Below are 137,692 nucleotides of genomic sequence, written 5' to 3'. Positions count from 1 at the left end.
GTGAGGGTTTGTAAGTTCACAGGTGAGGGTTTGAGTTCACAGGTGAGGGTTTGAGAGTTCACATGTGAGGGTTTGAGTTCACAGGTGAGGGTTTGAGAGTTCACAGGTGAGGGTTTGAGTTCACAGGTGAGGGTTTGTGATTTCACAGGTGAGGGTTTGAGTTCACAGGTTAGGGTTTGTGAGTTCACAGGTGAGGGTTTGTGAATTCACAGGTGAGTTCACAGGTGAGGGTTTGTGAGTTCACAGGTGAGGGTTTGAGTTCATGGGTGAGGATTTGAGAGTTCACAGGTGAGGGTTTGAGTTCACAGGTGAGGGTTTGTGATTTCACAGGTGAGTTCACAGGTGAGGGTTTGAATTCACAGGTGAGGGTTTGTGGGTTCACAAGTGAGGGTTTGTGGGTTCACAGTTGATGGTTTGTGAGTTCACAGATGAGTTCAAAGGTGAGGGTTTTTGGGTCCACAAGTGAGGGTTTGAGTCAACAGGTGAGGGTTTGTGAGTTCACAGGTGAGGGTTTGTGGGTTCACTGGTGATGGTTTGTGGGTTCACAGGTGAGTTCACAGGTGAGGGTTTGTGGGTTCACAGGTGAGGGTTTGTGAGTTCACAGGTGAGTTCACAGGTGAGGGTTTGTGGGTTCACAGGTGAGGGTTTGAGTTCACAGGTGAGGGTTTGTGAGTTCACAGGTGAGTTCACAGGTGAGGGTTTGTGGGTTCACAGGTGAGGGTTTGAATTCACAGGTGAGGGTTTGTCGGTTCACAGGTGAGGGTTTGTGGGTTCACAGTTGATGGTTTGTGAGTTCACAGATGAGTTCACAGGTGAGGGTTTTTGGGTCCACAAGTGAGGGTTTGAGTCAACAGGTGAGGGTTTGTGAGTTCACAGGTGAGGGTTTTTGGGTTCACAGGTGAGGGTTTGTGAGTTCACAGGTGAGGGTTTGATTTCACATTTGAGGGTTTGAGAGTTCACAGGTGAGGGTTTGTGAGTTGACAGGTGAGGATTTGTGAGTTGACAGGTGATGGTTCTTGAGTGCACAGGTGAGGGTTTTTGAGTTCATAGGTGAGGATTTGTGAGTTCACAGGTGAGGGTTTGTGGGTTCACAGGTCAGGGTTTGTGATTTCACAGGTGTGGGTTTGAGAGTTCAAAGGTGAGGGTGTAAGAGTTCACAGGTGAGGGTTTGTGAGTTCACAGGTGAGGGTTTTTGAGTTCACAGGTGAGGATTTGTGAGTTCACAGGTGAGGGTTTGTGGGTTCACAGGTCAGGGTTTGTGATTTCACAGGTGAGGGTTTGTGAGTTCACAGGTGATGGTTTTTGAGTTCACAGGTGAGGGTTTGAGAGTTCACAGGTGAGGGTTTATGAGTTCACAGGTGAGGGTGTAAGAGTTTAGAGGTGAGGGTTTGTGAGTTCACGGGTGAAGGTTTGTGAGTTCACAGGTGAGGATTTGTGAGTTCACAGGTGAGGGTTTGAGTTCACAGGTGAGGGTTTGTGATTTCACAGGTGAGGGTTTGTGAGTTCACAGGTGATGGTTTGTGAGTTAACAGGTGAGGGTTTGTGGGTTCACAGGTGAGGGTTTGAGTTCACAGGTAAGGGTTTGAGTTCACAGGTGAGGGTTTGTGGGTTCACAGGTGAAGGTTTGAGTTCACATGTGAGGGTTTGAGTTCACAGTTGAGGGTTTGAGTTCACAGGTGAGGGTTTGAGTTCACAGGTGAGGGTTTAATATTTCACAGGTGAGGGTTTGTGGGTTCACAGGTGAGGGTTTGTGGTTTCACAGGTGAGGGTTTGTGGGTTCACAGGTGAGGGTTTGAGTTCACAGGTGAGGGTTTGGGATTTCACAGGTGAGGGTTTGTGAGTTCACAGGTGAGGGTTTGTGAGTTCACAAGTGAGGGTTTGAGAGTTCACAGATGAGGGTTTGAGTTCACAGGTGAGGGTTTGTGAGTTCCCAGGTGAGGGTTTGAGTTCACAGGTGAGGGTTTGTGATTTCACAGGTGAGGGTTTGTGGGTTCACAGGTGAGTTCACAGGTGAGGGTATTCGGGTTCACAGGTGAGGGTTTGTGAGTTCACAGGGGAGGGTTTGATTTCACATTTGAGGGTTTGAGAGTTCACAGGTGAGGGTTTGTGAGTTCACAGGTGAGGATTTGTGAGTTCAGAGGTGATGGTTCTTGAGTTCACAGGTGAGGGTTTGAGAGTTCACAGGTGAGGGTTTATGAGTTCACAGGTGAGGGTGTAAGAGTTCACAGGTGAGGGTTTGTGAGTTCACAGGTGAGGGTTTGTGAGTTCACAAGTGAGGATTTGTGAGTTCACAGGTGAGGGTTTGTGATTTCACAGGTGAGGGTTTGTGAGTTCACAGGTGATGGTTTGTGAGTTAACAGGTGAGGGTTTGAGTTCACAGGTAAGGGCTTGAGTTCATAGGTGAGCATTTGAGAGTTCTCAAGTGAGGGTTTGAGTTCAAAGGTGAGGGTTTGTGGGTTCACAGATGAAGGTTTGAGTTCACAGGTGAGGGTTTGAGTTCACAGGTGAGGGTTTGAGAGTTCACAGGTGAGGGTTTGTGAGTTCACAGGTGAGGGTTTGTGAGTTCACAGGTGAGGATTTGTGAGTTCACAGGTGAGGGTTTGTGATTTCACAGGTGAGGGTTTGTGATTTCACAGGTGATGGTTTGTGAGTTCACAGGTGATGGTTTGTGAGTTAACAGGTGAGGGTTTGTGGGTTCACAGGTGAGGGTTTGAGTTCACAGGTAAGGGTTTGAGTTCATAGGTGAGCATTTGAGAGTTCTCAGGTGAGGGTTTGAGTTCAAACGTGAGGGTTTGTGGGTTCACAGGTGAAGGTTTGAGTTCACAGGTGAGGGTTTGTGATTTCACAGATGAGGGTTTGTGGGTTCACAGGTGAGGGTTTGTGAGTTCACAGGTGAGGGTTTGTGAGTTCACAGATGAGTTCACAGTTGAGGGTTTGAGTTCACAGGTGAGGGTTTGTGATTTCACAGATGAGGGTTTGTGGGTTCACAGGTGAGGGTTTGTGAGTTCACAGGTGAGGGTTTGTGAGTTCACAGATGAGTTCACAGGTGAGGGTTTGTGGGTTCACAGGTGAGGGTTTGTGGTTTCACAGGTGAGGGTTTGTGGGTTCACAGGTGAGGGTTTGTGGGTTCACAGGTGAAGGTTTGTGAGTTCACAGGTGAGATCACAGGTGAGGGTTTGTGGGTTCACAGGTGACGGTTTGAATTCACAGGTGAGGGTTTGTGATTTCACAGGTGAGGGTTTGGGGGTTCACAGGTGAGGGTTTGTGGGTTCACAGGTGATGGTTTATGAGTTCAAAGGTGAATTCACAGTTGAGGGTTTGTGGGTTCACAGGTGAGGGTTTGAGTTCACAGGTGAGGGTTTGAGTTCACAGGTGAGGGTTTGTGGGTTCACAGGTGAGGGTTTGAGTTCACCGGTGAGGGTTTGAGAGTTCACAGGTGAGGGTTTTTGATTTCACAGGTGAGGGTTTGTGGGTTCACAGGTGAGGGTTTGTGGGTTCACAGGTGAGGGTTTGTGAGTTCAAAGGTGAGTTCACAGGTGAGGGTTTGTGGGTTGACAGGTGAGGGTTTGAGTTCAGAGGTGAGGGTTTGTGATTTCACAGGTGAGGGTTTGAGAGTTAACAGGTGAGGGTTTGAGTTCACAGGTAAGGGCTTGAGTTCATAGGTGAGCATTTGAGAGTTCTCAAGTGAGGGTTTGAGTTCAAAGGTGAGGGTTTGTGGGTTCACAGATGAAGGTTTGAGTTCACAGGTGAGGGTTTGAGTTCACAGGTGAGGGTTTGAGAGTTCACAGGTGAGGGTTTGTGAGTTCACAGGTGAGGGTTTGTGAGTTCACAGGTGAGGATTTGTGAGTTCACAGGTGAGGGTTTGTGATTTCACAGGTGAGGGTTTGTGATTTCACAGGTGATGGTTTGTGAGTTCACAGGTGATGGTTTGTGAGTTAACAGGTGAGGGTTTGTGGGTTCACAGGTGAGGGTTTGAGTTCACAGGTAAGGGTTTGAGTTCATAGGTGAGCATTTGAGAGTTCTCAGGTGAGGGTTTGAGTTCAAACGTGAGGGTTTGTGGGTTCACAGGTGAAGGTTTGAGTTCACAGGTGAGGGTTTGTGATTTCACAGATGAGGGTTTGTGGGTTCACAGGTGAGGGTTTGTGAGTTCACAGGTGAGGGTTTGTGAGTTCACAGATGAGTTCACAGTTGAGGGTTTGAGTTCACAGGTGAGGGTTTGTGATTTCACAGATGAGGGTTTGTGGGTTCACAGGTGAGGGTTTGTGAGTTCACAGGTGAGGGTTTGTGAGTTCACAGATGAGTTCACAGGTGAGGGTTTGTGGGTTCACAGGTGAGGGTTTGTGGTTTCACAGGTGAGGGTTTGTGGGTTCACAGGTGAGGGTTTGTGGGTTCACAGGTGAAGGTTTGTGAGTTCACAGGTGAGATCACAGGTGAGGGTTTGTGGGTTCACAGGTGACGGTTTGAATTCACAGGTGAGGGTTTGTGATTTCACAGGTGAGGGTTTGGGGGTTCACAGGTGAGGGTTTGTGGGTTCACAGGTGATGGTTTATGAGTTCAAAGGTGAATTCACAGTTGAGGGTTTGTGGGTTCACAGGTGAGGGTTTGAGTTCACAGGTGAGGGTTTGAGTTCACAGGTGAGGGTTTGTGGGTTCACAGGTGAGGGTTTGAGTTCACCGGTGAGGGTTTGAGAGTTCACAGGTGAGGGTTTTTGATTTCACAGGTGAGGGTTTGTGGGTTCACAGGTGAGGGTTTGTGGGTTCACAGGTGAGGGTTTGTGAGTTCAAAGGTGAGTTCACAGGTGAGGGTTTGTGGGTTGACAGGTGAGGGTTTGAGTTCAGAGGTGAGGGTTTGTGATTTCACAGGTGAGGGTTTGAGAGTTCACAGGTGAGGGTTTGTGGGTTCAGAGGTGAGGGTTTTTGGGTAAACAGGTTAGGGTTTGTGAGTTCACAGGTGAGGGTTTGTGGGTTCACAGGTGAGGGTTTGAGTTCACAGGTGAGGGTTTGTGAGTTCACAGGTGAGGGTTTGAGAGTTCACAGGTGAGGGTTTGTGATTTCACAGGTGAGGGTTTGTGAGTTCACAGGTGAGGGTTTGTGAGTTCACGGGTGAGGGTTTGAGTTCAAAGGTGAGGATTTGAGAGTTCACAGGTGATGGTTTGTGGGTTCAAAGGTGAGGGTTTGAGTTCACAGGTGAGGGTTTGAGTTCAAAGGTGAGGGTTTGTGGGTTCAAAGGTGAAGGTTTGAGTTCACAGGGGAGGGTTTGAGGTCACAGGTGAGCATTTGAGAGTTCTCAGGTGAGGGTTTGAGTTCAAAGGTGAGGGTTTGTGGGTTCACAGGTGAAGGTTTGAGTTCACATGTGAGGGTTTGAGTTCACAGTTGAGGGTTTGAGTTCACAGGTGAGGGTTTGTGATTTCACATATGAGGGTTTGTGGGTTCACAGGTGAGGGTTTGTGAGTTCATAGGTGAGGGTTTGTGAATTCACAGGTGAGGGTTTGTGAGTTCACAGGTGAGGGTTTGTGGGTTCACAGGTGAGGGTTTGTGAGTTGACAGGTGAGGGTTTGAGAGTTCACAGGTGAGGGTTTTAGTTCACAGGTGAGGGTTTGTGAGTTCACGGGTGAGGGTTTGAGTTCAAAGGTGAGGATTTGAGAGTTCACAGGTGATGGTTTGTGGGTTCAAAGGTGAGGGTTTGAGTTCACAGGTGAGGGTTTGAGTTCAAAGGTGAGGGTTTGTGGGTTCAAAGGTGAAGGTTTGAGTTCACAGGGGAGGGTTTGAGGTCACAGGTGAGCATTTGAGAGTTCTCAGGTGAGGGTTTGAGTTCAAAGGTGAGGGTTTGTGGGTTCACAGGTGAAGGTTTGAGTTCACATGTGAGGGTTTGAGTTCACAGTTGAGGGTTTGAGTTCACAGGTGAGGGTTTGTGATTTCACATATGAGGGTTTGTGGGTTCACAGGTGAGGGTTTGTGAGTTCATAGGTGAGGGTTTGTGAATTCACAGGTGAGGGTTTGTGAGTTCACAGGTGAGGGTTTGTGGGTTCACAGGTGAGGGTTTGTGAGTTGACAGGTGAGGGTTTGAGAGTTCACAGGTGAGGGTTTTAGTTCACAGGTGAGGTTTTGAGAGTTCACAGGTGAGGGTTTGTAAGTTCACAGGTGAGGGTTTGAGTTCACAGGTGAGGGTTTGAGAGTTCACATGTGAGGGTTTGAGTTCACAGGTGAGGGTTTGAGAGTTCACAGGTGAGGGTTTGAGTTCACAGGTGAGGGTTTGTGATTTCACAGGTGAGGGTTTGAGTTCACAGGTGAGGGTTTGTGAGTTCACAGGTGAGGGTTTGTGAATTCACAGGTGAGTTCACAGGTGAGGTTTTGTGAGTTCACAGGTGAGGGTTTCAGTTCATGGGTGAGGGTTTGTGAGTTCACAGGTGAGGATTTGTGAGTTCACAGGTGAGGGTTTGTGATTTCACAGGTGAGGGTTTGTGATTTCACAGGTGAGGGTTTGTGAGTTCACAGGTGATGGTTTGTGAGTGAACAGGTGAGGGTTTGTGGGTTCACAGGTGAGGGTTTGAGTTCACAGGTAAGGGTTTGAGTTCATAGGTGAGCATTTGAGAGTTCTCAGGTGAGGGTTTGAGTTCAAAGGTGAGGGTTTGTGGGTTCACAGGTGAAGGTTTGAGTTCACAGGTGAGGGTTTGAGTTCACAGGTGAGGGTTTGGGAGTTCACAGGTGAGGGTTTGTGAGTTCACAGGTGAGGATTTGTGAGTTCACAGGTGATGGTTTTTGAGTTCACAGGTGAGGGTTTGAGAGTTCACAGGTGAGGGTTTATGAGTTCACAGGTGAGGGTGTAAGAGTTCACTGGTGAGGGTTTGTGAGTTCACAGGTGAGGGTTTGTGAGTTCACAGGTGAGGATTTGTGAGTTCACAGGTGATGGTTTGTGAGTTAACAGGTGAGGGTTTGTGGGTTCACAGGTGAGGATTTGTGAGTTCACAGGTGATGGTTTGTGAGTTAACAGGTGAGGGTTTGTGGGTTCACAGGTGAGGGTTTGTGATTTCACAGGTGAGGGTTTGTGAGTTCACAGGTGATGGTTTGTGAGTTAACAGGTGAGGGTTTGTGGGTTCACAGGTGAGGGTTTGAGTTCACAGGTAAGGGTTTGAGTTCAAAGGTGAGGGTTTGTGGGTTCACAGGTGAAGGTTTGAGTTCACATGTGAGGGTTTGAGTTCACAGTTGAGGGTTTGAGTTCACAGGTGAGGGTTTGTGATTTCACATATGAGGGTTTGTGGGTTAACAGGTGAGGGTTTGTGAGTTCATATGTGAGGGTTTGAGTTCACAGGTGAGGGTTTGAGTTCACAGGTGAGGGTTTGTGAGTTCACAGGTGAGTTCACAGGTGAGGGTTTTTGGGTTCACAGGTGAGGGTTTGTGAGTTCACAGGTGAGGTTTGATTTCACATTTGAGGGTTTGAGAGTTCACAGGTGAGGGTTTGTGAGTTGACAGGTGAGGATTTGTGAGTTCACAGGTGATGGTTCTTGAGTTCACAGGTGAGGGTTTGAGAGTTCAAAGGTGAGGGTGTAAGAGTTCACAGGTGAGGGTTTGTGAGTTCACAGGTGAGGATTTGTGAGTTCACAGGTGAGGGTTTGTGGGTTCACAGGTCAGGGTTTGTGATTTCACAGGTGAGGGTTTGTGAGTTCACAGGTGATGGTTTGTGAGTTAACAGGTGAGGGTTTGTGGGTTCACAGGTGAGGGTTTGTGGGTTCACAGGTGAGGGTTTGTGGGTTCACAGGTTTGTTCACAGGTGAGGGTTTTCGGGTTCACAGGTGAGGGTTTGTGAGTTCACAGGTAAGGGTTTGATTTCATAGGTGAGCATTTGAGAGTTCTCAGGTGAGGGTTTGAGTTCAAAGGTGAGTGTTTGTGGGTTCACAGGTGAAGGTTTGAGTTCACAGGTGAGGGTTTGAGTTCACAGGTGAGGGTTTGGGAGTTCACAGGTGAGGGTTTGTGAGTTCACAGGTGAGGATTTGTGAGTTCACAGGTGATGGTTTTTGAGTTCACAGGTGAGGGTTTGAGAGTTCACAGGTGAGGGTTTATGAGTTCACAGGTGAGGGTGTAAGAGTTCACAGGTGAGGGTTTGTGAGTTCACAGGTGAGGGTTTGTGAGTTCACAGGTGAGGATTTGTGAGTTCACAGGTGATGGTTTGTGAGTTAACAGGTGAGGGTTTGTGGGTTCACAGGTGAGGGTTTGAGTTCACAGGTGAGGGTTTGTGATTTCACAGGTGAGGGTTTGTGAGTTCACAGGTGATGGTTTGTGAGTTAACAGGTGAGGGTTTGTGGGTTCACAGGTGAGGGTTTGAGTTCACAGGTAAGGGTTTGAGTTCAAAGGTGAGGGTTTGTGGGTTCACACGTGAAGGTTTGAGTTCACATGTGAGGGTTTGAGTTCACAGTTGAGGGTTTGAGTTCACAGGTGAGGGTTTGTGATTTCACATATGAGGGTTTGTGGGTTAACAGGTGAGGGTTTGTGAGTTCATATGTGAGGGTTTGAGTTCACAGGTGAGGGTTTGAGTTCACAGGTGAGGGTTTAATATTTCAGAGGTGAGGGTTTGTGGGTTCACAGGTGAGGGTTTGTGGTTTCACAGGTGAGGGTTTGTGGGTTCACAGGTGAGGGTTTGAGTTCACAGGTGAGGATTTGGGATTTCACAGGTGAGGGTTTGTGAGTTCACAGGTGAGGGTTTGTGAGTTCACAAGTGAGGGTTTGAGAGTTCACAGATGAGGGTTTGAGTTCACAGGTGAGGGTTTGTCAGTTCCCAGGTGAAGGTTTGAGTTCACAGGTGAGGGTTTGTGATTTCACAGGTGAGGGTTTGTGGGTTCACAGGTGAGGGTTTGTGGGTTCACAGGTGAGTTCACAGGTGAGGGTTTTCGGGTTCACAGGTGAGGGTTTGTGAGTTCACAGGTGAGGGTTTGATTTCACATTTGAGGGTTTGAGAGTTCACAGGTGAGGGTTTGTGAGTTCAGAGGTGAGGATTTGTGAGTTCACAGGTGATGGTTCTTGAGTTCACAGGTGAGGGTTTGAGAGTTCACAGGTGAGGGTTTATGAGTTCACAGGTGAGGGTGTAAGAGTTCACAGGTGAGGGTTTGTGAGTTCACAGGTGAGGGTTTGTGAGTTCACAAGTGAGGATTTGTGAGTTCACAGGTGAGGGTTTGTTGGTTCACAGGTGAGGGTTTGAGTTCACAGGTGAGGGTTTGTGATTTCACAGTTGAGGGTTTGTGAGTTCACGGGTGATGGTTTGTGAGTTCACAGGTGAGGGTTTGTGAGTTCACAAGTGAGGATTTGTGAGTTCACAGGTGAGGGTTTGTGAGTTCACAGGTGAGGGTTTATGAGTTCACATGTGAGGGTGTAAGAGTTCACAAGTGAGGGTTTGTGAGTTCACAGGTGAGGGTTTGTGAGTTCACAGGTGAGGGTTTGTGAGTTCACAGGTGAGGATTTGTGAGTTCACAGGTGAGGGTTTGTGATTTCACAGGTGAGGGTTTGTGATTTCACAGGTGAGGGTTTGTGAGTTCACAGGTGATGGTTTGTGAGTTAACAGGTGAGGGTTTGTGGGTTCACAGGTGAGGGTTTGAGTTCACAGGTAAGGGTTTGAGTTCATAGGTGAGCATTTGAGAGTTCTCAGGTGAGGGTTTGAGTTCAAAGGTGAGGGTTTGAGGGTTCACAGGTGAAGGTTTGAGTTCACAGGTGAGGGTTTGTGATTTCACAGATGAGGGTTTGTGGGTTCACAGGTGAGGGTTTGTGAGTTCACAGGTGAGGGTTTGTGAGTTCACAGATGAGTTCACAGTTGAGGGTTTGAGTTCACAGGTGAGGGTTTGTGATTTCACAGATGAGGGTTTGTGGGTTCACAGGTGAGGGTTTGTGAGTTCACAGGTGAGGGTTTGTGAGTTTACAGATGAGTTCACAGGTGAGGGTTTGTGGGTTCACAGGTGAGGGTTTGTGGTTTCACAGGTGAGGGTTTGTGGGTTCACAGGTGAGGGTTTGTGGGTTCACAGGTGAGGGTTTGTGAGTTCACAGGTGAGATCACAGGTGAGGGTTTGTGGGTTCACAGGTGACGGTTTGAATTCACAGGTGAGGGTTTGTGATTTCACAGGTGAGGGTTTGGGGGTTCACAGGTGAGGGTTTGTGGGTTCACAGGTGATGGTTTATGAGTTCAAAGGTGAATTCACAGTTGAGGGTTTGTGGGTTCACAGGTGAGGGTTTGAGTTCACAGGTGAGGGATTGAGTTCACAGGTGAGGGTTTGTGGGTTCACAGGTGAGGGTTTGAGTTCACCGGTGAGGGTTTGAGAGTTCACAGGTGAGGGTTTGAGTTCACAGGTGAGGGTTTGTGGGTTCACAGGTGAGGGTTTGTGGGTTCGCAGGTGAAGGTTTGTGAGTTCAAAGGTGAGTTCACAGGTGAGGGTTTGTGGGTTGACAGGTGAGGGTTTGAGTTCAGAGGTGAGGGTTTGTGGGTTCAGAGGTGAGGGTTTTTGGGTAAACAGGTTAGGGTTTGTGAGTTCACAGGTGAGGGTTTGTGGGTTCACAGGTGAGGGTTTGAGTTCACAGGTGAGGGTTTGTGAGTTCACAGGTGAGGGTTTGAGAGTTCACCGGTGAGGGTTTGTGATTTCACAGGTGAGGGTTTGTGAGTTCACAGGTGAGGGTTTGTGAGTTCACGGGTGAGGGTTTGAGTTCAAAGGTGAGGATTTGAGAGTTCACAGGTGATGGTTTGTGGGTTCACAGGTGAGGGTTTGAGTTCACAGGTGAGGGTTTGAGTTCAAAGGTGAGGGTTTGTGGGTTCAAAGGTGAAGGTTTGAGTTCAGTGGGGAGGGTTTGAGTTCACAGGTGAGCATTTGAGAGTTCTCAGGTGAGGGTTTGAGTTCACAGTTGAGGGTTTGAGTTCACAGGTGAGGGTTTGTGATTTCACATATGAGGGTTTGTGGGTTCACAGGTGAGGGTTTGTGAGTTCACAGGTGAGGGTTTGTGAGTTCACAGGTGAGGGTTTGTGAGTTCACAGGTGAGGGTTTGTGAGTTCACAGGTGAGGGTTTGTGGGTTCACAGGTGAGGGTTTGTGAGTTGACAGGTGAGGGTTTGAGAGTTCACATGTGAGGGTTTGAGTTCACAGGTGAGGGTTTGAGAGTTCACAGGTGAGGGTTTGAGTTCACAGGTGAGGGTTTGTGATTTCACAGGTGAGGGTTTGAGTTCACAGGTGAGGGTTTGTGAGTTCACAGGTGAGGGTTTGTGAATTCACAGGTGAGTTCACAGGTGAGGGTTTGTGAGTTCACAGGTGAGGGTTTCAGTTCATGGGTGAGGATTTGAGAGTTCACAGGTGAGGGTTTGAGTTCACAGGTGAGGGTTTGTGATTTCACAGGTGAGGGTTTGTGAGTTCACAGGTGAGTTCACAGGTGAGGGTTTGTGGGTTCACAGGTGAGGGTTTGTGAGTTCACAGGTGAGTTCACAGGTGAGGGTTTGTGGGTTCACAGGTGAGGGTTTGAATTCACAGGTGAGGGTTTGTGGGTTCACAGGTGAGGGTTTGTGGGTTCACAGTTGATGGTTTGTGAGTTCACAGATGAGTTCACAGGTGAGGGTTTTTGGGTTCACAGGTGATGGTTTGTGGGTTCACAGGTGATGGTTTGTGGGTTCACAGGTGAGGGTTTGTGAGTTCACAGGTGAGTTCACAGGTGAGGGTTTTTGGGTTCACAGGTGAGGGTTTGTGAGTTCACAGGTGAGGGTTTGATTTCACATTTGAGGGTTTGAGAGTTCACAGGTGAGGGTTTGTGAGTCTACAGGTGAGGATTTGTGAGTTCACAGGTGATGGTTCCTGAGTTCACAGGTGAGGGTTTGAGAGTTCAAAGGTGAGGGTGTAAGAGTTCACAGGTGAGGGTTTTTGAGTTCACAGGTGAGGGTTTGTGAGTTCCCAGGTGAGGATTTGTGGGTTCACAGGTGATGGTTTGTGGGTTCACAGGTGAGGGTTTGTAAGTTCACAGGTGAGTTCACAGGTGAGGGTTTTTGGGTTCACAGGTGAGGGTTTGTGAGTTCACAGGTGAGGGTTTGATTTCACATTTGAGGGTTTGAGAGTTCACAGGTGAGGGTTTGTGAGTTGACAGGTGAGGATTTGTGAGTTCACAGGTGATGGTTCTTGAGTTCACAGGTGAGGGTTTGAGAGTTCAAAGGTGAGGGTGTAAGAGTTCACAGGTGAGGGTTTGTGAGTTCACAGGTGAGGGTTTGTGAGTTCACAGGTGAGGATTTGTGAGTTCACAGGTGAGGGTTTGTGGGTTCACAGGTCAGGGTTTGTGATTTCACAGGTGAGGGTTTGTGAGTTCACAGGTGATGGTTTGTGAGTTAACAGGTGAGGGTTTGTGGGTTCACAGGTGAGGGTTTGAGTTCACAGGTAAGGGTTTGAGTTCATAGGTGAGCATTTGAGAGTTCTCAGGTGAGGGTTTGAGTTCAAAGGTGAGGGTTTGTGGGTTCACAGGTGAAGGTTTGAGTTCACAGGTGAGGGTTTGAGTTCACAGGTGAGGGTTTGGGAGTTCACAGGTGAGGGTTTGTGAGTTCACAGGTGAGGATTTGTGAGTTCACAGGTGATGGTTTTTGAGTTCACAGGTGAGGGTTTGAGAGTTCACAGGTGAGGGTTTATGAGTTCACAGGTGAGGGTGTAAGAGTTCACAGGTGAGGGTTTGTGAGTTCACAGGTGAGGGTTTGTGAGTTCACAGGTGAGGATTTGTGAGTTCACAGGTGATGGTTTGTGAGTTAACAGGTGAGGGTTTGTGGGTTCACAGGTGAGGGTTTGAGTTCACAGGTGAGGGTTTGTGATTTCACAGGTGAGGGTTTGTGAGTTCACAGGTGATGGTTTGTGAGTTAACAGGTGAGGGTTTGTGGGTTCACAGGTGAGGGTTTGAGTTCACAGGTGATGGTTTGAGTTCAAAGGTGAGGGTTTGTGGGTTCACAGGTGAAGGTTTGAGTTCACATGTGAGGGTTTGAGTTCACAGTTGAGGGTTTGAGTTCACAGGTGAGGGTTTGTGATTTCACATATGAGGGTTTGTGGGTTAACAGGTGAGGGTTTGTGAGTTCATATTTGAGGGTTTGAGTTCACAGGTGAGGGTTTGAGTTCACAGGTGAGGGTTTGTGAGTTCACAGGTGAGTTCACAGGTGAGGGTTTTTGGGTTCACAGGTGAGGGTTTGTGAGTTCACAGGTGAGGGTTTGATTTCACATTTGAGGGTTTGAGAGTTCACAGGTGAGGGTTTGTGAGTTGACAGGTGAGGATTTGTGAGTTCACAGGTGATGGTTCTTGAGTTCACAGGTAAGGGTTTGAGAGTTCAAAGGTGAGGGTGTAAGAGTTCACAGGTGAGGGTTTGTGAGTTCACAGGTGAGGATTTGTGAGTTCACAGGTGAGGGTTTGTGGGTTCACAGGTCAGGGTTTGTGATTTCACAGGTGAGGGTTTGTGAGTTCACAGGTGATGGTTTGTGAGTTAACAGGTGAGGGTTTGTGGGTTCACAGGTGAGGGTTTGAGTTCACAGGTAAGGGTTTGAGTTCATAGGTGAGCATTTGAGAGTTCTCAGGTGAGGGTTTGAGTTCAAAGGTGAGGGTTTGTGGGTTCACAGGTGAAGGTTTGAGTTCACAGGTGAGGGTTTGAGTTCACAGGTGAGGGTTTGGGAGTTCACAGGTGAGGGTTTGTGAGTTCACAGGTGAGGATTTGTGAGTTCACAGGTGATGGTTTTTGAGTTCACAGGTGAGGGTTTGAGAGTTCACAGGTGAGGGTTTATGAGTTCACAGGTGAGGGTGTAAGAGTTCACAGGTGAGGGTTTGTGAGTTCACAGGTGAGGGTTTGTGAGTTCACAGGTGAGGATTTGTGAGTTCACAGGTGATGGTTTGTGAGTTAACAGGTGAGGGTTTGTGGGTTCACAGGTGAGGGTTTGAGTTCACAGGTGAGGGTTTGTGATTTCAAAGGTGAGGGTTTGTGAGTTCACAGGTGATGGTTTGTGAGTTAACAGGTGAGGGTTTGTGGGTTCACAGGTGAGGGTTTGAGTTCACAGGTAAGGGTTTGAGTTCAAAGGTGAGGGTTTGTGGGTTCTCAGGTGAAGGTTTGAGTTCACATGTGAGGGTTTGAGTTCACAGTTGAGGGTTTGAGTTCACAGGTGAGGGTTTGTGATTTCACATATGAGGGTTTGTGGGTTAACAGGTGAGGGTTTGTGAGTTCATATGTGAGGGTTTGAGTTCACAGGTGAGGGTTTAATATTTCAGAGGTGAGGGTTTGTGGGTTCACAGGTGAGGGTTTGTGGTTTCACAGGTGAGGGTTTGTGGGTTCACAGGTGAGGGTTTGAGTTCACAGGTGAGGATTTGGGATTTCACAGGTGAGGGTTTGTGAGTTCACAGGTGAGGGTTTGTGAGTTCACAAGTGAGGGTTTGAGAGTTCACAGATGAGGGTTTGAGTTCACAGGTGAGGGTTTGTGATTTCACAGGTGAGGGTTTGTGGGTTCACAGGTGAGAGTTTGTGGGTTCACAGGTGAGTTCACAGGTGAGGGTTTTCGGGTTCACAGTTGAGGGTTTGTGAGTTCACAGGTGAGGGTTTGATTTCACATTTGAGGGTTTGAGAGTTCACAGGTGAGGGTTTGTGAGTTCAGAGGTGAGGATTTGTGAGTTCACAGGTGATGGTTCTTGAGTTCACAGGTGAGGGTTTGAGAGTTCACAGGTGAGGGTTTATGAGTTCACAGGTGAGGGTGTAAGAGTTCACAGGTGAGGGTTTGTGAGTTCACAGGTGAGGGTTTGTGAGTTCACAAGTGAGGATTTGTGAGTTCACAGGTGAGGGTTTGTTGGTTCACAGGTGAGGGTTTGAGTTCACAGGTGAGGGTTTGTGATTTCACAGTTGAGGGTTTGTGAGTTCACGGGTGATGGTTTGTGAGTTCACAGGTGAGGGTTTGTGAGTTCACAAGTGAGGATTTGTGAGTTCACAGGTGAGGGTTTGTGAGTTCACAGGTGAGGGTTAATGAGTTCACATGTGAGGGTGTAAGAGTTCACAAGTGAGGGTTTGTGAGTTCACAGGTGAGGGTTTGTGAGTTCACAGGTGAGGGTTTGTGAGTTCACAGGTGAGGATTTGTGAGTTCACAGGTGAGGGTTTGTGATTTCACAGGTGAGGGTTTGTGATTTCACAGGTGAGGGTTTGTGAGTTCACAGGTGATGGTTTGTGAGTTAACAGGTGAGGGTTTGTGGGTTCACAGGTGAGGGTTTGAGTTCACAGGTAAGGGTTTGAGTTCATAGGTGAGCATTTGAGAGTTCTCAGGTGAGGGTTTGAGTTCAAAGGTGAGGGTTTGAGGGTTCACAGGTGAAGGTTTGAGTTCACAGGTGAGGGTTTGTGATTTCACAGATGAGGGTTTGTGGGTTCACAGGTGAGGGTTTGTGAGTTCACAGGTGAGGGTTTGTGAGTTCACAGATGAGTTCACAGTTGAGGGTTTGAGTTCACAGGTGAGGGTTTGTGATTTCACAGATGAGGGTTTGTGGGTTCACAGGTGAGGGTTTGTGAGTTCACAGGTGAGGGTTTGTGAGTTTACAGATGAGTTCACAGGTGAGGGTTTGTGGGTTCACAGGTGAGGGTTTGTGGTTTCACAGGTGAGGGTTTGTGGGTTCACAGGTGAGGGTTTGTGGGTTCACAGGTGAGGGTTTGTGAGTTCACAGGTGAGATCACAGGTGAGGGTTTGTGGGTTCACAGGTGACGGTTTGAATTCACAGGTGAGGGTTTGTGATTTCACAGGTGAGGGTTTGGGGGTTCACAGGTGAGGGTTTGTGGGTTCACAGGTGATGGTTTATGAGTTCAAAGGTGAATTCACAGTTGAGGGTTTGTGGGTTCACAGGTGAGGGTTTGAGTTCACAGGTGAGGGTTTGAGTTCACAGGTGAGGGTTTGTGGGTTCACAGGTGAGGGTTTGAGTTCACCGGTGAGGGTTTGAGAGTTCACAGGTGAGGGTTTGAGTTCACAGGTGAGGGTTTGTGGGTTCACAGGTGAGGGTTTGTGGGTTCACAGGTGAAGGTTTGTGAGTTCAAAGGTGAGTTCACAGGTGAGGGTTTGTGGGTTGACAGGTGAGGGTTTGAGTTCAGAGGTGAGGGTTTGTGGGTTCAGAGGTGAGGGTTTTTGGGTAAACAGGTTAGGGTTTGTGAGTTCACAGGTGAGGGTTTGTGGGTTCACAGGTGAGGGTTTGAGTTCACAGGTGAGGGTTTGTGAGTTCACAGGTGAGGGTTTGAGAGTTCACCGGTGAGGGTTTGTGATTTCAAAGGTGAGGGTTTGTGAGTTCACAGGTGAGGGTTTGTGAGTTCACGGGTGAGGGTTTGAGTTCAAAGGTGAGGATTTGAGAGTTCACAGGTGATGGTTTGTGGGTTCACAGGTGAGGGTTTGAGTTCACAGGTGAGGGTTTGAGTTCAAAGGTGAGGGTTTGTGGGTTCAAAGGTGAAGGTTTGAGTTCAGTGGGGAGGGTTTGAGTTCACAGGTGAGCATTTGAGAGTTCTCAGGTGAGGGTTTGAGTTCACAGTTGAGGGTTTGAGTTCACAGGTGAGGGTTTGTGATTTCACATATGAGGGTTTGTGGGTTCACAGGTGAGGGTTTGTGAGTTCACAGGTGAGGGTTTGTGAGTTCACAGGTGAGGGTTTGTGAGTTCACAGGTGAGGGTTTGTGAGTTCACAGGTGAGGGTTTGTGGGTTCACAGGTGAGGGTTTGTGAGTTGACAGGTGAGGGTTTGAGAGTTCACAGGTGAGGGTTTTAGTTCACAGGTGAGGTTTTGAGAGTTCACAGGTGAGGGTTTGTAAGTTCACAGGTCAGGGTTTGAGTTCACAGGTGAGGGTTTGAGAGTTCACATGTGAGGGTTTGAGTTCACAGGTGAGGGTTTGAGAGTTCACAGGTGAGGGTTTGAGTTCACAGGTGAGGGTTTGTGATTTCACAGGTGAGGGTTTGAGTTCACAGGTGAGGGTTTGTGAGTTCACAGGTGAGGGTTTGTGAATTCACAGGTGAGTTCACAGGTGAGGGTTTGTGAGTTCACAGGTGAGGGTTTCAGTTCATGGGTGAGGATTTGAGAGTTCACAGGTGAGGGTTTGAGTTCACAGGTGAGGGTTTGTGATTTCACAGGTGAGGGTTTGTGAGTTCACAGGTGAGTTCACAGGTGAGGGTTTGTGGGTTCACAGGTGAGGGTTTGAGTTCACAGGTGAGGGTTTGTGAGTTCACAGGTGAGTTCACAGGTGAGGGTTTGTGGGTTCACAGGTGAGGGTTTGAATTCACAGGTGAGGGTTTGTGGGTTCACAGGTGAGGGTTTGTGGGTTCACAGTTGATGGTTTGTGAGTTCACAGATGAGTTCACAGGTGAGGGTTTTTGGGTTCACAGGTGATGGTTTGTGGGTTCACAGGTGATGGTTTGTGGGTTCACAGGTGAGGGTTTGTGAGTTCACAGGTGAGTTCACAGGTGAGGGTTTTTGGGTTCACAGGTGAGGGTTTGTGAGTTCACAGGTGAGGGTTTGATTTCACATTTGAGGGTTTGAGAGTTCACAGGTGAGGGTTTGTGAGTTGACAGGTGAGGATTTGTGAGTTCACAGGTGATGGTTCCTGAGTTCACAGGTGAGGGTTTGAGAGTTCAAAGGTGAGGGTGTAAGAGTTCACAGGTGAGGGTTTGTGAGTTCACAGGTGAGGGTTTGTGAGTTCACAGGTGAGGATTTCTGGGTTCACAGGTGATGGTTTGTGGGTTCACAGGTGAGGGTTTGTAAGTTCACAGGTGAGTTCACAGGTGAGGGTTTTTGGGTTCACAGGTGAGGGTTTGTGAGTTCACAGGTGAGGGTTTGATTTCACATTTGAGGGTTTGAGAGTTCACAGGTGAGGGTTTGTGAGTTGACAGGTGAGGATTTGTGAGTTCACAGGTGATGGTTCTTGAGTTCACAGGTGAGGGTTTGAGAGTTCAAAGGTGAGGGTGTAAGAGTTCACAGGTGAGGGTTTGTGAGTTCACAGGTGAGGGTTTGTGAGTTCACAGGTGAGGATTTGTGAGTTCACAGGTGAGGGTTTGTGGGTTCACAGGTCAGGGTTTGTGATTTCACAGGTGAGGGTTTGTGAGTTCACAGGTGATGGTTTGTGAGTTAACAGGTGAGGGTTTGTGGGTTCACAGGTGAGGGTTTGAGTTCACAGGTAAGGGTTTGAGTTCATAGGTGAGCATTTGAGAGTTCTCAGGTGAGGGTTTGAGTTCAAAGGTGAGGGTTTGTGGGTTCACAGGTGAAGGTTTGAGTTCACAGGTGAGGGTTTGAGTTCACAGGTGAGGGTTTGGGAGTTCACAGGTGAGGGTTTGTGAGTTCACAGGTGAGGATTTGTGAGTTCACAGGTGATGGTTTTTGAGTTCACAGGTGAGGGTTTGAGAGTTCACAGGTGAGGGTTTATGAGTTCACAGGTGAGGGTGTAAGAGTTCACAGGTGAGGGTTTGTGAGTTCACAGGTGAGGGTTTGTGAGTTCACAGGTGAGGATTTGTGAGTTCACAGGTGATGGTTTGTGAGTTAACAGGTGAGGGTTTGTGGGTTCACAGGTGAGGGTTTGAGTTCACAGGTGAGGGTTTGTGATTTCACAGGTGAGGGTTTGTGAGTTCACAGGTGATGGTTTGTGAGTTAACAGGTGAGGGTTTGTGGGTTCACAGGTGAGGGTTTGAGTTCACAGGTGATGGTTTGAGTTCAAAGGTGAGGGTTTGTGGGTTCACAGGTGAGGGTTTGAGTTCACATGTGAGGGTTTGAGTTCACAGTTGAGGGTTTGAGTTCACAGGTGAGGGTTTGTGATTTCACATATGAGGGTGTGTGGGTTAACAGGTGAGGGTTTGTGAGTTCATATTTGAGGGTTTGAGTTCACAGGTGAGGGTTTGAGTTCACAGGTGAGGGTTTGTGAGTTCACAGGTGAGTTCACAGGTGAGGGTTTTTGGGTTCACAGGTGAGGGTTTGTGAGTTCACAGGTGAGGGTTTGATTTCACATTTGAGGGTTTGAGAGTTCACAGGTGAGGGTTTGTGAGTTGACAGGTGAGGATTTGTGAGTTCACAGGTGATGGTTCTTGAGTTCACAGGTAAGGGTTTGAGAGTTCAAAGGTGAGGGTGTAAGAGTTCACAGGTGAGGGTTTGTGAGTTCACAGGTGAGGATTTGTGAGTTCACAGGTGAGGGTTTGTGGGTTCACAGGTCAGGGTTTGTGATTTCACAGGTGAGGGTTTGTGGGTTCACAGGTGAGGGTTTGAGTTCACAGGTAAGGGTTTGAGTTCATAGGTGAGCATTTGAGAGTTCTCAGGTGAGGGTTTGAGTTCAAAGGTGAGGGTTTGTGGGTTCACAGGTGAAGGTTTGAGTTCACAGGTGAGGGTTTGAGTTCACAGGTGAGGGTTTGGGAGTTCACAGGTGAGGGTTTGTGAGTTCACAGGTGAGGATTTGTGAGTTCACAGGTGATGGTTTTTAAGTTCACAGGTGAGGGTTTGAGAGTTCACAGGTGAGGGTTTATGAGTTCACAGGTGAGGGTGTAAGAGTTCACAGGTGAGGGTTTGTGAGTTCACAGGTGAGGGTTTGTGAGTTCACAGGTGAGGATTTGTGAGTTCACAGGTGATGGTTTGTGAGTTAACAGGTGAGGGTTTGTGGGTTCACAGGTGAGGGTTTGAGTTCACAGGTGAGGGTTTGTGATTTCAAAGGTGAGGGTTTGTGAGTTCACAGGTGATGGTTTGTGAGTTAACAGGTGAGGGTTTGTGGGTTCACAGGTGAGGGTTTGAGTTCACAGGTAAGGGTTTGAGTTCAAAGGTGAGGGTTTGTGGGTTCTCAGGTGAAGGTTTGAGTTCACATGTGAGGGTTTGAGTTCACAGTTGAGGGTTTGAGTTCACAGGTGAGGGTTTGTGATTTCACATATGAGGGTTTGTGGGTTAACAGGTGAGGGTTTGTGAGTTCATATGTGAGGGTTTGAGTTCACAGGTGAGGGTTTAATATTTCAGAGGTGAGGGTTTGTGGGTTCACAGGTGAGGGTTTGTGGTTTCACAGGTGAGGGTTTGTGGGTTCACAGGTGAGGGTTTGAGTTCACAGGTGAGGATTTGGGATTTCACAGGTGAGGGTTTGTGAGTTCACAGGTGAGGGTTTGTGAGTTCACAAGTGAGGGTTTGAGAGTTCACAGATGAGGGTTTGAGTTCACAGGTGAGGGTTTGTCAGTTCCCAGGTGAGGATTTGAGTTCACAGGTGAGGGTTTGTGATTTCACAGGTGAGGGTTTGTGGGTTCACAGGTGAGGGTTTGTGGGTTCACAGGTGAGTTCACAGGTGAGGGTTTTCGGGTTCACAGTTGAGGGTTTGTGAGTTCACAGGTGAGGGTTTGATTTCACATTTGAGGGTTTGAGAGTTCACAGGTGAGGGTTTGTGAGTTCAGAGGTGAGGATTTGTGAGTTCACAGGTGATGGTTCTTGAGTTCACAGGTGAGGGTTTGAGAGTTCACAGGTGAGGGTTTATGAGTTCACAGGTGAGGGTGTAAGAGTTCACAGGTGAGGGTTTGTGAGTTCACAGGTGAGGGTTTGTGAGTTCACAAGTGAGGATTTGTGAGTTCACAGGTGAGGGTTTGTTGGTTCACAGGTGAGGGTTTGAGTTCACAGGTGAGGGTTTGTGATTTCACAGTTGAGGGTTTGTGAGTTCACGGGTGATGGTTTGTGAGTTCACAGGTGAGGGTTTGTGAGTTCACAAGTGAGGATTTGTGAGTTCACAGGTGAGGGTTTGTGAGTTCACAGGTGAGGGTTAATGAGTTCACATGTGAGGGTGTAAGAGTTCACAAGTGAGGGTTTGTGAGTTCACAGGTGAGGGTTTGTGAGTTCACAGGTGAGGGTTTGTGAGTTCACAGGTGAGGATTTGTGAGTTCACAGGTGAGGGTTTGTGATTTCACAGGTGAGGGTTTGTGATTTCACAGGTGAGGGTTTGTGAGTTCACAGGTGATGGTTTGTGAGTTAACAGGTGAGGGTTTGTGGGTTCACAGGTGAGGGTTTGAGTTCACAGGTAAGGGTTTGAGTTCATAGGTGAGCATTTGAGAGTTCTCAGGTGAGGGTTTGAGTTCAAAGGTGAGGGTTTGAGGGTTCACAGGTGAAGGTTTGAGTTCACAGGTGAGGGTTTGTGATTTCACAGATGAGGGTTTGTGGGTTCACAGGTGAGGGTTTGTGAGTTCACAGGTGAGGGTTTGTGAGTTCACAGATGAGTTCACAGTTGAGGGTTTGAGTTCACAGGTGAGGGTTTGTGATTTCACAGATGAGGGTTTGTGGGTTCACAGGTGAGGGTTTGTGAGTTCACAGGTGAGGGTTTGTGAGTTTACAGATGAGTTCACCGGTGAGGGTTTGTGGGTTCACAGGTGAGGGTTTGTGGTTTCACAGGTGAGGGTTTGTGGGTTCACAGGTGAGGGTTTGTGGGTTCACAGGTGAGGGTTTGTGAGTTCACAGGTGAGATCACAGGTGAGGGTTTGTGGGTTCACAGGTGACGGTTTGAATTCACAGGTGAGGGTTTGTGATTTCACAGGTGAGGGTTTGTGGGTTCACAGGTGAGGGTTTGTGGGTTCACAGGTGAGGGTTTGTGAGTTCACAGGTGAGATCACAGGTGAGGGTTTGTGGGTTCACAGGTGACGGTTTGAATTCACAGGTGAGGGTTTGTGATTTCACAGGTGAGGGTTTGGGGGTTCACAGGTGAGGGTTTGTGGGTTCACAGGTGATGGTTTATGAGTTCAAAGGTGAATTCACAGTTGAGGGTTTGTGGGTTCACAGGTGAGGGTTTGAGTTCACAGGTGAGGGTTTGAGTTCACAGGTGAGGGTTTGTGGGTTCACAGGTGAGGGTTTGAGTTCACCGGTGAGGGTTTGAGAGTTCACAGGTGAGGGTTTGAGTTCACAGGTGAGGGTTTGAGTTCACAGGTGAGGGTTTGTGGGTTCACAGGTGAAGGTTTGTGAGTTCAAAGGTGAGTTCACAGGTGAGGGTTTGTGGGTTGACAGGTGAGGGTTTGAGTTCAGAGGTGAGGGTTTGTGGGTTCAGAGGTGAGGGTTTTTGGGTAAACAGGTTAGGGTTTGTGAGTTCACAGGTGAGGGTTTGTGGGTTCACAGGTGAGGGTTTGAGTTCACAGGTGAGGGTTTGTGAGTTCACAGGTGAGGGTTTGAGAGTTCACCGGTGAGGGTTTGTGATTTCACAGGTGAGGGTTTGTGAGTTCACAGGTGAGGGTTTGTGAGTTCACGGGTGAGGGTTTGAGTTCAAAGGTGAGGATTTGAGAGTTCACAGGTGATGGTTTGTGGGTTCACAGGTGAGGGTTTGAGTTCACAGGTGAGGGTTTGAGTTCAAAGGTGAGGGTTTGTGGGTTCAAAGGTGAAGGTTTGAGTTCAGTGGGGAGGGTTTGAGTTCACAGGTGAGCATTTGAGAGTTCTCAGGTGAGGGTTTGAGTTCAAAGTTGAGGGTTTGAGTTCACAGGTGAGGGTTTGTGATTTCACATATGAGGGTTTGTGGGTTCACAGGTGAGGGTTTGTGAGTTCACAGGTGAGGGTTTGTGAGTTCACAGGTGAGGGTTTGTGAGTTCACAGGTGAGGGTTTGTGAGTTCACAGGTGAGGGTTTGTGGGTTCACAGGTGAGGGTTTGTGAGTTGACAGGTGAGGGTTTGAGAGTTCACAGGTGAGGGTTTTAGTTCACAGGTGAGGTTTTGAGAGTTCACAGGTGAGGGTTTGTAAGTTCACAGGTGAGGGTTTGAGTTCACAGGTGAGGGTTTGAGAGTTCACATGTGAGGGTTTGAGTTCACAGGTGAGGGTTTGAGAGTTCACAGGTGAGGGTTTGAGTTCACAGGTGAGGGTTTCTGATTTCACAGGTGAGGGTTTGAGTTCACAGGTGAGGGTTTGTGAGTTCACAGGTGAGGGTTTGTGAATTCACAGGTGAGTTCACAGGTGAGGGTTTGAGTTCACAGGTGAGGGTTTGTGATTTCACAGGTGAGGGTTTGTGAGTTCACAGGTGAGTTCACAGGTGAGGGTTTGTGGGTTCACAGGTGAGGGTTTGAGTTCACAGGTGAGGGTTTGTGAGTTCACAGGTGAGTTCACAGGTGAGGGTTTGTGGGTTCACAGGTGAGGGTTTGAATTCACAGGTGAGGGTTTGTGGGTTCACAGGTGAGGGTTTGTGGGTTCACAGTTGATGGTTTGTGAGTTCACAGATGAGTTCACAGGTGAGGGTTTTTGGGTTCACAGGTGATGGTTTGTGGGTTCACAGGTGATGGTTTGTGGGTTCACAGGTGAGGGTTTGTGAGTTCACAGGTGAGTTCACAGGTGAGGGTTTTTGGGTTCACAGGTGAGGGTTTGTGAGTTCACAGGTGAGGGTTTGATTTCACATTTGAGGGTTTGAGAGTTCACAGGTGAGGGTTTGTGAGTTGACAGGTGAGGATTTGTGAGTTCACAGGTGATGGTTCCTGAGTTCACAGGTGAGGGTTTGAGAGTTCAAAGGTGAGGGTGTAAGAGTTCACAGGTGAGGGTTTGTGAGTTCACAGGTGAGGGTTTGTGAGTTCACAGGTGAGGATTTGTGGGTTCACAGGTGATGGTTTGTGGGTTCACAGGTGAGGGTTTGTAAGTTCACAGGTGAGTTCACAGGTGAGGGTTTTTGGGTTCACAGGTGAGGGTTTGTGAGTTCACAGGTGAGGGTTTGATTTCACATTTGAGGGTTTGAGAGTTCACAGGTGAGGGTTTGTGAGTTGACAGGTGAGGATTTGTGAGTTCACAGGTGATGGTTCTTGAGTTCACAGGTGAGGGTTTGAGAGTTCAAAGGTGAGGGTGTAAGAGTTCACAGGTGAGGGTTTGTGAGTTCACAGGTGAGGGTTTGTGAGTTCACAGGTGAGGATTTGTGAGTTCACAGGTGAGGGTTTGTGGGTTCACAGGTCAGGGTTTGTGATTTCACAGGTGAGGGTTTGTGAGTTCACAGGTGATGGTTTGTGAGTTAACAGGTGAGGGTTTGTGGGTTCACAGGTGAGGGTTTGAGTTCACAGGTAAGGGTTTGAGTTCATAGGTGAGCATTTGAGAGTTCTCAGGTGAGGGTTTGAGTTCAAAGGTGAGGGTTTGTGGGTTCACAGGTGAAGGTTTGAGTTCACAGGTGAGGGTTTGAGTTCACAGGTGAGGGTTTGGGAGTTCACAGGTGAGGGTTTGTGAGTTCACAGGTGAGGATTTGTGAGTTCACAGGTGATGGTTTTTGAGTTCACAGGTGTGGGTTTGAGAGTTCACAGGTGAGGGTTTATGAGTTCACAGGTGAGGGTGTAAGAGTTCACAGGTGAGGGTTTGTGAGTTCACAGGTGAGGATTTGTGAGTTCACAGGTGATGGTTTGTGAGTTAACAGGTGAGGGTTTGTGGGTTCACAGGTGAGGGTTTGAGTTCACAGGTGAGGGTTTGTGATTTCACAGGTGAGGGTTTGTGAGTTCACAGGTGATGGTTTGTGAGTTAACAGGTGAGGGTTTGTGGGTTCACAGGTGAGGGTTTGAGTTCACAGGTGATGGTTTGAGTTCAAAGGTGAGGGTTTGTGGGTTCACAGGTGAAGGTTTGAGTTCACATGTGAGGGTTTGAGTTCACAGTTGAGGGTTTGAGTTCACAGGTGAGGGTTTGTGATTTCACATATGAGGGTTTGTGGGTTAACAGGTGAGGGTTTGTGAGTTCATATTTGAGGGTTTGAGTTCACAGGTGAGGGTTTGAGTTCACAGGTGAGGGTTTGTGAGTTCACAGGTGAGTTCACAGGTGAGGGTTTTTGGGTTCACAGGTGAGGGTTTGTGAGTTCACAGGTGAGGGTTTGATTTCACATTTGAGGGTTTGAGAGTTCACAGGTGAGGGTTTGTGAGTTGACAGGTGAGGATTTGTGAGTTCACAGGTGATGGTTCTTGAGTTCACAGGTAAGGGTTTGAGAGTTCAAAGGTGAGGGTGTAAGAGTTCACAGGTGAGGGTTTGTGAGTTCACAGGTGAGGATTTGTGAGTTCACAGGTGAGGGTTTGTGGGTTCACAGGTCAGGGTTTGTGATTTCACAGGTGAGGGTTTGTGAGTTCACAGGTGATGGTTTGTGAGTTAACAGGTGAGGGTTTGTGGGTTCACAGGTGAGGGTTTGAGTTCACAGGTAAGGGTTTGAGTTCATAGGTGAGCATTTGAGAGTTCTCAGGTGAGGGTTTGAGTTCAAAGGTGAGGGTTTGTGGGTTCACAGGTGAAGGTTTGAGTTCACAGGTGAGGGTTTGAGTTCACAGGTGAGGGTTTGGGAGTTCACAGGTGAGGGTTTGTGAGTTCACAGGTGAGGATTTGTGAGTTCACAGGTGATGGTTTTTGAGTTCACAGGTGAGGGTTTGAGAGTTCACAGGTGAGGGTTTATGAGTTCACAGGTGAGGGTGTAAGAGTTCACAGGTGAGGGTTTGTGAGTTCACAGGTGAGGGTTTGTGAGTTCACAGGTGAGGATTTGTGAGTTCACAGGTGATGGTTTGTGAGTTAACAGGTGAGGGTTTGTGGGTTCACAGGTGAGGGTTTGAGTTCACAGGTGAGGGTTTGTGATTTCAAAGGTGAGGGTTTGTGAGTTCACAGGTGATGGTTTGTGAGTTAACAGGTGAGGGTTTGTGGGTTCACAGGTGAGGGTTTGAGTTCACAGGTAAGGGTTTGAGTTCAAAGGTGAGGGTTTGTGGGTTCTCAGGTGAAGGTTTGAGTTCACATGTGAGGGTTTGAGTTCACAGTTGAGGGTTTGAGTTCACAGGTGAGGGTTTGTGATTTCACATATGAGGGTTTGTGGGTTAACAGGTGAGGGTTTGTGAGTTCATATGTGAGGGTTTGAGTTCACAGGTGAGGGTTTGAGTTCACAGGTGAGGGTTTAATATTTCAGAGGTGAGGGTTTGTGGGTTCACAGGTGAGGGTTTGTGGTTTCACAGGTGAGGGTTTGTGGGTTCACAGGTGAGGGTTTGAGTTCACAGGTGAGGATTTGGGATTTCACAGGTGAGGGTTTGTGAGTTCACAGGTGAGGGTTTGTGAGTTCACAAGTGAGGGTTTGAGAGTTCACAGATGAGGGTTTGAGTTCACAGGTGAGGGTTTGTCAGTTCCCAGGTGAGGATTTGAGTTCACAGGTGAGGGTTTGTGATTTCACAGGTGAGGGTTTGTGGGTTCACAGGTGAGGGTTTGTGGGTTCACAGGTGAGGGTTTGTGAGTTCACAGGTGAGGGTTTGATTTCACATTTGAGGGTTTGAGAGTTCACAGGTGAGGGTTTGTGAGTTCAGAGGTGAGGATTTGTGAGTTCACAGGTGATGGTTCTTGAGTTCACAGGTGAGGGTTTGAGAGTTCACAGGTGAGGGTTTATGAGTTCACAGGTGAGGGTGTAAGAGTTCACAGGTGAGGGTTTGTGAGTTCACAGGTGAGGGTTTGTGAGTTCACAAGTGAGGATTTGTGAGTTCACAGGTGAGGGTTTGTTGGTTCACAGGTGAGGGTTTGAGTTCACAGGTGAGGGTTTGTGATTTCACAGGTGAGGATTTGTGAGTTCACGGGTGATGGTTTGTGAGTTCACAGGTGAGGGTTTGTGAGTTCACAAGTGAGGATTTGTGAGTTCACAGGTGAGGGTTTGTGAGTTCACAGGTGAGGGTTTATGAGTTCACATGTGAGGGTGTAAGAGTTCACAAGTGAGGGTTTGTGAGTTCACAGGTGAGGGTTTGTGAGTTCACAGGTGAGGGTTTGTGAGTTCACAGGTGAGGATTTGTGAGTTCACAGGTGAGGGTTTGTGATTTCACAGGTGAGGGTTTGTGATTTCACAGGTGAGGGTTTGTGAGTTCACAGGTGATGGTTTGTGAGTTAACAGGTGAGGGTTTGTGGGTTCACAGGTGAGGGTTTGAGTTCACAGGTAAGGGTTTGAGTTCATAGGTGAGCATTTGAGAGTTCTCAGGTGAGGGTTTGAGTTCAAAGGTGAGGGTTTGTGGGTTCACAGGTGAAGGTTTGAATTCACAGTTGAGGGTTTCTGGGTTCACAGTTGAGGGTTTGAGTTCACAGGTGAGGGTTTGAGTTCACAGGTGAGGGTTTTTGGGTTCACAGGTGAGGGTTTGAGTTCACCGGTGAGGGTTTGAGAGTTCACAGGTGAGGGTTTGAGTTCACAGGTGAGGGTTTTTGATTTCACAGGTGAGGGTTTGTGGGTTCACAGGTGAGGGTTTGTGAGTTCAAAGGTGAGTTCACAGGTGAGGGTTTGTGGGTTGACAGGTGAGGGTTTGAGTTCAGAGGTGAGGGTTTGTGATTTCACAGGTGAGGGTTTGTGGGTTCAGAGGTGAGGGTTTTTGGGTAAACAGGTTAGGGTTTGTGAGTTCACAGGTGAGGGTTTGAGAGTTCACAGGTGAGGGTTTGTGGGTTCACAGGTGAGGGTTTGAGTTCACAGGTGAGGGTTTGTGAGTTCAGAGGTGAGGGTTTGAGAGTTCACAGGTGAGGGTTTGTGATTTCACAGGTGAGGGTTTGTGAGTTCACAGGTGAGGGTTTGTGAGTTCAAAGGGGAGGGTTTGAGTTCACAGGTGAGCATTTGAGAGTTCTCAGGTGAGGGTTTGAGTTCAAAGGTGAGGGTTTGTGGGTTCACAGGTGAAGGTTTGAGTTCACATGTGAGGGTTTGAGTTCACAGTTGAGGGTTTGAGTTCACAGGTGAGGGTTTGTGATTTCACATATGAGGGTTTGTGGGTTCACAGGTGAGGGTTTGTGAGTTCACAGGTGAGGGTTTGTGAGTTCACAGATGAGTTCACAGGTGAGGGTTTGTGGGTTCACAGGTGAGGGTTTGTGAGTTCATATGTGAGGGTTTGAGTTCACAAGTGAGGGTTTGAGTTCACAGGTGAGGGTTTAATATTTCACAGGTGAGGGTTTGTGGGTTCACAGGTGAGGGTTTGAATTCACAGGTGAGGGTTTGTGAGTTCACAGATGAGTTCACAGGTGAGGGTTTTTGGGTCCACAAGTGAGGGTTTGAGTCAACAGGTGAGGGTTTGTGAGTTCACAGGTGATGGTTTGTGGGTTCACAGGTGAGGGTTTGTGAGTTCACAGGTGAGTTCACAGGTGAGGGTTTTTGGGTTCACAGGTGAGGGTTTGTGAGTTCACAGGTGAGGGTTTGATTTCACATTTGAGGGTTTGAGAGTTCACAGGTGAGGGTTTGTGAGTTGACAGGTGAGGATTTGAGAGTTCACAGGTGATGGTTCTTGAGTTCACAGGTGAGGGTTTGAGAGTTCAAAGGTGAGGGTGTAAGAGTTCACAGGTGAGGGTTTGTGAGTTCACAGGTGAGGGTTTGTGAGTTCACAGGTGAGGGTTTGTGAGTTCACAGGTGATGGTTTGTGAGTTAACAGGTGAGGGTTTGTGGGTTCACAGGTGAGGGTTTGAGTTCACAGGTAAGGGTTTGAGTTCATAGTTGAGCATTTGAGAGTTCTCAGGTGAGGGTTTGAGTTCAAAGGTGAGGGTTTGTGGGTTCACAGGTGAAGGTTTGAGTTCACAGGTGAGGGTTTGAGTTCACAGGTGAGGGTTTGAGAGTTCACAGGTGAGGGTTTGTGAGTTCACAGGTGACGATTTGTGAGTTCACAGGTGATGGTTTTTGAGTTCACAGGTGAGGGTTTGAGAGTTCACAGGTGAGGGTTTATGAGTTCACAGGTGAGGGTGTAAGAGTTCACAGGTGAGGGTTTGTGAGTTCACAGGTGAGGGTTTGTGAGTTCACAGGTGAGGATTTGTGAGTTCACAGGTGAGGGTTTGAGTTCACAGGTGAGGGTTTGTGAGTTCACAGGTGAGGATTTGTGAGTTCACAGGTGAGGGTTTGTGAGTTCACAGGTGATGGTTTGTGAGTTAACAGGTGAGGGTTTGTGGGTTCACAGGTGAGGGTTTGAGTTCACAGGTAAGGGTTTGAGTTCAAAGGTGAGGGTTTGTGGGTTCTCAGGTGAAGGTTTGAGTTCACATGTGAGGGTTTGAGTTCACAGTTGAGGGTTTGAGTTCACAGGTGAGGGTTTGTGATTTCACATATGAGGGTTTGTGGGTTCACAGGTGAGGGTTTGTGAGTTCATATGTGAGGGTTTGAGTTCACAGGTGAGGGTTTGAGTTCACAGGTGAGGGTTTAATATTTCACAGGTGAGGGTTTGTGATTTCACATATGAGGGTTTGTGGGTTCACAGGTGAGGGTTTGTGAGTTCATATGTGAGGGTTTGAGTTCACAGGTGAGGGTTTAATATTTCACAGGTGAGGGTTTAATATTTCACAGGTGAGGGTTTGTGGGTTCACAGGTGAGGGTTTGTGGTTTCACAGGTGAGGGTTTGTGGGTTCACAGGTGAGGGTTTGAGTTCACAGGTGAGGGTTTGGGATTTCACAGGTGAGGGTTTGTGAGTTCACATGTGAGGGTTTATGAGTTCACAAGTGAGGGTTTGAGAGTTCACAGATGAGGGTTTGTGGGTTCACAGGTGAGGGTTTGTGAGTTCACAGGTGAGGGTTTGTGAGTTTACAGATGAGTTCACAGGTGAGGGTTTGTGGGTTCACAGGTGAGGGTTTGTGGTTTCACAGGTGAGGGTTTGTGGGTTCACAGGTGAGGGTTTGTGGGTTCACAGGTGAGGGTTTGTGAGTTCACAGGTGAGATCACAGGTGAGGGTTTGTGGGTTCACAGGTGACGGTTTGAATTCACAGGTGAGGGTTTGTGATTTCACAGGTGAGGGTTTGGGGGTTCACAGGTGAGGGTTTGTGGGTTCACAGGTGATGGTTTATGAGTTCAAAGGTGAATTCACAGTTGAGGGTTTGTGGGTTCACAGGTGAGGGTTTGAGTTCACAGGTGAGGGTTTGAGTTCACAGGTGAGGGTTTGTGGGTTCACAGGTGAGGGTTTGAGTTCACCGGTGAGGGTTTGAGAGTTCACAGGTGAGGGTTTGAGTTCACAGGTGAGGGTTTGTGGGTTCACAGGTGAGGGTTTGTGGGTTCACAGGTGAAGGTTTGTGAGTTCAAAGGTGAGTTCACAGGTGAGGGTTTGTGGGTTGACAGGTGAGGGTTTGAGTTCAGAGGTGAGGGTTTGTGGGTTCAGAGGTGAGGGTTTTTGGGTAAACAGGTTAGGGTTTGTGAGTTCACAGGTGAGGGTTTGTGGGTTCACAGGTGAGGGTTTGAGTTCACAGGTGAGGGTTTGTGAGTTCACAGGTGAGGGTTTGAGAGTTCACCGGTGAGGGTTTGTGATTTCACAGGTGAGGGTTTGTGAGTTCACAGGTGAGGGTTTGTGAGTTCACGGGTGAGGGTTTGAGTTCAAAGGTGAGGATTTGAGAGTTCACAGGTGATGGTTTGTGGGTTCACAGGTGAGGGTTTGAGTTCACAGGTGAGGGTTTGAGTTCAAAGGTGAGGGTTTGTGGGTTCAAAGGAGAAGGTTTGAGTTCAGTGGGGAGGGTTTGAGTTCACAGGTGAGCATTTGAGAGTTCTCAGGTGAGGGTTTGAGTTCACAGTTGAGGGTTTGAGTTCACAGGTGAGGGTTTGTGATTTCACATATGACGGTTTGTGGGTTCACAGGTGAGGGTTTGTGAGTTCACAGGTGAGGGTTTGTGAGTTCACAGGTGAGGGTTTGTGAGTTCACAGGTGAGGGTTTGTGAGTTCACAGGTGAGGGTTTGTGGGTTCACAGGTGAGGGTTTGTGAGTTGACAGGTGAGGGTTTGAGAGTTCACAGGTGAGGGTTTTAGTTCACAGGTGAGGTTTTGAGAGTTCACAGGTGAGGGTTTGTAAGTTCACAGGTGAGGGTTTGAGTTCACAGGTGAGGGTTTGAGAGTTCACATGTGAGGGTTTGAGTTCACAGGTGAGGGTTTGAGAGTTCACAGGTGAGGGTTTGAGTTCACAGGTGAGGGTTTGAGTTCACAGGTGAGGGTTTGTGAGTTCACAGGTGAGGGTTTGTGAATTCACAGGTGAGTTCACAGGTGAGGGTTTGTGAGTTCAGAGGTGAGGGTTTCAGTTCATGGGTGAGGATTTGAGAGTTCACAGGTGAGGGTTTGAGTTCACAGGTGAGGGTTTGTGATTTCACAGGTGAGGGTTTGTGAGTTCACAGGTGAGTTCACAGGTGAGGGTTTGTGGGTTCACAGGTGAGGGTTTGAGTTCACAGGTGAGGGTTTGTGAGTTCACAGGTGAGTTCACAGGTGAGGGTTTGTGGGTTCACAGGTGAGGGTTTGAATTCACAGGTGAGGGTTTGTGGGTTCACAGGTGAGGGTTTGTGGGTTCACAGTTGATGGTTTGTGAGTTCACAGATGAGTTCACAGGTGAGGGTTTTTGGGTTCACAGGTGATGGTTTGTGGGTTCACAGGTGATGGTTTGTGGGTTCACAGGTGAGGGTTTGTGAGTTCACAGGTGAGTTCACAGGTGAGGGTTTTTGGGTTCACAGGTGAGGGTTTGTGAGTTCACAGGTGAGGGTTTGATTTCACATTTGAGGGTTTGAGAGTTCACAGGTGAGGGTTTGTGAGTTGACAGGTGAGGATTTGTGAGTTCACAGGTGATGGTTCCTGAGTTCACAGGTGAGGGTTTGAGAGTTCAAAGGTGAGGGTGTAAGAGTTCACAGGTGAGGGTTTGTGAGTTCACAGGTGAGGGTTTGTGAGTTCACAGGTGAGGATTTGTGGGTTCACAGGTGATGGTTTGTGGGTTCACAGGTGAGGGTTTGTAAGTTCACAGGTGAGTTCACAGGTGAGGGTTTTTGGGTTCACAGGTGAGGGTTTGTGAGTTCACAGGTGAGGGTTTGATTTCACATTTGAGGGTTTGAGAGTTCACAGGTGAGGGTTTGTGAGTTGACAGGTGAGGATTTGTGAGTTCACAGGTGATGGTTCTTGAGTTCACAGGTGAGGGTTTGAGAGTTCAAAGGTGAGGGTGTAAGAGTTCACAGGTGAGGGTTTGTGAGTTCACAGGTGAGGGTTTGTGAGTTCACAGGTGAGGATTTGTGAGTTCACAGGTGAGGGTTTGTGGGTTCACAGGTCAGGGTTTGTGATTTCACAGGTGAGGGTTTGTGAGTTCACAGGTGATGGTTTGTGAGTTAACAGGTGAGGGTTTGTGGGTTCACAGGTGAGGGTTTGAGTTCACAGGTAAGGGTTTGAGTTCATAGGTGAGCATTTGAGAGTTCTCAGGTGAGGGTTTGAGTTCAAAGGTGAGGGTTTGTGGGTTCACAGGTGAAGGTTTGAGTTCACAGGTGAGGGTTTGAGTTCACAGGTGAGGGTTTGGGAGTTCACAGGTGAGGGTTTGTGAGTTCACAGGTGAGGATTTGTGAGTTCACAGGTGATGGTTTTTGAGTTCACAGGTGAGGGTTTGAGAGTTCACAGGTGAGGGTTTATGAGTTCACAGTTGAGGGTTTGTGAGTTCACAGGTGAGGATTTGTGAGTTCACAGGTGATGGTTTGTGAGTTAACAGGTGAGGGTTTGTGGGTTCACAGGTGAGGGTTTGAGTTCACAGGTGAGGGTTTGTGATTTCACAGGTGAGGGTTTGTGAGTTCACAGGTGATGGTTTGTGAGTTAACAGGTGAGGGTTTGTGAGTTCACAGGTGATGGTTTTTGAGTTCACAGGTGAGGGTGTAAGAGTTCACAGGTGAGGGTTTGTGAGTTCACAGGTGAGGGTTTGTGAGTTCACAGGTGAGGATTTGTGAGTTCACAGGTGATGGTTTGTGAGTTAACAGGTGAGGGTTTGTGGGTTCACAGGTGAGGGTTTGAGTTCACAGGTGAGGGTTTGTGATTTCACAGGTGAGGGTTTGTGAGTTCACAGGTGATGGTTTGTGAGTTAACAGGTGAGGGTTTGTGGGTTCACAGGTGAGGGTTTGAGTTCACAGGTAAGGGTTTGAGTTCAAAGGTGAGGGTTTGTGGGTTCACAGGTGAAGGTTTGAGTTCACATGTGAGGGTTTGAGTTCACAGTTGAGGGTTTGAGTTCACAGGTGAGGGTTTGTGATTTCACATATGAGGGTTTGTGGGTTAACAGGTGAGGGTTTGTGAGTTCATATTTGAGGGTTTGAGTTCACAGGTGAGGGTTTGAGTTCACAGGTGAGGGTTTGTGAGTTCACAGGTGAGTTCACAGGTGAGGGTTTTTGGGTTCACAGGTGAGGGTTTGTGAGTTCACAGGTGAGGGTTTGATTTCACATTTGAGGGTTTGAGAGTTCACAGGTGAGGGTTTGTGAGTTGACAGGTGAGGATTTGTGAGTTCACAGGTGATGGTTCTTGAGTTCACAGGTAAGGGTTTGAGAGTTCAAAGGTGAGGGTGTAAGAGTTCACAGGTGAGGGTTTGTGAGTTCACAGGTGAGGATTTGTGAGTTCACAGGTGAGGGTTTGTGGGTTCACAGGTCAGGGTTTGTGATTTCACAGGTGAGGGTTTGTGAGTTCACAGGTGATGGTTTGTGAGTTAACAGGTGAGGGTTTGTGGGTTCACAGGTGAGGGTTTGAGTTCACAGGTAAGGGTTTGAGTTCATAGGTGAGCATTTGAGAGTTCTCAGGTGAGGGTTTGAGTTCAAAGGTGAGGGTTTGTGGGTTCACAGGTGAAGGTTTGAGTTCACAGGTGAGGGTTTGAGTTCACAGGTGAGGGTTTGGGAGTTCACAGGTGAGGGTTTGTGAGTTCACAGGTGAGGATTTGTGAGTTCACAGGTGATGGTTTTTGAGTTCACAGGTGAGGGTTTGAGAGTTCACAGGTGAGGGTTTATGAGTTCACAGGTGAGGGTGTAAGAGTTCACAGGTGAGGGTTTGTGAGTTCACAGGTGAGGGTTTGTGAGTTCACAGGTGAGGATTTGTGAGTTCACAGGTGATGGTTTGTGAGTTAACAGGTGAGGGTTTGTGGGTTCACAGGTGAGGGTTTGAGTTCACAGGTGAGGGTTTGTGATTTCAAAGGTGAGGGTTTGTGAGTTCACAGGTGATGGTTTGTGAGTTAACAGGTGAGGGTTTGTGGGTTCACAGGTGAGGGTTTGAGTTCACAGGTAAGGGTTTGAGTTCAAAGGTGAGGGTTTGTGGGTTCTCAGGTGAAGGTTTGAGTTCACATGTGAGGGTTTGAGTTCACAGTTGAGGGTTTGAGTTCACAGGTGAGGGTTTGTGATTTCACATATGAGGGTTTGTGGGTTAACAGGTGAGGGTTTGTGAGTTCATATGTGAGGGTTTGAGTTCACAGGTGAGGGTTTGAGTTCACAGTTGAGGGTTTGAGTTCACAGGTGAGGGTTTGTGATTTCACATATGAGGGTTTGTGGGTTAACAGGTGAGGGTTTGTGAGTTCATATGTGAGGGTTTGAGTTCACAGGTGAGGGTTTGAGTTCACAGGTGAGGGTTTAATATTTCAGAGGTGAGGGTTTGTGGGTTCACAGGTGAGGGTTTGTGGTTTCACAGGTGAGGGTTTGTGGGTTCACAGGTGAGGGTTTGAGTTCACAGGTGAGGATTTGGGATTTCACAGGTGAGGGTTTGTGAGTTCACAGGTGAGGGTTTGTGAGTTCACAAGTGAGGGTTTGAGAGTTCACAGATGAGGGTTTGAGTTCACAGGTGAGGGTTTGTCAGTTCCCAGGTGAGGATTTGAGTTCACAGGTGAGGGTTTGTGATTTCACAGGTGAGGGTTTGTGGGTTCACAGGTGAGGGTTTGTGGGTTCACAGGTGAGTTCACAGGTGAGGGTTTTCGGGTTCACAGTTGAGGGTTTGTGAGTTCACAGGTGAGGGTTTGATTTCACATTTGAGGGTTTGAGAGTTCACAGGTGAGGGTTTGTGAGTTCAGAGGTGAGGATTTGTGAGTTCACAGGTGATGGTTCTTGAGTTCACAGGTGAGGGTTTGAGAGTTCACAGGTGAGGGTTTATGAGTTCACAGGTGAGGGTGTAAGAGTTCACAGGTGAGGGTTTGTGAGTTCACAGGTGAGGGTTTGTGAGTTCACAAGTGAGGATTTGTGAGTTCACAGGTGAGGGTTTGTTGGTTCACAGGTGAGGGTTTGAGTTCACAGGTGAGGGTTTGTGATTTCACAGGTGAGGGTTTGTGAGTTCACGGGTGATGGTTTGTGAGTTCATAGGTGAGGGTTTGTGAGTTCACAAGTGAGGATTTGTGAGTTCACAGGTGAGGGTTTGTGAGTTCACAGGTGAGGGTTTATGAGTTCACATATGAGGGTGTAAGAGTTCACAAGTGAGGGTTTGTGAGTTCACAGGTGAGGGTTTGTGAGTTCACAGGTGAGGGTTTGTGAGTTCACAGGTGAGGATTTGTGAGTTCACAGGTGAGGGTTTGTGATTTCACAGGTGAGGGTTTGTGATTTCACAGGTGAGGGTTTGTGAGTTCACAGGTGATGGTTTGTGAGTTAACAGGTGAGGGTTTGTGGGTTCACAGGTGAGGGTTTGAGTTCACAGGTAAGGGTTTGAGTTCATAGGTGAGCATTTGAGAGTTCTCAGGTGAGGGTTTGAGTTCAAAGGTGAGGGTTTGTGGGTTCACAGGTGAAGGTTTGAATTCACAGTTGAGGGTTTCTGGGTTCACAGGTGAGGGTTTGAGTTCACAGGTGAGGGTTTGAGTTCACAGGTGAGGGTTTTTGGGTTCACAGGTGAGGGTTTGAGTTCACCGGTGAGGGTTTGAGAGTTCACAGGTGAGGGTTTGAGTTCACAGGTGAGGGTTTTTGATTTCACAGGTGAGGGTTTGTGGGTTCACAGGTGAGGGTTTGTGAGTTCAAAGGTGAGTTCACAGGTGAGGGTTTGTGGGTTGACAGGTGAGGGTTTGAGTTCAGAGGTGAGGGTTTGTGATTTCACAGGTGAGGGTTTGTGGGTTCAGAGGTGAGGGTTTTTGGGTAAACAGGTTAGGGTTTGTGAGTTCACAGGTGAGGGTTTGAGAGTTCACAGGTGAGGGTTTGTGGGTTCACAGGTGAGGGTTTGAGTTCACAGGTGAGGGTTTGTGAGTTCACAGGTGAGGGTTTGAGAGTTCACAGGTGAGGGTTTGTGATTTCACAGGTGAGGGTTTGTGAGTTCACAGGTGAGGGTTTGTGAGTTCACGGGTGAGGGTTTGAGTTCAAAGGGGAGGGTTTGAGTTCACAGGTGAGCATTTGAGAGTTCTCAGGTGAGGGTTTGAGTTCAAAGGTGAGGGTTTGTGGGTTCACAGGTGAAGGTTTGAGTTCACATGTGAGGGTTTGAGTTCATAGTTGAGGGTTTGAGTTCACAGGTGAGGGTTTGTGATTTCACATATGAGGGTTTGTGGGTTCACAGGTGAGGGTTTGTGAGTTCACAGGTGAGGGTTTGTGAGTTCACAGATGAGTTCACAGGTGAGGGTTTGTGGGTTCACAGGTGAGGGTTTGTGAGTTCATATGTGAGGGTTTGAGTTCACAGGTGAGGGTTTGAGTTCACAGGTGAGGGTTTAATATTTCACAGGTGAGGGTTTGTGGGTTCACAGGTGAGGGTTTGAATTCACAGGTGAGGGTTTGTGAGTTCACAGATGAGTTCACAGGTGAGGGTTTTTGGGTCCACAAGTGAGGGTTTGAGTCAACAGGTGAGGGTTTGTGAGTTCACAGGTGAGGGTTTGTGGGTTCACAGGTGATGGTTTGTGGGTTCACAGGTGAGGGTTTGTGAGTTCACAGGTGAGTTCACAGGTGAGGGTTTTTGGGTTCACAGGTGAGGGTTTGTGAGTTCACAGGTGAGGGTTTGATTTCACATTTGAGGGTTTGAGAGTTCACAGTTGAGGGTTTGTGAGTTGACAGGTGAGGATTTGAGAGTTCACAGGTGATGGTTCTTGAGTTCACAGGTGAGGGTTTGAGAGTTCAAAGGTGAGGGTGTAAGAGTTCACAGGTGAGGGTTTGTGAGTTCACAGGTGAGGGTTTGTGAGTTCACAGGTGAGGGTTTGTGAGTTCACAGGTGATGGTTTGTGAGTTAACAGGTGAGGGTTTGTGGGTTCACAGGTGAGGGTTTGAGTTCACAGGTAAGGGTTTGAGTTCATAGTTGAGCATTTGAGAGTTCTCAGGTGAGGGTTTGAGTTCAAAGGTGAGGGTTTGTGGGTTCACAGGTGAAGGTTTGAGTTCACAGGTGAGGGTTTGAGTTCACAGGTGAGGGTTTGAGAGTTCACAGGTGAGGGTTTGTGAGTTCACAGGTGACGATTTGTGAGTTCACAGGTGATGGTTTTTGAGTTCACAGGTGAGGGTTTGAGAGTTCACAGGTGAGGGTTTATGAGTTCACAGGTGAGGGTGTAAGAGTTCACAGGTGAGGGTTTGTGAGTTCACAGGTGAGGGTTTGTGAGTTCACAGGTGAGGATTTGTGAGTTCACAGGTGAGGGTTTGAGTTCACAGGTGAGGATTTGTGATTTCACAGGTGAGGGTTTGTGAGTTCACAGGTGATGGTTTGTGAGTTAACAGGTGAGGGTTTGTGGGTTCACAGGTGAGGGTTTGAGTTCACAGGTAAGGGTTTGAGTTCAAAGGTGAGGGTTTGTGGGTTCTCAGGTGAAGGTTTGAGTTCACATGTGAGGGTTTGAGTTCACAGTTGAGGGTTTGAGTTCACAGGTGAGGGTTTGTGATTTCACATATGAGGGTTTGTGGGTTCACAGGTGAGGGTTTGTGAGTTCATATGTGAGGGTTTGAGTTCACAGGTGAGGGTTTGAGTTCACAGGTGAGGGTTTAATATTTCACAGGTGAGGGTTTGTGATTTCACATATGAGGGTTTGTGGGTTCACAGGTGAGGGTTTGTGAGTTCATATGTGAGGGTTTGAGTTCACAGGTGAGGGTTTAATATTTCACAGGTGAGGGTTTAATATTTCACAGGTGAGGGTTTGTGGGTTCACAGGTGAGGGTTTGTGGTTTCACAGGTGAGGGTTTGTGGGTTCACAGGTGAGGGTTTGAGTTCACAGGTGAGGGTTTGGGATTTCACAGGTGAGGGTTTGTGAGTTCACATGTGAGGGTTTATGAGTTCACAAGTGAGGGTTTGAGAGTTCACAGATGAGGGTTTGAGTTCACAGGTGAGGGTTTGTCAGTTCCCAGGTGAGGGTTTGAGTTCACAGGTTAGGGTTTGTGGGTTCACAGGTGAGTTCACAGGTGAGGGTTTTCGGGTTCACAGGTGAGGGTTTGTGGTTTCACAGGTGAGGGTTTGTGGGTTCAAAGGTGAGGGTTTGTGGGTTCACAGGTGAAGGTTTGAGTTCACATGTGAGGGTTTGAGTTCACAGTTGAGGGTTTGAGTTCACAGGTGAGGGTTTGTGATTTCACATATGAGGGTTTGTGGGTTAACAGGTGAGTTCACAGGTGAGGGTTTTTGGGTTCACAGGTGAGGGTTTGTGAGTTCACAGGTGAGGGTTTGATTTCACATTTGAGGGTTTGAGAGTTCACAGGTGATGGTTCTTGAGTTCACAGGTGAGGGTTTGAGAGTTCAAAGGTGAGGGTGTAAGAGTTCACAGGTGAGGGTTTGTGAGTTCACAGGTGAGGGTTTGTGAGTTCACAGGTGAGGATTTGTGAGTTCACAGGTGAGGGTTTGTGGGTTCACAGGTCAGGGTTTGTGATTTCACAGGTGAGGGTTTGTGAGTTCACAGGTGATGGTTTGTGAGTTAACAGGTGAGGGTTTGTGGGTTCACAGGTGAGGGTTTGAGTTCACAGGTAAGGGTTTGAGTTCATAGGTGAGCATTTGAGAGTTCTCAGGTGAGGGTTTGAGTTCAAAGGTGAGGGTTTGTGGGTTCACAGGTGAAGGTTTGAGTTCACAGGTGAGGGTTTGAGTTCACAGGTGAGGGTTTGGGAGTTCACAGGTGAGGGTTTGTGAGTTCACAGGTGAGGATTTGTGAGTTCACAGGTGATGGTTTTTGAGTTCACAGGTGAGGGTTTGAGAGTTCACAGGTGAGGGTTTATGAGTTCACAGGTGAGGGTTTGTGAGTTCACAGGTGAGGATTTGTGAGTTCACAGGTGATGGTTTTTGAGTTCACAGGTGAGGGTTTGTGAGTTCACAGGTGAGGGTTTGTGAGTTCACAGGTGAGGATTTGTGAGTTCACAGGTGATGGTTTGTGAGTTAACAGGTGAGGGTTTGTGGGTTCACAGGTGAGGGTTTGAGTTCACAGGTGAGGGTTTGTGATTTCACAGGTGAGGGTTTGTGAGTTCACAGGTGATGGTTTGTGAGTTAACAGGTGAGGGTTTGTGGGTTCACAGGTGAGGGTTTGAGTTCACAGGTAAGGGTTTGAGTTCAAAGGTGAGGGTTTGTGGGTTCACAGGTGAAGGTTTGAGTTCACATGTGAGGGTTTGAGTTCACAGTTGAGGGTTTGAGTTCAGAGGTTAGGGTTTGTGATTTCACATATGAGGGTTTGTGGGTTAACAGGTGAGGGTTTGTGAGTTCATATGTGAGGGTTTGAGTTCACAGGTGAGGGTTTGAGTTCACAGGTGAGGGTTTAATATTTCACAGGTGAGGGTTTGTGATTTCACATATGAGGGTTTGTGGGTTCACAGGTGAGGGTTTGTGAGTTCATATGTGAGGGTTTGAGTTCACAGGTGAGGGTTTAATATTTCACAGGTGAGGGTTTAATATTTCACAGGTGAGGGTTTGTGGGTTCACAGGTGAGGGTTTGTGGTTTCACAGGTGAGGGTTTGTGGGTTCACAGGTGAGGGTTTGAGTTCACAGGTGAGGGTTTGGGATTTCACAGGTGAGGGTTTATGAGTTCACAGGTGAGGGTTTATGAGTTCACAAGTCAGGGTTTGAGAGTTCACAGATGAGGGTTTGAGTTCACAGGTGAGGGTTTGTCAGTTCCCAGGTGAGGGTTTGAGTTCACAGGTTAGGGTTTGTGGGTTCACAGGTGAGTTCACAGGTGAGGGTTTTCGGGTTCACAGGTGAGGGTTTGTGGTTTCACAGGTGAGGGTTTGTGGGTTCAAAGGTGAGGGTTTGTGGGTTCACAGGTGAAGGTTTGAGTTCACATGTGAGGGTTTGAGTTCACAGTTGAGGGTTTGAGTTCACAGGTGAGGGTTTGTGATTTCACATATGAGGGTTTGTGGGTTAACAGGTGAGGGTTTGTGAGTTCATATGTGAGGGTTTGAGTTCACAGGTGAGGGTTTGAGTTCACAGGTGAGGGTTTGTGAGTTCACAGGTGAGTTCACAGGTGAGGGTTTTTGGGTTCACAGGTGAGGGTTTGTGAGTTCACAGGTGAGGGTTTGATTTCACATTTGAGGGTTTGAGAGTTCACAGGTGATGGTTCTTGAGTTCACAGGTGAGGGTTTGAGAGTTCAAAGGTGAGGGTGTAAGAGTTCACAGGTGAGGGTTTGTGAGTTCACAGGTGAGGGTTTGTGAGTTCACAGGTGAGGATTTGTGAGTTCACAGGTGAGGGTTTGTGGGTTCACAGGTCAGGGTTTGTGATTTCACAGGTGAGGGTTTGTGAGTTCACAGGTGATGGTTTGTGAGTTAACAGGTGAGGGTTTGTGGGTTCACAGGTGAGGGTTTGAGTTCACAGGTAAGGGTTTGAGTTCAAAGGTGAGGGTTTGTGGGTTCACAGGTGAGGGTTTGCGTTCACAGGTAAGGGTTTGAGTTCATAGGTGAGCATTTGAGAGTTCTCAGGTGAGGGTTTGAGTTCAAAGGTGAGGGTTTGTGGGTTCACAGGTGAAGGTTTGAGTTCACAGGTGAGGGTTTGAGTTCACAGGTGAGGGTTTGGGAGTTCACAGGTGAGGGTTTGTGAGTTCACAGGTGAGGATTTGTGAGTTCACCGGTGATGGTTTTTGAGTTCACAGGTGAGGGTTTGAGAGTTCACAGGTGAGGGTTTATGAGTTCACAGGTGAGGGTTTGTGAGTTCACAGGTGAGGATTTGTGAGTTCACAGGTGATGGTTTTTGAGTTCACAGGTGAGGGTTTGTGAGTTCACAGGTGAGGGTTTGTGAGTTCACAGGTGAGGATTTGTGAGTTCACAGGTGATGGTTTGTGAGTTAACAGGTGAGGGTTTGTGGGTTCACAGGTGAGGGTTTGAGTTCACAGGTGAGGGTTTGTGATTTCACAGGTGAGGGTTTGTGAGTTCACAGGTGATGGTTTGTGAGTTAACAGGTGAGGTTTTGTGGGTTCACAGGTGAGGGTTTGAGTTCACAGGTAAGGGTTTGAGTTCAAAGGTGAGGGTTTGTGGGTTCACAGGTGAAGGTTTGAGTTCACATGTGAGGGTTTGAGTTCACAGTTGAGGGTTTGAGTTCAGAGGTTAGGGTTTGTGATTTCACATATGAGGGTTTGTGGGTTAACAGGTGAGGGTTTGTGAGTTCATATGTGAGGGTTTGAGTTCACAGGTGAGGGTTTGAGTTCACAGGTGAGGGTTTAATATTTCAGAGGTGAGGGTTTGTGGGTTCACAGGTGAGGGTTTGTGGTTTCACAGGTGAGGGTTTGTGGGTTCACAGGTGAGGGTTTGAGTTCACAGGTGAGGATTTGGGATTTCACAGGTGAGGGTTTGTGAGTTCACAGGTGAGGGTTTGTGAGTTCACAAGTTCAGTTCAGTTTTATTGTCATTGCACAAATAGTATAAAAAATATACATTAGACAACGAAATTAAGTTACAAACTCTCACCTCAGTGCCAAGGAATAAATAATAAATAAACAAGACATGTAACTTATCAAATAGACAAACACACAAAAAAGGACACTATACTAATTTACACAAAAGTGACCGTAAACAGATACATATGCGTCAGTATGAGAGAGAGAATATTTCACTTTCCGTATATTGCACATGTATTTCCAGAGCTTATTCCAACTGTTATTGCACAGGAGAGATGTTGTGGAAGATTGTGTCATGTGTTTTCATTTAACAGAGCTATGGCCCTGTTGTAGAAGCCATCTCTGAGTCTGTTAGTGCGTGTTTTGAGCATCCTGAAACGTCTGCCAGAGGGCAGTAGCTGGAACACCCGATGGCCTGGGTGGGACCTGTCTTTCAGGATGCTGCGTGCCTTTCTCAGGCAACGGGTGCTGTGGAGGTCCTGTAGGGAGGGAAGGGGGTGGCCGATGATTTTCTGGGCCGTGTTAATGACCCTCTGCAGTGTCTTCCTTTGTGCCATGGTGCAGCTGGAAAACCACACACATAGACAGTAGGTCAGCACACTCTCGATGGAGCAGCGGTAGAAGACAGTCAGCAGCTCCCTCTTTAAGTTGGTCCTCTTGAGGATCCTCAGGAAGTGGAGCCGCTGTTGGGCTTTCTTCACAACCGCCGAGGTGTTGGAGCTCCATCTGAGGTCTGTGTCCATGTGCACACCCAGGAACTTGAAGCTGTGCACCCTCTCCACAGACTCCCCGTGTATGTGGATGGGCTGCAGGTCAGTCTTCCTCCTTCTGTAGTCCACAATCATCTCCTTTGTTTTTGAGGTGTTGAGGACCAGGTTGTTGTCAGCACACCATCCCACCAGCCTCTGGACCCCCTCCCTGTAGGCAGTCTCGTCCCCACCCGAGATTAGTCCCACTAAGGTGGTGTCGTCTGCAAATTTGGCAATGATGTTGTCTGGGTGGGTGCTGACACAGTCATGGGTGTACAGAGTAAAGAGCAGAGGGCTCAGCACACAGCCCTGTGGGGAGCCGATGTTGAGGCTGAGGGCTGTTGAGAGATGGGGCCCAACTCTGACTCTCTGTACCCGGTTGGAGAGGAAGTCTGTAATCCAGCAGCAGGTGGTGGCTGGGAGTCCGATGTCCAGCAGTTTTTCTGCCAGTCTGTCCGGGAGTATGGTGTTAAAGGCAGAGCTAAAGTCAACAAAGAGCAGTCTGGCATAGCGTCCCTGTTGTTCCAGATGAGAGATGGTGGAGTGGAGCACTGTGCAGATAGCATCCTCTGTCGATCTGTTCGCTCTGTATGCAAACTGAAGTGGGTCAAAGGTGGGTGGGAGGCAGGATGTGATGTGGCGTCGGACCAGTTTCTCGAAGCACTTCATGACCACAGGTGTCAGAGCAACTGGTCTGTAGTCGTTAAGACTGTTGATGGTGGTCTTCTTCTTAGGCACCGGGACGATTGTGGCCGACTTCAGGCATGGTGGAATGAAGGACTGGGACAGTGACTCATTGAAGATCCTGGTGAAGACCCCGGCCAGCTGGTCTGCACATTCTTTGAGGACCCTCCCGGTCACTCCATCAGGTCCAGCGGCCTTCCTTGGATTCACTGCCCTCAGTGTGCACCTCACCTCATGTTCTTGCACCATGAGGCTGGAGCTGTTGCAGTTCAGTGGACGACCTATGGCTGCTTCATGTCCTTCCACCTCGAAACGTGCGAAGAAGTGGTTTAGCTCCTCCGCTAGCCTAGCGTCGCCCTCTGTTGTCGTGGTGCTGCTAGACTTGAAGTGGGTGAGGTGCTGGAGTCCCTGCCACACCTGCCGCGTGTTGTTCTCGGTGAAGTGATCCTCCACCTTCCTCCTGTAGGCTGTCTTGGCGTCTCTGATGCCTCTCTTCAGGTTGGCTCTGGCTGCGCTGTACTGCACTCCATCCCCCGACCTGAGGGCATCATCGCGTTGCCTCAGCAGTGCCTTGACCTCTTTCGTCATCCAGGGTTTCTGGTTGGAATATACCCGGAGACGTTTGTCAACAGTGACGCTATCCACACAGAAGTTGATGTAGGAGAGCACAGATGAGGTGTACTCCTCTAAGTCCTGGTGTTCAAACACACTCCAATCTGTGCTCTCAAAACAGTCCTGCAGCTGGTGTAGTGCACCTTCTGGCCATGTTTTCACAGTTTTTGTGGTTGAGGGGGCTCTCCTCCTGAGGGGGATGTGAGCAGGAATCAGTAGCATGGACATATGGTCTGACAGACCCAGATGTGGTAGTGGTCTTGCTCTATAGCCTCTCTGGACGTTGCTATAGACTTTGTCCAGCGTGTTCGGACCCCTTGTTGCACATTTAACATGCTGATGGAGTTTAGGGAGTACTGACTTCAGTTCAGCATGGTTAAAGTCCCCTGCTATGATGTGCACTGCTTCAGGATGAGAGCTCAGCTGGCTGCTAACTGCGCTGTGTAGCTTCCCCAGAGCTGTGTTAGCATTAGCATCGGGTGGGATGTATACGGCCGTTACCATGACAACGGCAAACTCACGGGGTAGATAGACGGGTCTGCATCTCACAGTCAAATATTCCAAGTCCGGGGAACAATGTCTGTCTACAGTCTCTGCATTTCTGCACCAGCTGTCGTTGGTATAGATGCACAGCCCCCCTCCTCTGCTCTTACCGGAGTCGCTGTTCCTGTCGTGGCGATGGACCGCGCGACCTGCTAGCTCGATAGCTGAGTCCGGTATGGATGGTTGTAGCCAGGTCTCTGTTAATAACAAGACGCAGCAGTCCCGGAAACACTTGTTGGCAGCGATTTGTAGTCTCAGCTCGTCGATCTTATTCCCAATAGATCTTGCGTTGGCGAGGAAAAGGCTGGGAAGCGGCGGTTTAAGCGGTCGTTTCTTTAGCCGCGCTAGCGGGCCCGCCCTGCAGCCTCGCTTTTGCTTCCTATGTTTTCGGCTCCTCTTGGGCTTGCCGCTAGGGAGAACCATCCACGGAGCGCCCGGAGTCCTGGCTATGTTCTCCGGTATGTTGTGGAAGCGGTGGTATTCCGACGTGATCGAGATCGTCGTTCCACAGCGGAATCCCAGGCTGAATAGATCCTGGCGGCTGTATGTGTACCTCGCCCAACAGTCTATGGTGTTTACACAAAAGAAAACGTACAAACACACTAAACAAAACAGGTGAGGGTTTGAGAGTTCACAGATGAGGGTTTGAGTTCACAGGTGAGGGTTTGTCAGTTCCCAGGTGAGGGTTTGAGTTCACAGGTGAGGGTTTGTGATTTCACAGGTGAGGGTTTGTGGGTTCACAGGTGAGGGTTTGTGGGTTCACAGGTGAGTTCACAGGTGAGGGTTTTCGGGTTCACAGGTGAGGGTTTGTGAGTTCACAGGTGAGGGTTTGTGAGTTCAGAGGTGAGGATTTGTGAGTTCACAGGTGATGGTTCTTGAGTTCACAGGCGAGGGTTTGAGAGTTCACAGGTGAGGGTTTATGAGTTCACAGGTGAGGGTGTAAGAGTTCACAGGTGAGGGTTTGTGAGTTCACAGGTGAGGGTTTGTGAGTTCACAAGTGAGGATTTGTGAGTTCACAGGTGAGGGTTTGTTGGTTCACAGGTGAGGGTTTGAGTTCACAGGTGAGGGTTTGTGATTTCACAGGTGAGGGTTTGTGAGTTCACGGGTGATGGTTTGTGAGTTCACAGGTGAGGGTTTGTGAGTTCACAAGTGAGGATTTGTGAGTTCACAGGTGAGGGTTTGTGAGTTCACAGGTGAGGGTTTATGAGTTCACATGTGAGGGTGTAAGAGTTCACAAGTGAGGGTTTGTGAGTTCACAGGTGAGGGTTTGTGAGTTCACAGGTGAGGGTTTGTGAGTTCACAGGTGAGGATTTGTGAGTTCACAGGTGAGGGTTTGTGATTTCACAGGTGAGGGTTTGTGATTTCACAGGTGAGGGTTTGTGAGTTAACAGGTGAGGGTTTGTGGGTTCACAGGTGAGGGTTTGAGTTCACAGGTAAGGGTTTGAGTTCATAGGTGAGCATTTGAGAGTTCTCAGGTGAGGGTTTGAGTTCAAAGGTGAGGGTTTGTGGGTTCACAGGTGAAGGTTTGAATTCACAGTTGAGGGTTTGTGGGTTCACAGGTGAGGGTTTGAGTTCACAGGTGAGGGTTTGAGTTCACAGGTGAGGGTTTGTGGGTTCACAGGTGAGGGTTTGAGTTCACCGGTGAGGGTTTGAGAGTTCACAGGTGAGGGTTTGAGTTCACAGGTGAGGGTTTTTGATTTCACAGGTGAGGGTTTGTGGGTTCACAGGTGAGGGTTTGTGAGTTCAAAGGTGAGTTCACAGGTGAGGGTTTGTGGGTTGACAGGTGAGGGTTTGAGTTCAGAGGTGAGGGTTTGTGATTTCACAGGTGAGGGTTTGTGGGTTCAGAGGTGAGGGTTTTTGGGTAAACAGGTTAGGGTTTGTGAGTTCACAGGTGAGGGTTTGAGAGTTCACAGGTGAGGGTTTGTGGGTTCACAGGTGAGGGTTTGAGTTCACAGGTGAGGGTTTGTGGGTTCACAGGTGAAGGTTTGAGTTCACATGTGAGGGTTTGAGTTCACAGTTGAGGGTTTGAGTTCACAGGTGAGGGTTTGTGATTTCACATATGAGGGTTTGTGGGTTCACAGGTGAGGGTTTGTGAGTTCACAGGTGAGGGTTTGTGAGTTCACAGATGAGTTCACAGGTGAGGGTTTGTGAGTTCACAGGTGAGGGTTTATGAGTTCACATGTGAGGGTGTAAGAGTTCACAAGTGAGGGTTTGTGAGTTCACAGGTGAGGGTTTGTGAGTTCACAGGTGAGGGTTTGTGAGTTCACAGGTGAGGATTTGTGAGTTCACAGGTGAGGGTTTGTGATTTCACAGGTGAGGGTTTGTGATTTCACAGGTGAGGGTTTGTGAGTTCACAGGTGATGGTTTGTGAGTTAACAGGTGAGGGTTTGTGGGTTCACAGGTGAGGGTTTGAGTTCACAGGTAAGGGTTTGAGTTCATAGGTGAGCATTTGAGAGTTCTCAGGTGAGGGTTTGAGTTCAAAGGTGAGGGTTTGTGGGTTCACAGGTGAAGGTTTGAATTCACAGTTGAGGGTTTGTGGGTTCACAGGTGAGGGTTTGAGTTCACAGGTGAGGGTTTGAGTTCACAGGTGAGGGTTTGTGGGTTCACAGGTGAGGGTTTGAGTTCACCGGTGAGGGTTTGAGAGTTCACAGGTGAGGGTTTGAGTTCACAGGTGAGGGTTTTTGATTTCACAGGTGAGGGTTTGTGGGTTCACAGGTGAGGGTTTGTGAGTTCAAAGGTGAGTTCACAGGTGAGGGTTTGTGGGTTGACAGGTGAGGGTTTGAGTTCAGAGGTGAGGGTTTGTGATTTCACAGGTGAGGGTTTGTGGGTTCAGAGGTGAGGGTTTTTGGGTAAACAGGTTAGGGTTTGTGAGTTCACAGGTGAGGGTTTGAGAGTTCACAGGTGAGGGTTTGTGGGTTCACAGGTGAGGGTTTGAGTTCACAGGTGAGGGTTTGTGAGTTCACAGGTGAGGGTTTGAGAGTTCACAGGTGAGGGTTTGTGATTTCACAGGTGAGGGTTTGTGAGTTCACAGGTGAGGGTTTGTGAGTTCACGGGTGAGGGTTTGAGTTCAAAGGGGAGGGTTTGAGTTCACAGGTGAGCATTTGAGAGTTCTCAGGTGAGGGTTTGAGTTCAAAGGTGAGGGTTTGTGGGTTCACAGGTGAAGGTTTGAGTTCACATGTGAGGGTTTGAGTTCACAGTTGAGGGTTTGAGTTCACAGGTGAGGGTTTGTGATTTCACATATGAGGGTTTGTGGGTTCACAGGTGAGGGTGTGTGAGTTCACAGGTGAGGGTTTGTGAGTTCACAGATGAGTTCACAGGTGAGGGTTTGTGGGTTCACAGGTGAGGGTTTGTGAGTTCATATGTGAGGGTTTGAGTTCACAGGTGAGGGTTTGAGTTCACAGGTGAGGGTTTAATATTTCACAGGTGAGGGTTTGTGGGTTCACAGGTGAGGGTTTGTGGTTTCACAGGTGAGGGTTTGTGGGTTCACAATTGAGGGTTTGAATTAACAGGTGAGGGTTTGGGATTTCACAGGTGAGGATTTGTGAGTTCACAGGTGATGGTTCTTGAGTTCACAGGCGAGGGTTTGAGAGTTCACAGGTGAGGGTTTATGAGTTCACAGGTGAGGGTGTAAGAGTTCACAGGTGAGGGTTTGTGAGTTCACAGGTGAGGGTTTGTGAGTTCACAAGTGAGGATTTGTGAGTTCACAGGTGAGGGTTTGTTGGTTCACAGGTGAGGGTTTGAGTTCACAGGTGAGGGTTTGTGATTTCACAGGTGAGGGTTTGTGAGTTCACGGGTGATGGTTTGTGAGTTCACAGGTGAGGGTTTGTGAGTTCACAAGTGAGGATTTGTGAGTTCACAGGTGAGGGTTTGTGAGTTCACAGGTGAGGGTTTATGAGTTCACATGTGAGGGTGTAAGAGTTCACAAGTGAGGGTTTGTGAGTTCACAGGTGAGGGTTTGTGAGTTCACAGGTGAGGGTTTGTGAGTTCACAGGTGAGGATTTGTGAGTTCACAGGTGAGGGTTTGTGATTTCACAGGTGAGGGTTTGTGATTTCACAGGTGAGGGTTTGTGAGTTAACAGGTGAGGGTTTGTGGGTTCACAGGTGAGGGTTTGAGTTCACAGGTAAGGGTTTGAGTTCATAGGTGAGCATTTGAGAGTTCTCAGGTGAGGGTTTGAGTTCAAAGGTGAGGGTTTGTGGGTTCACAGGTGAAGGTTTGAATTCACAGTTGAGGGTTTGTGGGTTCACAGGTGAGGGTTTGAGTTCACAGGTGAGGGTTTGAGTTCACAGGTGAGGGTTTGTGGGTTCACAGGTGAGGGTTTGAGTTCACCGGTGAGGGTTTGAGAGTTCACAGGTGAGGGTTTGAGTTCACAGGTGAGGGTTTTTGATTTCACAGGTGAGAGTTTGTGGGTTCACAGGTGAGGGTTTGTGAGTTCAAAGGTGAGTTCACAGGTGAGGGTTTGTGGGTTGACAGGTGAGGGTTTGAGTTCAGAGGTGAGGGTTTGTGATTTCACAGGTGAGGGTTTGTGGGTTCAGAGGTGAGGGTTTTTGGGTAAACAGGTTAGGGTTTGTGAGTTCACAGGTGAGGGTTTGAGAGTTCACAGGTGAGGGTTTGTGGGTTCACAGGTGAGGGTTTGAGTTCACAGGTGAGGGTTTGTGGGTTCACAGGTGAAGGTTTGAGTTCACATGTGAGGGTTTGAGTTCACAGTTGAGGGTTTGAGTTCACAGGTGAGGGTTTGTGATTTCACATATGAGGGTTTGTGGGTTCACAGGTGAGGGTTTGTGAGTTCACAGGTGAGGGTTTGTGAGTTCACAGATGAGTTCACAGGTGAGGGTTTGTGAGTTCACAGGTGAGGGTTTATGAGTTCACATGTGAGGGTGTAAGAGTTCACAAGTGAGGGTTTGTGAGTTCACAGGTGAGGGTTTGTGAGTTCACAGGTGAGGGTTTGTGAGTTCACAGGTGAGGATTTGTGAGTTCACAGGTGAGGGTTTGTGATTTCACAGGTGAGGGTTTGTGATTTCACAGGTGAGGGTTTGTGAGTTCACAGGTGATGGTTTGTGAGTTAACAGGTGAGGGTTTGTGGGTTCACAGGTGAGGGTTTGAGTTCACAGGTAAGGGTTTGAGTTCATAGGTGAGCATTTGAGAGTTCTCAGGTGAGGGTTTGAGTTCAAAGGTGAGGGTTTGTGGGTTCACAGGTGAAGGTTTGAATTCACAGTTGAGGGTTTGTGGGTTCACAGGTGAGGGTTTGAGTTCACAGGTGAGGGTTTGAGTTCACAGGTGAGGGTTTGTGGGTTCACAGGTGAGGGTTTGAGTTCACCGGTGAGGGTTTGAGAGTTCACAGGTGAGGGTTTGAGTTCACAGGTGAGGGTTTTTGATTTCACAGGTGAGGGTTTGTGGGTTCACAGGTGAGGGTTTGTGAGTTCAAAGGTGAGTTCACAGGTGAGGGTTTGTGGGTTGACAGGTGAGGGTTTGAGTTCAGAGGTGAGGGTTTGTGATTTCACAGGTGAGGGTTTGTGGGTTCAGAGGTGAGGGTTTTTGGGTAAACAGGTTAGGGTTTGTGAGTTCACAGGTGAGGGTTTGAGAGTTCACAGGTGAGGGTTTGTGGGTTCACAGGTGAGGGTTTGAGTTCACAGGTGAGGGTTTGTGAGTTCACAGGTGAGGGTTTGAGAGTTCACAGGTGAGGGTTTGTGATTTCACAGGTGAGGGTTTGTGAGTTCACAGGTGAGGGTTTGTGAGTTCACGGGTGAGGGTTTGAGTTCAAAGGGGAGGGTTTGAGTTCACAGGTGAGCATTTGAGAGTTCTCAGGTGAGGGTTTGAGTTCAAAGGTGAGGGTTTGTGGGTTCACAGGTGAAGGTTTGAGTTCACATGTGAGGGTTTGAGTTCACAGTTGAGGGTTTGAGTTCACAGGTGAGGGTTTGTGATTTCACATATGAGGGTTTGTGGGTTCACAGGTGAGGGTGTGTGAGTTCACAGGTGAGGGTTTGTGAGTTCACAGATGAGTTCACAGGTGAGGGTTTGTGGGTTCACAGGTGAGGGTTTGTGAGTTCATATGTGAGGGTTTGAGTTCACAGGTGAGGGTTTGAGTTCACAGGTGAGGGTTTAATATTTCACAGGTGAGGGTTTGTGGGTTCACAGGTGAGGGTTTGTGGTTTCACAGGTGAGGGTTTGTGGGTTCACAATTGAGGGTTTGAATTAACAGGTGAGGGTTTGGGATTTCACAGGTGAGGGTTTGTGAGTTCACAGCTGAGGGTTTGTGAGTTCACAGGTGAGGGTTTGAGAGTTCACAGATGAGGGTTTGAGTTCACAGGTGAGGGTTTGTGAGTTCCCAGGTGAGGGTTTGAGTTCACAGGTGAGGGTTTGTGATTTCACAGGTGAGGGTTTGTGGGTTCACAGGTGAGGGTTTGTGGGTTCACAGGTGAGTTCACAGGTGAGGGTTTTCGGGTTCACAGGTGAGGGTTTGTGAGTTCACAGGTGAGGGTTTGATTTCACATTTGAGGGTTTGAGAGTTCACAGGTGAGGGTTTGTGAGTTCACAGGTGAGGATTTGTGAGTTCACAGGTGATAGTTCTTGAGTTCACAGGTGAGGGTTTGAGAGTTCACAGGTGAGGGTTTTTGAGTTCACAGGTGAGGATGTAAGAGTTCACAGGTGAGGGTTTGTGGTTTCACAGGTGAGGGTTTGAGTTCACAGGTGAGGGTTTGTGATTTCAGAGGTGAAGGTTTGTGGGTTCACAGGTGAGGGTTTTAGTTCAAAGGTGAGGGTTTGTGAGTTCACAGTTGAGGGTTTGAGAGTTCACAGGTGACGGTTTGCGAGTTCACAGGTGAGGGTTTTTGAGTTCACAGTTGAGGGTTTGAGAGTTCACAGGTGACGGTTTGCGAGTTCACAGGTGAGGGTTTTTGAGTTCACTGGTCAGGGTTTGAGAGTTCACAGGTGAGGGTTTGTGAGTTCACAGGTGAGGGTTTGTGGGTTCACAGGTGAGGGTTTGTTGGTTCACAGGTGAGGGTTTGTGAGTTCACAGGTGAGGGTTTATGAGTTCACAGGTGAGGGTTTAGGAGTTCACAGGTGAGGGTTTGTGAGTTCACAGGTGAGGGTTTGTGAGTTCACAGGTGAGGGTTTGTGGGTTGACAGGTGAGGGTTTGAGTTCACAGGTGAGGGTTTGAGAGTTCACATAAGAGGGTTTGAGTTCACAGGTGAGGGTTTGAGAGTTCACAGGTGAGGGTTTGAGTTCACAGGTGAGGGTTTGTGACTTCACAGGTGAGGGTTTGTGAGTTCACAGGTGAGTTCACAGGTGAGGGTTTGTGGGTTCACAGGTGAGGGTTTGAGTTCACAGGTGAGGGTTTGTGAGTTCACAGGTGAGTTCACAGGTCAGGGTTTGTGGGTTCACAGGTGAGGGTTTGAATTCACAGGTGAGGGTTTGTGGGTTCACAGGTGAGGGTTTGTGGGTTCACAGTTGATGGTTTGTGAGTTCACAGATGAGTTCACAGGTGAGGGTTTTTGGGTTCACAAGTGAGGGTTTGAGTCAACAGGTGAGGGTTTTTTAGTTCACAGGTGAGGGTTTGTGAGTTCACAGGTGAGGGTTTGTGAGTTCACAGGTGAGGGTTTGTGGGTTGACAGGTGAGGGTTTGAGTTCACAGGTGAGTTCACAGGTGAGGGTTTGTGAGTTCACAGGTGAGTTCACAGGTGAGGGTTTGTGGGTTCACAGGTGAGGGTTTGAGTTCACAGGTGAGGGTTTGTGAGTTCACAGGTGAGTTCAGAGGTCAGGGTTTGTGGGTTCACAGGTGAGGATTTGAATTCACAGGTGAGGGTTTGTGGGTTCACAGGTGAGGGTTTGTGGGTTCACAGTTGATGGTTTGTGAGTTCACAGGTGAGTTCACAGGTGAGGGTTTGTGAGTTCACAGGTGAGGGTTTGAGTTCATGGTTGAGGATTTGAGAGTTCACAGGTGAGGGTTTGAGTTCACAGGTGAGGGTTTGTGAGTTCCCAGGTGAGGGTTTGAGTTCACAGGTGAGGGTTTGTGGGTTCACAAGTGAGGGTTTGTGAGTTCACAGGTGAATTCACAGGTGAGGGTTTGTGGTTTCACAGGTGAGGGTTTGAGTTCACAGGTGAGGGTTTGTGATTTCAGAGGTGAAGGTTTGTGGGTTCACAGGTGAGGGTTTGTGGGTTCAGAGGTGATGGTTTGTGAGTTCATAGGTGAGTTCACAGATGAGGGTTTGTGGGTTCACAGGTGAGGGTTTTAGTTCAAAGGTGAGGGTTTGTGAGTTCACAGGTGAGGGTTTGAGAGTTCACAGGTGAGGGTTTGTGATTTCACAGGTGAGGGTTTGTGAGTTCACAGGTGAGGGTTTGTGAGTTCACGGGTGAGGGTTTGAGTTCAAAGGGGAGGGTTTGAGTTCACAGGTGAGCATTTGAGAGTTCTCAGGTGAGGGTTTGTGAGTTCACAGGTGAGGGTTTGTGGGTTCACAGGTGAGGGTTTGTGGGTTCACAGGTGAGGGTTTGTGAGTTCACAGGTGAGGGTTTATGAGTTCACAGGTGAGGGTTTAGGAGTTCACAGGTGAGGGTTTGTGAGTTCACTGGTGAGGGTTTGTGAGTTCACAGGTGAGGGTTTGTGGGTTGACAGGTGAGGGTTTGAGTTCACAGGTGAGGGTTTGAGAGTTCACATAAGAGGGTTTGAGTTCACAGGTGAGGGTTTGAGAGTTCACAGGTGAGGGTTTGAGTTCACAGGTGAGGGTTTGTGACTTCACAGGTGAGGGTTTGTGTCTTCACAGGTGAGTTCACAGGTGAGGGTTTGTGGGTTCACAGGTGAGGGTTTGAGTTCACAGGTGAGGGTTTGTGAGTTCACAGGTGAGTTCACAGGTCAGGGTTTGTGGGTTCACAGGTGAGGGTTTGAATTCACAGGTGAGGGTTTGTGGGTTCACAGGTGAGGATTTGTGGGTTCACAGTTGACGGTTTGTGAGTTCACAGATGAGTTCACAGGTGAGGGTTTTTGGGTTCACAAGTGAGGGTTTGAGTCAACAGGTGAGGGTTTTTTAGTTCACAGGTGAGGGTTTGTGGGTTCACAGGTGAGGGTTTGTGAGTTCACAGGTTAGGGTGTGAGAATTGACAGGTGAGGGTTTGTGAGTTGACAGGTGAGGGTTTGAGAGTTCACAGGTGAGGTTTTGAGAGTTCACAGGTGAGGGTTTGTAAGTTCACAGGTGAGGGTTTGAGTTCACAGGTGAGGGTTTTAGAGTTCACAGGTGAGGGTTTGAGTTCACAGGTGAGGGTTTGAGAGTTCACAGGTGAGGGTTTGAGTTCACAGGTGAGGGTTTGTGATTTCACAGGTGAGGGTTTGAGTTCACAGGTGAGGGTTTGTGAGTTCACAGGTGAGGGTTTGTGAATTCACAGGTGAGTTCACAGGTGAGGGTTTGTGAGTTCACTGGTGAGGGTTTGAGTTCATGGGTGAAGATTTGTGATTTCACAGGTGAGGGTTTGTGAGTTCACAGGTGAGTTCACAGGTGAGGGTTTGTGGGTTCACAGGTGAGGGTTTGAGTTCACAGGTGAGGGTTTGTGAGTTCACAGGTGAGTTCAAAGGTGAGGGTTTGTGGGTTCACAGTTGATGGTTTGTGAGTTCACAGATGAGTTCACAGGTGAGGGTTTGTGATTTCACAGGAGAGGGTTTGTGAGTTCACAGGTGAGTTCACAGGTGAGGGTTTGTGGGTTCACAGGTGAGGGTTTGAATTCACAGGTGATGGTTCTTGAGTTCACAGGTGAGGATTTGTGAGTTCACAGGTGATGGTTTTTGAGTTCACAGGTGAGGGTTTGTGAGTTCACAGGTGATGGTTTGTGAGTTAACAGGTGAGGATTTGTGGGTTCACAGGTGAGGGTTTGAGTTCACATGTGAGGGTTTGAGTTCACAGTTGAGGGTTTGAGTTCACAGGTGAGGGTTTGTGATTTCACATATGAGGGTTTGTGAGTTCATATGTGAGGGTTTGAGTTCACAGGTGAGGGTTTGAGTTCACAGGTGAGGGTTTAATATTTCTCAGGTGAGGGTTTTTGGGTTCACAGGTGAGGGTTTGTGGTTTCACAGGTGAGGGTTTGTGGGTTCACAGGTGAGGGTTTGAGTTCACAGGTGAGGGTTTGGGATTTCACAGGTGAGGGTTTGTGAGTTCACAGGTGAGGGTTTGAGTTCACATGTGAGGGTTTGAGTTCACAGTTGAGGGTTTGAGTTCACAGGTGAGGGTTTGTGAGTTCATATGTGAGGGTTTGAGTTCACAGGTAAGGGTTTGAGTTCAAAGGTGAGGGTTTGTGGGTTCACAGGTGAAGGTTTGAGTTCACATGTGAGGGTATGATTTCACAGTTGAGGGTTTGAGTTCACAGGTGAGGGTTTGTGATTTCACATATGAGGGTTTGTGGGTTCACAGGTGAGGGTTTGTGAGTTCATATGTGAGGGTTTGAGTTCACAGGTAAGGGTTTGAGTTCAAAGGTGAGGATTTGTGGGTTCACAGGTGAAGGTTTGAGTTCACATGTGAGGGTTTGAGTTCACAGTTGAGGGTTTGAGTTCACAGGTGAGGGTTTGTGATTTCACATATGAGGGTTTGTGGGTTCACAGGTGAGGGTTTGTGAGTTCATATGTGAGGGTTTGAGTTCACAGGTGAGGGTTTGAGTTCACAGGTGAGGGTTTAATATTTCACAGGTGAGGGTTTGTGGGTTCACAGGTGAGGGTTTGAATTCACATGTGAGGGTTTGGGATTTCACAGGTGAGGGTTTGTGAGTTCACAGGTGAGGGTTTGTGAGTTCACAAGTGAGGGTTTGAGAGTTCACAGATGAGGGTTTGAGTTCACAGGTGAGGGTTTGTGAGTTCCCAGGTGAGGGTTTGAGTTCACAGGTGATGGTTTGTGAGTTAACAGGTCAGGGTTTGTGGGTTCACAGGTGAGTGTTTGAGTTCACAGGTAAGGGTTTGAGTTCATAGGTGAGCATTTGAGAGTTCTCAGGTGAGGGTTTGAGTTCAAAGGTGAGGGTTTGTGGGTTCACAGGTGAAGGTTTGAGTTCACAGGTGAGGGTTTGAGTTCACAGGTGAGGGTTTGAGAGTTCACAGGTGAGGGTTTGTGAGTTCACAAGTGAGGATTTGTGAGTTCACAGGTGAGGGTTTGTTGGTTCACAGGTGAGGGTTTGAGTTCACAGGTGATGGTTTGTGAGTTAACAGGTCAGGGTTTGTGGGTTCACAGGTGAGTGTTTGCGTTCACAGGTAAGGGTTTGAGTTCATAGGTGAGCATTTGAGAGTTCTCAGGTGAGGGTTTGAGTTCAAAGGTGATGGTTTGTGGGTTCACAGGTGAAGGTTTGAGTTCACAGGTGAGGGTTTGAGTTCACAGGTGAGGGTTTGAGAGTTCACAGGTGAGGGTTTGTGAGTTCACAGGTGACGATTTGTGAGTTCACAGGTGATGGTTTTTGAGTTCACAGGTGAGGGTTTGAGAGTTCACAGGTGAGGGTTTGTGAGTTCACAGGTGAGGGTTTGTGAGTTCACAGGTGAGGGTTTGTGAGTTCACAGGTGAGGATTTGTGAGTTCACAGGTGAGGGTTTGTGATTTCACAGGTGAGGGTTTGTGATTTCACAGGTGAGGGTTTGTGAGTTCACAGGTGAGGGTTTGAGTTCACAGGTAAGGGTTTGAGTTCATAGGTGAGCATTTGAGAGTTCTCAGGTGAGGGTTTGAAGTCAAAGGTGAGGGTTTGTGGGTTCACAGGTGAAGGTTTGAGTTCACAGTGGAGGGTTTGTGATTTCACAGATGAGGGTTTGTGGGTTCACAGGTGAGGGTTTGTGAGTTCACAGATGAGTTCACAGTTGAGGGTTTGAGTTCACAGGTGAGGGTTTGTGAGTTCACAGATGAGTTCACAGGTGAGGGTTTGTGGGTTCACAGGTGAGGGTTTGTGAGTTCACAGGTGAGGGTTTGTGAGTTCACAGATGAGTTCACAGGTGAGGGTTTGTGGGTTCACAGGTGAGGGTTTGTGGTTTCACAGGTGAGGGTTTGTGGGTTCACAGGTGAGGGTTTGTGGGTTCACAGGTGAGGGTTTGTGAGTTCACAGGTGAGATCACAGGTGAGGGTTTGTGGGTTCACAGGTGACGGTTTGAATTCACAGGTGAGGGTTTGTGATTTCACAGGTGAGGGTTTGGGGGTTCACATGTGAGGGTTTGTGGGTTCACAGGTGATGGTTTATGAGTTCAAAGGTGAATTCACAGTTGAGGGTTTGTGGGTTCACAGGTGAGGGTTTGAGTTCACAGGTGAGGGTTTGAGTTCACAGGTGAGGGTTTGTGGGTTCACAGGTGAGGGTTTGAGTTCACCGGTGAGGGTTTGAGAGTTCACAGGTGAGGGTTTGAGTTCACAGGTGAGGGTTTTTGATTTCACAGGTGAGGGTTTGTGGGTTCACAGGTGAGGGTTTGTGGGTTGACAGGTGAGGGTTTGAGTTCAGAGGTGAGGGTTTGTGATTTCACAGGTGAGGGTTTGTGGGTTCAGAGGTGAGGGTTTTTGGGTAAACACGTTAGGGTTTGTGAGTTCACAGGTGAGGGTTTGAGAGTTCACAGGTGAGGGTTTGTGGGTTCACATGTGAGGTTTTGAGTTCACAGGTGAGGGTTTGTGAGTTCACAGGTGAGGGTTTGAGAGTTCACAGGTGAGGGTTTGAGTTATAAGGTGAGGATTTGAGAGTTCACAGGTGATGGTTTGTGGGTTCAAAGGTGAAGGTTTGAGTTCACAGGGGAGGGTTTGTGAGTTCACAGGTGAGGGTTTGTGAGTTCACGGGTGAGGGTTTGAGTTCAAAGGTGAGGATTTGAGAGTTCACAGGTGATGGTTTGTGGGTTCACAGGTGAGGGTTTGAGTTCACAGGTGAGGGTTTGAGTTCAAAGGTGAGGGTTTGTGGGTTCAAAGGTGAAGGTTTGAGTTCACAGGGGAGGGTTTGAGTTCACAGGTGAGCATTTGAGAGTTCTCAGGTGAGGGTTTGAGTTCAAAGGTGAAGGTTTGAGTTCACATGTGAGGGTTTGAGTTCACAGGTGAGGGTTTGTGGGTTCACAGGTGAAGGTTTGAGTTCACATGTGAGGGTTTGAGTTCACAGGTGAGGGTTTGTGATTTCACATATGAGGGTTTGTGGGTTCACAGGTGAGGGTTTGTGAGTTCACAGGTGAGGGTTTGTGAGTTCACAGATGAGTTCACAGGTGAGGGTTTGTGGGTTCACAGGTGAGGGTTTGTGAGTTCATATGTGAGGGTTTGAGTTCACAGGTGAGGGTTTGGGTTCACAGGTGAGGGTTTGTGGTTTCACAGGTGAGGGTTTGTGGGTTCACAGGTGAGGGTTTGTGGGTTCACAGGTGAGGGTTTGAGTTCACAGGTGAGGGTTTGTGAGTTCACAGGTGAGGGTTTGTGAGTTCACGGGTGAGGGTTTGAGTTCAAAGGTGAGGATGTGAGAGTTCACAGGTGATGGTTTGTGGGTTCACAGGTGAGGGTTTGAGTTCACAGGTGAGGGTTTGAGTTCAAAGGTGAGGGTTTGTGGGTTCAAAGGTGAAGATTTGAGTTAACAGGGGAGGGTTTGAGTTCACAGGTGAGCATTTGAGAGTTCTCAGGTGAGGGTTTGAGTTCAAAGGTGAAGGTTTGAGTTCACATGTGAGGGTTTGAGTTCACAGGTGAGGGTTTGTGGGTTCACAAGTGAAGGTTTGAGTTCACATGTGAGGGTTTGAGTTCACAGGTGAGGGTTTGTGATTTCACATATGAGGGTTTGTGGGTTCACAGGTGAGGGTTTGTGAGTTCACAGGTGAGGGTTTGTGGGTTCACAGGTGAAGGTTTGAGTTCACAGGTGAGGGTTTGAGTTCACAGGTGAGGGTTTGAGAGTTCACAGGTGAGGGTTTGTGAGTTCACAGGTGAGGATTTGTGAGTTCACAGGTGATGGTTTTTAAGTTCACAGGTGAGGGTTTTATAGTTCACAGGTGAGGGTTTATAAGTTTACAGGTGAGGGTGTAAGAGTTCACAGGTGAGGGTTTGTGAGTTCACAGGTGAGGGTTTGTGAGTTCACAGGTGAGGGTTTGTGAGTTCACAGGTGAGGATTTGTGAGTTCACAGGTGAGGGTTTGTGAGTTCACAGGTGAGTTCACAGGTCAGGGTTTGTGGTTTCACAGCTGAGGGTTTGAATTCACAGGTGAGGGTTTGTGGGTTCACAGGTGAGGGTTTGTGGGTTCACAGTTGATGGTTTGTGAGTTCACAGGTGAGTTCAAAGGTGAGGGTTTGAGAGTTCACAGGTGAGGGTTTAAGAGTTCACAAGTGAGGGTTTGTGAGTTCACTGGTGAGGGTTTGTGAGTTCACAGGTGAGGGTTTGAGTTCACAGGTGAGGGTTTGAGAGTTCAAATGTGAGGGTTTGAGTTCACAGGTGAGGGTTTGAGAGTTCACAGGTGAGGGTTTGAGTTCACAGGTGAGGGTTTGTGATTTCACAGGTGAGGGTTTGTGAGTTCACAGGTGAGTTCACAGGTGAGGGTTTGTGGGTTCACAGGTGAGGGTTTGAGTTCACAGGTGAGGGTTTGTGAGTTCAAAGGTGAGTTCACAGGTCAGGGTTTGTGGGTTCACAGGTGAGGGTTTGTGAGTTCACAGGTGAGTTCACAGGTGAGGGTTTGCGGGTTCACGGGTGAGGGTTTGAGTTCACAGGTGAGGGTTTGTGAGTTCAAAGGTGAGTTCACAGGTCAGGGTTTGTGGGTTCACAGGTGAGGGTTTGAGTTCACATGTGAGGGTTTGTGAGTTCACAGGTGAGTTCACAGGTGAGGGTTTGTGAGTTCACAGGTGAGGGTTTGAGTTCATGGGTGAGGATTTGAGAGTTCACAGGTGAGGGTTTGAGTTCACAGGTGAGGGTTTGTGAGTTCCCAGGTGAGGGTTTGAGTTCACAGGTGAGGGTTTGTGGGTTCACAGGTGAGGGTTTGTGAGTTCACAGGTGAATTCACAGGTGAGGGTTTGTGGTTTCACAGGTGAGGGTTTGAGTTCACAGGTGAGGGTTTGTGATTTCACAGGTGAAGGTTTGTGGGTTCACAGGTGAGGGTTTGTGGGTTCAGAGGTGATGGTTTGTGAGTTAATAGGTGAGTTCATAGATGAGGGTTTGTGGGTTCACAGGTGAGGGTTTGAGTTCAAAGGTGACGGTTTGCGAGTTCACAGGTGAGGGTTTTTGAGTTCACAGGTGAGGGTTTGAGAGTTCACAGGTGAGGGTTTGTGAGTTCACCGGTGAGGGTTTGAGAGTTCACAGGTGAGGGTTTGTGAGTTCACCGGTGAGGGTTTAAGAGTTCACAGGTGAGGGTTTGTGAGTTCACTGGTGAGGGTTTGTGAGTTCACAGGTGAGGGTTTGTGGGTTGACAGGTGAGGGTTTGAGTTCACAGATGAGGGTTTGAGAGTTCACAGGTGAGTTCACAGGTGAGGGTTTGTGAGTTCACAGGTGAGGGTTTGAGTTCACAGGTGAGGGTTTGTGAGTTCCCAGGTGAGGGTTTGAGTTCACAGGTGAGGGTTTTTGGTTTCACAGGTGAGGGTTTGAGTTCACAGGTGAGGGTTTGAGTTCATGGGTGAGGATTTGAGAGTTCCCAGGTGAGGGTTTGAGTTCACAGGTGAGGGTTTGTGGGTTCAGAAGTGATGGTTTGTGATTTCATAGATGAGTTCACAGATGAGGGTTTGTGGGTTCACAGGTGAGGGTTTGAGTTCAAAGGTGAGGGTTTGTGAGTTCACAGTTGAGGGTTTGAGAGTTCACAGGTGAGGGTTTGTGAGTTCACAGTTGAGGGTTTTTGAGTTCACAGGTGAGGGTTTGAGAGTTCACAGGTGAGGGTTTGTGAGTTCACAGGTGAGGGTTTTTGGGTTCACAGGTGAGGGTTTGTGGGTTCACAGGTGAGGGTTTGTGAGTTCAGAGGTGAGGGTTTATGAGTTCACAGGTGAGGGTTTAAGAGTTCACAGGTGAGGGTTTGTGAGTTCACTGGTGAGGGTTTGTGAGTTCACAGGTGAGGGTTTGTGAGTTGACAGGTGAGGGTTTGAGTTCACAGGTGAGGGTTTGAGAGTTCACAGGTGAGGGTTTGAGTTCACAGGTGAGGGTATGAGAGTTCACAGGTGAGGGTTTGAGTTCACAGGTGAGGGTTTGTGAGTTCACAGGTGAGGGTTTGTGAATTCACAGGTGAGTTCACAGGTGAGGGTTTGAGTTCATGGTTGAGGATTTGAGAGTTCACAGGTGAGGGTTTGAGTTCACAGGTGAGGGTTTGTGATTTCACAGGTGAGGGTTTGTGAGTTCACAGGTGAGTTCACAGGTGAGGGTTTGTGGGTTCACAGGTGAGGGTTTGAGTTCACAGGTGAGGGTTTGTGAGTTCACAGGTGAGTTCACAGGTGAGTTCACAGGTGAGGGTTTGTGGGTTCACAGGTGAGGGTTTGAATTCACAGGTGAGGGTTTGTGGGTTCACAGGTGAGGGTTTGTGGGTTCACAGTTGATGGTTTGTGAGTTCACAGATGAGTTCACAGGTGAGGGTTTGTGATTTCACAGGTGAGGGTTTGTGAGTTCACAGGTGAGTTCACAGGTGAGGGTTTGTGGGTTCACAGGTGAGGGTTTGAGTTCACAGGTGAGGGTTTGTGAGTTCACAGGTGAGTTCACAGGTGAGGGTTTGTGGGTTCACAGGTGAGGGTTTGAATTCACAGGTGATGGTTCTTGAGTTCACAGGTGAGGATTTGTGAGTTCACAGGTGGTGGTTTTTGAGTTCACAGGTGAGGGTTTGAGAGTTCACAGGTGAGGGTTTGTGAGTTCACAGGTGAGGGTTTGTGAGTTCACAGGTGAGGATTTGTGAGTTCACAGGTGAGGGTTTGAGTTCACAGGTGAGGGTTTGTGATTTCACAGGTGAGGGTTTGTGAGTTCACAGGTGATGGTTTGTGAGTTAACAGGTGAGGGTTTGTGGGTTCACAGGTGAGGGTTTGAGTTCACATGTGAGGGTTTGTGAGTTCACAGGTGAGGGTTTGTGAGTTCACAGGTGAGGGTTTGTGAGTTCACAGGTGAGGATTTGTGAGTTCACAGGTGAGGGTTTGTGATTTCACAGGTGAGGGTTTGTGATTTCACAGGTGAGGGTTTGTGAGTTAACAGGTGAGGGTTTGTGGGTTCACAGGTGAGGGTTTGAGTTCACAGTTGAGGGTTTGAGTTCACAGGTGAGGGTTTGTGATTTCACATATGAGGGTTTGTGGGTTCACAGGTGAGGGTTTGTGAGTTCATATGTGAGGGTTTGAGTTCACAGGTAATGGTTTGAGTTCAACGGTGAGGGTTTGTGGGTTCACAGGTGAAGGTTTGAGTTCACATGTGAGGGTTTGAGTTCACAGTTGAGGGTTTGAGTTCACAAGTGAGGGTTTGTGATTTCACATATGAGGGTTTGTGGGTTCACAGGTAAGGGTTTGTGAGTTCATATGTGAGGGTTTGAGTTCACAGGTGAGGGTTTGAGTTCACAGGTGAGGGTTTAATATTTCACAGGTGAGGGTTTGTGGTTTCACAGGTGAGGGTTTGTGGGTTCACAGGTGAGGGTTTGAGTTCACAGGTGAGGGTTTGGGATTTCACAGGTGAGGGTTTATGAGTTCACAGGTGAGGGTTTGTGAGTTCACAAGTGAGGGTTTGAGAGTTCACAGATGAGGGTTTGAGTTCACAGGTGAGGGTTTGTGAGTTCCCAGGTGAGGGTTTGAGTTCACAGGTGAGGGTTTGTGATTTCACAGGTGAGGGTTTGTGGGTTCACAGGTGAGGGTTTGTGGGTTCACAGGTGAGTTCACAGGTGAGGGTTTGTGGGTTCACAGGTGAGGGTTTGAGTTCACAGGTGAGGGTTTGTGAGTTCACAGGTGAGTTCACAGGTGAGGGTTTGTGGGTTCACAGGTGAGGGTTTGAATTCACAGGTGATGGTTCTTGAGTTCACAGGTGAGGATTTGTGAGTTCACAGGTGGTGGTTTTTGAGTTCACAGGTGAGGGTTTGAGAGTTCACAGGTGAGGGTTTGTGAGTTCACAGGTGAGGGTTTGTGAGTTCACAGGTGAGGATTTGTGAGTTCACAGGTGAGGGTTTGAGTTCACAGGTGAGGGTTTGTGATTTCACAGGTGAGGGTTTGTGAGTTCACAGGTGATGGTTTGTGAGTTAACAGGTGAGGGTTTGTGGGTTCACAGGTGAGGGTTTGAGTTCACATGTGAGGGTTTGTGAGTTCACAGGTGAGGGTTTGTGAGTTCACAGGTGAGGGTTTGTGAGTTCACAGGTGAGGATTTGTGAGTTCACAGGTGAGGGTTTGTGATTTCACAGGTGAGGGTTTGTGATTTCACAGGTGAGGGTTTGTGAGTTAACAGGTGAGGGTTTGTGGGTTCACAGGTGAGGGTTTGAGTTCACAGTTGAGGGTTTGAGTTCACAGGTGAGGGTTTGTGATTTCACATATGAGGGTTTGTGGGTTCACAGGTGAGGGTTTGTGAGTTCATATGTGAGGGTTTGAGTTCACAGGTAATGGTTTGAGTTCAACGGTGAGGGTTTGTGGGTTCACAGGTGAAGGTTTGAGTTCACATGTGAGGGTTTGAGTTCACAGTTGAGGGTTTGAGTTCACAAGTGAGGGTTTGTGATTTCACATATGAGGGTTTGTGGGTTCACAGGTAAGGGTTTGTGAGTTCATATGTGAGGGTTTGAGTTCACAGGTGAGGGTTTGAGTTCACAGGTGAGGGTTTAATATTTCACAGGTGAGGGTTTGTGGTTTCACAGGTGAGGGTTTGTGGGTTCACAGGTGAGGGTTTGAGTTCACAGGTGAGGGTTTGGGATTTCACAGGTGAGGGTTTATGAGTTCACAGGTGAGGGTTTGTGAGTTCACAAGTGAGGGTTTGAGAGTTCACAGATGAGGGTTTGAGTTCACAGGTGAGGGTTTGTGAGTTCCCAGGTGAGGGTTTGAGTTCACAGGTGAGGGTTTGTGATTTCACAGGTGAGGGTTTGTGGGTTCACAGGTGAGGGTTTGTGGGTTCACAGGTGAGTTCACAGGTGAGGGTTTTCGGGTTCACAGGTGAGGGTTTGTGAGTTCACAGGTGAGGGTTTGTGAGTTCACAGGTGAGGATTTGTGAGTTCACAGGTGATGGTTCTTGAGTTCACAGGTGAGGGTTTGAGAGTTCACAGGTGAGGGTTTATGAGTTCACAGGTGAGGGTGTAAGAGTTCACAGGTGAGGGTTTGTGAATTCACAGGTGAGGGTTTGTGATTTCACAAGTGAGGATTTGTGAGTTCACAGGTGACGGTTTGTTGGTTCACAGGTGAGGGTTTGAGTTCACAGGTGAGGGTTTGTGATTTCACAGGTGATGGTTTGTGAGTTAACAGGTGAGTGTTTGAGTTCACAGGTAAGGGTTTGAGTTCAAAGGTGAGGGTTTGTGGGTTCACAGGTGAAGGTTTGAGTTCACATGTGAGGGTTTGAGTTCACAGTTGAGGGTTTGAGTTCACAGGTGAGGGTTTGTGATTTCACATATGAGGGTTTGAGTTCACAGGTGAGGGTTTGAGTTCACAGGTGAGGGTTTAATATTTCACAGGTGAGGGTTTGTGGGTTCACAGGTGAGTGTTTGTGAGTTCATATGTGAGGGTTTGAGTTCACAGGTGAGGGTTTAATATTTCACAGGTGAGGGTTTGTGGGTTCACAGGTGAGGGTTTGTGGTTTCGCAGGTGAGGGTTTGTGGGTTCACAGGTGAGGGTTTGAGTTCACAGGTGAGGGTTTGGGATTTCACAGGTGAGGGTTTGTGAGTTCACAGGTGAGGGTTTGTGAGTTCACAAGTGAGGGTTTGAGAGTTCACAGATGAGGGTTTGAGTTCACAGGTGAGGGTTTGTGAGTTCCCAGGTGAGGGTTTGAGTTCACAGGTGAGGGTTTGTGATTTCACAGGTGAGGGTTTGTGGGTTCACAGGTGAGGGTTTGTGGGTTCACAGGTGAGTTTACAGGTGAGGGTTTTCGGGTTCACAGGTGAGGGTTTGTGAGTTCACAGGTGAGGGTTTGTGAGTTCACAGGTGAGGATTTGTGAGTTCACAGGTGATGGTTCTTGAGTTCACAGGTGAGGGTTTGAGAGTTCACAGGTGAGGGTTTATGAGTTCACAGGTGAGGGTGTAAGAGTTCACAGGTGAGGGTTTGTGAATTCACAGGTGAGGGTTTGTGATTTCACAAGTGAGGATTTGTGAGTTCACAGGTGACGGTTTGTTGGTTCACAGGTGAGGGTTTGAGTTCACAGGTGAGGGTTTGTGATTTCACAGGTGATGGTTTGTGAGTTAACAGGTAAGTGTTTGAGTTCACAGGTAAGGGTTTGAGTTCAAAGGTGAGGGTTTGTGTGTTCACAGGTGAAGGTTTGAGTTCACATGTGAGGGTTTGAGTTCACAGTTGAGGGTTTGAGTTCACAGGTGAGGGTTTGTGATTTCACATATGAGGGTTTGAGTTCACAGGTGAGGGTTTGAGTTCACAGGTGAGGGTTTAATATTTCACAGGTGAGGGTTTGTGGGTTCACAGGTGAGGGTTTGTGAGTTCATATGTGAGGGTTTGAGTTCACAGGTGAGGGTTTGAGTTCACAGGTGAGGGTTTAATATTTCACAGGTGAGGGTTTGTGGGTTCACAGGTGAGGGTTTGTGGTTTCACAGGTGAGGGTTTGTGGGTTCACAGGTGAGTGTTTGAGTTCACAGGTAAGGGTTTGAGTTCATAGGTGAGCATTTGAGAGTTCTCAGGTGAGGGTTTGAGTTCAAAGGTGAGGGTTTGTGGGTTCACAGGTGAAGGTTTGAGTTCACAGGTGAGGGTTTGAGTTCACATGTGAGGGTTTGAGTTCACAGTTGAGGGTTTGAGTTCACAGGTGAGGGTTTGTGATTTCACATATGAGGGTTTGTGGGTTCACAGGTGAGGGTTTGTGAGTTCATATGTGAGGGTTTGAGTTCACAGGTAAGGGTTTGAGTTCAAAGGTGAGGGTTTGTGGGTTCACAGGTCAAGGTTTGAGTTCACATGTGAGGTTTTGAGTTCACAGTTGAGGGTTTGAGTTCACAGGTGAGGGTTTGTGATTTCACATATGAGGGTTTGAGTTCACAGGTGAGGGTTTGAGTTCACAGGTGAGGGTTTAATATTTCACAGGTGAGGGTTTGTGGGTTCACAGGTGAGGGTTTGTGAGTTCATATGTGAGGGTTTGAGTTCACAGGTGAGGGTTTAATATTTCACAGGTGAGGGTTTGTGAGTTCACAGGTCATGGTTTGTGAGTTAACAGGTGAGGGTTTGTGGGTTCACAGGTGAGGGTTTGAGTTCACATGTGAGGGTTTGTGAGTTCACAGGTGAGGGTTTGTGAGTTCACAGGTGAGGGTTTGTGAGTTCACAGGTGAGGATTTGTGTGTTCACAGGTGAGGGTTTGTGATTTCACAGGTGAGGGTTTGTGATTTCACAGGTGAGGGTTTGTGAGTTAACAGGTGAGGGTTTGTGGGTTCACAGGTGAGGGTTTGAGTTCACAGTTGAGGGTTTGAGTTCACAGGTGAGGGTTTGTGATTTCACATATGAGGGTTTGTGGGTTCACAGGTGAGGGTTTGTGAGTTCATATGTGAGGGTTTGAGTTCACAGGTAATGGTTTGAGTTCAACGGTGAGGGTTTGTGGGTTCACAGGTGAAGGTTTGAGTTCACAGTTGAGGGTTTGAGTTCACAAGTGAGGGTTTGTGATTTCACATATGAGGGTTTGTGGGTTCACAGGTGAGGGTTTGTGAGTTCATATGTGAGGGTTTGAGTTCACAGGTGAGGGTTTGAGTTCACAGGTGAGGGTTTAATATTTCACAGGTGAGGGTTTGTGGGTTCACAGGTGAGGGTTTGTGGTTTCACAGGTGAGGGTTTGTGGGTTCACAGGTGAGGGTTTGAGTTCACAGGTGAGGGTTTGGGATTTCACAGGTGAGGGTTTGTGAGTTCACAGGTGAGGGTTTGTGAGTTCACAAGTGAGGGTTTGAGAGTTCACAGATGAGGGTTTGAGTTCACAGGTGAGGGTTTGTGAGTTCCCAGGTGAGGGTTTGAGTTCACAGGTGAGGGTTTGTGATTTCACAGGTGAGGGTTTGTGGGTTCACAGGTGAGGGTTTGTGGGTTCACAGGTGAGTTCACAGGTGAGGGTTTTCGGGTTCACAGGTGAGGGTTTGTGAGTTCACAGGTGAGGGTTTGTGAGTTCACAGGTGAGGATTTGTGAGTTCACAGGTGATGGTTCTTGAGTTCACAGGTGAGGGTTTGAGAGTTCACAGGTGAGGGTTTATGAGTTCACAGGTGAGGGTTTGAGTTCACATGTGAGGGTTTGTGAGTTCACAGGTGAGGGTTTGTGAGTTCACAGGTGAGGGTTTGTGAGTTCACAGGTGAGGATTTGTGAGTTCACAGGTGAGGGTTTGTGATTTCACAGGTGAGGGTTTGTGATTTCACAGGTGAGGGTTTGTGAGTTAACAGGTGAGGGTTTGTGGGTTCACAGGTGAGGGTTTGAGTTCACAGTTGAGGGTTTGAGTTCACAGGTGAGGGTTTGTGATTTCACATATGAGGGTTTGTGGGTTCACAGGTGAGGGTTTGTGAGTTCATATGTGAGGGTTTGAGTTCACAGGTAATGGTTTGAGTTCAAAGGTGAGGGTTTGTGGGTTCACAGGTGAAGGTTTGAGTTCACAGTTGAGGGTTTGAGTTCACAAGTGAGGGTTTGTGATTTCACATATGAGGGTTTGTGGGTTCACAGGTGAGGGTTTGTGAGTTCATATGTGAGGGTTTGAGTTCACAGGTGAGGGTTTGAGTTCACAGGTGAGGGTTTGGGATTTCACAGGTGAGGGTTTGTGAGTTCACAGGTGAGGGTTTGTGAGTTCACAAGTGAGGGTTTGAGAGTTCACAGATGAGGGTTTGAGTTCACAGGTGAGGGTTTGTGAGTTCCCAGGTGAGGGTTTGAGTTCACAGGTGAGGGTTTGTGATTTCACAGGTGAGGGTTTGTGGGTTCACAGGTGAGGGTTTGTGGGTTCACAGGTGAGTTCACAGGTGAGGGTTTTCGGGTTCACAGGTGAGGGTTTGTGAGTTCACAGGTGAGGGTTTGTGAGTTCACAGGTGAGGATTTGTGAGTTCACAGGTGATGGTTCTTGAGTTCACAGGTGAGGGTTTGAGAGTTCACAGGTGAGGGTTTATGAGTTCACAGGTGAGGGTTTGAGTTCACATGTGAGGGTTTGTGAGTTCACAGGTGAGGGTTTGTGAGTTCACAGGTGAGGGTTTGTGAGTTCACAGGTGAGGATTTGTGAGTTCACAGGTGAGGGTTTGTGATTTCACAGGTGAGGGTTTGTGATTTCACAGGTGAGGGTTTGTGAGTTAACAGGTGAGGGTTTGTGGGTTCACAGGTGAGGGTTTGAGTTCACAGTTGAGGGTTTGAGTTCACAGGTGAGGGTTTGTGATTTCACATATGAGGGTTTGTGGGTTCACAGGTGAGGGTTTGTGAGTTCATATGTGAGGGTTTGAGTTCACAGGTAATGGTTTGAGTTCAAAGGTGAGGGTTTTTGGGTTCACAGGTGAAGGTTTGAGTTCACAGTTGAGGGTTTGAGTTCACAAGTGAGGGTTTGTGATTTCACATATGAGGGTTTGTGGGTTCACAGGTGAGGGTTTGTGAGTTCATATGTGAGGGTTTGAGTTCACAGGTGAGGGTTTGAGTTCACAGGTGAGGGTTTAATATTTCACAGGTGAGGGTTTGTGGGTTCACAGGTGAGGGTTTGTGGTTTCACAGGTGAGGGTTTGTGGGTTCACAGGTGAGGGTTTGAGTTCACAGGTGAGGGTTTGGGATTTCACAGGTGAGGGTTTGTGAGTTCACAGGTGAGGGTTTGTGAGTTCACAAGTGAGGGTTTGAGAGTTCACAGATGAGGGTTTGAGTTCACAGGTGAGGGTTTGTGAGTTCCCAGGTGAGGGTTTGAGTTCACAGGTGAGGGTTTGTGATTTCACAGGTGAGGGTTTGTGGGTTCACAGGTGAGGGTTTGTGGGTTCACAGGTGAGTTCACAGGTGAGGGTTTTCGGGTTCACAGGTGAGGGTTTGTGAGTTCACATGTGAGGGTTTGTGAGTTCACAGGTGAGGATTTGTGAGTTCACAGGTGATGGTTCTTGAGTTCACAGGTGAGGATTTGAGAGTTCACAGGTGAGGGTGTAAGAGTTCACAGGTGAGGGTGTAAGAGTTCACAGGTGAGGGTTTGTGAATTCACAGGTGAGGGTTTGTGATTTCACAAGTGAGGATTTGTGAGTTCACAGGTGACGGTTTGTTGGTTCACAGGTGAGGGTTTGAGTTCACAGGTGAGGGTTTGTGATTTCACAGGTGATGGTTTGTGAGTTAACAGGTGAGTGTTTGAGTTCACAGGTAAGGGTTTGAGTTCAAAGGTGAGGGTTTGTGGGTTCACAGGTGAAGGTTTGAGTTCACATGTGAGGGTTTGAGTTCACAGTTGAGGGTTTGAGTTCACAGGTGAGGGTTTGTGATTTCACATATGAGGGTTTGAGTTCACAGGTGAGGGTTTGAGTTCACAGGTGAGGGTTTAATATTTCACAGGTGAGGGTTTGTGGGTTCACAGGTGAGGGTTTGTGAGTTCATATGTGAGGGTTTGAGTTCACAGGTGAGGGTTTGAGTTCACAGGTGAGGGTTTAATATTTCACAGGTGAGGGTTTGTGGGTTCACAGGTGAGGGTTTGTGGTTTCACAGGTGAGGGTTTGTGGGTTCACAGGTGAGTGTTTGAGTTCACAGGTAAGGGTTTGAGTTCATAGGTGAGCATTTGAGAGTTCTCAGGTGAGGGTTTGAGTTCAAAGGTGAGGGTTTGTGGGTTCACAGGTGAAGGTTTGAGTTCACAGGTGAGGGTTTGAGTTCACATGTGAGGGTTTGAGTTCACAGTTGAGGGTTTGAGTTCACAGGTGAGGGTTTGTGATTTCACATATGAGGGTTTGTGGGTTCACAGGTGAGGGTTTGTGAGTTCATATGTGAGGGTTTGAGTTCACAGGTAAGGGTTTGAGTTCAAAGGTGAGGGTTTGTGGGTTCACAGGTCAAGGTTTGAGTTCACATGTGAGGTTTTGAGTTCACAGTTGAGGGTTTGAGTTCACAGGTGAGGGTTTGTGATTTCACATATGAGGGTTTGAGTTCACAGGTGAGGGTTTGAGTTCACAGGTGAGGGTTTAATATTTCACAGGTGAGGGTTTGTGGGTTCACAGGTGAGGGTTTGTGAGTTCATATGTGAGGGTTTGAGTTCACAGGTGAGGGTTTGAGTTCACTGGTGAGGGTTTAATATTTCACAGGTGAGGGTTTGTGGGTTCACAGGTGAGGGTTTGTGGTTTCACAGGTGAGGGTTTGTGGGTTCACAGGTGAGGGTTTGAGTTCACAGGTGAGGGTTTGGGATATCACAGGTGAGGGTTTGTGAGTTCACAGGTGAGGGTTTGTGATTTCACAGGTGAGGGTTTGTGGGTTCACAGGTGAGGGTTTGTGGGTTCACAGGTGAGTTCACAGGTGAGGGTTTTCGGGTTCACAGGTGAGGGTTTGTGAGTTCACAGGTGAGGGTTTGTGAGTTCACAGGTGAGGATTTGTGAGTTCACAGGTGATGGTTCTTGAGTTCACAGGTGAGGATTTGAGAGTTCACAGGTGAGGGTTTATGAGTTCACAGGTGAGGGTGTAAGAGTTCACAGGTGAGGGTTTGTGAATTCACAGGTGAGGGTTTGTGATTTCACAAGTGAGGATTTGTGAGTTCACAGGTGACGGTTTGTTGGTTCACAGGTGAGGGTTTGAGTTCACAGGTGAGGGTTTGTGATTTCACAGGTGATGGTTTGTGAGTTAACAGGTGAGTGTTTGAGTTCACAGGTAAGGGTTTGAGTTCAAAGGTGAGGGTTTGTGGGTTCACAGGTGAAGGTTTGAGTTCACATGTGAGGGTTTGAGTTCACAGTTGAGGGTTTGAGTTCACAGGTGAGGGTTTGTGATTTCACATATGAGGGTTTGAGTTCACAGGTGAGGGTTTGAGTTCACAGGTGAGGGTTTAATATTTCACAGGTGAGGGTTTGTGGGTTCACAGGTGAGGGTTTGTGAGTTCATATGTGAGGGTTTGAGTTCACAGGTGAGGGTTTGAGTTCACAGGTGAGGGTTTAATATTTCACAGGTGAGGGTTTGTGGGTTCACAGGTGAGGGTTTGTGGTTTCACAGGTGAGGGTTTGTGGGTTCACAGGTGAGTGTTTGAGTTCACAGGTAAGGGTTTGAGTTCATAGGTGAGCATTTGAGAGTTCTCAGGTGAGGGTTTGAGTTCAAAGGTGAGGGTTTGTGGGTTCACAGGTGAAGGTTTGAGTTCACAGGTGAGGGTTTGAGTTCACATGTGAGGGTTTGAGTTCACAGTTGAGGGTTTGAGTTCACAGGTGAGGGTTTGTGATTTCACATATGAGGGTTTGTGGGTTCACAGGTGAGGGTTTGTGAGTTCATATGTGAGGGTTTGAGTTCACAGGTAAGGGTTTGAGTTCAAAGGTGAGGGTTTGTGGGTTCACAGGTCAAGGTTTGAGTTCACATGTGAGGTTTTGAGTTCACAGTTGAGGGTTTGAGTTCACAGGTGAGGGTTTGTGATTTCACATATGAGGGTTTGAGTTCACAGGTGAGGGTTTGAGTTCACAGGTGAGGGTTTAATATTTCACAGGTGAGGGTTTGTGGGTTCACAGGTGAGGGTTTGTGAGTTCATATGTGAGGGTTTGAGTTCACAGGTGAGGGTTTGAGTTCACTGGTGAGGGTTTAATATTTCACAGGTGAGGGTTTGTGGGTTCACAGGTGAGGGTTTGTGGTTTCACAGGTGAGGGTTTGTGGGTTCACAGGTGAGGGTTTGAGTTCACAGGTGAGGGTTTGGGATATCACAGGTGAGGGTTTGTGAGTTCACAGGTGAGGGTTTGTGAGTTCACAAGTGAGGGCTTGAGAGTTCACAGATGAGGGTTTGAGTTCACAGGTGAGAGTTTGTGAGTTCCCAGGTGAGGGTTTGAGTTCACAGGTGAGGGTTTGTGATTTCACAGGTGAGGGTTTGTGGGTTCACAGGTGAGGGTTTGTGGGTTCACAGGTGAGTTCACAGGTGAGGGTTTTCGGGTTCACAGGTGAGGGTTTTCGGGTTCACAGGTGAGGGTTTTTGAGTTCACAGGTGAGGGTTTGATTTCACATTTGAGGGTTTGAGAGTTCACAGGTGAGGGTTTGTGAGTTCATAGGTGAGGGTTTGTGAGTTCACAGGTGAGGATTTGTGAGTTCACAGGTGATGGTTCTTGAGTTCACAGGTGAGGGTTTGTGGGTTCACAGGTGAGGGTTTGTGAGTTCAAAGGTGGGTTCACAGGTGAGGGTTTGTGGGTTGATATGTGAGGGTTTGAGTTCAGAGGTGAGGGTTTGTGATTTCACAGGTGAGGGTTTGTGGGTTCAGAGGTGAGGGTTTTTGGGTAAACAGGTTAGGGTTTGTGAGTTCACAGGTGAGGGTTTGAGAGTTCACAGGTGAGGGTTTGTGGGTTCACATGTGAGGGTTTGAGTTCACAGGTGAGGGTTTGTGAGTTCACAGGTGAGGGTTTGAGAGTTCACAGGTGAGGGTTTGAGTTCAAAGGTGAGGATTTGAGAGTTCACAGGTGATGGTATGTGGGTTCACAGGTGAGGGTTTGAGTTCACAGGTGAGGGTTTGAGTTCAAAGGTGAGGGTTTGTGGGTTCAAAGGTGAAGGTTTGAGTTCACAGGGGAGGGTTTGAGTTCACAGGTGAGGGTTTGTGAGTTCACAGGTGAGGGTTTGTGAGTTCACGGGTGAGGGTTTGAGTTCAAAGGTGAGGGTTTGTGAGTTCACAGTTGAGGGTTTGAGAGTTCACAGGTGACAGTTTGCGAGTTCACAGGTGAGGGTTTTTGAGTTCACAGGTGAGGGTTTGAGAGTTCACAGGTGAGGGTTTGTGAGTTCACAGGTGAGGGTTTTTGGGTTCACAGGTGAGGGTTTGTGGGTTCACAGGTGAGGGTTTGTGAGTTCACAGGTGAGGGTTTATGAGTTCACAGGTGAGGGTTTAAGAGTTCACAGGTGAGGGTTTGTGAGTTCACTGGTGAGGGTTTGTGAGTTCACAGGTGAGGGTTTGTGGGTTGACAGGTGAGGGTTTGAGTTCACAGGTGAGGGTTTGAGAGTTCACAGGTGAGGGTTTGAGTTCACAGGTGAGGGTATGAGAGTTCACAGGTGAGGGTTTGAGTTCACAGGTGAGGGTTTGTGATTTCACAGGTGAGGGTTTGAGTTCACAGGTGAGGGTTTGTGAGTTCACAGGTGAGGGTTTGTGAATTCACAGGTGAGTTCACAGGTGAGGGTTTGAGTTCATGGTTGAGGATTTGAGAGTTCACAGGTGAGGGTTTGAGTTCACAGGTGAGGGTTTGTGATTTCACAGGTGAGGGTTTGTGAGTTCACAGGTGAGTTCACAGGTGAGGGTTTGTGGGTTCACAGGTGAGGGTTTGAGTTCACAGGTGAGGGTTTGTGAGTTCACAGGTGAGTTCACAGGTGAGTTCACAGGTGAGGGTTTGTGGGTTCACAGGTGAGGGTTTGAATTCACAGGTGAGGGTTTGTGGGTTCACAGGTGAGGGTTTGTGGGTTCACAGTTGATGGTTTGTGAGTTCACAGATGAGTTCACAGGTGAGGGTTTGTGATTTCACAGGTGAGGGTTTGTGAGTTCACAGGTGAGTTCACAGGTGAGGGTTTGTGGGTTCACAGGTGAGGGTTTGAGTTCACAGGTGAGGGTTTGTGAGTTCACAGGTGAGTTCACAGGTGAGGGTTTGTGGGTTCACAAGTGAGGGTTTGAATTCACAGGTGATGGTTCTTGAGTTCACAGGTGAGGATTTGTGAGTTCACAGGTGGTGGTTTTTGAGTTCACAGGTGAGGGTTTGAGAGTTCACAGGTGAGGGTTTGAGTTCACAGGTGAGGGTTTGTGATTTCACAGGTGAGGGTTTGTGAGTTCACAGGTGATGGTTTGTGAGTTAACAGGTGAGGGTTTGTGGGTTCACAGGTGAGGGTTTGTGATTTCACATATGAGGGTTTGAGTTCACAGGTGAGGGTTTGAGTTCACAGGTGAGGGTTTAATATTTCACAGGTGAGGGTTTGTGGGTTCACAGGTGAGGGTTTGTGAGTTCATATGTGAGGGTTTGAGTTCACAGGTGAGGGTTTGAGTTCACAGGTGAGGGTTTAATATTTCACAGGTGAGGGTTTGTGGGTTCACAGGTGAGGGTTTGTGGTTTCACAGGTGAGGGTTTGTGGGTTCACAGGTGAGTGTTTGAGTTCACAGGTAAGGGTTTGAGTTCATAGGTGAGCATTTGAGAGTTCTCAGGTGAGGGTTTGAGTTCAAAGGTGAGGGTTTGTGGGTTCACAGGTGAAGGTTTGAGTTCACAGGTGAGGGTTTGAGTTCACATGTGAGGGTTTGAGTTCACAGTTGAGGGTTTGAGTTCACAGGTGAGGGTTTGTGATTTCACATATGAGGGTTTGTGGGTTCACAGGTGAGGGTTTGTGAGTTCATATGTGAGGGTTTGAGTTCACAGGTAAGGGTTTGAGTTCAAAGGTGAGGGTTTGTGGGTTCACAGGTCAAGGTTTGAGTTCACATGTGAGGTTTTGAGTTCACAGTTGAGGGTTTGAGTTCACAGGTGAGGGTTTGTGATTTCACATATGAGGGTTTGAGTTCACAGGTGAGGGTTTGAGTTCACAGGTGAGGGTTTAATATTTCACAGGTGAGGGTTTGTGGGTTCACAGGTGAGGGTTTGTGAGTTCATATGTGAGGGTTTGAGTTCACAGGTGAGGGTTTGAGTTCACTGGTGAGGGTTTAATATTTCACAGGTGAGGGTTTGTGGGTTCACAGGTGAGGGTTTGTGGTTTCACAGGTGAGGGTTTGTGGGTTCACAGGTGAGGGTTTGAGTTCACAGGTGAGGGTTTGGGATATCACAGGTGAGGGTTTGTGAGTTCACAGGTGAGGGTTTGTGAGTTCACAAGTGAGGGCTTGAGAGTTCACAGATGAGGGTTTGAGTTCACAGGTGAGGGTTTGTGAGTTCCCAGGTGAGGGTTTGAGTTCACAGGTGAGGGTTTGTGATTTCACAGGTGAGGGTTTGTGGGTTCACAGGTGAGGGTTTGTGGGTTCACAGGTGAGTTCACAGGTGAGGGTTTTCGGGTTCACAGGTGAGGGTTTTCGGGTTCACAGGTGAGGGTTTTTGAGTTCACAGGTGAGGGTTTGATTTCACATTTGAGGGTTTGAGAGTTCACAGGTGAGGGTTTGTGAGTTCATAGGTGAGGGTTTGTGAGTTCACAGGTGAGGATTTGTGAGTTCACAGGTGATGGTTCTTGAGTTCACAGGTGAGGGTTTGTGGGTTCACAGGTGAGGGTTTGTGAGTTCAAAGGTGGGTTCACAGGTGAGGGTTTGTGGGTTGATATGTGAGGGTTTGAGTTCAGAGGTGAGGGTTTGTGATTTCACAGGTGAGGGTTTGTGGGTTCAGAGGTGAGGGTTTTTGGGTAAACAGGTTAGGGTTTGTGAGTTCACAGGTGAGGGTTTGAGAGTTCACAGGTGAGGGTTTGTGGGTTCACATGTGAGGGTTTGAGTTCACAGGTGAGGGTTTGTGAGTTCACAGGTGAGGGTTTGAGAGTTCACAGGTGAGGGTTTGAGTTCAAAGGTGAGGATTTGAGAGTTCACAGGTGATGGTATGTGGGTTCACAGGTGAGGGTTTGAGTTCACAGGTGAGGGTTTGAGTTCAAAGGTGAGGGTTTGTGGGTTCAAAGGTGAAGGTTTGAGTTCACAGGGGAGGGTTTGAGTTCACAGGTGAGGGTTTGTGAGTTCACAGGTGAGGGTTTGTGAGTTCACGGGTGAGGGTTTGAGTTCAAAGGTGAGGGTTTGTGAGTTCACAGTTGAGGGCTTGAGAGTTCACAGGTGACAGTTTGCGAGTTCACAGGTGAGGGTTTTTGAGTTCACAGGTGAGGGTTTGAGAGTTCACAGGTGAGGGTTTGTGAGTTCACAGGTGAGGGTTTTTGGGTTCACAGGTGAGGGTTTGTGGGTTCACAGGTGAGGGTTTGTGAGTTCACAGGTGAGGGTTTATGAGTTCACAGGTGAGGGTTTAAGAGTTCACAGGTGAGGGTTTGTGAGTTCACTGGTGAGGGTTTGTGAGTTCACAGGTGAGGGTTTGTGGGTTGACAGGTGAGGGTTTGAGTTCACAGGTGAGGGTTTGAGAGTTCACAGGTGAGGGTTTGAGTTCACAGGTGAGGGTATGAGAGTTCACAGGTGAGGGTTTGATTTCACAGGTGAGGGTTTGTGATTTCACAGGTGAGGGTTTGAGTTCACAGGTGAGGGTTTGTGAGTTCACAGGTGAGGGTTTGTGAATTCACAGGTGAGTTCACAGGTGAGGGTTTGAGTTCATGGTTGAGGATTTGAGAGTTCACAGGTGAGGGTTTGAGTTCACAGGTGAGGGTTTGTGATTTCACAGGTGAGGGTTTGTGAGTTCACAGGTGAGTTCACAGGTGAGGGTTTGTGGGTTCACAGGTGAGGGTTTGAGTTCACAGGTGAGGGTTTGTGAGTTCACAGGTGAGTTCACAGGTGAGTTCACAGGTGAGGGTTTGTGGGTTCACAGGTGAGGGTTTGAATTCACAGGTGAGGGTTTGTGGGTTCACAGGTGAGGGTTTGTGGGTTCACAGTTGATGGTTTGTGAGTTCACAGATGAGTTCACAGGTGAGGGTTTGTGATTTCACAGGTGAGGGTTTGTGAGTTCACAGGTGAGTTCACAGGTGAGGGTTTGTGGGTTCACAGGTGAGGGTTTGAGTTCACAGGTGAGGGTTTGTGAGTTCACAGGTGAGTTCACAGGTGAGGGTTTGTGGGTTCACAAGTGAGGGTTTGAATTCACAGGTGATGGTTCTTGAGTTCACAGGTGAGGATTTGTGAGTTCACAGGTGGTGGTTTTTGAGTTCACAGGTGAGGGTTTGAGAGTTCACAGGTGAGGGTTTGAGTTCACAGGTGAGGGTTTGTGATTTCACAGGTGAGGGTTTGTGAGTTCACAGGTGATGGTTTGTGAGTTAACAGGTGAGGGTTTGTGGGTTCACAGGTGAGGGTTTGAGTTCACATGTGAGGGTTTGTGAGTTCACAGGTGAGGGTTTGTGAGTTCACAGGTGAGGGTTTGTGAGTTCACAGGTGAGGATTTGTGAGTTCACAGGTGAGGGTTTGTGATTTCACAGGTGAGGGTTTGTGATTTCACAGGTGAGGGTTTGTGAGTTAACAGGTGAGGGTTTGTGGGTTCACAGGTGAGGGTTTGAGTTCACAGTTGAGGGTTTGAGTTCACAGGTGAGGGTTTGTGATTTCACATATGAGGGTTTGTGGGTTCACAGGTGAGGGTTTGTGAGTTCATATGTGAGGGTTTGAGTTCACAGGTAATGGTTTGAGTTCAACGGTGAGGGTTTGTGGGTTCACAGGTGAAGGTTTGAGTTCACATGTGAGGGTTTGAGTTCACAGTTGAGGGTTTGAGTTCACAAGTGAGGGTTTGTGATTTCACATATGAGGGTTTGTGGGTTCACAGGTAAGGGTTTGTGAGTTCATATGTGAGGGTTTGAGTTCACAGGTGAGGGTTTGAGTTCACAGGTGAGGGTTTAATATTTCACAGGTGAGGGTTTGTGGGTTCACAGGCGAGGGTTTGTGGTTTCACAGGTGAGGGTTTGTGGGTTCACAGGTGAGGGTTTGAGTTCACAGGTGAGGGTTTGGGATTTCACAGGTGAGGGTTTATGAGTTCACAGGTGAGGGTTTGTGAGTTCACAAGTGAGGGTTTGAGAGATCACAGATGAGGGTTTGAGTTCACAGGTGAGGGTTTGTGAGTTCCCAGTTGAGGGTTTGAGTTCACAGGTGAGGGTTTGTGATTTCACAGGTGAGGGTTTGTGGGTTCACAGGTGAGGGTTTGTGGGTTCACAGGTGAGTTCACAGGTGAGGGTTTTCGGGTTCACAGGTGAGGGTTTGTGAGTTCACAGGTGAGGGTTTGTGAGTTCACAGGTGAGGATTTGTGAGTTCACAGGTGATGGTTCTTGAGTTCACAGGTGAGGGTTTGAGAGTTCACAGGTGAGGGTTTATGAGTTCACAGGTGAGGGTGTAAGAGTTCACAGGTGAGGGTTTGTGAATTCACAGGTGAGGGTTTGTGATTTCACAAGTGAGGATTTGTGAGTTCACAGGTGACGGTTTGTTGGTTCACAGGTGAGGGTTTGAGTTCACAGGTGAGGGTTTGTGAGTTCACAGGTGAGGGTTTGTGGGTTCACAGGTGAAGGTTTGAGTTCACAGGTGAGGGTTTGAGTTCACAGGTGAGGGTTTGAGAGTTCACAGGTGAGGGTTTGTGAGTTCACAGGTGAGGATTTGTGAGTTCACAGGTGATGGTTTTTAAGTTCACAGGTGAGGGTTTTATAGTTCACAGGTGAGGGTTTATAAGTTTACAGGTGAGGGTGTAAGAGTTCACAGGTGAGGATTTGTGAGTTCACAGGTGAGGGTTTGTGAGTTCACAGGTGAGGGTTTGTGAGTTCACAGGTGAGGATTTGTGAGTTCACAGGTGAGGGTTTGTGAGTTCACAGGTGAGTTCACAGGTCAGGGTTTGTGGTTTCACAGGTGAGGGTTTGAATTCACAGGTGAGGGTTTGTGGGTTCACAGGTGAGGGTTTGTGGGTTCACAGTTGATGGTTTTTGAGTTCACAGGTGAGTTCAAAGGTGAGGGTTTGAGAGTTCACAGGTGAGGGTTTAAGAGTTCACAAGTGAGGGTTTGTGAGTTCACTGGTGAGGGTTTGTGAGTTCACAGGTGAGGGTTTGAGTTCACAGGTGAGGGTTTGAGAGTTCAAATGTGAGGGTTTGAGTTCACAGGTGAGGGTTTGAGAGTTCACAGGTGAGGGTTTGAGTTCACAGGTGAGGGTTTGTGATTTCACAGGTGAGGGTTTGTGAGTTCACAGGTGAGTTCACAGGTGAGGGTTTGTGGGTTCACAGGTGAGGGTTTGAGTTCACAGGTGAGGGTTTGTGAGTTCAAAGGTGAGTTCACAGGTCAGGGTTTGTGGGTTCACAGGTGAGGGTTTGTGAGTTCACAGGTGAGTTCACAGGTGAGGGTTTGTGGGTTCACGGGTGAGGGTTTGAGTTCACAGGTGAGGGTTTGTGAGTTCAAAGGTGAGTTCACAGGTCAGGGTTTGTGGGTTCACAGGTGAGGGTTTGAGTTCACATGTGAGGGTTTGTGAGTTCACAGGTGAGTTCACAGGTGAGGGTTTGTGAGTTCACAGGTGAGGGTTTGAGTTCATGGGTGAGGATTTGAGAGTTCACAGGTGAGGGTTTGAGTTCACAGGTGAGGGTTTGTGAGTTCCCAGGTGAGGGTTTGAGTTCACAGGTGAGGGTTTGTGGGTTCACAGGTGAGGGTTTGTGAGTTCACAGGTGAATTCACAGGTGAGGGTTTGTGGTTTCACAGGTGAGGGTTTGAGTTCACAGGTGAGGGTTTGTGATTTCACAGGTGAAGGTTTGTGGGTTCACAGGTGAGGGTTTGTGGGTTCAGAGGTGATGGTTTGTGAGTTAATAGGTGAGTTCATAGATGAGGGTTTGTGGGTTCACAGGTGAGGGTTTGAGTTCAAAGGTGAGGGTTTGTGAGTTCACAGTTGAGGGTTTGAGAGTTCACAGGTGACGGTTTGCGAGTTCACAGGTGAGGGTTTTTGAGTTCACAGGTGAGGGTTTGAGAGTTCACAGGTGAGGGTTTGTGAGTTCACCGGTGAGGGTTTGAGAGTTCACTGGTGAGGGTTTGTGAGTTCACCGGTGAGGGTTTGTGAGTTCACTGGTGAGGGTTTGTGAGTTCACAGGTGAGGGTTTGTGGGTTGACAGGTGAGGGTTTGAGTTCACAGATGAGGGTTTGAGAGTTCACAGGTGAGTTCACAGGTGAGGGTTTGTGAGTTCACAGGTGAGGGTTTGAGTTCACAGGTGAGGGTTTGTGAGTTCCCAGGTGAGGGTTTGAGTTCACAGGTGAGGGTTTTTGGTTTCAAGGGTGAGGGTTTGAGTTCACAGGTGAGGGTTTGAGTTCATGGGTGAGGATTTGAGAGTTCCCAGGTGAGGGTTTGAGTTCACAGGTGAGGGTTTGTGGGTTCAGAAGTGATGGTTTGTGATTTCATAGATGAGTTCACAGATGAGGGTTTGTGGGTTCACAGGTGAGGGTTTGAGTTCAAAGGTGAGGGTTTGTGAGTTCACAGTTGAGGGTTTGAGAGTTCACAGGTGAGGGTTTGTGAGTTCACAGTTGAGGGTTTTTGAGTTCACAGGTGAGGGTTTGAGAGTTCACAGGTGAGGGTTTGTGAGTTCACAGGTGAGGGTTTTTGGGTTCACAGGTGAGGGTTTGTGGGTTCACAGGTGAGGGTTTGTGAGTTCAGAGGTGAGGGTTTATGAGTTCACAGGTGAGGGTTTAAGAGTTCACAGGTGAGGGTTTGTGAGTTCACTGGTGAGGGTTTGTGAGTTCACAGGTGAGGGTTTGTGAGTTGACAGGTGAGGGTTTGAGTTCACAGGTGAGGGTTTGAGAGTTCACAGGTGAGGGTTTGAGTTCACAGGTGAGGGTATGAGAGTTCACAGGTGAGGGTTTGAGTTCACAGGTGAGGGTTTGTGAGTTCACAGGTGAGGGTTTGTGAATTCACAGGTGAGTTCACAGGTGAGGGTTTGAGTTCATGGTTGAGGATTTGAGAGTTCACAGGTGAGGGTTTGAGTTCACAGGTGAGGGTTTGTGATTTCACAGGTGAGGGTTTGTGAGTTCACAGGTGAGTTCACAGGTGAGGGTTTGTGGGTTCACAGGTGAGGGTTTGAGTTCACAGGTGAGGGTTTGTGAGTTCACAGGTGAGTTCACAGGTGAGTTCACAGGTGAGGGTTTGTGGGTTCACAGGTGAGGGTTTGAATTCACAGGTGAGGGTTTGTGGGTTCACAGGTGAGGGTTTGTGGGTTCACAGTTGATGGTTTGTGAGTTCACAGATGAGTTCACAGGTGAGGGTTTGTGATTTCACAGGTGAGGGTTTGTGAGTTCACAGGTGAGTTCACAGGTGAGGGTTTGTGGGTTCACAGGTGAGGGTTTGAGTTCACAGGTGAGGGTTTGTGAGTTCACAGGTGAGTTCACAGGTGAGGGTTTGTGGGTTCACAGGTGAGGGTTTGAATTCACAGGTGATGGTTCTTGAGTTCACAGGTGAGGATTTGTGAGTTCACAGGTGGTGGTTTTTGAGTTCACAGGTGAGGGTTTAAGAGTTCACAGGTGAGGGTTTGTGAGTTCACAGGTGAGGGTTTGTGAGTTCACAGGTGAGGATTTGTGAGTTCACAGGTGAGGGTTTGAGTTCACAGGTGAGGGTTTGTGATTTCACAGGTGAGGGTTTGTGAGTTCACAGGTGATGGTTTGTGAGTTAACAGGTGAGGGTTTGTGGGTTCACAGGTGAGGGTTTGAGTTCACATGTGAGGGTTTGTGATTTCACAGGTGAGGGTTTGTGAGTTCACAGGTGAGGGTTTGTGAGTTCACAGGTGAGGATTTGTGAGTTCACAGGTGAGGGTTTGTGATTTCACAGGTGAGGGTTTGTGATTTCACAGGTGAGGGTTTGTGAGTTAACAGGTGAGGGTTTGTGGGTTCACAGGTGAGGGTTTGAGTTCACAGTTGAGGGTTTGAGTTCACAGGTGAGGGTTTGTGATTTCACATATGAGGGTTTGTGGGTTCACAGGTGAGGGTTTGTGAGTTCATATGTGAGGGTTTGAGTTCACAGGTAATGGTTTGAGTTCAACGGTGAGGGTTTGTGGGTTCACAGGTGAAGGTTTGAGTTCACATGTGAGGGTTTGAGTTCACAGTTGAGGGTTTGAGTTCACAAGTGAGGGTTTGTGATTTCACATATGAGGGTTTGTGGGTTCACAGGTAAGGGTTTGTGAGTTCATATGTGAGGGTTTGAGTTCACAGGTGAGGGTTTGAGTTCACAGGTGAGGGTTTAATATTTCACAGGTGAGGGTTTGTGGTTTCACAGGTGAGGGTTTGTGGGTTCACAGGTGAGGGTTTGAGTTCACAGGTGAGGGTTTGGGATTTCACAGGTGAGGGTTTATGAGTTCACAGGTGAGGGTTTGTGAGTTCACAAGTGAGGGTTTGAGAGTTCACAGATGAGGGTTTGAGTTCACAGGTGAGGGTTTGTGAGTTCCCAGGTGAGGGTTTGAGTTCACAGGTGAGGGTTTGTGATTTCACAGGTGAGGGTTTGTGGGTTCACAGGTGAGGGTTTGTGGGTTCACAGGTGAGTTCACAGGTGAGGGTTTTCGGGTTCACAGGTGAGGGTTTGTGAGTTCACAGGTGAGGGTTTGTGAGTTCACAGGTGAGGATTTGTGAGTTCACAGGTGATGGTTCTTGAGTTCACAGGTGAGGGTTTGAGAGTTCACAGGTGAGGGTTTATGAGTTCACAGGTGAGGGTGTAAGAGTTCACAGGTGAGGGTTTGTGAATTCACAGGTGAGGGTTTGTGATTTCACAAGTGAGGATTTGTGAGTTCACAGGTGACGGTTTGTTGGTTCACAGGTGAGGGTTTGAGTTCACAGGTGAGGGTTTGTGATTTCACAGGTGATGGTTTGTGAGTTAACAGGTGAGTGTTTGAGTTCACAGGTAAGGGTTTGAGTTCAAAGGTGAGGGTTTGTGGGTTCACAGGTGAAGGTTTGAGTTCACATGTGAGGGTTTGAGTTCACAGTTGAGGGTTTGAGTTCACAGGTGAGGGTTTGTGATTTCACATATGAGGGTTTGAGTTCACAGGTGAGGGTTTGAGTTCACAGGTGAGGGTTTAATATTTCACAGGTGAGGGTTTGTGGGTTCACAGGTGAGTGTTTGTGAGTTCATATGTGAGGGTTTGAGTTCACAGGTGAGGGTTTAATATTTCACAGGTGAGGGTTTGTGGGTTCACAGGTGAGGGTTTGTGGGTTCGCAGGTGAGGGTTTGTGGGTTCACAGGTGAGGGTTTGAGTTCACAGGTGAGGGTTTGGGATTTCACAGGTGAGGGTTTGTGAGTTCACAAGTGAGGGTTTGTGAGTTCACAAGTGAGGGTTTGAGAGTTCACAGATGAGGGTTTGAGTTCACAGGTGAGGGTTTGTGAGTTCCCAGGTGAGGGTTTGAGTTCACAGGTGAGGGTTTGTGATTTCACAGGTGAGGGTTTGTGGGTTCACAGGTGAGGGTTTGTGGGTTCACAGGTGAGTTTACAGGTGAGGGTTTTCGGGTTCACAGGTGAGGGTTTGTGAGTTCACAGGTGAGGGTTTGTGAGTTCACAGGTGAGGATTTGTGAGTTCACAGGTGATGGTTCTTGAGTTCACAGGTGAGGGTTTGAGAGTTCACAGGTGAGGGTTTATGAGTTCACAGGTGAGGGTGTAAGAGTTCACAGGTGAGGGTTTGTGAATTCACAGGTGAGGGTTTGTGATTTCACAAGTGAGGATTTGTGAGTTCACAGGTGACGGTTTGTTGGTTCACAGGTGAGGGTTTGAGTTCACAGGTGAGGGTTTGTGATTTCACAGGTGATGGTTTGTGAGTTAACAGGTAAGTGTTTGAGTTCACAGGTAAGGGTTTGAGTTCAAAGGTGAGGGTTTGTGTGTTCACAGGTGAAGGTTTGAGTTCACATGTGAGGGTTTGAGTTCACAGTTGAGGGTTTGAGTTCACAGGTGAGGGTTTGTGATTTCACATATGAGGGTTTGAGTTCACAGGTGAGGGTTTGAGTTCACAGGTGAGGGTTTAATATTTCACAGGTGAGGGTTTGTGGGTTCACAGGTGAGGGTTTGTGAGTTCATATGTGAGGGTTTGAGTTCACAGGTGAGGGTTTGAGTTCACAGGTGAGGGTTTAATATTTCACAGGTGAGGGTTTGTGGGTTCACAGGTGAGGGTTTGTGGTTTCACAGGTGAGGGTTTGTGGGTTCACAGGTGAGTGTTTGAGTTCACAGGTAAGGGTTTGAGTTCATAGGTGAGCATTTGAGAGTTCTCAGGTGAGGGTTTGAGTTCAAAGGTGAGGGTTTGTGGGTTCACAGGTGAAGGTTTGAGTTCACAGGTGAGGGTTTGAGTTCACATGTGAGGGTTTGAGTTCACAGTTGAGGGTTTGAGTTCACAGGTGAGGGTTTGTGATTTCACATATGAGGGTTTGTGGGTTCACAGGTGAGGGTTTGTGAGTTCATATGTGAGGGTTTGAGTTCACAGGTAATGGTTTGAGTTCAACGGTGAGGGTTTGTGGGTTCACAGGTGAAGGTTTGAGTTCACAGTTGAGGGTTTGAGTTCACAAGTGAGGGTTTGTGATTTCACATATGAGGGTTTGTGGGTTCACAGGTGAGGGTTTGTGAGTTCATATGTGAGGGTTTGAGTTCACAGGTGAGGGTTTGAGAGTTCACAGGTGAGGGTTTATGAGTTCACAGGTGAGGGTTTGAGTTCACATGTGAGGGTTTGTGAGTTCACAGGTGAGGGTTTGTGAGTTCACAGGTGAGGGTTTGTGAGTTCACAGGTGAGGATTTGTGAGTTCACAGGTGAGGGTTTGTGATTTCACAGGTGAGGGTTTGTGATTTCACAGGTGAGGGTTTGTGAGTTAACAGGTGAGGGTTTGTGGGTTCACAGGTGAGGGTTTGAGTTCACAGTTGAGGGTTTGAGTTCACAGGTGAGGGTTTGTGATTTCACATATGAGGGTTTGTGGGTTCACAGGTGAGGGTTTGTGAGTTCATATGTGAGGGTTTGAGTTCACAGGTAATGGTTTGAGTTCAACGGTGAGGGTTTGTGGGTTCACAGGTGAAGGTTTGAGTTCACAGTTGAGGGTTTGAGTTCACAAGTGAGGGTTTGTGATTTCACATATGAGGGTTTGTGGGTTCACAGGTGAGGGTTTGTGAGTTCATATGTGAGGGTTTGAGTTCACAGGTGAGGGTTTGAGTTCACAGGTGAGGGTTTAATATTTCACAGGTGAGGGTTTGTGGGTTCACAGGTGAGGGTTTGTGGTTTCACAGGTGAGGGTTTGTGGGTTCACAGGTGAGGGTTTGAGTTCACAGGTGAGGGTTTGGGATTTCACAGGTGAGGGTTTGTGAGTTCACAGGTGAGGGTTTGTGAGTTCACAAGTGAGGGTTTGAGAGTTCACAGATGAGGGTTTGAGTTCACAGGTGAGGGTTTGTGAGTTCCCAGGTGAGGGTTTGAGTTCACAGGTGAGGGTTTGTGATTTCACAGGTGAGGGTTTGTGGGTTCACAGGTGAGGGTTTGTGGGTTCACAGGTGAGTTCACAGGTGAGGGTTTTCGGGTTCACAGGTGAGGGTTTGTGAGTTCACAGGTGAGGGTTTGTGAGTTCACAGGTGAGGATTTGTGAGTTCACAGGTGATGGTTCTTGAGTTCACAGGTGAGGGTTTGAGAGTTCACAGGTGAGGGTTTATGAGTTCACAGGTGAGGGTTTGAGTTCACATGTGAGGGTTTGTGAGTTCACAGGTGAGGGTTTGTGAGTTCACAGGTGAGGGTTTGTGAGTTCACAGGTGAGGATTTGTGAGTTCACAGGTGAGGGTTTGTGATTTCACAGGTGAGGGTTTGTGATTTCACAGGTGAGGGTTTGTGAGTTAACAGGTGAGGGTTTGTGGGTTCACAGGTGAGGGTTTGAGTTCACAGTTGAGGGTTTGAGTTCACAGGTGAGGGTTTGTGATTTCACATATGAGGGTTTGTGGGTTCACAGGTGAGGGTTTGTGAGTTCATATGTGAGGGTTTGAGTTCACAGGTAATGGTTTGAGTTCAACGGTGAGGGTTTGTGGGTTCACAGGTGAAGGTTTGAGTTCACAGTTGAGGGTTTGAGTTCACAAGTGAGGGTTTGTGATTTCACATATGAGGGTTTGTGGGTTCACAGGTGAGGGTTTGTGAGTTCATATGTGAGGGTTTGAGTTCACAGGTGAGGGTTTGAGTTCACAGGTGAGGGTTTAATATTTCACAGGTGAGGGTTTGTGGGTTCACAGGTGAGGGTTTGTGGTTTCACAGGTGAGGGTTTGTGGGTTCACAGGTGAGGGTTTGAGTTCACAGGTGAGGGTTTGGGATTTCACAGGTGAGGGTTTGTGAGTTCACAGGTGAGGGTTTGTGAGTTCACAAGTGAGGGTTTGAGAGTTCACAGATGAGGGTTTGAGTTCACAGGTGAGGGTTTGTGAGTTCCCAGGTGAGGGTTTGAGTTCACAGGTGAGGGTTTGTGATTTCACAGGTGAGGGTTTGTGGGTTCACAGGTGAGGGTTTGTGGGTTCACAGGTGAGTTCACAGGTGAGGGTTTTCGGGTTCACAGGTGAGGGTTTGTGAGTTCACAGGTGAGGGTTTGTGAGTTCACAGGTGAGGATTTGTGAGTTCACAGGTGATGGTTCTTGAGTTCACAGGTGAGGATTTGAGAGTTCACAGGTGAGGGTTTATGAGTTCACAGGTGAGGGTGTAAGAGTTCACAGGTGAGGGTTTGTGAATTCACAGGTGAGGGTTTGTGATTTCACAAGTGAGGATTTGTGAGTTCACAGGTGACGGTTTGTTGGTTCACAGGTGAGGGTTTGAGTTCACAGGTGAGGGTTTGTGATTTCACAGGTGATGGTTTGTGAGTTAACAGGTGAGTGTTTGAGTTCACAGGTAAGGGTTTGAGTTCAAAGGTGAGGGTTTGTGGGTTCACAGGTGAAGGTTTGAGTTCACATGTGAGGGTTTGAGTTCACAGTTGAGGGTTTGAGTTCACAGGTGAGGGTTTGTGATTTCACATATGAGGGTTTGAGTTCACAGGTGAGGGTTTGAGTTCACAGGTGAGGGTTTAATATTTCACAGGTGAGGGTTTGTGGGTTCACAGGTGAGGGTTTGTGAGTTCATATGTGAGGGTTTGAGTTCACAGGTGAGGGTTTGAGTTCACAGGTGAGGGTTTAATATTTCACAGGTGAGGGTTTGTGGGTTCACAGGTGAGGGTTTGTGGTTTCACAGGTGAGGGTTTGTGGGTTCACAGGTGAGTGTTTGAGTTCACAGGTAAGGGTTTGAGTTCATAGGTGAGCATTTGAGAGTTCTCAGGTGAGGGTTTGAGTTCAAAGGTGAGGGTTTGTGGGTTCACAGGTGAAGGTTTGAGTTCACAGGTGATGGTTTGAGTTCACATGTGAGGGTTTGAGTTCACAGTTGAGGGTTTGAGTTCACAGGTGAGGGTTTGTGATTTCACATATGAGGGTTTGTGGGTTCACAGGTGAGGGTTTGTGAGTTCATATGTGAGGGTTTGAGTTCACAGGTAAGGGTTTGAGTTCAAAGGTGAGGGTTTGTGGGTTCACAGGTCAAGGTTTGAGTTCACATGTGAGGTTTTGAGTTCACAGTTGAGGGTTTGAGTTCACAGGTGAGGGTTTGTGATTTCACATATGAGGGTTTGAGTTCACAGGTGAGGGTTTGAGTTCACAGGTGAGGGTTTAATATTTCACAGGTGAGGGTTTGTGGGTTCACAGGTGAGGGTTTGTGAGTTCATATGTGAGGGTTTGAGTTCACAGGTGAGGGTTTGAGTTCACTGGTGAGGGTTTAATATTTCACAGGTGAGGGTTTGTGGGTTCACAGGTGAGGGTTTGTGGTTTCACAGGTGAGGGTTTGTGGGTTCACAGGTGAGGGTTTGAGTTCACAGGTGAGGGTTTGGGATATCACAGGTGAGGGTTTGTGAGTTCACAGGTGAGGGTTTGTGAGTTCACAAGTGAGGGCTTGAGAGTTCACAGATGAGGGTTTGAGTTCACAGGTGAGGGTTTGTGAGTTCCCAGGTGAGGGTTTGAGTTCACAGGTGAGGGTTTGTGATTTCACAGGTGAGGGTTTGTGGGTTCACAGGTGAGGGTTTGTGGGTTCACAGGTGAGTTCACAGGTGAGGGTTTTCGGGTTCACAGGTGAGGGTTTTCGGGTTCACAGGTGAGGGTTTTTGAGTTCACAGGTGAGGGTTTGATTTCACATTTGAGGGTTTGAGAGTTCACAGGTGAGGGTTTGTGAGTTCATAGGTGAGGGTTTGTGAGTTCACAGGTGAGGATTTGTGAGTTCACAGGTGATGGTTCTTGAGTTCACAGGTGAGGGTTTGTGGGTTCACAGGTGAGGGTTTGTGAGTTCAAAGGTGGGTTCACAGGTGAGGGTTTGTGGGTTGATATGTGAGGGTTTGAGTTCAGAGGTGAGGGTTTGTGATTTCACAGGTGAGGGTTTGTGGGTTCAGAGGTGAGGGTTTTTGGGTAAACAGGTTAGGGTTTGTGAGTTCACAGGTGAGGGTTTGAGAGTTCACAGGTGAGGGTTTGTGGGTTCACATGTGAGGGTTTGAGTTCACAGGTGAGGGTTTGTGAGTTCACAGGTGAGGGTTTGAGAGTTCACAGGTGAGGGTTTGAGTTCAAAGGTGAGGATTTGAGAGTTCACAGGTGATGGTATGTGGGTTCACAGGTGAGGGTTTGAGTTCACAGGTGAGGGTTTGAGTTCAAAGGTGAGGGTTTGTGGGTTCAAAGGTGAAGGTTTGAGTTCACAAGTGAGGGTTTGAGAGTTCACAGATGAGGGTTTGAGTTCACAGGTGAGGGTTTGTGAGTTCCCAGGTGAGGGTTTGAGTTCACAGGTGAGGGTTTGTGATTTCACAGGTGAGGGTTTGTGGGTTCACAGGTGAGGGTTTGTGGGTTCACAGGTGAGTTTACAGGTGAGGGTTTTCGGGTTCACAGGTGAGGGTTTGTGAGTTCACAGGTGAGGGTTTGTGAGTTCACAGGTGAGGATTTGTGAGTTCACAGGTGATGGTTCTTGAGTTCACAGGTGAGGGTTTGAGAGTTCACAGGTGAGGGTTTATGAGTTCACAGGTGAGGGTGTAAGAGTTCACAGGTGAGGGTTTGTGAATTCACAGGTGAGGGTTTGTGATTTCACAAGTGAGGATTTGTGAGTTCACAGGTGACGGTTTGTTGGTTCACAGGTGAGGGTTTGAGTTCACAGGTGAGGGTTTGTGATTTCACAGGTGATGGTTTGTGAGTTAACAGGTAAGTGTTTGAGTTCACAGGTAAGGGTTTGAGTTCAAAGGTGAGGGTTTGTGTGTTCACAGGTGAAGGTTTGAGTTCACATGTGAGGGTTTGAGTTCACAGTTGAGGGTTTGAGTTCACAGGTGAGGGTTTGTGATTTCACATATGAGGGTTTGAGTTCACAGGTGAGGGTTTGAGTTCACAGGTGAGGGTTTAATATTTCACAGGTGAGGGTTTGTGGGTTCACAGGTGAGGGTTTGTGAGTTCATATGTGAGGGTTTGAGTTCACAGGTGAGGGTTTGAGTTCACAGGTGAGGGTTTAATATTTCACAGGTGAGGGTTTGTGGGTTCACAGGTGAGGGTTTGTGGTTTCACAGGTGAGGGTTTGTGGGTTCACAGGTGAGTGTTTGAGTTCACAGGTAAGGGTTTGAGTTCATAGGTGAGCATTTGAGAGTTCTCAGGTGAGGGTTTGAGTTCAAAGGTGAGGGTTTGTGGGTTCACAGGTGAGGGTTTGTGATTTCACATATGAGGGTTTGTGGGTTCAAAGGTGAGGGTTTGTGAGTTCATATGTGAGGGTTTGAGTTCACAGGTAAGGGTTTGAGTTCAAAGGTGAGGGTTTGTGGGTTCACAGGTCAAGGTTTGAGTTCACATGTGAGGTTTTGAGTTCACAGTTGAGGGTTTGAGTTCACAGGTGAGGGTTTGTGATTTCACATATGAGGGTTTGAGTTCACAGGTGAGGGTTTGAGTTCACAGGTGAGGGTTTAATATTTCACAGGTGAGGGTTTGTGGGTTCACAGGTGAGGGTTTGTGAGTTCATATGTGAGGGTTTGAGTTCACAGGTGAGGGTTTGAGTTCACAGGTGAGGGTTTAATATTTCACAGGTGAGGGTTTGTGAGTTCACAGGTCATGGTTTGTGAGTTAACAGGTGAGGGTTTGTGGGTTCACAGGTGAGGGTTTGAGTTCACATGTGAGGGTTTGTGAGTTCACAGGTGAGGGTTTGTGAGTTCACAGGTGAGGGTTTGTGAGTTCACAGGTGAGGATTTGTGTGTTCACAGGTGAGGGTTTGTGATTTCACAGGTGAGGGTTTGTGATTTCACAGGTGAGGGTTTGTGAGTTAACAGGTGAGGGTTTGTGGGTTCACAGGTGAGGGTTTGAGTTCACAGTTGAGGGTTTGAGTTCACAGGTGAGGGTTTGTGATTTCACATATGAGGGTTTGTGGGTTCACAGGTGAGGGTTTGTGAGTTCATATGTGAGGGTTTGAGTTCACAGGTAATGGTTTGAGTTCAACGGTGAGGGTTTGTGGGTTCACAGGTGAAGGTTTGAGTTCACAGTTGAGGGTTTGAGTTCACAAGTGAGGGTTTGTGATTTCACATATGAGGGTTTGTGGGTTCACAGGTGAGGGTTTGTGAGTTCATATGTGAGGGTTTGAGTTCACAGGTGAGGGTTTGAGTTCACAGGTGAGGGTTTAATATTTCACAGGTGAGGGTTTGTGGGTTCACAGGTGAGGGTTTGTGGTTTCACAGGTGAGGGTTTGTGGGTTCACAGGTGAGGGTTTGAGTTCACAGGTGAGGGTTTGGGATTTCACAGGTGAGGGTTTGTGAGTTCACAGGTGAGGGTTTGTGAGTTCACAAGTGAGGGTTTGAGAGTTCACAGATGAGGGTTTGAGTTCACAGGTGAGGGTTTGTGAGTTCCCAGGTGAGGGTTTGAGTTCACAGGTGAGGGTTTGTGATTTTAAAGGTGAGGGTTTGTGGGTTCACAGGTGAGGGTTTGTGGGTTCACAGGTGAGTTCACAGGTGAGGGTTTTCGGGTTCACAGGTGAGGGTTTGTGAGTTCACAGGTGAGGGTTTGTGAGTTCACAGGTGAGGATTTGTGAGTTCACAGGTGATGGTTCTTGAGTTCACAGGTGAGGGTTTGAGAGTTCACAGGTGAGGGTTTATGAGTTCACAGGTGAGGGTTTGAGTTCACATGTGAGGGTTTGTGAGTCCACAGGTGAGGGTTTGTGAGTTCACAGGTGAGGGTTTGTGAGTTCACAGGTGAGGATTTGTGAGTTCACAGGTGAGGGTTTGTGATTTCACAGGTGAGGGTTTGTGATTTCACAGGTGAGGGTTTGTGAGTTAACAGGTGAGGGTTTGTGGGTTCACAGGTGAGGGTTTGAGTTCACAGTTGAGGGTTTGAGTTCACAGGTGAGGGTTTGTGATTTCACATATGAGGGTTTGTGGGTTCACAGGTGAGGGTTTGTGAGTTCATATGTGAGGGTTTGAGTTCACAGGTAATGGTTTGAGTTCAACGGTGAGGGTTTGTGGGTTCACAGGTGAAGGTTTGAGTTCACAGTTGAGGGTTTGAGTTCACAAGTGAGGGTTTGTGATTTCACATATGAGGGTTTGTGGGTTCACAGGTGAGGGTTTGTGAGTTCATATGTGAGGGTTTGAGTTCACAGGTGAGGGTTTGAGTTCACAGGTGAGGGTTTAATATTTCACAGGTGAGGGTTTGTGGGTTCACAGGTGAGGGTTTGTGGTTTCACAGGTGAGGGTTTGTGGGTTCACAGGTGAGGGTTTGAATTCACAGGTGAGGGTTTGGGATTTCACAGGTGAGGGTTTGTGAGTTCACAGGTGAGGGTTTGTGAGTTCACAAGTGAGGGTTTGAGAGTTCACAGATGAGGGTTTGAGTTCACAGGTGAGGGTTTGTGAGTTCCCAGGTGAGGGTTTGAGTTCACAGGTGAGGGTTTGTGATTTCACAGGTGAGGGTTTGTGGGTTCACAGGTGAGGGTTTGTGGGTTCACAGGTGAGTTCACAGGTGAGGGTTTTCGGGTTCACAGGTGAGGGTTTGTGAGTTCACAGGTGAGGGTTTGTGAGTTCACAGGTGAGGATTTGTGAGTTCACAGGTGATGGTTCTTGAGTTCACAGGTGAGGATTTGAGAGTTCACAGGTGAGGGTTTATGAGTTCACAGGTGAGGGTGTAAGAGTTCACAGGTGAGGGTTTGTGAATTCACAGGTGAGGGTTTGTGATTTCACAAGTGAGGATTTGTGAGTTCACAGGTGACGGTTTGTTGGTTCACAGGTGAGGGTTTGAGTTCACAGGTGAGGGTTTGTGATTTCACAGGTGATGGTTTGTGAGTTAACAGGTGAGTGTTTGAGTTCACAGGTAAGGGTTTGAGTTCAAAGGTGAGGGTTTGTGGGTTCACAGGTGAAGGTTTGAGTTCACATGTGAGGGTTTGAGTTCACAGTTGAGGGTTTGAGTTCACAGGTGAGGGTTTGTGATTTCACATATGAGGGTTTGAGTTCACAGGTGAGGGTTTGAGTTCACAGGTGAGGGTTTAATATTTCACAGGTGAGGGTTTGTGGGTTCACAGGTGAGGGTTTGTGAGTTCATATGTGAGGGTTTGAGTTCACAGGTGAGGGTTTGAGTTCACAGGTGAGGGTTTAATATTTCACAGGTGAGGGTTTGTGGGTTCACAGGTGAGGGTTTGTGGTTTCACAGGTGAGGGTTTGTGGGTTCACAGGTGAGTGTTTGAGTTCACAGGTAAGGGTTTGAGTTCATAGGTGAGCATTTGAGAGTTCTCAGGTGAGGGTTTGAGTTCAAAGGTGAGGGTTTGTGGGTTCACAGGTGAAGGTTTGAGTTCACAGGTGAGGGTTTGAGTTCACATGTGAGGGTTTGAGTTCACAGTTGAGGGTTTGAGTTCACAGGTGAGGTTTTGTGATTTCACATATGAGGGTTTGTGGGTTCACAGGTGAGGGTTTGTGAGTTCATATGTGAGGGTTTGAGTTCACAGGTAAGGGTTTGAGTTCAAAGGTGAGGGTTTGTGGGTTCACAGGTCAAGGTTTGAGTTCACATGTGAGGTTTTGAGTTCACAGTTGAGGGTTTGAGTTCACAGGTGAGGGTTTGTGATTTCACATATGAGGGTTTGAGTTCACAGGTGAGGGTTTGAGTTCACAGGTGAGGGTTTAATATTTCACAGGTGAGGGTTTGTGGGTTCACAGGTGAGGGTTTGTGAGTTCATATGTGAGGGTTTGAGTTCACAGGTGAGGGTTTGAGTTCACTGGTGAGGGTTTAATATTTCACAGGTGAGGGTTTGTGGGTTCACAGGTGAGGGTTTGTGGTTTCACAGGTGAGGGTTTGTGGGTTCACAGGTGAGGGTTTGAGTTCACAGGTGAGGGTTTGGGATATCACAGGTGAGGGTTTGTGAGTTCACAGGTGAGGGTTTGTGAGTTCACAAGTGAGGGCTTGAGAGTTCACAGATGAGGGTTTGAGTTCACAGGTGAGGGTTTGTGAGTTCCCAGGTGAGGGTTTGAGTTCACAGGTGAGGGTTTGTGATTTCACAGGTGAGGGTTTGTGGGTTCACAGGTGAGGGTTTGTGGGTTCACAGGTGAGTTCACAGGTGAGGGTTTTCGGGTTCACAGGTGAGGGTTTTCGGGTTCACAGGTGAGGGTTTTTGAGTTCACAGGTGAGGGTTTGATTTCACATTTGAGGGTTTGAGAGTTCACAGGTGAGGGTTTGTGAGTTCATAGGTGAGGGTTTGTGAGTTCACAGGTGAGGATTTGTGAGTTCACAGGTGATGGTTCTTGAGTTCACAGGTGAGGGTTTGTGGGTTCACAGGTGAGGGTTTGTGAGTTCAAAGGTGGGTTCACAGGTGAGGGTTTGTGGGTTGATATGTGAGGGTTTGAGTTCAGAGGTGAGGGTTTGTGATTTCACAGGTGAGGGTTTGTGGGTTCAGAGGTGAGGGTTTTTGGGTAAACAGGTTAGGGTTTGTGAGTTCACAGGTGAGGGTTTGAGAGTTCACAGGTGAGGGTTTGTGGGTTCACATGTGAGGGTTTGAGTTCACAGGTGAGGGTTTGTGAGTTCACAGGTGAGGGTTTGAGAGTTCACAGGTGAGGGTTTGAGTTCAAAGGTGAGGATTTGAGAGTTCACAGGTGATGGTATGTGGGTTCACAGGTGAGGGTTTGAGTTCACAGGTGAGGGTTTGAGTTCAAAGGTGAGGGTTTGTGGGTTCAAAGGTGAAGGTTTGAGTTCACAGGGGAGGGTTTGAGTTCACAGGTGAGGGTTTGTGAGTTCACAGGTGAGGGTTTGTGAGTTCACGGGTGAGGGTTTGAGTTCAAAGGTGAGGGTTTGTGAGTTCACAGTTGAGGGTTTGAGAGTTCACAGGTGACAGTTTGCGAGTTCACAGGTGAGGGTTTTTGAGTTCACAGGTGAGGGTTTGAGAGTTCACAGGTGAGGGTTTGTGAGTTCACAGGTGAGGGTTTTTGGGTTCACAGGTGAGGGTTTGTGGGTTCACAGGTGAGGGTTTGTGAGTTCACAGGTGAGGGTTTATGAGTTCACAGGTGAGGGTTTAAGAGTTCACAGGTGAGGGTTTGTGAGTTCACTGGTGAGGGTTTGTGAGTTCACAGGTGAGGGTTTGTGGGTTGACAGGTGAGGGTTTGAGTTCACAGGTGAGGGTTTGAGAGTTCACAGGTGAGGGTTTGAGTTCACAGGTGAGGGTATGAGAGTTCACAGGTGAGGGTTTGAGTTCACAGGTGAGGGTTTGTGATTTCACAGGTGAGGGTTTGAGTTCACAGGTGAGGGTTTGTGAATTCACAGGTGAGTTCACAGGTGAGGGTTTGAGTTCATGGTTGAGGATTTGAGAGTTCACAGGTGAGGGTTTGAGTTCACAGGTGAGGGTTTGTGATTTCACAGGTGAGGGTTTGTGAGTTCACAGGTGAGTTCACAGGTGAGGGTTTGTGGGTTCACAGGTGAGGGTTTGAGTTCACAGGTGAGGGTTTGTGAGTTCACAGGTGAGTTCACAGGTGAGTTCACAGGTGAGGGTTTGTGGGTTCACAGGTGAGGGTTTGAATTCACAGGTGAGGGTTTGTGGGTTCACAGGTGAGGGTTTGTGGGTTCACAGTTGATGGTTTGTGAGTTCACAGATGAGTTCACAGGTGAGGGTTTGTGATTTCACAGGTGAGGGTTTGTGAGTTCACAGGTGAGTTCACAGGTGAGGGTTTGTGGGTTCACAGGTGAGGGTTTGAGTTCACAGGTGAGGGTTTGTGAGTTCACAGGTGAGTTCACAGGTGAGGGTTTGTGGGTTCACAAGTGAGGGTTTGAATTCACAGGTGATGGTTCTTGAGTTCACAGGTGAGGATTTGTGAGTTCACAGGTGGTGGTTTTTGAGTTCACAGGTGAGGGTTTGAGAGTTCACAGGTGAGGGTTTGAGTTCACAGGTGAGGGTTTGTGATTTCACAGGTGAGGGTTTGTGAGTTCACAGGTGATGGTTTGTGAGTTAACAGGTGAGGGTTTGTGGGTTCACAGGTGAGGGTTTGAGTTCACATGTGAGGGTTTGTGAGTTCACAGGTGAGGGTTTGTGAGTTCACAGGTGAGGGTTTGTGAGTTCACAGGTGAGGATTTGTGAGTTCACAGGTGAGGGTTTGTGATTTCACAGGTGAGGGTTTGTGATTTCACAGGTGAGGGTTTGTGAGTTAACAGGTGAGGGTTTGTGGGTTCACAGGTGAGGGTTTGAGTTCACAGTTGAGGGTTTGAGTTCACAGGTGAGGGTTTGTGATTTCACATATGAGGGTTTGTGGGTTCACAGGTGAGGGTTTGTGAGTTCATATGTGAGGGTTTGAGTTCACAGGTAATGGTTTGAGTTCAACGGTGAGGGTTTGTGGGTTCACAGGTGAAGGTTTGAGTTCACATGTGAGGGTTTGAGTTCACAGTTGAGGGTTTGAGTTCACAAGTGAGGGTTTGTGATTTCACATATGAGGGTTTGTGGGTTCACAGGTAAGGGTTTGTGAGTTCATATGTGAGGGTTTGAGTTCACAGGTGAGGGTTTGAGTTCACAGGTGAGGGTTTAATATTTCACAGGTGAGGGTTTGTGGGTTCACAGGCGAGGGTTTGTGGTTTCACAGGTGAGGGTTTGTGGGTTCACAGGTGAGGGTTTGAGTTCACAGGTGAGGGTTTGGGATTTCACAGGTGAGGGTTTATGAGTTCACAGGTGAGGGTTTGTGAGTTCACAAGTGAGGGTTTGAGAGTTCACAGATGAGGGTTTGAGTTCACAGGTGAGGGTTTGTGAGTTCCCAGGTGAGGGTTTGAGTTCACAGGTGAGGGTTTGTGATTTCACAGGTGAGGGTTTGTGGGTTCACAGGTGAGGGTTTGTGGGTTCACAGGTGAGTTCACAGGTGAGGGTTTTCGGGTTCACAGGTGAGGGTTTGTGAGTTCACAGGTGAGGGTTTGTGAGTTCACAGGTGAGGATTTGTGAGTTCACAGGTGATGGTTCTTGAGTTCACAGGTGAGGGTTTGAGAGTTCACAGGTGAGGGTTTATGAGTTCACAGGTGAGGGTGTAAGAGTTCACAGGTGAGGGTTTGTGAATTCACAGGTGAGGGTTTGTGATTTCACAAGTGAGGATTTGTGAGTTCACAGGTGACGGTTTGTTGGTTCACAGGTGAGGGTTTGAGTTCACAGGTGAGGGTTTGTGATTTCACAGGTGATGGTTTGTGAGTTAACAGGTGAGTGTTTGAGTTCACAGGTAAGGGTTTGAGTTCAAAGGTGAGGGTTTGTGGGTTCACAGGTGAAGGTTTGAGTTCACATGTGAGGGTTTGAGTTCACAGTTGAGGGTTTGAGTTCACAGGTGAGGGTTTGTGATTTCACATATGAGGGTTTGAGTTCACAGGTGAGGGTTTGAGTTCACAGGTGAGGGTTTAATATTTCACAGGTGAGGGTTTGTGGGTTCACAGGTGAGTGTTTGTGAGTTCATATGTGAGGGTTTGAGTTCACAGGTGAGGGTTTGAGTTCACAGGTGAGGGTTTAATATTTCACAGGTGAGGGTTTGTGGGTTCACAGGTGAGGGTTTGTGGTTTCGCAGGTGAGGGTTTGTGGGTTCACAGGTGAGGGTTTGAGTTCACAGGTGAGGGTTTGGGATTTCACAGGTGAGGGTTTGTGAGTTCACAGGTGAGGGTTTGTGAGTTCACAAGTGAGGGTTTGAGAGTTCACAGATGAGGGTTTGAGTTCACAGGTGAGGGTTTGTGAGTTCCCAGGTGAGGGTTTGAGTTCACAGGTGAGGGTTTGTGATTTCACAGGTGAGGGTTTGTGGGTTCACAGGTGAGGGTTTGTGGGTTCACAGGTGAGTTCACAGGTGAGGGTTTTCGGGTTCACAGGTGAGGGTTTGTGAGTTCACAGGTGAGGGTTTGTGAGTTCACAGGTGAGGATTTGTGAGTTCACAGGTGATGGTTCTTGAGTTCACAGGTGAGGGTTTGAGAGTTCACAGGTGAGGGTTTATGAGTTCACAGGTGAGGGTGTAAGAGTTCACAGGTGAGGGTTTGTGAATTCACAGGTGAGGGTTTGTGATTTCACAAGTGAGGATTTGTGAGTTCACAGGTGACGGTTTGTTGGTTCACAGGTGAGGGTTTGAGTTCACAGGTGAGGGTTTGTGATTTCACAGGTGATGGTTTGTGAGTTAACAGGTGAGTGTTTGAGTTCACAGGTGAGGGTTTGTGGGTTCACAGGTGAGGGTTTGAGTTCACAGGTGAGGGTTTGGGATTTCACAGGTGAGGGTTTGTGAGTTCACAGGTGAGGGTTTGTGAGTTCACAAGTGAGGGTTTGAGAGTTCACAGATGAGGGTTTGAGTTCACAGGTGAGGGTTTGTGAGTTCCCAGGTGAGGGTTTGAGTTCACAGGTGAGGGTTTGTGATTTCACAGGTGAGGGTTTGTGGGTTCACAGGTGAGGGTTTGTGGGTTCACAGGTGAGTTCACAGGTGAGGGTTTTCGGGTTCACAGGTGAGGGTTTGTGAGTTCACAGGTGAGGGTTTGTGAGTTCACAGGTGAGGATTTGTGAGTTCACAGGTGATGGTTCTTGAGTTCACAGGTGAGGGTTTGAGAGTTCACAGGTGAGGGTTTATGAGTTCACAGGTGAGGGTTTGAGTTCACATGTGAGGGTTTGTGAGTTCACAGGTGAGGGTTTGTGAGTTCACAGGTGAGGGTTTGTGAGTTCACAGGTGAGGATTTGTGAGTTCACAGGTGAGGGTTTGTGATTTCACAGGTGAGGGTTTGAGTTCACAGTTGAGGGTTTGAGTTCACAGGTGAGGGTTTGTGATTTCACATATGAGGGTTTGTGGGTTCACAGGTGAGGGTTTGTGAGTTCATATGTGAGGGTTTGAGTTCACAGGTAATGGTTTGAGTTCAACGGTGAGGGTTTGTGGGTTCACAGGTGAAGGTTTGAGTTCACAGTTGAGGGTTTGAGTTCACAAGTGAGGGTTTGTGATTTCACATATGAGGGTTTGTGGGTTCACAGGTGAGGGTTTGTGAGTTCATATGTGAGGGTTTGAGTTCACAGGTGAGGGTTTGAGTTCACAGGTGAGGGTTTAATATTTCACAGGTGAGGGTTTGTGGGTTCACAGGTGAGGGTTTGTGGTTTCACAGGTGAGGGTTTGTGGGTTCACAGGTGAGGGTTTGAGTTCACAGGTGAGGGTTTGGGATTTCACAGGTGAGGGTTTGTGAGTTCACAGGTGAGGGTTTGTGAGTTCACAAGTGAGGGTTTGAGAGTTCACAGATGAGGGTTTGAGTTCACAGGTGAGGGTTTGTGAGTTCCCAGGTGATGGTTTGAGTTCACAGGTGAGGGTTTGTGATTTCACAGGTGAGGGTTTGTGGGTTCACAGGTGAGGGTTTGTGGGTTCACAGGTGAGTTCACAGGTGAGGGTTTTCGGGTTCACAGGTGAGGGTTTGTGAGTTCACAGGTGAGGGTTTGTGAGTTCACAGGTGAGGATTTGTGAGTTCACAGGTGAGGGTTTGAATTCACAGGTGAGGGTTTGGGATTTCACAGGTGAGGGTTTGTGAGTTCACAGGTGAGGGTTTGTGAGTTCACAAGTGAGGGTTTGAGAGTTCACAGATGAGGGTTTGAGTTCACAGGTGAGGGTTTGTGAGTTCCCAGGTGAGGGTTTGAGTTCACAGGTGAGGGTTTGTGATTTCACAGGTGAGGGTTTGTGGGTTCACAGGTGAGGGTTTGTGGGTTCACAGGTGAGTTCACAGGTGAGGGTTTTCGGGTTCACAGGTGAGGGTTTGTGAGTTCACAGGTGAGGGTTTGTGAGTTCACAGGTGAGGATTTGTGAGTTCACAGGTGATGGTTCTTGAGTTCACAGGTGAGGATTTGAGAGTTCACAGGTGAGGGTTTATGAGTTCACAGGTGAGGGTGTAAGAGTTCACAGGTGAGGGTTTGTGAATTCACAGGTGAGGGTTTGTGATTTCACAAGTGAGGATTTGTGAGTTCACAGGTGACGGTTTGTTGGTTCACAGGTGAGGGTTTGAGTTCACAGGTGAGGGTTTGTGATTTCACAGGTGATGGTTTGTGAGTTAACAGGTGAGTGTTTGAGTTCACAGGTAAGGGTTTGAGTTCAAAGGTGAGGGTTTGTGGGTTCACAGGTGAAGGTTTGAGTTCACATGTGAGGGTTTGAGTTCACAGTTGAGGGTTTGAGTTCACAGGTGAGGGTTTGTGATTTCACATATGAGGGTTTGAGTTCACAGGTGAGGGTTTGAGTTCACAGGTGAGGGTTTAATATTTCACAGGTGAGGGTTTGTGGGTTCACAGGTGAGGGTTTGTGAGTTCATATGTGAGGGTTTGAGTTCACAGGTGAGGGTTTGAGTTCACAGGTGAGGGTTTAATATTTCACAGGTGAGGGTTTGTGGGTTCACAGGTGAGGGTTTGTGGTTTCACAGGTGAGGGTTTGTGGGTTCACAGGTGAGTGTTTGAGTTCACAGGTAAGGGTTTGAGTTCATAGGTGAGCATTTGAGAGTTCTCAGGTGAGGGTTTGAGTTCAAAGGTGAGGGTTTGTGGGTTCACAGGTGAAGGTTTGAGTTCACAGGTGAGGGTTTGAGTTCACATGTGAGGGTTTGAGTTCACAGTTGAGGGTTTGAGTTCACAGGTGAGGTTTTGTGATTTCACATATGAGGGTTTGTGGGTTCACAGGTGAGGGTTTGTGAGTTCATATGTGAGGGTTTGAGTTCACAGGTAAGGGTTTGAGTTCAAAGGTGAGGGTTTGTGGGTTCACAGGTCAAGGTTTGAGTTCACATGTGAGGTTTTGAGTTCACAGTTGAGGGTTTGAGTTCACAGGTGAGGGTTTGTGATTTCACATATGAGGGTTTGAGTTCACAGGTGAGGGTTTGAGTTCACAGGTGAGGGTTTAATATTTCACAGGTGAGGGTTTGTGGGTTCACAGGTGAGGGTTTGTGAGTTCATATGTGAGGGTTTGAGTTCACAGGTGAGGGTTTGAGTTCACTGGTGAGGGTTTAATATTTCACAGGTGAGGGTTTGTGGGTTCACAGGTGAGGGTTTGTGGTTTCACAGGTGAGGGTTTGTGGGTTCACAGGTGAGGGTTTGAGTTCACAGGTGAGGGTTTGGGATATCACAGGTGAGGGTTTGTGAGTTCACAGGTGAGGGTTTGTGAGTTCACAAGTGAGGGCTTGAGAGTTCACAGATGAGGGTTTGAGTTCACAGGTGAGGGTTTGTGAGTTCCCAGGTGAGGGTTTGAGTTCACAGGTGAGGGTTTGTGATTTCACAGGTGAGGGTTTGTGGGTTCACAGGTGAGGGTTTGTGGGTTCACAGGTGAGTTCACAGGTGAGGGTTTTCGGGTTCACAGGTGAGGGTTTTCGGGTTCACAGGTGAGGGTTTTTGAGTTCACAGGTGAGGGTTTGATTTCACATTTGAGGGTTTGAGAGTTCACAGGTGAGGGTTTGTGAGTTCATAGGTGAGGGTTTGTGAGTTCACAGGTGAGGATTTGTGAGTTCACAGGTGATGGTTCTTGAGTTCACAGGTGAGGGTTTGTGGGTTCACAGGTGAGGGTTTGTGAGTTCAAAGGTGGGTTCACAGGTGAGGGTTTGTGGGTTGATATGTGAGGGTTTGAGTTCAGAGGTGAGGGTTTGTGATTTCACAGGTGAGGGTTTGTGGGTTCAGAGGTGAGGGTTTTTGGGTAAACAGGTTAGGGTTTGTGAGTTCACAGGTGAGGGTTTGAGAGTTCACAGGTGAGGGTTTGTGGGTTCACATGTGAGGGTTTGAGTTCACAGGTGAGGGTTTGTGAGTTCACAGGTGAGGGTTTGAGAGTTCACAGGTGAGGGTTTGAGTTCAAAGGTGAGGATTTGAGAGTTCACAGGTGATGGTATGTGGGTTCACAGGTGAGGGTTTGAGTTCACAGGTGAGGGTTTGAGTTCAAAGGTGAGGGTTTGTGGGTTCAAAGGTGAAGGTTTGAGTTCACAGGGGAGGGTTTGAGTTCACAGGTGAGGGTTTGTGAGTTCACAGGTGAGGGTTTGTGAGTTCACGGGTGAGGGTTTGAGTTCAAAGGTGAGGGTTTGTGAGTTCACAGTTGAGGGTTTGAGAGTTCACAGGTGACAGTTTGCGAGTTCACAGGTGAGGGTTTTTGAGTTCACAGGTGAGGGTTTGAGAGTTCACAGGTGAGGGTTTGTGAGTTCACAGGTGAGGGTTTTTGGGTTCACAGGTGAGGGTTTGTGGGTTCACAGGTGAGGGTTTGTGAGTTCACAGGTGAGGGTTTATGAGTTCACAGGTGAGGGTTTAAGAGTTCACAGGTGAGGGTTTGTGAGTTCACTGGTGAGGGTTTGTGAGTTCACAGGTGAGGGTTTGTGGGTTGACAGGTGAGGGTTTGAGTTCACAGGTGAGGGTTTGAGAGTTCACAGGTGAGGGTTTGAGTTCACAGGTGAGGGTATGAGAGTTCACAGGTGAGGGTTTGAGTTCACAGGTGAGGGTTTGTGATTTCACAGGTGAGGGTTTGAGTTCACAGGTGAGGGTTTGTGAATTCACAGGTGAGTTCACAGGTGAGGGTTTGAGTTCATGGTTGAGGATTTGAGAGTTCACAGGTGAGGGTTTGAGTTCACAGGTGAGGGTTTGTGATTTCACAGGTGAGGGTTTGTGAGTTCACAGGTGAGTTCACAGGTGAGGGTTTGTGGGTTCACAGGTGAGGGTTTGAGTTCACAGGTGAGGGTTTGTGAGTTCACAGGTGAGTTCACAGGTGAGTTCACAGGTGAGGGTTTGTGGGTTCACAGGTGAGGGTTTGAATTCACAGGTGAGGGTTTGTGGGTTCACAGGTGAGGGTTTGTGGGTTCACAGTTGATGGTTTGTGAGTTCACAGATGAGTTCACAGGTGAGGGTTTGTGATTTCACAGGTGAGGGTTTGTGAGTTCACAGGTGAGTTCACAGGTGAGGGTTTGTGGGTTCACAGGTGAGGGTTTGAGTTCACAGGTGAGGGTTTGTGAGTTCACAGGTGAGTTCACAGGTGAGGGTTTGTGGGTTCACAAGTGAGGGTTTGAATTCACAGGTGATGGTTCTTGAGTTCACAGGTGAGGATTTGTGAGTTCACAGGTGGTGGTTTTTGAGTTCACAGGTGAGGGTTTGAGAGTTCACAGGTGAGGGTTTGAGTTCACAGGTGAGGGTTTGTGATTTCACAGGTGAGGGTTTGTGAGTTCACAGGTGATGGTTTGTGAGTTAACAGGTGAGGGTTTGTGGGTTCACAGGTGAGGGTTTGAGTTCACATGTGAGGGTTTGTGAGTTCACAGGTGAGGGTTTGTGAGTTCACAGGTGAGGGTTTGTGAGTTCACAGGTGAGGATTTGTGAGTTCACAGGTGAGGGTTTGTGATTTCACAGGTGAGGGTTTGTGATTTCACAGGTGAGGGTTTGTGAGTTAACAGGTGAGGGTTTGTGGGTTCACAGGTGAGGGTTTGAGTTCACAGTTGAGGGTTTGAGTTCACAGGTGAGGGTTTGTGATTTCACATATGAGGGTTTGTGGGTTCACAGGTGAGGGTTTGTGAGTTCATATGTGAGGGTTTGAGTTCACAGGTAATGGTTTGAGTTCAACGGTGAGGGTTTGTGGGTTCACAGGTGAAGGTTTGAGTTCACATGTGAGGGTTTGAGTTCACAGTTGAGGGTTTGAGTTCACAAGTGAGGGTTTGTGATTTCACATATGAGGGTTTGTGGGTTCACAGGTAAGGGTTTGTGAGTTCATATGTGAGGGTTTGAGTTCACAGGTGAGGGTTTGAGTTCACAGGTGAGGGTTTAATATTTCACAGGTGAGGGTTTGTGGGTTCACAGGCGAGGGTTTGTGGTTTCACAGGTGAGGGTTTGTGGGTTCACAGGTGAGGGTTTGAGTTCACAGGTGAGGGTTTGGGATTTCACAGGTGAGGGTTTATGAGTTCACAGGTGAGGGTTTGTGAGTTCACAAGTGAGGGTTTGAGAGTTCACAGATGAGGGTTTGAGTTCACAGGTGAGGGTTTGTGAGTTCCCAGGTGAGGGTTTGAGTTCACAGGTGAGGGTTTGTGATTTCACAGGTGAGGGTTTGTGGGTTCACAGGTGAGGGTTTGTGGGTTCACAGGTGAGTTCACAGGTGAGGGTTTTCGGGTTCACAGGTGAGGGTTTGTGAGTTCACAGGTGAGGGTTTGTGAGTTCACAGGTGAGGATTTGTGAGTTCACAGGTGATGGTTCTTGAGTTCACAGGTGAGGGTTTGAGAGTTCACAGGTGAGGGTTTATGAGTTCACAGGTGAGGGTGTAAGAGTTCACAGGTGAGGGTTTGTGAATTCACAGGTGAGGGTTTGTGATTTCACAAGTGAGGATTTGTGAGTTCACAGGTGACGGTTTGTTGGTTCACAGGTGAGGGTTTGAGTTCACAGGTGAGGGTTTGTGATTTCACAGGTGATGGTTTGTGAGTTAACAGGTGAGTGTTTGAGTTCACAGGTAAGGGTTTGAGTTCAAAGGTGAGGGTTTGTGGGTTCACAGGTGAAGGTTTGAGTTCACATGTGAGGGTTTGAGTTCACAGTTGAGGGTTTGAGTTCACAGGTGAGGGTTTGTGATTTCACATATGAGGGTTTGAGTTCACAGGTGAGGGTTTGAGTTCACAGGTGAGGGTTTAATATTTCACAGGTGAGGGTTTGTGGGTTCACAGGTGAGTGTTTGTGAGTTCATATGTGAGGGTTTGAGTTCACAGGTGAGGGTTTGAGTTCACAGGTGAGGGTTTAATATTTCACAGGTGAGGGTTTGTGGGTTCACAGGTGAGGGTTTGTGGTTTCGCAGGTGAGGGTTTGTGGGTTCACAGGTGAGGGTTTGAGTTCACAGGTGAGGGTTTGGGATTTCACAGGTGAGGGTTTGTGAGTTCACAGGTGAGGGTTTGTGAGTTCACAAGTGAGGGTTTGAGAGTTCACAGATGAGGGTTTGAGTTCACAGGTGAGGGTTTGTGAGTTCCCAGGTGAGGGTTTGAGTTCACAGGTGAGGGTTTGTGATTTCACAGGTGAGGGTTTGTGGGTTCACAGGTGAGGGTTTGTGGGTTCACAGGTGAGTTCACAGGTGAGGGTTTTCGGGTTCACAGGTGAGGGTTTGTGAGTTCACAGGTGAGGGTTTGTGAGTTCACAGGTGAGGATTTGTGAGTTCACAGGTGATGGTTCTTGAGTTCACAGGTGAGGGTTTGAGAGTTCACAGGTGAGGGTTTATGAGTTCACAGGTGAGGGTGTAAGAGTTCACAGGTGAGGGTTTGTGAATTCACAGGTGAGGGTTTGTGATTTCACAAGTGAGGATTTGTGAGTTCACAGGTGACGGTTTGTTGGTTCACAGGTGAGGGTTTGAGTTCACAGGTGAGGGTTTGTGATTTCACAGGTGATGGTTTGTGAGTTAACAGGTGAGTGTTTGAGTTCACAGGTGAGGGTTTGTGGGTTCACAGGTGAGGGTTTGAGTTCACAGGTGAGGGTTTGGGATTTCACAGGTGAGGGTTTGTGAGTTCACAGGTGAGGGTTTGTGAGTTCACAAGTGAGGGTTTGAGAGTTCACAGATGAGGGTTTGAGTTCACAGGTGAGGGTTTGTGAGTTCCCAGGTGAGGGTTTGAGTTCACAGGTGAGGGTTTGTGATTTCACAGGTGAGGGTTTGTGGGTTCACAGGTGAGGGTTTGTGGGTTCACAGGTGAGTTCACAGGTGAGGGTTTTCGGGTTCACAGGTGAGGGTTTGTGAGTTCACAGGTGAGGGTTTGTGAGTTCACAGGTGAGGATTTGTGAGTTCACAGGTGATGGTTCTTGAGTTCACAGGTGAGGGTTTGAGAGTTCACAGGTGAGGGTTTATGAGTTCACAGGTGAGGGTTTGAGTTCACATGTGAGGGTTTGTGAGTTCACAGGTGAGGGTTTGTGAGTTCACAGGTGAGGGTTTGTGAGTTCACAGGTGAGGATTTGTGAGTTCACAGGTGAGGGTTTGTGATTTCACAGGTGAGGGTTTGAGTTCACAGTTGAGGGTTTGAGTTCACAGGTGAGGGTTTGTGATTTCACATATGAGGGTTTGTGGGTTCACAGGTGAGGGTTTGTGAGTTCATATGTGAGGGTTTGAGTTCACAGGTAATGGTTTGAGTTCAACGGTGAGGGTTTGTGGGTTCACAGGTGAAGGTTTGAGTTCACAGTTGAGGGTTTGAGTTCACAAGTGAGGGTTTGTGATTTCACATATGAGGGTTTGTGGGTTCACAGGTGAGGGTTTGTGAGTTCATATGTGAGGGTTTGAGTTCACAGGTGAGGGTTTGAGTTCACAGGTGAGGGTTTAATATTTCACAGGTGAGGGTTTGTGGGTTCACAGGTGAGGGTTTGTGGTTTCACAGGTGAGGGTTTGTGGGTTCACAGGTGAGGGTTTGAGTTCACAGGTGAGGGTTTGGGATTTCACAGGTGAGGGTTTGTGAGTTCACAGGTGAGGGTTTGTGAGTTCACAAGTGAGGGTTTGAGAGTTCACAGATGAGGGTTTGAGTTCACAGGTGAGGGTTTGTGAGTTCCCAGGTGATGGTTTGAGTTCACAGGTGAGGGTTTGTGATTTCACAGGTGAGGGTTTGTGGGTTCACAGGTGAGGGTTTGTGGGTTCACAGGTGAGTTCACAGGTGAGGGTTTTCGGGTTCACAGGTGAGGGTTTGTGAGTTCACAGGTGAGGGTTTGTGAGTTCACAGGTGAGGATTTGTGAGTTCACAGGTGATGGTTCTTGAGTTCACAGGTGAGGATTTGAGAGTTCACAGGTGAGGGTTTATGAGTTCACAGGTGAGGGTGTAAGAGTTCACAGGTGAGGGTTTGTGAATTCACAGGTGAGGGTTTGTGATTTCACAAGTGAGGATTTGTGAGTTCACAGGTGACGGTTTGTTGGTTCACAGGTGAGGGTTTGAGTTCACAGGTGAGGGTTTGTGATTTCACAGGTGATGGTTTGTGAGTTAACAGGTGAGTGTTTGAGTTCACAGGTAAGGGTTTGAGTTCAAAGGTGAGGGTTTGTGGGTTCACAGGTGAAGGTTTGAGTTCACATGTGAGGGTTTGAGTTCACAGTTGAGGGTTTGAGTTCACAGGTGAGGGTTTGTGATTTCACATATGAGGGTTTGAGTTCACAGGTGAGGGTTTGAGTTCACAGGTGAGGGTTTAATATTTCACAGGTGAGGGTTTGTGGGTTCACAGGTGAGGGTTTGTGAGTTCATATGTGAGGGTTTGAGTTCACAGGTGAGGGTTTGAGTTCACAGGTGAGGGTTTAATATTTCACAGGTGAGGGTTTGTGGGTTCACAGGTGAGGGTTTGTGGTTTCACAGGTGAGGGTTTGTGGGTTCACAGGTGAGTGTTTGAGTTCACAGGTAAGGGTTTGAGTTCATAGGTGAGCATTTGAGAGTTCTCAGGTGAGGGTTTGAGTTCACAGGTAATGGTTTGAGTTCAACGGTGAGGGTTTGTGGGTTCACAGGTGAAGGTTTGAGTTCACAGTTGAGGGTTTGAGTTCACAAGTGAGGGTTTGTGATTTCACATATGAGGGTTTGTGGGTTCACAGGTGAGGGTTTGTGAGTTCATATGTGAGGGTTTGAGTTCACAGGTGAGGGTTTGAGTTCACAGGTGAGGGTTTAATATTTCACAGGTGAGGGTTTGTGGGTTCACAGGTGAGGGTTTGTGGTTTCACAGGTGAGGGTTTGTGGGTTCACAGGTGAGGGTTTGTGAGTTCACAAGTGAGGGTTTGAGAGTTCACAGATGAGGGTTTGAGTTCACAGGTGAGGGTTTGTGAGTTCCCAGGTGATGGTTTGAGTTCACAGGTGAGGGTTTGTGATTTCACAGGTGAGGGTTTGTGGGTTCACAGGTGAGGGTTTGTGGGTTCACAGGTGAGTTCACAGGTGAGGGTTTTCGGGTTCACAGGTGAGGGTTTGTGAGTTCACAGGTGAGGGTTTGTGAGTTCACAGGTGAGGATTTGTGAGTTCACAGGTGATGGTTCTTGAGTTCACAGGTGAGGGTTTGAGAGTTCACAGGTGAGGGTTTATGAGTTCACAGGTGAGGGTTTGAGTTCACAGGTGAGGGTTTGTGAGTTCACAGGTGAGGGTTTGTGAGTTCACAGGTGAGGGTTTGTGAGTTCACAGGTGAGGATTTGTGAGTTCACAGGTGAGGGTTTGTGATTTCACAGGTGAGGGTTTGTGATTTCACAGGTGAGGGTTTGTGAGTTAACAGGTGAGGGTTTGTGGGTTCACAGGTGAGGGTTTGAGTTCACAGTTGAGGGTTTGAGTTCACAGGTGAGGGTTTGTGATTTCACATATGAGGGTTTGTGGGTTCACAGGTGAGGGTTTGTGAGTTCATATGTGAGGGTTTGAGTTCACAGGTAATGGTTTGAGTTCAACGGTGAGGGTTTGTGGGTTCACAGGTGAAGGTTTGAGTTCACATTTGAGGGTTTGAGTTCACAAGTGAGGGTTTGTGATTTCACATATGAGGGTTTGTGGGTTCACAGGTGAGGGTTTGTGAGTTCATATGTGAGGGTTTGAGTTCACAGGTGAGGGTTTGAGTTCACAGGTGAGGGTTTAATATTTCACAGGTGAGGGTTTGTGGGTTCACAGGTGAGGGTTTGTGGTTTCACAGGTGAGGGTTTGTGGGTTCACAGGTGAGGGTTTGAGTTCACAGGTGAGGGTTTGGGATTTCACAGGTGAGGGTTTGTGAGTTCACAGGTGAGGGTTTGTGAGTTCACAAGTGAGGGTTTGAGAGTTCACAGATGAGGGTTTGAGTTCACAGGTGAGGGTTTGTGAGTTCCCAGGTGATGGTTTGAGTTCACAGGTGAGGGTTTGTGATTTCACAGGTGAGGGTTTGTGGGTTCACAGGTGAGGGTTTGTGGGTTCACAGGTGAGTTCACAGGTGAGGGTTTTCGGGTTCACAGGTGAGGGTTTGTGAGTTCACAGGTGAGGGTTTGTGAGTTCACAGGTGAGGATTTGTGAGTTCACAGGTGATGGTTCTTGAGTTCACAGGTGAGGATTTGAGAGTTCACAGGTGAGGGTTTATGAGTTCACAGGTGAGGGTGTAAGAGTTCACAGGTGAGGGTTTGTGAATTCACAGGTGAGGGTTTGTGATTTCACAAGTGAGGATTTGTGAGTTCACAGGTGACGGTTTGTTGGTTCACAGGTGAGGGTTTGAGTTCACAGGTGAGGGTTTGTGATTTCACAGGTGATGGTTTGTGAGTTAACAGGTGAGTGTTTGATTTCACAGGTAAGGGTTTGAGTTCAAAGGTGAGGGTTTGTGGGTTCACAGGTGAAGGTTTGAGTTCACATGTGAGGGTTTGAGTTCACAGTTGAGGGTTTGAGTTCACAGGTGAGGGTTTGTGATTTCACATATGAGGGTTTGAGTTCACAGGTGAGGGTTTGAGTTCACAGGTGAGGGTTTAATATTTCACAGGTGAGGGTTTGTGGGTTCACAGGTGAGGGTTTGTGAGTTCATATGTGAGGGTTTGAGTTCACAGGTGAGGGTTTGAGTTCACAGGTGAGGGTTTAATATTTCACAGGTGAGGGTTTGTGGGTTCACAGGTGAGGGTTTGTGGTTTCACAGGTGAGGGTTTGTGGGTTCACAGGTGAGTGTTTGAGTTCACAGGTAAGGGTTTGAGTTCATAGGTGAGCATTTGAGAGTTCTCAGGTGAGGGTTTGAGTTCAAAGGTGAGGGTTTGTGGGTTCACAGGTGAAGGTTTGAGTTCACAGGTGAGGGTTTGAGTTCACATGTGAGGGTTTGAGTTCACAGTTGAGGGTTTGAGTTCACAGGTGAGGGTTTGTGATTTCACATATGAGGGTTTGTGGGTTCACAGGTGAGGGTTTGTGAGTTCATATGTGAGGGTTTGAGTTCACAGGTAAGGGTTTGAGTTCAAAGGTGAGGGTTTGTGGGTTCACAGGTCAAGGTTTGAGTTCACATGTGAGGTTTTGAGTTCACAGTTGAGGGTTTGAGTTCACAGGTGAGGGTTTGTGATTTCACATATGAGGGTTTGAGTTCACAGGTGAGGGTTTGAGTTCACAGGTGAGGGTTTAATATTTCACAGGTGAGGGTTTGTGGGTTCACAGGTGAGGGTTTGTGAGTTCATATGTGAGGGTTTGAGTTCACAGGTGAGGGTTTGAGTTCACTGGTGAGGGTTTAATATTTCACAGGTGAGGGTTTGTGGGTTCACAGGTGAGGGTTTGTGGTTTCACAGGTGAGGGTTTGTGGGTTCACAGGTGAGGGTTTGAGTTCACAGGTGAGGGTTTGGGATATCACAGGTGAGGGTTTGTGAGTTCACAGGTGAGGGTTTGTGAGTTCACAAGTGAGGGCTTGAGAGTTCACAGATGAGGGTTTGAGTTCACAGGTGAGGGTTTGTGAGTTCCCAGGTGAGGGTTTGAGTTCACAGGTGAGGGTTTGTGATTTCACAGGTGAGGGTTTGTGGGTTCACAGGTGAGGGTTTGTGGGTTCACAGGTGAGTTCACAGGTGAGGGTTTTCGGGTTCACAGGTGAGGGTTTTCGGGTTCACAGGTGAGGGTTTTTGAGTTCACAGGTGAGGGTTTGATTTCACATTTGAGGGTTTGAGAGTTCACAGGTGAGGGTTTGTGAGTTCATAGGTGAGGGTTTGTGAGTTCACAGGTGAGGATTTGTGAGTTCACAGGTGATGGTTCTTGAGTTCACAGGTGAGGGTTTGTGGGTTCACAGGTGAGGGTTTGTGAGTTCAAAGGTGGGTTCACAGGTGAGGGTTTGTGGGTTGATATGTGAGGGTTTGAGTTCAGAGGTGAGGGTTTGTGATTTCACAGGTGAGGGTTTGTGGGTTCAGAGGTGAGGGTTTTTGGGTAAACAGGTTAGGGTTTGTGAGTTCACAGGTGAGGGTTTGAGAGTTCACAGGTGAGGGTTTGTGGGTTCACATGTGAGGGTTTGAGTTCACAGGTGAGGGTTTGTGAGTTCACAGGTGAGGGTTTGAGAGTTCACAGGTGAGGGTTTGAGTTCAAAGGTGAGGATTTAAGAGTTCACAGGTGATGGTATGTGGGTTCACAGGTGAGGGTTTGAGTTCACAGGTGAGGGTTTGAGTTCAAAGGTGAGGGTTTGTGGGTTCAAAGGTGAAGGTTTGAGTTCACAGGGGAGGGTTTGAGTTCACAGGTGAGGGTTTGTGAGTTCACAGGTGAGGGTTTGTGAGTTCACGGGTGAGGGTTTGAGTTCAAAGGTGAGGGTTTGTGAGTTCACAGTTGAGGGTTTGAGAGTTCACAGGTGACAGTTTGCGAGTTCACAGGTGAGGGTTTTTGAGTTCACAGGTGAGGGTTTGAGAGTTCACAGGTGAGGGTTCGTGAGTTCACAGGTGAGGGTTTTTGGGTTCACAGGTGAGGGTTTGTGGGTTCACAGGTGAGGGTTTGTGAGTTCACAGGTGAGGGTTTATGAGTTCACAGGTGAGGGTTTAAGAGTTCACAGGTGAGGGTTTGTGAGTTCACTGGTGAGGGTTTGTGAGTTCACAGGTGATTGTTCTTGAGTTCACAGGTGAGGGTTTGTGGGTTCACAGGTGAGGGTTTGTGAGTTCAAAGGTGGGTTCACAGGTGAGGGTTTGTGGGTTGATATGTGAGGGTTTGAGTTCAGAGGTGAGGGTTTGTGATTTCACAGGTGAGGGTTTGTGGGTTCAGAGGTGAGGGTTTTTGGGTAAACAGGTTAGGGTTTGTGAGTTCACAGGTGAGGGTTTGAGAGTTCACAGGTGAGGGTTTGTGGGTTCACATGTGAGGGTTTGAGTTCACAGGTGAGGGTTTGTGAGTTCACAGGTGAGGGTTTGAGAGTTCACAGGTGAGGGTTTGAGTTCAAAGGTGAGGATTTGAGAGTTCACAGGTGATGGTATGTGGGTTCACAGGTGAGGGTTTGAGTTCACAGGTGAGGGTTTGAGTTCAAAGGTGAGGGTTTGTGGGTTCAAAGGTGAAGGTTTGAGTTCACAGGGGAGGGTTTGAGTTCACAGGTGAGGGTTTGTGAGTTCACAGGTGAGGGTTTGTGAGTTCACGGGTGAGGGTTTGAGTTCAAAGGTGAGGGTTTGTGAGTTCACAGTTGAGGGTTTGAGAGTTCACAGGTGACAGTTTGCGAGTTCACAGGTGAGGGTTTTTGAGTTCACAGGTGAGGGTTTGAGAGTTCACAGGTGAGGGTTTGTGAGTTCACAGGTGAGGGTTTTTGGGTTCACAGGTGAGGGTTTGTGGGTTCACAGGTGAGGGTTTGTGAGTTCACAGGTGAGGGTTTATGAGTTCACAGGTGAGGGTTTAAGAGTTCACAGGTGAGGGTTTGTGAGTTCACTGGTGAGGGTTTGTGAGTTCACAGGTGAGGGTTTGTGGGTTGACAGGTGAGGGTTTGAGTTCACAGGTGAGGGTTTGAGAGTTCACAGGTGAGGGTTTGAGTTCACAGGTGAGGGTATGAGAGTTCACAGGTGAGGGTTTGAGTTCACAGGTGAGGGTTTGTGATTTCACAGGTGAGGGTTTGAGTTCACAGGTGAGGGTTTGTGAGTTCACAGGTGAGGGTTTGTGAATTCACAGGTGAGTTCACAGGTGAGGGTTTGAGTTCATGGTTGAGGATTTGAGAGTTCACAGGTGAGCGTTTGAGTTCACAGGTGAGGGTTTGTGATTTCACAGGTGAGGGTTTGTGAGTTCACAGGTGAGTTCACAGGTGAGGGTTTGTGGGTTCACAGGTGAGGGTTTGAGTTCACAGGTGAGGGTTTGTGAGTTCACAGGTGAGTTCACAGGTGAGTTCACAGGTGAGGGTTTGTGGGTTCACAGGTGAGGGTTTGAATTCACAGGTGAGGGTTTGTGGGTTCACAGGTGAGGGTTTGTGGGTTCACAGTTGATGGTTTGTGAGTTCACAGATGAGTTCACAGGTGAGGGTTTGTGATTTCACAGGTGAGGGTTTGTGAGTTCACAGGTGAGTTCACAGGTGAGGGTTTGTGGGTTCACAGGTGAGGGTTTGAGTTCACAGGTGAGGGTTTGTGAGTTCACAGGTGAGTTCACAGGTGAGGGTTTGTGGGTTCACAAGTGAGGGTTTGAATTCACAGGTGATGGTTCTTGAGTTCACAGGTGAGGATTTGTGAGTTCACAGGTGGTGGTTTTTGAGTTCACAGGTGAGGGTTTGAGAGTTCACAGGTGAGGGTTTGAGTTCACAGGTGAGGGTTTGTGATTTCACAGGTGAGGGTTTGTGAGTTCACAGGTGATGGTTTGTGAGTTAACAGGTGAGGGTTTGTGGGTTCACAGGTGAGGGTTTGAGTTCACATGTGAGGGTTTGTGAGTTCACAGGTGAGGGTTTGTGAGTTCACAGGTGAGGGTTTGTGAGTTCACAGGTGAGGATTTGTGAGTTCACAGGTGAGGGTTTGTGATTTCACAGGTGAGGGTTTGTGATTTCACAGGTGAGGGTTTGTGAGTTAACAGGTGAGGGTTTGTGGGTTCACAGGTGAGGGTTTGAGTTCACAGTTGAGGGTTTGAGTTCACAGGTGAGGGTTTGTGATTTCACATATGAGGGTTTGTGGGTTCACAGGTGAGGGTTTGTGAGTTCATATGTGAGGGTTTGAGTTCACAGGTAATGGTTTGAGTTCAACGGTGAGGGTTTGTGGGTTCACAGGTGAAGGTTTGAGTTCACATGTGAGGGTTTGAGTTCAGAGTTGAGGGTTTGAGTTCACAAGTGAGGGTTTGTGATTTCACATATGAGGGTTTGTGGGTTCACAGGTAAGGGTTTGTGAGTTCATATGTGAGGGTTTGAGTTCACAGGTGAGGGTTTGAGTTCACAGGTGAGGGTTTAATATTTCACAGGTGAGGGTTTGTGGGTTCACAGGCGAGGGTTTGTGGTTTCACAGGTGAGGGTTTGTGGGTTCACAGGTGAGGGTTTGAGTTCACAGGTGAGGGTTTGGGATTTCACAGGTGAGGGTTTATGAGTTCACAGGTGAGGGTTTGTGAGTTCACAAGTGAGGGTTTGAGAGTTCACAGATGAGGGTTTGAGTTCACAGGTGAGGGTTTGTGAGTTCCCAGGTGAGGGTTTGAGTTCACAGGTGAGGGTTTGTGATTTCACAGGTGAGGGTTTGTGGGTTCACAGGTGAGGGTTTGTGGGTTCACAGGTGAGTTCACAGGTGAGGGTTTGTGATTTCACAGGTGAGGGTTTTCGGGTTCACAGGTGAGGGTTTGTGAGTTCACAGGTGAGGGTTTGTGAGTTCACAGGTGAGGATTTGTGAGTTCACAGGTGATGGTTCTTGAGTTCACAGGTGAGGGTTTGAGAGTTCACAGGTGAGGGTTTATGAGTTCACAGGTGAGGGTGTAAGAGTTCACAGGTGAGGGTTTGTGAATTCACAGGTGAGGGTTTGTGATTTCACAAGTGAGGATTTGTGAGTTCACAGGTGACGGTTTGTTGGTTCACAGGTGAGGGATTGAGTTCACAGGTGAGGGTTTGTGATTTCACAGGTGATGGTTTGTGAGTTAACAGGTGAGTGTTTGAGTTCACAGGTAAGGGTTTGAGTTCAAAGGTGAGGGTTTGTGGGTTCACAGGTGAAGGTTTGAGTTCACATGTGAGGGTTTGAGTTCACAGTTGAGGGTTTGAGTTCACAGGTGAGGGTTTGTGATTTCACATATGAGGGTTTGAGTTCACAGGTGAGGGTTTGAGTTCACAGGTGAGGGTTTAATATTTCACAGGTGAGGGTTTGTGGGTTCACAGGTGAGTGTTTGTGAGTTCATATGTGAGGGTTTGAGTTCACAGGTGAGGGTTTGAGTTCACAGGTGAGGGTTTAATATTTCACAGGTGAGGGTTTGTGGGTTCACAGGTGAGGGTTTGTGGTTTCGCAGGTGAGGGTTTGTGGGTTCACAGGTGAGGGTTTGAGTTCACAGGTGAGGGTTTGGGATTTCACAGGTGAGGGTTTGTGAGTTCACAGGTGAGGGTTTGTGAGTTCACAAGTGAGGGTTTGAGAGTTCACAGATGAGGGTTTGAGTTCACAGGTGAGGGTTTGTGAGTTCCCAGGTGAGGGTTTGAGTTCACAGGTGAGGGTTTGTGATTTCACAGGTGAGGGTTTGTGGGTTCACAGGTGAGGGTTTGTGGGTTCACAGGTGAGTTCACAGGTGAGGGTTTTCGGGTTCACAGGTGAGGGTTTGTGAGTTCACAGGTGAGGGTTTGTGAGTTCACAGGTGAGGATTTGTGAGTTCACAGGTGATGGTTCTTGAGTTCACAGGTGAGGGTTTGAGAGTTCACAGGTGAGGGTTTATGAGTTCACAGGTGAGGGTGTAAGAGTTCACAGGTGAGGGTTTGTGAATTCACAGGTGAGGGTTTGTGATTTCACAAGTGAGGATTTGTGAGTTCACAGGTGACGGTTTGTTGGTTCACAGGTGAGGGTTTGAGTTCACAGGTGAGGGTTTGTGATTTCACAGGTGATGGTTTGTGAGTTAACAGGTGAGTGTTTGAGTTCACAGGTAAGGGTTTGAGTTCAAAGGTGAGGGTTTGAGTTCACATGTGAGGGTTTGAGTTCACAGTTGAGGGTTTGAGTTCACAGGTGAGGGTTTGTGATTTCACAGGTGAGGGTTTGTGTGTTCACAGGTGAAGGTTTGAGTTCACATGTGAGGGTTTGAGTTCACAGTTGAGGGTTTGAGTTCACAGGTGAGGGTTTGTGATTTCACATATGAGGGTTTGAGTTCACAGGTGAGGGTTTGAGTTCACAGGTGAGGGTTTAATATTTCACAGGTGAGGGTTTGTGGGTTCACAGGTGAGGGTTTGTGAGTTCATATGTGAGGGTTTGAGTTCACAGGTGAGGGTTTGAGTTCACAGGTGAGGGTTTAATATTTCACAGGTGAGGGTTTGTGGGTTCACAGGTGAGGGTTTGTGGTTTCACAGGTGAGGGTTTGTGGGTTCACAGGTGAGTGTTTGAGTTCACAGGTAAGGGTTTGAGTTCATAGGTGAGCATTTGAGAGTTCTCAGGTGAGGGTTTGAGTTCAAAGGTGAGGGTTTGTGGGTTCACAGGTGAAGGTTTGAGTTCACAGGTGAGGGTTTGAGTTCACATGTGAGGGTTTGAGTTCACAGTTGAGGGTTTGAGTTCACAGGTGAGGGTTTGTGATTTCACATATGAGGGTTTGTGGGTTCACAGGTGAGGGTTTGTGAGTTCATATGTGAGGGTTTGAGTTCACAGGTAAGGGTTTGAGTTCAAAGGTGAGGGTTTGTGGGTTCACAGGTCAAGGTTTGAGTTCACATGTGAGGTTTTGAGTTCACAGTTGAGGGTTTGAGTTCACAGGTGAGGGTTTGTGATTTCACATATGAGGGTTTGAGTTCACAGGTGAGGGTTTGAGTTCACAGGTGAGGGTTTAATATTTCACAGGTGAGGGTTTGTGGGTTCACAGGTGAGGGTTTGTGAGTTCATATGTGAGGGTTTGAGTTCACAGGTGAGGGTTTGAGTTCACAGGTGAGGGTTTAATATTTCACAGGTGAGGGTTTGTGAGTTCACAGGTCATGGTTTGTGAGTTAACAGGTGAGGGTTTGTGGGTTCACAGGTGAGGGTTTGAGTTCACATGTGAGGGTTTGTGAGTTCACAGGTGAGGGTTTGTGAGTTCACAGGTGAGGGTTTGTGAGTTCACAGGTGAGGATTTGTGAGTTCACAGGTGAGGGTTTGTGATTTCACAGGTGAGGGTTTGTGATTTCACAGGTGAGGGTTTGTGAGTTAACAGGTGAGGGTTTGTGGGTTCACAGGTGAGGGTTTGAGTTCACAGTTGAGGGTTTGAGTTCACAGGTGAGGGTTTGTGATTTCACATATGAGGGTTTGTGGGTTCACAGGTGAGGGTTTGTGAGTTCATATGTGAGGGTTTGAGTTCACAGGTAATGGTTTGAGTTCAACGGTGAGGGTTTGTGGGTTCACAGGTGATGGTTCTTGAGTTCACAGGTGAGGGTTTGAGAGTTCACAGGTGAGGGTTTATGAGTTCACAGGTGAGGGTGTAAGAGTTCACAGGTGAGGGTTTGTGAATTCACAGGTGAGGGTTTGTGATTTCACAAGTGAGGATTTGTGAGTTCACAGGTGACGGTTTGTTGGTTCACAGGTGAGGGTTTGAGTTCACAGGTGAGGGTTTGTGATTTCACAGGTGATGGTTTGTGAGTTAACAGGTGAGTGTTTGAGTTCACAGGTAAGGGTTTGAGTTCAAAGGTGAGGGTTTGTGGGTTCACAGGTGAAGGTTTGAGTTCACATGTGAGGGTTTGAGTTCACAGTTGAGGGTTTGAGTTCACAGGTGAGGGTTTGTGATTTCACATATGAGGGTTTGAGTTCACAGGTGAGGGTTTGAGTTCACAGGTGAGGGTTTAATATTTCACAGGTGAGGGTTTGTGGGTTCACAGGTGAGGGTTTGTGAGTTCATATGTGAGGGTTTGAGTTCACAGGTGAGGGTTTGAGTTCACAGGTGAGGGTTTAATATTTCACAGGTGAGGGTTTGTGGGTTCACAGGTGAGGGTTTGTGGTTTCACAGGTGAGGGTTTGTGGGTTCACAGGTGAGTGTTTGAGTTCACAGGTAAGGGTTTGAGTTCATAGGTGAGCATTTGAGAGTTCTCAGGTGAGGGTTTGAGTTCAAAGGTGAGGGTTTGTGGGTTCACAGGTGAAGGTTTGAGTTCACAGGTGAGGGTTTGGGTTCACATGTGAGGGTTTGAGTTCACAGTTGAGGGTTTGTGGGTTCACAGGTGAGGGTTTGTGAGTTCATATGTGAGGGTTTGAGTTCACAGGTAAGGGTTTGAGTTCAAAGGTGAGGGTTTGTGGGTTCACAGGTCAAGGTTTGAGTTCACATGTGAGGTTTTGAGTTCACAGTTGAGGGTTTGAGTTCACAGGTGAGGGTTTGTGATTTCACATATGAGGGTTTGAGTTCACAGGTGAGGGTTTGAGTTCACAGGTGAGGGTTTAATATTTCACAGGTGAGGGTTTGTGGGTTCACAGGTGAGGGTTTGTGAGTTCATATGTGAGGGTTTGAGTTCACAGGTGAGGGTTTGAGTTCACTGGTGAGGGTTTAATATTTCACAGGTGAGGGTTTGTGGGTTCACAGGTGAGGGTTTGTGGTTTCACAGGTGAGGGTTTGTGGGTTCACAGGTGAGGGTTTGAGTTCACAGGTGAGGGTTTGGGATATCACAGGTGAGGGTTTGTGAGTTCACAGGTGAGGGTTTGTGAGTTCACAAGTGAGGGTTTGAGAGTTCACAGATGAGGGTTTGAGTTCACAGGTGAGGGTTTGTGAGTTCCCAGGTGAGGGTTTGAGTTCACAGGTGAGGGTTTGTGATTTCACAGGTGAGGGTTTGTGGGTTCACAGGTGAGGGTTTGTGGGTTCACAGGTGAGTTCACAGGTGAGGGTTTTCGGGTTCACAGGTGAGGGTTTTCGGGTTCACAGGTGAGGGTTTTTGAGTTCACAGGTGAGGGTTTGATTTCACATTTGAGCGTTTGAGAGTTCACAGGTGAGGGTTTGTGAGTTCATAGGTGAGGGTTTGTGAGTTCACAGGTGAGGATTTGTGAGTTCACAGGTGATGGTTCTTGAGTTCACAGGTGAGGGTTTGTGGGTTCACAGGTGAGGGTTTGTGAGTTCAAAGGTGGGTTCACAGGTGAGGGTTTGTGGGTTGATATGTGAGGGTTTGAGTTCAGAGGTGAGGGTTTGTGATTTCACAGGTGAGGGTTTGTGGGTTCAGAGGTGATGGTTTTTGGGTAAACAGGTTAGGGTTTGTGAGTTCACAGGTGAGGGTTTGAGAGTTCACAGGTGAGGGTTTGTGGGTTCACATGTGAGGGTTTGAGTTCACAGGTGAGGGTTTGTGAGTTCACAGGTGAGGGTTTGAGAGTTCACAGGTGAGGGTTTGAGTTCAAAGGTGAGGATTTGAGAGTTTTCAGGTGAGGGTTTGAGTTCAAAGGTGAGGGTTTGTGTGTTCACAGGTGAAGGTTTGAATTCACAGGTGAGGGTTTGGGTTCACATGTGAGGGTTTGAGTTCACAGTTGAGGGTTTGTGGGTTCACAGGTGAGGGTTTGTGAGTTCATATGTGAGGGTTTGAGTTCACAGGTAAGGGTTTGAGTTCAAAGGTGAGGGTTTGTGGGTTCACAGGTCAAGGTTTGAGTTCACATGTGAGGTTTTGAGTTCACAGTTGAGGGTTTGAGTTCACAGGTGAGGGTTTGTGATTTCACATATGAGGGTTTGAGTTCACAGGTGAGGGTTTGAGTTCACAGGTGAGGGTTTAATATTTCACAGGTGAGGGTTTGTGGGTTCACAGGTGAGGGTTTGTGAGTTCATATGTGAGGGTTTGAGTTCACAGGTGAGGGTTTGAGTTCACTGGTGAGGGTTTAATATTTCACAGGTGAGGGTTTGTCGGTTCACAGGTGAGGGTTTGTGGTTTCACAGGTGAGGGTTTGTGGGTTCACAGGTGAGGGTTTGAGTTCACAGGTGAGGGTTTGGGATATCACAGGTGAGGGTTTGTGAGTTCACAGGTGAGGGTTTGTGAGTTCACAAGTGAGGGTTTGAGAGTTCACAGATGAGGGTTTGAGTTCACAGGTGAGGGTTTGTGAGTTCCCAGGTGAGGGTTTGAGTTCACAGGTGAGGGTTTGTGATTTCACAGGTGAGGGTTTGTGGGTTCACAGGTGAGGGTTTGTGGGTTCACAGGTGAGTTCACAGGTGAGGGTTTTCGGGTTCACAGGTGAGGGTTTTCGGGTTCACAGGTGAGGGTTTTTGAGTTCACAGGTGAGGGTTTGATTTCACATTTGAGCGTTTGAGAGTTCACAGGTGAGGGTTTGTGAGTTCATAGGTGAGGGTTTGTGAGTTCACAGGTGAGGATTTGTGAGTTCACAGGTGATGGTTCTTGAGTTCACAGGTGAGGGTTTGTGGGTTCACAGGTGAGGGTTTGTGAGTTCAAAGGTGGGTTCACAGGTGAGGGTTTGTGGGTTGATATGTGAGGGTTTGAGTTCAGAGGTGAGGGTTTGTGATTTCACAGGTGAGGGTTTGTGGGTTCAGAGGTGAGGGTTTTTGGGTAAACAGGTTAGGGTTTGTGAGTTCACAGGTGAGGGTTTGAGAGTTCACAGGTGAGGGTTTGTGGGTTCACATGTGAGGGTTTGAGTTCACAGGTGAGGGTTTGTGAGTTCACAGGTGAGGGTTTGAGAGTTCACAGGTGAGGGTTTGAGTTCAAAGGTGAGGATTTGAGAGTTCACAGGTGATGGTATGTGGGTTCACAGGTGAGGGTTTGAGTTCACAGGTGAGGGTTTGAGTTCAAAGGTTTGGGTTTGTGGGTTCAAAGGTGAAGGTTTGAGTTCACAGGGGAGGGTTTGAGTTCACAGGTGAGGGTTTGTGAGTTCACAGGTGAGGGTTTGTGAGTTCACGGGTGAGGGTTTGAGTTCAAAGGTGAGGATTTGAGAGTTCACAGTTGATGGTTTGTGGGTTCACAGGTGAGGGTTTGAGTTCACAGGTGAGGGTTTGAGTTCAAAGGTGAGCATTTGAGAGTTCTCAGGTGAGGGTTTGAGTTCAAAGGTGAAGGTTTGAGTTCACATGTGAGGGTTTGAGTTCACAGGTGAGGGTTTGTGGGTTCACAGGTGAATGTTTGAGTTCACATGTGAGGGTTTGAGTTCACAGGTGAGGGTTTGTGATTTCACATATGAGGGTTTGTAGGTTCACAGGTGAGGGTTTGTGAGTTCACAGGTGAGGGTTTGTGAGTTCACAGATGAGTTCACAGGTGAGGGTTTGTGGGTTCACAGGTGAGGGTTTGTGAGTTCATATGTGAGGGTTTGAGTTCACAGGTGAGGGTTTGGGTTCACAGGTGAGGGTTTGTGGTTTCACAGGTGAGGGTTTGTGGGTTCACAGGTGAGGGTTTGTGGGTTCACAGGTGAGGGTTTGAGTTCACAGGTGAGGGTTTGTGAGTTCACAGGTGAGGGTTTGTGAGTTCACGGGTGAGGGTTTGAGTTCAAAGGTGAGGATTTGAGAGTTCACAGGTGATGGTTTGTGGGTTCACAGGTGAGGGTTTGAGTTCACAGGTGAGGGTTTGAGTTCAAAGGTGAGGGTTTGTGGGTTTAAAGGTGAAGGTTTGAGTTCACAGGGGAGGGTTTGAGTTCACAGGTGAGCATTTGAGAGTTCTCAGGTGAGGGTTTGAGTTCAAAGGTGAAGGTTCTAGTTCACATGTGAGGGTTTGAGTTCACAGGTGAGGGTTTGTGATTTCACATTAGAGGGTTTGTGGGTTCACAGGTGAGGGTTTGTGAGTTCACAGGTGAGGGTTTGTGAGTTCACAGATGAGTTCACAGTTGAGGGTTTGTGGGTTCACAAGTGAGGGTTTGTGAGTTCATATGTGAGGGTTTGAGTTCACAGGTGAGGGTTTGAGTTCACAGGTGAGGGTTTAATATTTCACAGGTGAGGGTTTGTGGGTTCACAGGTGAGGGTTTGTGGTTTCACAGGTGAGGGTTTGTGGGTTCACAGGTGAGGGTTTGAGTTCACAGGTGAGGGTTTTGGATTTCATAGGTGAGGGTTTGTGAGTTCACAGGTGAGGGTTTGTGAGTTCACAGGTGAGGGTTTGAGAGTTCACAGATGAGGGTTTGAGTTCACAGGTGAGGGTTTGTGAGTTCACTGGTGAGGGTTTGTGATTTCACAGGTGAGGGTTTGTGGGTTCACAGGTGAGGGTTTGTGGGTTCACAGGTGAGTTCACAGGTGAGGGTTTTCGGGTTCACAGGTGAGGGTTTGATTTCACATTTGAGGGTTTGAGAGTTCACAGGTGAGGGTTTGTGAGTTCACAGGTGAGGATTTGTGAGTTCACAGGTGATGGTTCTTGAGTTCACAGGTGAGGGTTTGAGAGTTCACAGGTGAGGGTTTATGAGTTCACAGGTGAGGATGTAAGAGTTCACAGGTGAGGGTTTGTGAGTTCACAGGTGAGGGTTTGTGAGTTCACAGGTGAGGATTTGTGAGTTCACAGGTGAGGGTTTGTGGGTTCACAGGTAAGGGTTTGAGTTCACAGGTGAGGGTTTGTGATTTCACAGGTGAGGGTTTGTGAGTTCACAGGTGATGGTTTGAGTTCATAGGTGAGCATTTGAGAGTTCTCAGGTGAGGGTTTGAGTTCAAAGGTGAGGGTTTGTGGGTTCACAGGTGAAGGTTTGAGTTCACAGGTGAGGGTTTGAGTTCACAGGTGAGGGTTTGAGAGTTCACAGGTGAGGGTTTGTGAGTTCACAGGTGAGGATTTGTGAGTTCACAGGTGATGGTTTTTAAGTTCACAGGTGAGGGTTTATAAGTTTACAGGTGAGGGTGTAAGAGTTCACAGGTGAGGGTTTGTGAGTTCACAGGTGAGGGTTTGTGAGTTCACAGGTGAGGGTTTGTGAGTTCACAGGTGAGGATTTGTGAGTTCACAGGTGAGGGTTTGTGAGTTCACAAGTGAGTTCACAGGTCAGGGTTTGTGGTTTCACAGGTGAGGGTTTGAATTCACAGTTGAGGGTTTGTGGGTTCACAGGTGAGGGTTTGTGGGTTCACAGTTGATGGTTTGTGAGTTCACAGGTGAGTTCACAGGTGAGGGTTTATGAGTTCACAGGTGAGGGTTTAAGAGTTCACAAGTGAGGGTTTGTGAGTTCACTGGTGAGGGTTTGTGAGTTCACAGGTGAGGGTTATAGTTCACAGGTGAGGGTTTGAGTTCACAGGTGAGGGTTTGTGATTTCACAGTTGAGGGTTTGTGAGTTCACAGGTGAGGGTTTGAGTTCACAGGTGAGGGTTTGTGATTTCACAGGTGAGGGTTTGTGGGTTCACAGGTGAGGGTTTGAGTTCACAGGTGAGGGTTTGTGAGTTCAAAGGTGAGTTCACAGTTCAGGGTTTGTGGGTTCACAGGTGAGGGTTTGAGTTCACAGGTGAGGGTTTGTGAGTTCACAGGTGAGGGTTTGTGAGTTCACAGGTGAGTTCACAGGTGAGGGTTTGTGAGTTCACAGGTGAGGGTTTATAAGTTTACAGGTGAGGGTGTAAGAGTTCACAGGTGAGGGTTTGTGAGTTCACAGGTGAGGGTTTGTGAGTTCACAGGTGAGGGTTTGTGATTTCACAGGTGAGGGTTTGTGAGTTCACAGGTGAGTTCACAGGTGAGGGTTTGTGGGTTCACAGGTGAGGGTTTGAGTTCACAGGTGAGGGTTTGTGAGTTCACAGGTGAGTTCACAGGTGAGTTCACAGGTGAGGGTTTGTGGGTTCACAGGTGAGGGTTTGAATTCACAGGTGAGGGTTTGTGGGTTCACAGGTGAGGGTTTGTGGGTTCACAGTTGATGGTTTGTGAGTTCACAGATGAGTTCACAGGTGAGGGTTTGTGATTTCACAGGTGAGGGTTTGTGAGTTCACAGGTGAGTTCACAGGTGAGGGTTTGAGTTCACAGGTGAGGGTTTGTGAGTTCACAGGTGAGTTCACAGGTGAGGGTTTGTGGGTTCACAGGTGAGGGTTTGAATTCACAGGTGATGGTTCTTGAGTTCACAGGTGAGGATTTGTGAGTTCACAGGTGGTGGTTTTTGAGTTCACAGGTGAGGGTTTGAGAGTTCACAGGTGAGGGTTTGTGAGTTCACAGGTGAGGGTTTGTGAGTTCACAGGTGAGGATTTGTGAGTTCACAGGTGAGGGTTTGAGTTCACAGGTGAGGGTTTGTGATTTCACAGGTGAGGGTTTGTGAGTTCACAGGTGATGGTTTGTGAGTTAACAGGTGAGGGTTTGTGGGTTCACAGGTGAGGGTTTGAGTTCACATGTGAGGGTTTGTGAGTTCACAGGTGAGGGTTTGTGAGTTCACAGGTGAGGGTTTGTGTGTTCACAGGTGAGGATTTGTGAGTTCACAGGTGAGGGTTTGTGATTTCACAGGTGAGGGTTTGTGATTTCACAGGTGAGGGTTTGTGAGTTAACAGGTGAGGGTTTGTGGGTTCACAGGTGAGGGTTTGAGTTCACAGTTGAGGGTTTGAGTTCACAGGTGAGGGTTTGTGATTTCACATATGAGGGTTTGTGGGTTCACAGGTGAGGGTTTGTGAGTTCATATGTGAGGGTTTGAGTTCACAGGTAATGGTTTGAGTTCAACGGTGAGGGTTTGTGGGTTCACAGGTGAAGGTTTGAGTTCACATGTGAGGGTTTGAGTTCACAGTTGAGGGTTTGAGTTCACAAGTGAGGGTTTGTGATTTCACATATGAGGGTTTGTGGGTTCACAGGTAAGGGTTTGTGAGTTCATATGTGAGGGTTTGTGTTCACAGGTGAGGGTTTGAGTTCACAGGTGAGGGTTTAATATTTCACAGGTGAGGGTTTGTGGGTTCACAGGTGAGGGTTTGTGGTTTCACAGGTGAGCGTTTGTGGGTTCACAGGTGAGGGTTTGAGTTCACAGGTGAGGGTTTGGGATTTCACAGGTGAGGGTTTATGAGTTCACAGGTGAGGGTTTGTGAGTTCACAAGTGAGGGTTTGAGAGTTCACAGATGAGGGTTTGAGTTCACAGGTGAGGGTTTGTGAGTTCCCAGGTGAGGGTTTGAGTTCACAGGTGAGGGTTTGTGATTTCACAGGTGAGGGTTTGTGGGTTCACAGGTGAGGGTTTGTGGGTTCACAGGTGAGTTCACAGGTGAGGGTTTTCGGGTTCACAGGTGAGGGTTTGTGAGTTCACAGGTGAGGGTTTGTGAGTTCACAGGTGAGGATTTGTGAGTTCACAGGTGATGGTTCTTGAGTTCACAGGTGAGGGTTTGAGAGTTCACAGGTGAGGGTTTATGATTTCACAGGTGAGGGTGTAAGAGTTCACAGGTGAGGGTTTGTGAATTCACAGGTGAGGGTTTGTGATTTCACAAGTGAGGATTTGTGAGTTCACAGGTGACGGTTTGTTGGTTCACAGGTGAGGGTTTGAGTTCACAGGTGAGGGTTTGTGATTTCACAGGTGATGGTTTGTGAGTTAACAGGTGAGTGTTTGAGTTCACAGGTAAGGGTTTGAGTTCAAAGGTGAGGGTTTGTGGGTTCACAGGTCAAGGTTTGAGTTCACATGTGAGGGTTTGAGTTCACAGTTGAGGGTTTGAGTTCACAGGTGAGGGTTTGTGATTTCACATATGAGGGTTTGAGTTCACAGGTGAGGGTTTGAGTTCACAGGTGAGGGTGTAATATTTCACAGGTGAGGGTTTGTGGGTTCACAGGTGAGTGTTTGTGAGTTCATATGTGAGGGTTTGAGTTCACAGGTGAGGGTTTGAGTTCACAGGTGAGGGTTTAATATTTCACAGGTGAGGGTTTGTGGTTTCGCAGGTGAGGGTTTGTGGTTTCACAGGTGAGGGTTTGAGTTCACAGGTGAGGGTTTGGGATTTCACAGGTGAGGGTTTGTGAGTTCACAGGTGAGGGTTTGTGAGTTCACAAGTGAGGGTTTGAGAGTTCACAGATGAGGGTTTGAGTTCACAGGTGAGGGTTTGTGAGTTCCCAGGTGAGGGTTTGAGTTCACAGGTGAGGGTTTGTGATTTCACAGGTGAGGGTTTGTGGGTTCACAGGTGAGGGTTTGTGGGTTCACAGGTGAGTTCACAGGTGAGGGTTTTCGGGTTCACAGGTGAGGGTTTGTGAGTTCACAGGTGAGGGTTTGTGAGTTCACAGGTGAGGATTTGTGAGTTCACAGGTGATGGTTCTTGAGTTCACAGGTGAGGGTTTGAGAGTTCACAGGTGAGGGTTTATGAGTTCACAGGTGAGGGTGTAAGAGTTCACAGGTGAGGGTTTGTGAATTCACAGGTGAGGGTTTGTGATTTCACAAGTGAGGATTTGTGAGTTCACAGGTGACGGTTTGTTGGTTCACAGGTGAGGGTTTGAGTTCACAGGTGAGGGTTTGTGATTTCACAGGTGATGGTTTGTGAGTTAACAGGTGAGTGTTTGAGTTCACAGGTAAGGGTTTGAGTTCAAAGGTGAGGGTTTGTGGGTTCACAGGTGAAGGTTTGAGTTCACATGTGAGGGTTTGAGTTCACAGTTGAGGGTTTGAGTTCACAGGTGAGGGTTTGTGATTTCACATATGAGGGTTTGAGTTCACAGGTGAGGGTTTGAGTTCACAGGTGAGGGTTTAATATTTCACAGGTGAGGGTTTGTGGGTTCACAGGTGAGGGTTTGTGAGTTCATATGTGAGGGTTTGAGTTCACAGGTGAGGGTTTGAGTTCACAGGTGAGGGTTTAATATTTCACAGGTGAGGGTTTGTGGGTTCACAGGTGAGGGTTTGTGGTTTCACAGGTGAGGGTTTGTGGGTTCACAGGTGAGTGTTTGAGTTCACAGGTAAGGGTTTGAGTTCATAGGTGAGCATTTGAGAGTTCTCAGGTGAGGGTTTGAGTTCAAAGGTGAGGGTTTGTGGGTTCACAGGTGAAGGTTTGAGTTCACAGGTGAGGGTTTGAGTTCAAAGGTGAGGGTTTGTGATTTCACAGGTGAGGGTTTGTGATTTCACATATGAGGGTTTGTGGGTTCACAGGTGAGGGTTTGTGAGTTCATATGTGAGGGTTTGAGTTCACAGGTAAGGGTTTGAGTTCAAAGGTGAGGGTTTGTGGGTTCACAGGTCAAGGTTTGAGTTCACATGTGAGGTTTTGAGTTCACAGTTGAGGGTTTGAGTTCACAGGTGAGGGTTTGTGATTTCACATATGAGGGTTTGAGTTCACAGGTGAGGGTTTGAGTTCACAGGTGAGGGTTTAATATTTCACAGGTGAGGGTTTGTGGGTTCACAGGTGAGGGTTTGTGAGTTCATATGTGAGGGTTTGAGTTCACAGGTGAGGGTTTGAGTTCACTGGTGAGGGTTTAATATTTCACAGGTGAGGGTTTGTGGGTTCACAGGTGAGGGTTTGTGGTTTCACAGGTGAGGGTTTGTGGGTTCACAGGTGAGGGTTTGAGTTCACAGGTGAGGGTTTGGGATATCACAGGTGAGGGTTTGTGAGTTCACAGGTGAGGGTTTGTGAGTTCACAAGTGAGGGTTTGAGAGTTCACAGATGAGGGTTTGAGTTCACAGGTGAGGGTTTGTGAGTTCCCAGGTGAGGGTTTGAGTTCACAGGTGAGGGTTTGTGATTTCACAGGTGAGGGTTTGTGGGTTCACAGGTGAGGGTTTGTGGGTTCACAGGTGAGTTCACAGGTGAGGGTTTTCGGGTTCACAGGTGAGGGTTTTCGGGTTCACAGGTGAGGGTTTTTGAGTTCACAGGTGAGGGTTTGATTTCACATTTGAGGGTTTGAGAGTTCACAGGTGAGGGTTTGTGAGTTCATAGGTGAGGGTTTGTGAGTTCACAGGTGAGGATTTGTGAGTTCACAGGTGATGGTTCTTGAGTTCACAGGTGAGGTTTTGTGGGTTCACAGGTGAGGGTTTGTGAGTTCAAAGGTGGGTTCACAGGTGAGGGTTTGTGGGTTGATATGTGAGGGTTTGAGTTCAGAGGTGAGGGTTTGTGATTTCACAGGTGAGGGTTTGTGGGTTCAGAGGTGAGGGTTTTTGGGTAAACAGGTTAGGGTTTGTGAGTTCACAGGTGAGGGTTTGAGAGTTCACAGGTGAGGGTTTGTGGGTTCACATGTGAGGGTTTGAGTTCACAGGTGAGGGTTTGTGAGTTCACAGGTGAGGGTTTGAGAGTTCACAGGTGAGGGTTTGAGTTCAAAGGTGAGGATTTGAGAGTTCACAGGTGATGGTTTGTGGGTTCACAGGTGAGGGTTTGAGTTCACAGGTGAGGGTTTGAGTTCAAAGGTGAGGGTTTGTGGGTTCAAAGGTGAAGGTTTGAGTTCACAGGGGAGGGTTTGAGTTCACAGGTGAGGGTTTGTGAGTTCACAGGTGAGGGTTTGTGAGTTCACGGGTGAGGGTTTGAGTTCAAAGGTGAGGATTTGAGAGTTCACAGTTGATGGTTTGTGGGTTCACAGGTGAGGGTTTGAGTTCACAGGTGAGGGTTTGAGTTCAAAGGTGAGCATTTGAGAGTTCTCAGGTGAGGGTTTGAGTTCAAAGGTGAAGGTTTGAGTTCACATGTGAGGGTTTGATTTCAGAGGTGAGGGTTTGTGGGTTCACAGGTGAAGGTTTGAGTTCACATGTGAGGGTTTGAGTTCACAGGTGAGGGTTTGTGATTTCACATATGAGGGTTTGTAGGTTCACAGGTGAGGGTTTGTGAGTTCACAGGTGAGGGTTTGTGAGTTCACAGATGAGTTCACAGGTGAGGGTTTGTGGGTTCACAGGTGAGGGTTTGTGAGTTCATATGTGAGGGTTTGAGTTCACAGGTGAGGGTTTGGGTTCACAGGTGAGGGTTTGTGGTTTCACAGGTGAGGGTTTGTGGGTTCACAGGTGAGGGTTTGTGGGTTCACAGGTGAGGGTTTGAGTTCACAGGTGAGGGTTTGTGAGTTCACAGGTGAGGGTTTGTGAGTTCACGGGTGAGGGTTTGAGTTCAAAGGTGAGGATTTGAGAGTTCACAGGTGATGGTTTGTGGGTTCACAGGTGAGGGTTTGAGTTCACAGGTGAGGGTTTGAGTTCAAAGGTGAGGGTTTGTGGGTTTAAAGGTGAAGGTTTGAGTTCACAGGGGAGGGTTTGAGTTCACAGGTGAGCATTTGAGAGTTCTCAGGTGAGGGTTTGAGTTCAAAGGTGAAGGTTCTAGTTCACATGTGAGGGTTTGAGTTCACAGGTGAGGGTTTGTGATTTCACATTAGAGGGTTTGTGGGTTCACAGGTGAGGGTTTGTGAGTTCACAGGTGAGGGTTTGTGAGTTCACAGATGAGTTCACAGTTGAGGGTTTGTGGGTTCACAAGTGAGGGTTTGTGAGTTCATATGTGAGGGTTTGAGTTCACAGGTGAGGGTTTGAGTTCACAGGTGAGGGTTTAATATTTCACAGGTGAGGGTTTGTGGGTTCACAGGTGAGGGTTTGTGGTTTCACAGGTGAGGGTTTGTGGGTTCACAGGTGAGGGTTTGAGTTCACAGGTGAGGGTTTTGGATTTCATAGGTGAGGGTTTGTGAGTTCACAGGTGAGGGTTTGTGAGTTCACAGGTGAGGGTTTGAGAGTTCACAGATGAGGGTTTGAGTTCACAGGTGAGGGTTTGTGAGTTCACTGGCGAGGGTTTGTGATTTCACAGGTGAGGGTTTGTGGGTTCACAGGTGAGGGTTTGTGGGTTCACAGGTGAGTTCACAGGTGAGGGTTTTCGGGTTCACAGGTGAGGGTTTGTGAGTTCACAGGTGAGGGTTTGATTTCACATTTGAGGGTTTGAGAGTTCACAGGTGAGGGTTTGTGAGTTCACAGGTGAGGGTTTGAGAGTTCACAGGTGAGGGTTTGAGTTCAAAGGTGAGGATTTGAGAGTTCACAGGTGATGGTTTGTGGGTTCACAGGTGAGGGTTTGAGTTCACAGGTGAGGGTTTGAGTTCAAAGGTGAGGGTTTGTGGGTTCAAAGGTGAAGGTTTGAGTTCACAGGGGAGGGTTTGAGTTCACAGGTGAGGGTTTGTGAGTTCACAGGTGAGGGTTTGTGAGTTCACGGGTGAGGGTTTGAGTTCAAAGGTGAGGATTTGAGAGTTCACAGTTGATGGTTTGTGGGTTCACAGGTGAGGGTTTGAGTTCACAGGTGAGGGTTTGAGTTCAAAGGTGAGCATTTGAGAGTTCTCAGGTGAGGGTTTGAGTTCAAAGGTGAAGGTTTGAGTTCACATGTGAGGGTTTGATTTCAGAGGTGAGGGTTTGTGGGTTCACAGGTGAAGGTTTGAGTTCACATGTGAGGGTTTGAGTTCACAGGTGAGGGTTTGTGATTTCACATATGAGGGTTTGTAGGTTCACAGGTGAGGGTTTGTGAGTTCACAGGTGAGGGTTTGTGAGTTCACAGATGAGTTCACAGGTGAGGGTTTGTGGGTTCACAGGTGAGGGTTTGTGAGTTCATATGTGAGGGTTTGAGTTCACAGGTGAGGGTTTGGGTTCACAGGTGAGGGTTTGTGGTTTCACAGGTGAGGGTTTGTGGGTTCACAGGTGAGGGTTTGTGGGTTCACAGGTGAGGGTTTGAGTTCACAGGTGAGGGTTTGTGAGTTCACAGGTGAGGGTTTGTGAGTTCACGGGTGAGGGTTTGAGTTCAAAGGTGAGGATTTGAGAGTTCACAGGTGATGGTTTGTGGGTTCACAGGTGAGGGTTTGAGTTCACAGGTGAGGGTTTGAGTTCAAAGGTGAGGGTTTGTGGGTTTAAAGGTGAAGGTTTGAGTTCACAGGGGAGGGTTTGAGTTCACAGGTGAGCATTTGAGAGTTCTCAGGTGAGGGTTTGAGTTCAAAGGTGAAGGTTCTAGTTCACATGTGAGGGTTTGAGTTCACAGGTGAGGGTTTGTGATTTCACATTAGAGGGTTTGTGGGTTCACAGGTGAGGGTTTGTGAGTTCACAGGTGAGGGTTTGTGAGTTCACAGATGAGTTCACAGTTGAGGGTTTGTGGGTTCACAAGTGAGGGTTTGTGAGTTCATATGTGAGGGTTTGAGTTCACAGGTGAGGGTTTGAGTTCACAGGTGAGGGTTTAATATTTCACAGGTGAGGGTTTGTGGGTTCACAGGTGAGGGTTTGTGGTTTCACAGGTGAGGGTTTGTGGGTTCACAGGTGAGGGTTTGAGTTCACAGGTGAGGGTTTTGGATTTCATAGGTGAGGGTTTGTGAGTTCACAGGTGAGGGTTTGTGAGTTCACAGGTGAGGGTTTGAGAGTTCACAGATGAGGGTTTGAGTTCACAGGTGAGGGTTTGTGAGTTCACTGGCGAGGGTTTGTGATTTCACAGGTGAGGGTTTGTGGGTTCACAGGTGAGGGTTTGTGGGTTCACAGGTGAGTTCACAGGTGAGGGTTTTCGGGTTCACAGGTGAGGGTTTGTGAGTTCACAGGTGAGGGTTTGATTTCACATTTGAGGGTTTGAGAGTTCACAGGTGAGGGTTTGTGAGTTCACAGGTGAGGATTTGTGAGTTCACAGGTGATGGTTCTTGAGTTCACAGGTGAGGGTTTATGAGTTCACAGGTGAGGATGTAAGAGTTCACAGGTGAGGGTTTGTGAGTTCACAGGTGAGGGTTTGTGAGTTCACAGGTGAGGATTTGTGAGTTCACAGGTGAGGGTTTGTGGGTTCACAGGTAAGGGTTTGAGTTCACAGGTGACGGTTTGTGATTTCACAGGTGAGGGTTTGTGAGTTCACAGGTGATGGTTTGAGTTCATAGGTGAGCATTTGAGAGTTCTCAGGTGAGGGTTTGAGTTCAAAGGTGAGGGTTTGTGGGTTCACAGGTGAGGGTTTGAGTTCACAGGTGAGGGTTTGAGTTCACAGGTGAGGGTTTGAGAGTTCACAGGTGAGGGTTTGTGAGTTCACAGGTGAGGATTTGTGAGTTCACAGGTGATGGTTTTTAAGTTCACAGGTGAGGGTTTATAAGTTTACAGGTGAGGGTGTAAGAGTTCACAGGTGAGGGTTTGTGAGTTCACAGGTGAGGGTTTGTGAGTTCACAGGTGAGGGTTTGTGAGTTCACAGGTGAGGATTTGTGAGTTCACAGGTGAGGGTTTGTGAGTTCACAAGTGAGTTCACAGGTCAGGGTTTGTGGTTTCACAGGTGAGGGTTTGAATTCACAGGTGAGGGTTTGTGGGTTCACAGGTGAGGGTTTGTGGGTTCACAGTTGATGGTTTGTGAGTTCACAGGTGAGTTCACAGGTGAGGGTTTATGAGTTCACAGGTGAGGGTTTAAGAGTTCACAAGTGAGGGTTTGTGAGTTCACTGGTGAGGGTTTGTGAGTTCACAGGTGAGGGTTTGAGTTCACAGTTGATGGTTTGTGAGTTCACAGGTGAGTTCACAGGTGAGGGTTTATGAGTTCACAGGTGAGGGTTTAAGAGTTCACAAGTGAGGGTTTGTGATTTCACAGTTGAGGGTTTGTGAGTTCACAGGTGAGTTCACAGGTGAGGGTTTGTGGGTTCACAGGTGAGGGTTTAAGAATTCACAAGTGAGGGTTTGAGAGTTCAAATGTGAGGGTTTGAGTTCACAGGTGAGGGTTTGAGAGTTCACAGGTGAGGGTTTGAGTTCACAGGTGAGGGTTTGTGATTTCACAGGTGAGGGTTTGTGGGTTCACAGGTGAGGGTTTGAGTTCACAGGTGAGGGTTTGTGAGTTCAAAGGTGAGTTCACAGTTCAGGGTTTGTGGGTTCACAGGTGAGGGTTTGAGTTCACAGGTGAGGGTTTGTGAGTTCACAGGTGAGTTCACAGGTGAGGGTTTGTGAGTTCACAGGTGAGGGTTTGAGTTCATGGGTGAGGATTTGAGAGTTCACAGGTGAGGGTTTGAGTTCACAGGTGAGGGTTTGTGAGTTCCCAGGTGAGGGTTTGAGTTCACAGGTGATGGTTTGTGGGTTCACAGGTGAGGGTTTGTGAGTTCACAGGTGAATTCACAGGTGAGGGTTTGTGGTTTCACAGGTGAGGGTTTGAGTTCACAGGTGAGGGTTTGTGATTTCACAGGTGAAGGTTTGTGGGTTCACAGGTGAGGGTTTGTGGGTTCAGAGGTGATGGTTTGTGAGTTAATAGGTGAGTTCATAGATGAGGGTTTGTGGGTTCACAGGTGAGGGTTTGAGTTCAAAGGTGAGGGTTTGTGAGTTCACAGTTGAGGGTTTGAGAGTTCACAGGTGACGGTTTGCGAGTTCACAGGTGAGGGTTTTTGAGTTCACAGGTGAGGGTTTGAGAGTTCACAGGTGAGGGTTTGTGAGTTCACAGGTGAGGGTTTTTGGGTTCACAGGTGAGGGTTTGTGGGTTCACAGGTGAGGGTTTGTGAGTTCACAAGTGAGGGTTTATGAGTTCACAGGTGAGGGTTTAAGAGTTCACAGGTGAGGGTTTGTGAGTTCACTGGTGAGGGTTTGTGAGTTCACAGGTGAGGGTTTGTGGGTTGACAGGTATGGGTTTGAGTTCACAGGTGAGGGTTTGAGAGTTCACAGGTGAGTTCACAGGTGAGGGTTTGTGAGTTCACAGGTGAGGGTTTGAGTTCACAGGTGAGGGTTTGTGAGTTCCCAGGTGAGGGTTTGAGTTCAAAGGTGAGGTTTTGTGGGTTCACAGGTGAGGGTTTGTGAGTTCACAGGTGAATTCACAGGTGAGGGTTTGTGGTTTCACAGGTGAGGGTTTGAGTTCACAGGTGAGGGTTTGAGTTCATGGGTGAGGATTTGAGAGTTCACAGGTGAGGGTTTGAGTTCACAGGTGAGGGTTTGTGAGTTCCCAGGTGAGGGTTTGAGTTCACAGGTGAGGGTTTGTGGGTTCAGAGGTGATGGTTTGTGAGTTCATAGATGAGTTCACAGATGAGGGTTTGTGGGTTCACAGGTGAGGGTTTGAGTTCAAAGGTGAGGGTTTGTGAGTTCACAGTTGAGGGTTTGAGAGTTCACAGGTGACGGTTTGCGAGTTCACAGGTGAGGGTTTTTGAGTTCACAGGTGAGGGTTTGAGAGTTCACAGGTGAGGGTTTGTGAGTTCACAGGTGAGGGTTTTTGGGTTCACAGGTGAGGGTTTGTGGGTTCACAGGTGAGGGTTTGTGAGTTCACAGGTGAGGGTTTATGAGTTCACAGGTGAGGGTTTAAGAGTTCACAGGTGAGGGTTTGTGAGTTCACTGGTGAGGGTTTGTGAGTTCACAGGTGAGGGTTTGTGGGTTGACAGGTGAGGGTTTGAGTTCACAGGTGAGGGTTTGAGAGTTCACAGGTGAGGGTTTGAGTTCACAGGTGAGGGTTTGTGATTTCACAGGTGAGGGTTTGAGTTCACAGGTGAGGGTTTGTGAGTTCACAGGTGAGGGTTTGTGAGTTCACAGGTGAGTTCACAGGTGAGGGTTTGTGGGTTCACAGGTGAGGGTTTGAGTTCACAGGTGAGGGTTTGTGAGTTCACAGGTGAGTTCACAGGTGAGGGTTTGAATTCACAGGTGAGGGTTTGTGGGTTCACAGGTGAGGGTTTGTGGGTTCACAGTTGAAAGTTTGTGAGTTCACAGATGAGTTCACAGATGAGGGTTTGTGACTTCACAGGTGAGTTCACAGGTGAGGGTTTGTGGGTTCACAGGTGAGGGTTTGAGTTCACAGGTGAGGGTTTGTGAGTTCACAGGTGAGTTCACAGGTGAGGGTTTGTGGGTTCACAGGTGAGGGTTTGAATTCACAGGTGATGGTTCTTGAGTTCACAGGTGAGGATTTGTGAGTTCACAGGTGATGGTTTTTGAGTTCACAGGTGAGGGTTTGAGAGTTCACAGGTGAGGGTTTATGAGTTCACAGGTGAGGGTGTAAGAGTTCAGAGGTGAGGGTTTGTGAGTTCAAAGGTGAGGGTTTGTGAGTTCACAGGTGAGGATTTGTGAGTTCACAGGTGAGGGTTTGAGTTCACAGGTGAGGGTTTGTGATTTCACAGGTGAGGGTTTGTGAGTTCACAGGTGATGGTTTGTGAGTTAACAGGTGAGGGTTTGTGGGTTCACAGGTGAGGGTTTGAGTTCACATGTGAGGGTTTGTGAGTTCACAGGTGAGGGTTTGTGAGTTCACAGGTGAGGGTTTGTGAGTTCACAGGTGAGGGTTTGTGGGTTCACAGGTGAGGGTTTGAGTTCACAGGTGAGGGTTTGTGAGTTCACAGGTGAGTTCACAGGTGAGGGTTTGAATTCACAGGTGAGGGTTTGTGGGTTCACAGGTGAGGGTTTGTGGGTTCACAGTTGAAAGTTTGTGAGTTCACAGATGAGTTCACAGATGAGGGTTTGTGACTTCACAGGTGAGTTCACAGGTGAGGGTTTGTGGGTTCACAGGTGAGGGTTTGAGTTCACAGGTGAGGGTTTGTGAGTTCACAGGTGAGTTCACAGGTGAGGGTTTGTGGGTTCACAGGTGAGGGTTTGAATTCACAGGTGATGGTTCTTGAGTTCACAGGTGAGGATTTGTGAGTTCACAGGTGATGGTTTTTGAGTTCACAGGTGAGGGTTTGAGAGTTCACAGGTGAGGGTTTATGAGTTCACAGGTGAGGGTGTAAGAGTTCAGAGGTGAGGGTTTGTGAGTTCAAAGGTGAGGGTTTGTGAGTTCACAGGTGAGGATTTGTGAGTTCACAGGTGAGGGTTTGAGTTCACAGGTGAGGGTTTGTGATTTCACAGGTGAGGGTTTGTGAGTTCACAGGTGATGGTTTGTGAGTTAACAGGTGAGGGTTTGTGGGTTCACAGGTGAGGGTTTGAGTTCACATGTGAGGGTTTGTGAGTTCACAGGTGAGGGTTTGTGAGTTCACAGGTGAGGGTTTGTGAGTTCACAGGTGAGGGTTTGTGAGTTCACAGGTGAGGATTTGTGAGTTCACAGGTGAGGGTTTGTGATTTCACAGGTGAGGGTTTGTGATTTCACAGGTGAGGGTTTGTGAGTTCACAGGTGATGGTTTGTGAGTTAACAGGTGAGGGTTTGTGGGTTCACAGGTGAGGGTTTGAGTTCACAGTTGAGGGTTTGAGTTCACAGGTGAGGGTTTGTGATTTCACATATGAGGGTTTGTGGGTTCACAGGTGAGGGTTTGTGAGTTCATATGTGAGGGTTTGAGTTCACAGGTGAGGTTTTGAGTTCACAGGTGAAGGTTTAATATTTCACAGGTGAGGGTTTGTGGGTTCACAGGTGAGGGTTTGTGGTTTCACAGGTGAGGGTTTGTGGGTTCACAGGTGAGGGTTTGAGTTCACAGGTGAGGGATTGGGATTCCACAGGTGAGGGTTTGTGAGTTCACAGGTGAGGGTTTGAGTTCACAGGTGAGGGATTGGGATTCCACAGGTGAGGGTTTGTGAGTTCACAGGTGAGGGTTTGAGTTCACAGGTGAGGGTTTGTGATTTCACAGGTGAGGGTTTGTGAGTTCACAGGTGAGTTCACAGGTGAGGGTTTGTGGGTTCACAGGTGAGGGTTTGAGTTCACAGATGAGGGTTTGTGAGTTCAAAGGTGAGTTCACAGGTGAGGGTTTGTGGGTTCACAGGTGAGGGTTTGTGAGTTCACAGGTGAGTTCACAGGTGAGGGTTTGTGGGTTCACGGGTGAGGGTTTGTGATTTCACAGGTGAGGGTTTGTGAGTTCACAGGTGAGTTCACAGGTGAGGGTTTGTGGGTTCACAGGTGAGGGTTTGAGTTCACAGATGAGGGTTTGTGAGTTCAAAGGTGAGTTCACAGGTGAGGGTTTGTGGGTTCACAGGTGAGGGTTTGTGAGTTCACAGTTGAGTTCACAGGTGAGGGTTTGTGGGTTCACAGGTGAGGGTTTGAGTTCACAGGTGAGGGTTTGTGAGTTCACAGGTGAGGGTTTGTGAGTTCACAGGTGAGTTCACAGGTGAGGGTTTGTGAGTTCATAGGTGAGGGTTTGAGTTCATGGGTGAGGATTTGAGAGTTCACAGGTGAGGGTTTGAGTTCACAGGTGAGGGTTTGTGAGTTCCCAGGTGAGGGTTTGAGTTCACAGGTGAGGGTTTGTGGGTTCACAGGTGAGGGTTTGTGAGTTCACAGGTGAATTCACAGGTGAGGGTTTGTGGTTTCACAGGTGAGGGTTTGAGTTCACAGGTGAGGGTTTGTGATTTCACAGGTGAAGGTTTGTGGGTTCACAGGTGAGGGTTTGTGGGTTCAGAGGTGATGGTTTGTGAGTTAATAGGTGAGTTCATAGATGAGGGTTTGAGGGTTCACAGGTGAGGGTTTGAGTTCAAAGGTGAGGGTTTGTGAGTTCACAGTTGAGGGTTTGAGAGTTCACAGGTGACGGTTTGCGAGTTCACAGGTGAGGGTTTTTGAGTTCACAGGTGAGGGTTTGAGAGTTCACAGGTGAGGGTTTGTGAGTTCACAGGTGAGGGTTTATGAGTTCACAGGTGAGGGTTTAAGAGTTCACAGGTGAGGGTTTGTGAGTTCACAGGTGAGGGTTTTTGAGTTCACAGGTGAGGGTTTGAGAGTTCACAGGTGAGGGTTTGTGAGTTCACAGGTGAGGGTTTGTGAGTTCACAGGTGAGGGTTTGTGAGTTCCCAGGTGAGGGTTTGAGTTCACAGGTGAGGGTTTTTGGGTTCACAGGTGAGGGTTTGTGGTTTCACAGGTGAGGATTTGAGTTCAAAGGTGAGGGTTTGAGTTCATGGGTGAGGATTTGAGAGTTCACAGGTGAGGGTTTGAGTTCACAGGTGAGGGTTTGTGAGTTCCCAGGTGAGGGTTTGAGTTCACAGGTGAGGGTTTGTGGGTTCAGAGGTGATGGTTTGTGAGTTCATAGATGACTTCACAGATGAGGGTTTGTGGGTTCACAGGTGAGGGTTTGAGTTCAAAGGTGAGGGTTTGTGAGTTCACAGTTGAGGGTTTGAGAGTTCACAGGTGACGGTTTGCGAGTTCACAGGTGAGGGTTTGTGAGTTCACAGGTGAGGGTTTGTGAGTTCACAGGTGAGGGTTTGTGGGTTGACAGGTGAGGGTTTGAGTTCACAGGTGAGGGTTTGAGAGTTCACAGGTGAGTTCACAGGTGAGGGTTTGAGAGTTCACAGGTGAGTTCACAGGTGAGGGTTTGTGGGTTCACAGGTGAGGGTTTGTGAGTTCACAGGTGAATTCACAGGTGAGGGTTTGTGGTTTCACAGGTGAGGATTTGAGTTCACAGGTGAGGGTTTGAGTTCATGGGTGAGGATTTGAGAGTTCACAGGTGAGGGTTTGAGTTCACAGGTGAGGGTTTGTGAGTTCCCAGGTGAGGGTTTGAGTTCACAGGTGAGGGTTTGTGGGTTCAGAGGTGATGGTTTGTGAGTTCATAGATGAGTTCACAGATGAGGGTTTGTGGGTTCACAGGTGAGGGTTTGAGTTCAAAGGTGAGGGTTTGTGAGTTCACAGTTGAGGGTTTGAGAGTTCACAGGTGACGGTTTGCGAGTTCACAGGTGAGGGTTTTTGAGTTCACAAGTGAGGGTTTGAGTGTTCACAGGTGAGGGTTTGTGAGTTCACAGGTGAGGGTTTTTGGGTTCACAGGTGAGGGTTTGTGGGTTCACATTTGAGGGTTTGTGAGTTCACAGGTGAGGGTTTATGAGTTCACAGGTGAGGGTTTGTGAGTTCACAGGTGAGGGTTTTTGAGTTCACAGGTGAGGGTTTGAGAGTTCACAGGTGAGGGTTTGTGAGTTCACAGGTGAGGGTTTGTGAGTTCACAGGTGAGGGTTTGTGAGTTCCCAGGTGAGGGTTTGAGTTCACAGGTGAGGGTTTTTGGGTTCACAGGTGAGGGTTTGTGGTTTCACAGGTGAGGATTTGAGTTCAAAGGTGAGGGTTTGAGTTCATGGGTGAGGATTTGAGAGTTCACAGGTGAGGGTTTGAGTTCACAGGTGAGGGTTTGTGAGTTCCCAGGTGAGGGTTTGAGTTCACAGGTGAGGGTTTGTGGGTTCAGAGGTGATGGTTTGTGAGTTCATAGATGACTTCACAGATGAGGGTTTGTGGGTTCACAGGTGAGGGTTTGAGTTCAAAGGTGAGGGTTTGTGAGTTCACAGTTGAGGGTTTGAGAGTTCACAGGTGACGGTTTGCGAGTTCACAGGTGAGGGTTTGTGAGTTCACAGGTGAGGGTTTGTGAGTTCACAGGTGAGGGTTTGTGGGTTGACAGGTGAGGGTTTGAGTTCACAGGTGAGGGTTTGAGAGTTCACAGGTGAGTTCACAGGTGAGGGTTTGAGAGTTCACAGGTGAGTTCACAGGTGAGGGTTTGTGGGTTCACAGGTGAGGGTTTGTGAGTTCACAGGTGAATTCACAGGTGAGGGTTTGTGGTTTCACAGGTGAGGATTTGAGTTCACAGGTGAGGGTTTGAGTTCATGGGTGAGGATTTGAGAGTTCACAGGTGAGGGTTTGAGTTCACAGGTGAGGGTTTGTGAGTTCCCAGGTGAGGGTTTGAGTTCACAGGTGAGGGTTTGTGGGTTCAGAGGTGATGGTTTGTGAGTTCATAGATGAGTTCACAGATGAGGGTTTGTGGGTTCACAGGTGAGGGTTTGAGTTCAAAGGTGAGGGTTTGTGAGTTCACAGTTGAGGGTTTGAGAGTTCACAGGTGACGGTTTGCGAGTTCACAGGTGAGGGTTTTTGAGTTCACAAGTGAGGGTTTGAGTGTTCACAGGTGAGGGTTTGTGAGTTCACAGGTGAGGGTTTTTGGGTTCACAGGTGAGGGTTTGTGGGTTCACATTTGAGGGTTTGTGAGTTCACAGGTGAGGGTTTATGAGTTCACAGGTGAGGGTTTAAGAGTTCACAGGTGAGGGTTTGTGAGTTCACTGGTGAGGGTTTGTGAGTTCACAGGTGAGGGTTTGTGGGTTGACAGGTGAGGGTTTGAGTTCACAGGTGAAGGTTTGAGAGTTCACATGTGAGGGTTTGAGTTCACAGGTTAGGGTTTTAGAGTTCACAGGTGAGGGTTTGAGTTCACAGGTGACGGTTTGTGACTTCACAGGTGAGGGTTTGTGAGTTCACAGGTGAGTTCACAGGTGAGGGTTTGTGGGTTCACAGGTGAGGGTTTGAATTCACAGGTGAGGGTTTGTGGGTTCACAGGTGAGGGTTTGTGGGTTCACAGTTGATGGTTTGTGAGTTCACAGGTGAGTTCACAGGTGAGGGTTTATGAGTTCACAGGTGAGGGTTTAAGAGTTCACAGGTGAGGGTTTGTGAGTTCACTGGTGAGGGTTTTTGAGTTCACAGGTGAGGGTTTGTGGGTTGACAGGTGAGGGTTTGAGTTCACAGGTGAGGGCTTGAGAAATCACATGTGAGGGTTTGAGTTCACAGGTGAGGGTTTGAGAGTTCACAGGTGAGGGTTTGAGTTCACAGGTGAGGGTTTGTGATTTCACAGGTGAGGGTTTGTGAGTTCACAGGTGAGGGTTTGAGTTCACAGGTGAGGGTTTGTGAGTTCACAGGTGAGGGTTTGAGTTCACAGGTGAGGGTTTGTGAGTTCCCAGGTGAGGGTTTGAGTTCACAGGTGAGGGTTTGTGGGTTCAGAGGTGATGGTTTGTGAGTTCATAGATGAGTTCACAGATGAGGGTTTGTGGGTTCACAGGTGAGGGTTTGAGTTCAAAGG

The sequence above is a fragment of the Odontesthes bonariensis genome, chromosome 8, assembly GCF_027942865.1.
Source record: "Odontesthes bonariensis isolate fOdoBon6 chromosome 8, fOdoBon6.hap1, whole genome shotgun sequence".
In the NCBI taxonomy this organism is placed as follows: Eukaryota; Metazoa; Chordata; class Actinopteri; order Atheriniformes; family Atherinopsidae; genus Odontesthes; species Odontesthes bonariensis.
The sequence above is the reverse complement of the archived record's forward strand: the minus strand, read 5'-3'. Positions refer to the sequence as shown.